Source organism: Equus caballus, chromosome 23 (assembly GCF_041296265.1).
Source record: "Equus caballus isolate H_3958 breed thoroughbred chromosome 23, TB-T2T, whole genome shotgun sequence".
Classification (NCBI taxonomy): domain Eukaryota; kingdom Metazoa; phylum Chordata; class Mammalia; order Perissodactyla; family Equidae; genus Equus; species Equus caballus.
This window is the reverse complement of record NC_091706.1, coordinates 16,018,060-16,162,238: the sequence shown is the minus strand read 5'-3', so window position 1 is coordinate 16,162,238 and position 144,179 is coordinate 16,018,060. Positions and strand designations below refer to the sequence as shown.

Below are 144,179 nucleotides of genomic sequence, written 5' to 3'. Positions count from 1 at the left end.
TTACTAGTTGATTTCAACCACTACAGCCTTGTCAAGTCCTCTTTGCGCAAATGTGAGTATATTCAGCTGCTTTCTTGTGTTTGATTTCCAGTCGAGATACAAGTTATTTAACAACTCAAAAAAGTGGACAGTCACTGATCTTTCACAGGCCTCAGACACACCTTCCTTAAATATTTCCATTTGTTCTCGCTGTAACTATGAACTTGTAGATATAGTCAAAAACGGAGGTACAATGTGCTCTGGTCCAAAATATGCCAATTGGTAAATGTTCACAAAAATGCATGTACCAGGACACATTCCTGCCCTTAAAACTTTCTCTAATATTATTTTAAAACAAAACTTTAAAGCCATTTCAGAAAATGGTATGATTTTGTAAATGTTTATAATGGTTCAAAAAGTATGAAATGGCTCATACTGAACACAATGTTATTTACATTTCCTCAGAAGTTGAGACCAAAAATTATTCTGAAAACTTATTTAACTCCTGCAGTTACGATGTTGTAAAGGGAAGAAAATTCATTCCAATGAGAGGAGGTGCCACATGGTCTGGCATATCTAAGACAGTTAATAAATGAGGGAAAAAGTAAATGAGGATGATTAAGATGTGAGAGGAGCTTCAAAAGAGAATAAGTTAAGCATCAAAGGATTAGGAAAGCCTCTGGAGAAGTCTGGTGGCATCCTGAGGTGTTTTTTCAGAAACACGTGCTGTGAAAGTCACTCATGAAGGATGCATCTCCTATGGTCCTGTAAACCCCAATGCTCGAATTAGTCTTCATTCATTCTGTTATTCTGTTCATTCTATTAGGCTTAGTTGAAATTATAATCTAAATTTTGTTCTATGTAAGATAAAGTTTTTACATTTTTTAGTTTTATATTTTGGAATAAATTTCCAATGAAATCTTTTTTTGCACTATTTCTGCGATTTTTTCCCCAAACTTATCTCACTTTAGAGACCTTTTCTCAGGACTGGTTATCCCTGATTACTGAATTATCTGTGTACCCTGCTTACTTCTGCTTCTTACAAAGAGCCCACTCCATTATCTGATTCTTACTTGCACCTGCAGCCTTGGCTCTCTCTTAACAATTAGAAAATAACTAATGTATCTGTCACATAATTAATCAAGGGGCGGGTGAAAGGAGACACCTTAAGTGTCTGCTAATGAACCACATTTACATGCTTCCACTATCACCTCTTCCCTAACCGCAGCAGGAATGAGAGGAGCTGGTGTGCTAAAGCGGCCCCTCACTGCACAGTATTCCATTCTAAGAAATCTCGGTGCAGCCACTGACTCCATCTCTCCATCCTGTCTCCCAGCGTCTCCCACTGGTGTCAGGGGCTGGCCCCTACATCAGACTGAGAAGAGGAGGTTGTGCATTGACTTAAGGAAATTGTCATATTCCTGTTTCTAATGCAAATGTCTCTCACAAATTTTATGCTTTTTTTTTTTTTTGGTGAGGAAGATTGGCCCCAAGCTAACATCTGTTGCCAATCTTCCTCTTTTTTCTCCTTTTCTCCCCAAAGACCCAGTACATGGTTGTATATCCTAGATGTAAGTCATTCTAGTTCTTCTGTGTGAGATGCTGCCTCAGTATGGCCAGATGAGCAGTGTGTAGGTCCACGCCCAGGATTCCACCAGCAAACCCTGGGCTGCCACGGTAGAGCATGGGAACTTGACCACTCGGCCAGGGGCTGGCCCCTCTCATAGATTTTATATGAGTGATGAGAAATGTAACTCCTTCAGGTATTGTTAATTTCCTTGCTATCTTTTGTTTTCTTCTAGTTTAACAAACACTTACATAACACTCGCTATGTGCCTCCTTTAACTCGTTTAATCCTCAAAACTGCCCTCCAAAGGGAGGAACCGTTGTTACTCCCCGCACTTTAAACTCTACAGAGCGAGGTAACCACAGAGTCGGATTTGAGCCCAGGGCGTTTCAGACTTCAGAGCCCGCGCTCTTAACCCCTAATCTTTCCTCCTTTCATTCTACTATCCTGCCTCTAATTTACGATACTCTTCTATAAACAGGTGGTGTATTTTATACACACAGAACAACAGGCCTGAGCCAACCCTGATCGGGCCTCTTGCTCTGTGGAGCAGGCATTCTCCAAGCCAGACAGAAATTTCAGGTGCCACTTAATGCATCAGGATGGAGAACATGGCTAAATGGCAGCTTTCCTAACCCCTTGAGGGAACCGTCTGGCTGAACGGCTGCTTCTTTACGCCCTAAAGCTCTGAATCCCTAAAAGTCTACGCCCTTCAATTACCCCACGCACTGAAAGAAAATGGGATGGAAAACCAGTTGAACTGCTGGTTGCCCCAAAGGAACTCAGACCCGTTGATCTCTGGCCCCGTATCCCATGCCCTGGGCACTGTGCTGCTCTCCATTTTTTTCTTTTTTGTACGCACACTTGGCTGGACCCATGTGGTTTAATTATTCTGCGTTCATTTACTTTATAGATTTTCAATATTGCTGCTTTTTACATTGTCTATTTTTTATTGCTCTATCTTACTTTTATTATATAATGTTTATTTTATTCTTCCTTTTCTTTGATTTTAAAATTAAAATTATGCCTGTCTCTTATCGTTTTATTTTTTACATCTTTTCTCTCATTCTATCTTTTGTTATATATCTCTTTTCTTGCCATTTCCTTTCACAGTATATTGTTTAGATAGTTTCGTAGATGTTTTTGCACCTTATTTTTCACCCAGACTCTACAAATGGTGAGCAGGAGCCCAGACACAGGGGCGCAATGTGACGTCCCTCTAGTCCCCAGTGAAGGAGGACTTGTCTCGAGCTAGGCCAGCAGTGACCAGTTCAACCTTCACAACACATTTTTTAAAAATTAAGTTCTGATGTAGTTTCAATGGTTCTAAACTATCTGTAGCTTTAGTGAAAACTTTCCTGTTTTTTTCTATAAAATGGCCAAATTTTTTCTTCTCTTTGAAATCTTCAACCTTAAACTCGATTTGTGACTTCGTTGTGAACTTATTTGCTGGGGGAGGAGGGGAGAATGGTATGTTTATTTTCTTGGTAACTTTTTATTTTGATATAATTTCATAGTTGCAGAGAAGCTCCAAGAGTATTACAAAGAACACCTGTAATCCTTTAACCAGGTTCACCAGTTGCGTACATTTTGACCCATCTGCTTTATAATGTTCTCTCTCCATTACACACATATATGCACATGCTTTTCCTCTACATCACTTGAGAATGAATTGCAGACACCATACTTCCTTATTCCTAAATGTTTCAGTGTTTATTTCTTATGAACAAGGATATTCTCTTATATAATTATAATAAAATAATCAAAATCAATAAAATTAAAATTGATGCAATAATATTATCTAATCCAAAGTCCACATTCAACTCTTGACAGTTGTCCTGATTATGTCTTTTGTAGCAATCTTCACCCCACCCCCACCCCCGGATCCAGTCTAGGATCACACTTAATTGCTATGTCTCCTTTAATCTGGAACAATTCCTCAGTCTTTCCTTGCATTTCATGATTTTGACGTCTTTGAAGAGTACAGGCCAGTATTTTTGGTAGAATGTGCCTCAGGTGGGCTAGTCTGACGTTTTCTTGCTATTAAATTCAAGTTATGCATTTTTGGCAAGAATACCAGAGAAATGATGTTAGATCCTTCTTGGTACATCATATCAGGAAGCACAGGATGTGGGTTTGTCCCATCATTGGTGAAGTTAATTTTGATCAGTTGGTTGAGGGCGTCCTGTAATTTGTACAGAGGGCAAAGATCTTTGGCTTTGGGGAAGGAGCTTCAAAAATTTTACTACTTACTATAAATTATTTTAAATTTGCTTTAACTGACATAGGTCACATCGAGATCGTAGGAAACATGAACCAAAATGATTGGCATGGCTACCACCATGAATTTCTCTCTTGCTATTCCGGGCAAGCCTTTGCATTTTCTTTAATTGCTTTCAAGATATCAGATACAGATTTAAATTCCAAGTCATTAAACAGAGGACTCTTGCGTTTCTACAGGCCAAAGTTCTATTCTCTACCATCCTCCCGTCTCCAGGGAACTCTCGGCATTGGCCATTTTCAGTATTTTGAACATTCCCATTGAGTAACTTTTTATGCAGCTGTTGCACATGGTCTTCAGAATTGCTATGAACTCTCGTCCATCTGTCCACTGCATACCTCCTCATTCACTTGCAACCTGCTGATTCCATCTCGTCTGGCATGTTCCTTGGTGCCATCTTTTGTGCCATGGGATTGGTACTGCCGGAATACAAGCCAAAGCACCTCTTTATTGCCAGCTTGTTTGTGGGGCGGAGCATGGGAGGCAGGGGGCTGGGGAATGAAATGATCATTTCTTCATTCAACAAGCAACTTGCTCAAGGACACACATCTTCTAAGCGTCAGACTCAAAACCAGTGCCCTTAACACTATCTACCCTGAGGCTACCCCCGTCCCCAGCCTTGGCTGAGTAGCTGAGCTATGGGCATCACCACAAGAACTTGGTGCAGTCTTAAGACACAGGCAAGGGGGCCGGCCTCGTGCCCAAGTAGTTAAGTTGGCGTGCTCCACTTTGGCGGCCCAGGATTCGGATCCTGGTGCGGACATGACACCGCTCATTAGGCCATGTTGAGGCGGCATCCCACATGCCACAACTAGAAGGATCCACAACTAAAATATACAACTATGTACTGGGGGCTTTGGGGAGAAAAAAGCAGGGGGGGAAAAAAAAGACACAGGCGAGAACAGAGTGCTTCATGGTTTCTTTCCTATTGCCACCAGCTGCCAGTAGATCCAAGCTGGGTGAGGCATGATGCCATTTTCAGCATTCTCTCCAGCTTCAAAACATGCCCAACCTGGAAATCTACTCCCTCCCCTTGTCCTAAAGGTGTGTTCCCATCAGCCACACCCACCCATCCAACCTTTGGAAAGTAGTGGAAGGATAGGGCTGGGAACAGAGGCAGGGTGATAATTTGTCAGTTTCTTTTTCTCTCCTTTCCGATTGTCTGGCAGCTGAGATATCTTTTCTGAGGCCCTAGGAAGTGGTCAGGGATGAAATGGACCTTTGTCTATATAAGCAGCTAAATGGTATTAAATGTGTGAATACAGTTTCTTTGAAAGAGGCATAGTAGTATGTCCAAAATGAAATGCTGGCATCCCATGATAGCCCTTCTCTAGCATAATTTTCACTGGACTGGTTCACCTCCTATCAAGTCACATTTTTTTTTTAAGATTGGCCCTGAGCTAACATTTGTTTCCAGTCTTCTGTCTCTCTTTTGTTCACTTCCTTTTCTCCCCAAAACCCCTCAGTACATAGTTGTGTATTCTAGTTGTAGGTCCTTCGGGTCGTGCTATGTGGGACACCACCTCCGCATGGCTTGATGAGTGGTGCTAGGTCTGTACCTAGGATGTGAACCTGTGAAACCCTGTGCTACCGAAGTGGAGTGCAGGAACTTAACCACTTGGCCACAGGGCCGGTCCCAGTTTTGGGGGTTTTTTTTTGCTGAGGAAGATTCACACTGAGTTAACATCTGTTGCCAATATTCCTCTTTTTGCTTGAAGAAGATTAGACCTGAGCTAGTATCTGTGCCAGTCTTCCTCTATTTTGTATGTGGGTCACCACCACAGCATGGCTGATGAGTGGTATAGGTCCGCCCCCAGGATTTGAACCCGAGAACCTGGGCCGCCAAAGCAGAATGCACTCAACTTTAACCAGTATGCCACCACACTGGCCCCCAAGTCAGTTTTTGAGAGGTTTCTCTCCATGTGCAGACTTCTGGATTTTCCCCCTGTAGGAGTAGAAGTAAGAGGAGCTGAGTTCCAAGTGACCCATCACCCCAGGAGGGTTTTTAGCTCCTTTAGTAGATTTCTCCTACAAATAATGTACAGATCACTCATTAACCAAACAGGGTTCTATTTGGGACCCCAAAAGCTAGTAGGAATCCCCCTCTCCATGGATTTTTTAAAAATACCTTTTATCCAATCCAATAAATCCTTTGATTCCTTCTGGATTTACTGAAGGAAAAAAAATGACAGAGATAAGGCTTGACCAGTCATGCTAATGTCACTTCACGTGATGTTTAATATCTGAGGTTTTGTGATTGCGTAATCATACAATCTTTATCCTGACCTTCATTCATCTCCCCAATTAATGGAAGTGGTATGTCTTAGTATTTATATTTCTTCTGCCAAAGTGCAGACAGATTCTTTAGACATCAGATCATGATTTGAGGCTCTTTTAAACTCTGTATATTTTATAGGAAGAAATCTGGTATATGTAAAAATAACTGTGTGAGAAGTCAGAATGCCTGGTTTAAAATTCTTACTCTCACTTTGGGGCCTGTTACTTAAACTCTATAAAATGGAGATAAAACACCTAATTTATAAACCTGTGAATCCTAAGTAAATGCATGTAAAATGTCTGGCCTGCTATAAACAAACTTTTGTTTATTGAACATTTTTCACTCCTAAACACAAATGTCTACTGTTTTGATGAGGCTATTGCCAAAACTGTACCCACAAAAAATCTAAATTGCGGGAATTTTTTCCCCAGGAGTCATCTTTAGGTGCTAGACAAATGAATCAGTGAAGAAATTACCTGGCCAGTCCCATTCATAACGTTCATGCTGACTCCACATGCCCCTCAACCAACCATTCCATTTCTTTACTTCTTTTTATAGTAAAATTCCTGGAAGGACTGTTTCTACAAGTTACCTTCTATTCTTTCTTGATGCCTTTCATCACTTTGGGAACATTCTTGGCCACGATCTAGTCAAATGTTGCCTCTTCCCGTTCTCTCCCTCCTCCATCCAGACCATGTGTAAAGGCTTCTCTTCTGACAGTCTTTCTCTAGAGTGGGTTTCCCCTAACTCCCAGACTGGGATGGGGAAGGCTCTTAAACTTGTCAGGCTTGTGAAAATGCAGATCGCTGGTTCCCACACCCAGAGTCCCTGATTCAGCAGATCTGGAGTGGAGCCCAAGAACGTGCATCTGTAACAAGTTCCCAGGTGAAGCCAATGACACTGATCCAAGGACGACATTTGAGAACTATCAGAGTAAGGAGTTCAGGACCCTGCCACTATCACATAAGCTAAATTCTCAAACCTAACTTTATCAATAACCCGGGTGTCATTTTGGTGTTTCATCTTCTGACTCTACTGTTTTATTTCTGAAATCATTGAGAAACCATCCAGGATAGGTGCTATTCACTGAACCCTTCAAAAGCCCAACAGCTAACATTTATTACTTATCATGTGCCATTTGGTGTCCTAAGTGCTTTACATGTTTTATCTCATTAAATCCTCACCAAAGCCTCCTCACCATCTCACTTCTCAGTAAATAAATTAAGACACCAAAACATTACGTAATTTGCCAAGGTCACTCAGTTCTGGAGAAAAGACTCAAACCAGGGAAGTCTGATTTCAGAGCTGTGGTTTTAACTCATAGGTTAGGCTACCTCGTGTGTGGAAATGTGAAGGTCATCTGAGTTTGGATCTATGTTAAGCACTGCCATCCATCTTCCCATGCAACGATTTGTGACCTGTGTTTATCCTCATCAATGTGGCATAAACGGCTCTACCAAGGCCATCACAGTCAACCACAGAAGTAGCTACACACAATGTTAATGCAACAGTCTAATCTCCTCTAAGGATTTTATGCTGTTGAGCAAACAAATTGAGTACAAATATCAGAAAAGCAATTTGTATTTTTTAGATTTCTCTTACTAGGAAGATGTTAAAGTTATTCTACAGGGGCCAGCCCTGTGGCTGAGTGGTTAAGTTCCCAAGCTCAGCTGCGGTGGCCCAGGGTTTCACTGGTTTGGATCCTGGGCGTGGACATGGCACCACTCGTCAGGCCACGTTGAAGCGGTGTCCCACATGCCACAAGTGGAAGGACCTGTAGCTAGGATGTACTATTGTGTACTGGGGGGGTTGGGGGAGATAAGGCAGAAAAAAAAAAAAAAGATTGGCAATACTTGTTAGCTCAGGTGCCAATCTTTAAAAAAAAAGGAAAAAAGTTATTCTGCAAACATTTATTGGACTCTACTACTTGTCATGTAATTGGAGAATTTTAGGGCACATGGCATGCTTTGCCCCCTCCAGAGTTCTGAATCAATTGAGAAATGATAGGCAGTGCGTTAGTTTGACAGAGCTCGTATAATTATGAGACACATAAAGAAGCAGTGACAATCAATAGAAATAGACTCACAGATGGACACGATGTTGGAATGAGCAGACAAGGACTTTAAAATAACACTAGCATATATGTTGAATGATTTGGTGGACAACGATGACAACACGTAGGCAGGAAATTTCATCTCAGAAATGGAAACTGTAGAAAAGTTGCAAATGGACATGCTAGCACTAAAAACACAATATTAGAAACGAAGATTTCATCAGTTGGACCTAATAGTAGACCTGACAGAGTAGAAGAAAGATTAGTTAATCTGAACACAAGTTATTTGAACTGAAATGTGATGAGAACAAGCTGAGCAAAGCCTCTGAACCTGTGGGTCGTAATCTAATCACCCAACAGACACGGGACTGGAGTCCTGGAAGAAGGGCAGAGGAGAACGGGCACAGGAAATACGCGGAGGGATAATGGCCAGGAACTTCCGCAACTTGATGGGGGAAAAAAAGCAATTCACTGGTCCAGACTCTTAAACAGGGGATGGTGACCAGGATTTTGGCTGACTGCTCATGAGAAGGAATGGAAGCGAGAAGACAAGGGAACGAGTCCTTAAAATCTGAAAGAAAAATAAGTCTGTGAGCCTAGAATTCTATATCAGTGAAATATCCTTCAAAACTTTAGGTCAAATAGATACCTTTAAAAACAAAAACTTAAAGAATTTCTTCCCAGCCAGCACTACAAGAAATATTAAAGGAAGGTCTTTAGGGTGAAGGGAAATGATACCAGATGGAGGCTCAGAGCTGGAGGAAGGAAGGACGAGTATCAGAAAGAGTAAATATGTATACAAACATCTTTAAAATCTTTAAATTATATGTTTAACTATATCACACATTTGTTAATTTCTATAAAAGATTACTAATATTTAAAACAAAATAAATAATGTATCAATATATTGTGGGACTCATACATTATATTGTAGAGTTTGTAAGACACGGCACTGCAAGGATAGAGGGTGGGAGGGAGGGAAGTTGAATTCTACTATTATAAGGTGCCTCTCGCATTGTTTGTGAAGTAGTTTGATGTTATTCGAAGGTAGACATAAGTTAAAAATACATATTATAATCTCTAAAACAACAATTATAGAAATAACTCAAAGAATTATGTAAAGGAAATAAAGGCGATAAAATGGAATACTCAACCACAACAGCAACAAACCAAAGTTGATTAATCCAAAAGAAAGCAGGAAAAAAAATAGAGGAACAAAGAATACAAGGAACAAATAGGAAAGAAATAGCAACAGTAGACTTAAACCCAACCACAATAATCACGTGGGAATGTGAAAGCTACATACTCCAATTAAAAGAGAAAGGTGAACACACAAAATTTTCATTTTCGAAAATGCACCAAAACTATTATCAGACTATATTTTTTTAGATACACCATTCTATTCTTAAATATTTACCTAAGAGAAATGAAAATGTATGTCCACAAACAAACACATACAGTAATGTTTGTGACAGCCTTATTCACACTAGCCAAAAACTGGAGACAACCCAAATACTCACCAACAGGAGGAAGGGTAAAGGAACTGCAGTCTAGTCATACAGTGGAATACTGCTCAGCAACAAGAAAGGACTGAACTGCTGCGGCAACGTGGATGAATCTCAGAAACATTGTGCTGAGTGAAAGAAGCCAAACTCAAAAATCGTACGCACTCTATGATTCCTTCTGTGTGAAGTTCTAGCAGAGATAAATGCATTCCAGAGTGATGTTGTGTTATGTAAGTACCCCTGGGGGTAAGGAGGAATTGACTTGGAGGGACACAGAGGAACTCCCTGGGGTGATGGAAATGTTCCGTGTCTTGATATGGGGGTGGGTTGCGTGAGAGGTAATATGTGTGCATTCACTTGTCAAAATGCATCGAATCGTCAGCTTAAGATTTGTGTGTTTAACTCAATGCAGATTATTCCTCATTTAAGAAAATTAAAGGGCAAAATATAATCAATGTCAAGTTTTTAAATAAAAATATTTAAATCAAGCTGAATTTTTAATTTGATTTTAAAAATCTGTGCCTGGCACTTTAATGTCAGGGAGTGGTGGATGGCTTTTTTTTTTTTTTTTGACTATCACTGCCTTTTAAAAACCTGGTATTGATATATTGGTTGTTGGTACGTTCTGATTTTTATTTCTGAAATTTGGTAATTTTCATTTTCTAGTGAAACTTCGTTGCAGGAAGAACAATATTTGCTGCTTTAAAATGACAAAGTATCTGCTATACTCTCTCTCTGTGTTCCTCAGCTGTCCCTAATCCATCATGCTTTCAGAACCAAGTAGGGAACCGAACCGTGGAGAGTCTAACACTGGATTCACGTCAGGTGTCAGTAGGCTCAAGAGTTGTCCCCCACCAGACAGCCTCTGGTTGGCTCTGGATTGGTTAATCACACATAAGCTGACCATCATATCGGTCTGTCTCAGATAGGCCTAATTTTTACCTATTGTTCTACAATAATTATTAATAGAGCCCCTTTTGTTCTCAGACGTGCCCTGCTTTGGATGACGCATCATGTGGTACCACATCCTGAGTGTAAGGAAGAAATCTTACTTAAGAGAGATGTCTTGGTCTTACAGCTTCATAATAATAGACAGAAGAAATAGATAAAAGCTTACTTTTTTAAAAGAATGGATACTATGTCACCAAACTCAGTACTGGAACCCCCAGGGGAAATGGGTATTAAGAAGTTTTGAAAATACTTGATGAGAAAGAAATGCATCTCAAATAAGACCTGGGAGCGGGGGCTGCTCTTGCAGATGTTTAACTTTGCAGAAAGCGAGCAGTCTCAGACGACTTGCAAAGAGGTGGAAGAATCTGTTGGTGGATTATACCCATGGATTGTTTCAAGATTTTCATTGTTGCAAACAATGTTGCAGTCAACATCTCAGTATACTTGTTTCATAGTTTAGTAAGGGAATTTTCCCTCTAATTTACTGAGTTTGGGTTGTTGAAAGAATTTGGACTCTGGGGATCAAATCAAAGAAGAAAGATCCCATCTTTGGAGGCGATGCCTTCAATCATGGGTGGCGCTGGTGGCGGTGAGCAACTGCTGTGGCCATCATAGATAGTCTATGTGGAGGTGCTCTGGACCAAATTTTCATTTTAAAAAAAATACCGAATTGAGGGATACTGGGGAAATGACTGTGATAGCGTAACTTTTTAATTTCCCCAAATCCTCCCCTAAAAATAGGCAGAACGACTAGGATAGCAAAACAAAAATATCTACAACAACAAAACCAGGTGACAGAGTATCCAAAATATGAGTGGGTGGGTATAATCTGCCAACAAGTAACAGAACCATGTGGTACCCCCATCCGTGTAGGAGGAAGCAGAAATAGGGCAACTAGGCTTCTGATGCCTCTGAGAACAGGAAAACCCCCAAATCACCAACAGGTACTCACTGGAAAGTGAAATGGGCTGATCTGAGAAAGGCGCCAGGAACTGGATGGGGTTCTTCAAGGATTCACTTTGTGGATGACGCAAGGGGAGTGTTATGAATCCCCATTGCTGGAGCGGGCTGGGCCCTTTTATTCTTGAAATTGACAAAATGAAGCTCCTTTCAAAGACAATTCCAGCCCTGAAAAGAATCAGCTGAGAATAGAATCCAAGTCGAGCAGGAGATGATAGTGGCCCCCAAAGATATTCAGGTCCTACTGATTGGAAAGGAATCTGTGGATGTTACCTTATACGCCAAAAGGAATTTTTCAGATGTGGGAGATTATCCTGGATTATCCAGTGGTCCCTAAAGGCAATCACAAGTGTCCTTATAAGAGGGAGGCAGAGAGAGATTTGACTGTAAGATAAGAAGCCAAGTGAGGGAGGCAGCATCAGAAAGAAGATGCTACGCCGCTGGCTTTGAAGATGAAGGGATTACAAGCCAGGGAATGCAGCTCTAGATGCTGGAAAAGGCAAGGGAAGGGAACAGATTCTCTTCTGGAGCCTTCAGAGGGCCTGCTAACATCTTGATTTTTAGCCCTGTAAAACCCATTTTGGACTTTTGGTCTCCAAACAGTAAGAGAAGAAATTTCTGTTGTTTTAAGCTACTGAATTTGCGTTAATTTGTTATAGCAGTAATGGGAAACTAATAAGGGGCAAATGTAAGAAGGTCCAAATAAAAGTTGGGGAGGGAAGCAGAGAAGGCAGATCTCAGAAAATTGAGGTCGTATTTGTGATCATTTCATGACAACATGAGAAGAGGGAACTCTAGAGCTGAGATGCTAGAAAATTTGTCCTGGCTCATCCTTTCCTCTTAGAATTACAGGACACCTCATTCCACTTTAAAAAATGAGCAGCAGATCCGTCAAGAGATGAATGGATAAACAGAATGTAGCATGTCCATTCAACAGGATGCTATTCAGGCATGAGAAGGAACGAAGTAGTGCTGCCCACTGCACTGCGGGGGAAGCCCAACGACATCGTGCTGAGTGAAAGAAGCCAGGAGCAGAGGAGCACAGCCTGTGTGACTCCGTTTGTATGAACCATCCACAGGACTAGGAGGAAGGGAATGGGGAGTGGCTGCTTAGTGCACACAGAGTTTCCTTTTGGGATAGCAAAATTGTTTTGGAACTAGATAGAGGTGGTGGTTGAACAACATTGTGAATATAGTAAACGCCACTGAACAGTTTAAAACGGCTGATTTTATGTCATGTGAATTTCACCTCAGTTAAAAAAAATTAAAGTCACTGACAAATTTTGATGAACATGCGACAGCTTGGAGAATATCATTCCTGTGACACCTTCCTGAGAAACCTAGGAGATAAAGAGTTGCAGACAAACAAAAAAGAGACACCCTGACATAAAACCGATGGTGTGGATTGGTTTTTGGGTTTTTTTGGATTTTTTTAATTGAGTTCATAAGAGTTTAAATCATTGTGACATTTCAGTTGTACATGATTTCTTGTCTGTCACCACATATGTGCTCCCCTTCATCCTCTGCCCAACCCCCACTCCCCCTTCCTCTGGTAACCACTGAACTGTTTTCTTTGTCCATGTGTTTGTTTACATTCGACGTATGAGTGAAATCATCTGGTGTTTGTCCTTCTCAGTCTGCCTTATTTTGCTCAGCATAATTCCCTCCAGGTCCATCCATGTTGTTGCAAATGGGATGATTTTGTCTTTTTTATGGCTGAGTAGTATTCCATTGTGTATATATACCACATCTTCTTTATACAATCATCAGTTGATGGGCACTTGGATAGTTTCCATGACTCGGCTATTGTGAATAGTGCTGCAACGAACACAGGGGTACATATGTCACTTTGGATGCTTGATTTCAAGTTGTTTGGGTAGATACCCAGTAGTGGAATAGCTGGATCATATGGTAGTCCTATTTTTAGTTTTTTGAGGAATCTCCATACTGTCTTCCATAGTGGCTGCACTAGGTTGCATTCCCACCAGCAGTGCATGAGGATTCTCTTTTCTCCACACCCTCTCCAACATTCGTTATTTTTAGTCTTAGTGATTATAGCAATTTTAACAGATGTAAGGTGGTATCTTAGTGTAGTTTTGATTTGCATTCTCCTGATGATTAGTGATGTTGAATATCTTTTCATGTGTCTATTGGCCATCTGTGTATCTTCTTTGGAAAAATGTCTGTTCATATTCTCTGCCCATTTTTTAACTGGGCTGTTTGTTTTTTTGTTGTTCAGTTGTGTGAGTTCCTTATATATTATAGAGCTTAACCCCTTATCATATATGATTTGCAAAAATTTTCTCCCAATTGGTGGGTTGTCTTTTGGTTGTGAGCCTTGTTTCCTCTGCCTTGCAGAAGCTCTTTAGTCTGATGAACTCCCACTTGTTTATTTTTTCTTTTGTTTCCCTTGTCTGAGAAGACATGGTATTTGAAAAGATCCTTTTAAGTTCAATGTCAAAGAGTGTACTACCTGTATTATCTTGCAGGAGTTTTATGGTTTCAGGACTTGTCTTCAAGTCTTGGATCCATTTTGAGTTTATTTTTGTGTATGGCATGAGATAATGGTCTACTTTCATTCTTTTGCAAGTGGTTGTCCAGATTAAGAGTGGTGATAGTGGGCATCCTTGTCTTGTTCCTGTTCTCAGAAGGATGGCATTCAGTTTTTCCCCATTGAGTATGATGTTGGCTGTGGGTTTGTCATATATGGCCTTTATTATGTTGAGGTAGTTTCCTTCTATCCTCAATTTGTTAAGAGTTTTTATCACAAATGGCTGTTGGATCTTGTCAAATGCTTTCTCTGCGTCTATAGATGATTATGTGGTTTTTATTCCTCATTTTGTAATGTGGTGTATCACATTGATTGATTTATGGATGTTGAACCATCCCTGTGTCCCTGGTATAAATCCCACTTGATCATGATGTATGATCTTTTTGATGTATTGTTGTATTCGGGTTGCCAATATTTTGTTGAGGACTTTGCATCTATGTTCTTCAGTGACATTGGCCTGTAGTTTTCCTTTTTTGTGTTGTCCTTGTCAAGCTTTGGTATCAGAGTGATGCTGGCCTTGTAGAATGTGTTAGGAAGCATTCCATCTTCCTTAATTTTTTGGAGTATCTTGAGAAGGATAGGTATCAAATCCTCTCTGAAAGTTTGGTAGAATTCTCCAGAGAAATCATCTGGTCCTGGGCTTTTATTTTTGGGATACTTTTGTTTACTGTTTCAATCTCTTTACTTGTGATTGGTCTATTCAGATTCTCTATTTCTTCTTGATTCAGCTGTGGGAGGTTGTAAGAGTCTAAGAATTTATCCATTTCTTCTAGATTCTCCATTTTGTTGGCATATAGCTTTTCACAGTATTCCCTTACAATCCTTTGTATTTTTGTGGTACCTGTTGTTATTTCTCTCATTTCTAATTTTATTTATCTGAGCTTTCTCTCTTTTTTCTTTGTAAGTGTGGCTAGAGGTTTGTCAATTTTATTTATCGTCTCAAAGAACCAGCTCTTTGTTTCATTGATCCTTTCTACTGCCTGTTTTGTTTCAATAGCATTAATTTCTGCTCTGATTTTTATTATTTCTCTCCTTCTACTGACTTTGGGCTTTGTTTGTTCTTGTTTTTCTAATTCAGTTAGATGCAGTTTAAGATTGCTTATTTGGGTTTTTTCTTGTTTGTTAAGGTGAGCCAGTATTGCGATGAATTTCCCTCTTAGGACTTCTTTTGCTGCATCCTGTATGAGTTGGTATGGTATGTTTTTATTTTCATTTGTCTCCAGATAGTTTTTGACTTCTCCTTTAATTTCTTCAATGATCCGTTGGTTGTTCAATAGCCTGTTGTGTAGTCTCCACAACTTTGTCCCTTTCTCAGCTTTTTCACTGTAATTATTTCTAGCTTCATAGCATTGTGATTGAAAAAGATGCTTGTTGTTATTTCAATCTTCTTAAGTTTATTGAGGCTTGCCTTGTTTCCCAGCATATGGTCTATACTTGAGAATGTTCCATGCACACTTGAGAAGAATGTGTATTTGGCTGTTTTTGGATGGAGTGTTCTACATATTTCTATTAAGTCCAACTGGTCTAGCTTTTCATTTAATTCCACTGTTTCCTTGTTGATTTTCTGTCTGGATGATCTATCCATTCATGTGAGTGGCTTGTTGAGGTCACCTACTATTATTGTTTTATTATGAATATCTCCTCCTAGCTTTGTTAATAGTTGCTTTATGTACTTTGGTGCTCCTGTATTGGGTGCATAGATAATTATAAGTGTTATGTCTTCTTGGTGGAGTGTCCCTTTGATCATTACGTACTGCCCCTCTTTGTCTCTCTTTACCTGACTTATCTTGAAGTCTATTTTGTCTGATATAAGTCTTGTGACACCTGCTTTCTTCTCTTTGCCGTTAGCATGGAGTATTGTCTTCTACCCCTTCACTCTGAGCCTATATTTGTCGTTGAAGCTGAGATGTGTTTCCTGGAGACAACATATTGTTGGGTCTTGTTCTTTAATCCGTCTCACTACTCTGTGTCTTTTTATTGGAGATTTCACTCCATTTACCTTTAGGGTGATTATCAGTGTATGAGGGCTTTAATGCTGCCATTTTATCACTTGTTTTCCCATTCTCTTGAATTTCCTTTGTTTCTCATCCTGTGGATTTCAGTCTACCAATCGAGTTATGTAGTTTTTATGTTGTGTCTGTTTTTTCCTTATGTATTATTTGTGTCTCTGTTCTGCTTTTTTGTTTAGTGGTTATCATGAGCTTTGTATTAAAAATCTTGTAGAGATAAGATAGTCCATTTTCTGATGGCCTCTTATTTCCTTAGACTAAACTGATTCAGTCCCTTTCCTCTTCCCCTCCTAAGTTGTTTTTCTCACATCTTATTCCATCTTGTGTTGTGAGTTTGTGGTTAAAATGACAAGATTATCCTTGTTTTTGGTGTTTTCCTTCCCTTTATCTTTAATTTTATACGTATTTGCTAACCAGTTCTGATCTGCTTTGCTAACCAGTTCTGTAGTTATCACTACAATTTCCAGATTTTGTCTACATATTTATCTCCTTACTCCATGCTTTGTAACCCCTTTGTTTGCTTGTTTCTTTCTTTCTTTCTTTCTTTTTTCGGGTGTGAGGACCTTCTTTCTCATAGGGGTGTCTTGTGGCTACGAACTCCCTTAGCTTTTGTTTATCTGGGAAAGTTTTTATTTCTACATCACATCTGAAGGATATTTTTGCTGGATAGGGTATTCTTGGCTGAAAGTCTTTGTCCTTCAAAGATTTGAATATGTTATTCCAGTCTCCCCTAGCCTGTAAGGTTTCTGCAGAGAAATCTGCTGAAAGCCCGATAGGGGTCCCTTTGTAGGTTATTTTCTTCTGCCTTGCTGCCTTTAGTACTTTTTCTTTGTCATTCACTTTTGCCAGTTTCACTACCATATGCCCTGCAGAAGGTCTTTTTACATGGACATATTTAGGAGATCTGATAGCCTCTTCCATGTGGATTTCCATCTCCTTCCCCAGGTTTTGGAAGTTCTCTGCTATTATTTCTTTAAACAAGCTTTCTGCTCCATTCTCCTTCTCTTCTCCTTCTTGAATACCTATAATTCTTATGTTGCATTTCCTAATTGAGTTGGATATTTCTTGGAGACTTTCTTCATTTCTTTTTAGCCTTAGTTCTCTCTCCTACTCTATCTGGAGCATTTCAACATGTCTATCTTTGATTATGCTGATACGCTCCTCTATGGTGTCCACTTGAGCATTCAGGGAATCGTATTTTGTTTTATCTCTTCCATTGTGTCTTTCATCTCCAATATTTCTGATTTATTCTTCTTTATAGTTTCAATCTCTTTTGTTGAATTGTTTCTCTACATTCTCTTTTAACTGGTTGAGTTTTTTGATGATAGCTATTTTAAATTCTCTGTGATTTAGATTACATATTTCTGTGTCTTCAGGACTGATTTCTGGGTACTTGTCATTTTCTCTCTGGTCTGGAGATTTAATGTAATTTTTGATACTGCTAGAAGGCGTGGCTCTGTTCTTTTCCATCCTGGTATTATTTGGTCACATTTACCACCTGTTGCCACTGGCTGAAAGTCAAGAGCCATGCATTCTGAGCCCTCTGCGTTCCACCAGGATCCCAGGCAGTAGAGCTGGTGCTGGGTGGGTAGTGGGGAGGGGCGCTTTCTTCTGCCTGTTCTCGTAGGCTTACTTGCTGTGCCCTTCACTATGTGCTCTCATGGGGTGTTGGCTTGATGAAGTCACCCCCTGCAATAGCTCTCACCCCAGTAGCAGGCTTCCCCCAGGCTGTGAGGGATCTGGGGACCTTTGGTGTTCCCAAGAATGAGAATGAGCATCCTCTCCCCCCTTCCTTCCCTCTTGGATGTCACATGCCGTCCCAGATTGCAATCTTTTGGGGAGGGAGCAAAATTTTCTCTTACCCCATTCCACCTCCTCCAAGGAGGGCTCCAGCCACTCCACCCTCTGACGTATGGCTGCATGGGTTTCTCAGACAGCTTTCGTGTTGTGTGGCTGTGCTCTGTTGGAGTATGAATGTCTTTTTCCTTGTATTGTGTAATGGAGAGATCATGTGGAGAACTCACTCCACCATGATGTTGATGTCACTCTACAATAGAATTTTAATGACTCGGGGTTATTTTTGTGTGTGAGGAAGTTGGGCCCTGAGCTAACATCTGTGCCAATCTTCTTCTATTTTAGGTGGGATGCCACCACAGTGTGGCTTGAAGAATGGTGCTGGATCTGCACCCGGGGTCCAAACCTGCAAACCCCAGACCATGAAAGTGAGTGTGCAAACTTAACCACCACACCACCAGGCCTGCCCCCTAGATATTTTTTAAATTCCTTTTTGATCTCCTCTTTGACACGATGGTTGTCAAGAATATGTCGTTTACTTTACACATATTTCTGAATTTTTCAGTTTCTTACTGTTATTGGTTTCTAGTTTCATTCTACTGTGGTCAGAAAAGATAGTTGGATGATTTTGATTTTCTTAAATATTTTAAGAATTATTTTGTGATCTAATATGTGATCTATCCTGGAGGTCTATATTCTTCTGCTGTTGGGTGGAAAATTTTGTTCATGTCTGCTAGGTCCATTTTGTCTATAGTGTTTTTAAAGCCAGATTTTTTTCAAGGAAGATTATCCCTGAGCTAACATCTGCCGCCAATCCTCCTCTTTTTGCTGAGGAAGACTGGCCCTGAGCTAACATCCGTGTCCATCTTCCTCTACTTTATATGTGGGAAGCCTACCACAGCATGGTGTGCCAAGCAGTGTCATGTCTGCACCCAGGACCCAAACCAGCGAACCCCAGGCTGCTGAAGCAGAATGTGTGAACTTAGCCACTACGTGAGCAGGCCAGCCCCCAGATTTTTTAAATTGATTTTCTGTGTGGATGTTCTGTCCATTAGTGAAAGTGAGGTATTGATGTCTCCTACGGTTAGCGTATTGCTGTGAAGTTCTCCTTTCGTATCTCTCAATATCTGCTCCACATTGACCCCTTTATATTCAGTCTATTTGAGGTTCTTTGGGCTTCTTGGATGCAGATGTCTATTTCCTTCCCCAGTTTTGGGAAGTTTTCAGGCATTATTTCTTTAAATAAGCTCTCTGTCCCCTTTTCCCTCCCTCTCTTCTACTTCCGGGACTCCCATAATGTATATATTGCTTTGTTTGATGGTGTCCCTATATCCTGTATGTTTTCTTCACTCTTTTTCATTGCTTTTCCTTTTCTTCTCAAGCTGGATAATTTCAAATGGCTTATCTTTGAGTTTGCTTATTCCTTTTTCTGCTTGATGGAGTCTGTTGTTGAAGCTCTCTGTTGCATTTTTCCTTTCATTCATTGTATTCTTTAGCTCCCAAATTTCTATTTGGTTCTTTTTTTTTGTGATTTCAATCTCTTTGTTAAACTTCTTGTTGTTGTTTTGTTCATATATTGTTTTCCTGATTTTGTTGAGTTGTCTATCTGTGTTCTCTTGTAGCTCACTGAACTTCTCTAAAACAATTATTTTTAAATTCTCTGTCAGGTAATTCATAGATCTCCATTTCTTTGGGGTCAGTTACTGAAAATTTGCTGTGTTCCTTTGTGTCATGTTTCACTGACTTTTTGCATTCCTTGTAGCCTTGTGTTTCTGTCTGCACACTTGAAGAAGCAGCCACCTCTTCCAGACTTTATAGACTGGTGTCAGTAAGAAAAGACCTTCAGCTGTGGGTGAGCACAAGGGTGCCAGCTGGGTGGGGTGTGTGGTGGTGCTGCAACTAGTGCCACATCTGGGGACATGCAGTGATGCCCATTCTGGGGATATGTTCTGAGTTCCAGTGGGTTCATGGTGCCACTGGGTCTGGTGGTTGTGTGGCAGTTCCAGATCTGGAGTGAGCGAGTGTACCTGTGGTGGCAACAGGGCTGTAGGGAGGGCACAATGGGGCCACTTTGGGGGGCAGGGTTCATTGGCATGGGCTCCTGGCAGCTCCAGCAGCTAAGATCTCCATTGGCTAAGACTGTGGAGGTCCTCAGTAGTGAAAGTTGTGGGGATCCAAAGTGGCAGTTTGGGCTGCTGGGGTCCTTTTGCTCGCCTTTTACCCTTTGGAGGAACTCACAGTGTAGGGGATTCCTCTTGGCACTGAGCTGTGCTGGCCTAGAAATTGGGGGGAATGATGCAGGTAAAATGATTCCTACCTTTTCTGTGTGGCCATCCTTGGTTTTGTGTTCAACTGGGTTGCTATAGCTTCTTAATTGTAATCGGGAGCTTTCCCACAGCTATTTTCCTCCATGGATAGTTGTTAAATTGTTTCTTGTTTTTTTTTTTTTGGCAGGGGGACAAGGGCTGGGACCTCCTAGTATGCCATTTTGCTGACATCACTCTCTTTCTTTCTTGACATCCACTCTCTCTTTAAATGTATTCAGAGGGCAGGTGCTTTCCTTGCTTCTACTTGAAAATGTAGGCATTCTCATGAAATTTCTCTTACTTTTAGGAAACAAAAAGATGAAAGATATAAGTAAAAAGATAAAATAGAAGGATGAAACCTTCCAAGATCAGCTGTTTTTATTAGCCTGTTTCCTTTTGAGTGAACGCAGACCTGGTAGGCCAGCTCTTTGCTAAGCTGCTGAAAGAGTGGAGAGAATGAGCTTCTAAGGCATGCAAATTTGCATCTTCTGAGCAATCTGCTTAGGGATCCTTTGTCCTGACAAACCGGAAGTGCAGGCCCATCCCAAAGCAGTTTACCTCTCCTTGCCTCTTAACATTGGAGCAGTTAGTAAATTTCTTCCTGCCTTTAAACTTTTCCACTGGTCAGACACCAAGCCACTGTGTCTCCCTGGCTATGTCAGATGATATAAAACTCTCTAAGCAGTCCTGCTGAAGCCCCCCCCTCTATTTTTTTTTTAAGACTTTATTTTTTTCCTTTTTTTCCCCAAAGCCCCCCGGTACATAGTTGTATATTCTTCGTTGTGGGTCCTTCTAGTTGTGGCATGTGGGACGCCGCCTCAGCATGGTTTGATGAGCAGTGCCATGTCCACGCCCAGGATTCGAACCAACGAAACACTGGGCTGCCTGCAGCAGAGTGTGTGAACCTAACCGCTCAGCCACGGGGCCAGCCCCTGAAGCCCCCCTCTCTTAACTAAGGGGAAGAAGGAGGCATTCCCTACACCTACATTCTGGGGATAGGAGTTACAGAATAACTCTCCCCAAAGAAACTTTCCTAACAAACTTTCTTTTGACCTTTTATAGCATTAATTATTTTTGACACCTATTTAGAAATTCTTACATAGTGGAGTCTTTGAATTTTTTTTTCTTCATAGCAGCTGAGCCTGGAAGAGTCATGAAGACTTTAACAGTGGTTCTCAATGTTGGCTGGACATTAGAATCACTAGAGAAGACTTTAAACATCCCTGTGCCCTGGCTACACCCTGACCAATTAAATCAGAATCTCTGGAGGCGAGATCTAATCATCAGTAGTTTTTCAGGCTCTCTAGGTGATTCCAATGTGCAGTCAAGGCTGAGAATTGCTTCTGTAGAAATAAAGGCTTTGAAAGGGAAAACAGAATTGCTTTTGGTGATTAAACATAATTTCCACCAGCTTCCACTCTTGATCATGGATTTACTCAGTTCATCTAGTGCCTAACTTCTAATAGCAGACAATCCGACTCCATTTCATGTTGCAGTTGCTGCATGAGAGTAGGCTGCAGTCAGTGGGGTTTCTGGGAGTTGCCCAGAGTACATATTTTGCTTTCTTTCAATCATTTCTGTTTCCTTTTGTCTGCTAAGTTTTGTCTCTGAATTTTCAAGATGTGCTTTCCACCTCTTGGTTTGGGGAAACTTTATACTCCTATCTGAAACAGTGCTTTGGTTTCCTCATCCACTGCCTGTTGTGGGTATCAGTGAGCGCACCACAGCCGCATGTGAGTGACTCCTGGTCCTATTGCTTGACTGATTCTTGAGAATCCCACCAATGACTGTGAGCTCTCGCTTACCCTTTCCCATACCCCACCTCAAGGGCCAAGATTTCAACATCTACTATGTGCCAGGCATTGTTCAAAATAAATTCTTTATATTCCATGGCTTCCCTATATGATCTTATTTAATCTTCTCAATCATGCTATGAAGTGGGTACTATTATTATCATCTTTGCATTATGATGAGAATTTTCTCCATAATAAATTTCAAGTTGATAAGAGATGAAAAAAGTTCTGTAGGTATCTTTTTTGCTCCTGCAAGACAATGAGCTTGTTGAAAACAGATTATGTTCCTTCTTCTCTAAGTAGCTACTGTAGGGTGTTGAACATACTGGGCGCTTATTAAAGGTGTAACTGCTTGAGGCATAGATCCTGCCGTTTAGTGCAGCGCTGAGGTGTGGTATGAAGACCAGTAACAAAGTATTACCTGGGCACTTGTTAGAAATGCAAAATCGTGGGCCTCACCCTAGACCTACTGAGTCAGGATCTGGGGAAGAAGGGGCAGGACTGTGCATGTTAACAAGCTCCCCCAGGTAATTCTGATAGACTTTCAGATTTGAAAAGCTCTGCTTCAGTGGCTCTCAGTCCAGTAGACTAATGTGGAAAAACTCACTTAAAAACAAATGTTCACAGTTTAATCGGCCAAAAGTCATAGTAATATCTCATTAGAATAAAAGAGGTGCTAGTTCTTCTTACACTGTTGACTTTCTTGTTCTTTCCTGCCCCGTGCTTCATCATCCTTTCCTTCTTTTCACTTGTGTGCTGTTCAGAAATCCAAGTAGGAGTCAATTGATGTTTTGTTTGTTTGTGTGAGACTAAGAGAGCCCACAGATGGGGATAGGAAACTGATCCTCCTGCCTAATGAGCTGGACGAGAAGCGAACATTGGTTTGAGTGGCTGTCTGTCAGGATAGCTCCATTGAAGCAGAGTATGCTTTATCAGTAGGAAGCTCCCCCAAGATTGGCATCAGCCTCACTGGGAAGGCTTGTTAAAACAGATTGCTGAGCCCCATCCCCAGTGTTTAATTGAGTAGGTCAGGGGTGGGGCCTGAGAACCTGTGTTTCTAACAAGTTTCCAGGTGAGGCTGTGGCTCCTTATCTAAGGACTACACTTTGAGGACCACTGACTACACAAAGTAATAGATAATAGAGGCAGGAGCTTGGACTGGAGAGCTGGAGAGAGCACCCCAAAGGAGAAATGCTGAAACTTACAGATATTTACAGCAATTGCTTTTCTTCTGGGTTTGTGTTTTATTATACCACACGGGTGTTTTTTTCCTGATAGCTTCTGCCCCCGGCCTCCTGTAAATCTATTTCTGATCCCTACTTTAGAAAGTAATCAGACTTCGGCTGACTGTGGCTTACTCTGAAAAGAACTGAGCTTCTAAAAGAGTGGGTATCATTTCCAGATAGTAGGAGTTTGAGAAAAGTGAGCATGCAGAGAGAAGCTTCTATTTAACAAGTGGAGCTTAACATTTACAGTCAAACAGGTAAGTTCCAATGACACAGATGGATGATGTAGAGAGGGAAAAAACATACACAAAACTGTAAGAACTAAAGCAAAGTAGAAAAAAGAATCATTATCTAGGAATGAGGTGGAATAATGGTGAAGATTCTTAAGTAGCCCTAATGTTTTCAGTAAATAGAATATTTAAGACTATGGTAACTCAGTAATGTTGAAGTAGAAATGTCGAGTGAACATTCTGTAGGCCAGAGGGAGAACTCCTTTCTTGTCCTGCCTATTGCTGTTTTCCCCCATTTTAATGACTCAAGTGCTTGGGGGGGAAACAGAACTGGTTGTAGCAGCTCTTGAAACCATTACTATTAAATGACTTAGAAACACGCAGATATGGAAGTCAGTAACACAGCAATTTGTGAACTTCTCATTCCTTCTCAAGTGCCAAGAAACTGGGCTGTGGACAACCAGACAGCTGTCCCAAAGTCTCCTTATCCCCACTCCCGAGTGCCCTTTTGTGCTTCCTGCAGAAGCAGCAGATGCGGCTTCTTAAGATCAAACAGCACCATGATGGTTAACTTGATGTGTCAGCTTGGCCACAGGGTGCCCAGACATTCGGTCAAACGTTCCGTCTGTGTTGGTGAGGGTGTTTCTGGATAACATTAACATCTGAATCGGTAGACTGAGTAAAACAGATTGCCTTCCCAAATGTGGGTGGGCCTCATCCAATTAGTTGAAGGCCTGAATGGATCAAAAAGGCTGACCCTCTGAGTAAGGGGAAACTCCTCCTGCCTGCCTGCCTGCCTTCTAGCTGGAATATCAGTTTTCTCCTGCCTTCAGACTCTAACTAAAATATCGGCTCTTCCTGAATCTCAAGCCTGCTGGAACTACGCCATTGGCTCTCCTGGGTCTCCAGCTTGCCAGCTGCAGATGTCAGGACTGTTAGCCTCTAGGATGGCACGAGCCATTTCCTTACAAGTAACATACATGTACACACACACACATCCCTACACCTACATCCTGCTGGTTCTGTTTCTCTGGAGAACCTGACTAGTACAACCACAGATAGTCCCAACCACAGCATAGACTGGCCATAGAAGGCTTTTCTGGAGGCACCTGGTGTGGAGACCAGCAAGAAGAAGGGGCTTTGAGCCCAGTGATTCCTGAGGATGAACTGGGCTTGGCACAAAAAGCTGAGGCTTGTCATCAGTATATTAATGCTCATCTAGCTCAATCCCCACTTTGGGCTGGACCTAGTCTAGATCAGCTAAGTTTATAGCAGAGTTCAATGGTTTGGTTCCTCTCCTTGCATTTTTGCCAGTTTTCTCTAGAGCAGTGGGTCTCAAGCGTGGCTGCAGATTAGAATCACCCGGAGGGTTCCTGGAACTCTCATTACCCTGACCATACTGCACACCAAGAAAAACAGAATCCCTCAAGGGGAAGCTTGGATATCAATATTTAAAGCCCGCTGGGTGATTCCAGTGTGCAGGCAAGGTTGAACCCCTGAGTTCAGAACATCCCTAATTTTCCAGACCTCAAATATTATCTAAATTACAGTTGTGAGTCCCAATATTCCTTTGGTTGTGGGCTATGTACCTACCTGACAAACTGCGTTCAGAAAAGCAGTAAATGTTTAATAACTGATTCTTCTCCACGACGGACAGCTGTGTCAATCTGTAAGTTAAAGCTTACAGACATCTTGATGATGCCTCACTAAATTCTCAACTTAAATCGGAAAGATAGGTCGTATTTTATGACCCCCTCCAAGATGGTAAAACTGAGGCCTGGGGATGTTGTAACTTACTGAAGTTCATAGAGCTAGTAAATGGTGAATCCAGAATTAGAATGTGGGTGATGGTGGATCCAAATTCCTCCATCTTTTTGTATCGTTAGATCTTTCCGTCTTTTCCTGCTTATTCTGAAGCCTTTCCTGGGAGTGGGGGAGACGATCTCACTTATTCTTGTGGCTTCAGGGACCTAGAAAGAATGACCTCATTTCACATTTGATCAACCTAAAAAGTAGATGGTTTTGCAGATGATGAACTTGAGGTTTAGCCAGGAAAAGGAACTTTACTACTTAGATATTTAGCTAGTAAGTGGCAGAGCAAGAAGTCAAGCCCAGCTTCATATAGCCCTAATGACCATGCCATCTCTACCCTCACCCTGCGGATGACCCAAAACCTACATTTCTGGCTCTCCTGACTTTTCCCTGGAGATCCTAATCTCTTAAGGACTCGCCTCTAGACCGCCTGAGAGCGTCAGCCCACACAGACTAATAACCTGGTGGGCTGTCCTAGCACATAACCCTTCGACTTAATTTCTGTGTTGATCTTTCTTTGTTTTCTACAGCCAGGTTTGGTACTAATCTTAGATGAGGTGCCCTATAGTGGGCCACATTAGCTTGGTTTCTGCAGATGGTAGCTCTATCCTAAGACCATGGCTGACGTACACGGCATTGCATCCACGAGCTACTTGAAGAGTTTGGTGGGACCCCTCTGGAGTTAGTTGTTGTGAATACCAAAGTAGGTAGCTAAGCTATAGTGACCCGTGTTATGAGTTTGACCAGAAAGTAGATCCCTGTCTTTACCTGCTCGGTGGCCTTATAAGAATCCTGATGTACCCGACTGGCAGAGAAACCAGCTAATCGGAAGACGCTCTCTGACCGCTGTCCGAGGTCAGACATGCCTCTCTGGGTCATAGTGCAGTCTGCTTGCATTGGTGGCTAGTCATATGGATATGCTCTAGCCTGCCAGGATGGGAGGGAGCAGAGGCGCTAGCTAGGGGCAACTCTACTTCTCTAACTATTTTCTCTCTAACCGTCTAACAACTCTGCACTCTGACTTCTCCAGGAGTTGTATAGATGAACACCCTCCTCCCTACTTATGTGACCTATGACATTCTCTGGGGGTATTACACCATTTCATCTACCAAGAGCCAATCCAGGGGCTCAGATAATAACTCCAGGGTGAGAAGTCATAATGGGTGATTATGCTCTGCTGGGAAGCCCAGTCCGCAGGAGTTCTGTGCTCTGGGGGTTCAGGTGGAGTCATGAAGAAATGCTCATCTTCCGAAGTCGCCCGTTCTTCACCACCTAATCAGTTTAAAATCAACACATAGCTAATTTGCTGGAATTTGTGAGATACTATTTCTAGCAGCTCTGCCTCTGGGCCTTGTGGGTGGCCAGAAATCTCTCCAGCGGTACCAGGCTGACCACAAAATAATGCTGTCTTCCAGGGAGCATGGCTTCTACTTCGCGGAGAATGACTATTCCAGGAATTTGAGCTCTGACCTAGAATATTTCTTGCCTCTCTGAGCTGGAATCTCAAGTCCTCTGAGAGTTTACTTAAAACAAAAAGTTTTATTAATATGTACTTGACATACTATAGATTTCACTCATTTTAAGAGTATACTTTGATGATTTTTAGAAAACTTAAGTGATGGAATCACCACCATAATCCAATTTTAGAACATTCTCACCACCCTTAAAAAGTCTCTTGTGACCATTTGCAGTCACTCGCCATTCCCACTCCCAACAACCCCAAACTCTTTTTAAAAAACAGCTTTATTGAGCGATAACTCACGTACCATAAAATTCACTCATTTAAAGTGTATAGTTCAATAGGTTTTAGTATATTCAGAGCGACCATCACCACAGCCAATTTTAGAACATTTCATTACCTCAGAAAGAAACCTGGTACCCCTTAGCCATCACCCCCGACCCTCTATCTCCCCCAGCCCTAGGCAACCACCAATCTACTTCTTGTCTCTGTAGATTTGCCTATTCTGGATATTTAATTTAAATGAAACTATACAATATGTGGTCCTTCGTGCCTGGCTTCCTTCACTCGGCCTATTTGTGTTGCAGCAGGCTCCATACTTCGTTTCTCTTTACTGCCGAGTAATATTTCACTGTGTGGATATACCACTTTGTATTTATCCCTTCATCAACTCATGGACATTTGGGTTGTTTCTACTTTTCGGCTATTATGAATAATGCTGCTATAAATACTCGTGTTCACATTTTTGTGTGGACATGTTTTCATTTCTCTTAGGTACGTTCCTAGGAATGGAATAGCTGAGTCACATGGTCACTCTATGTTGAGCCTTTTGAGGAAGTGCTAGACTGTTCCCAGAGCAGATGCACCACTTTTCCTCCCCATCAGCAATGTGTGAGGGTTCCGATTCCTCCAGAACCTCGCCAATGCTTGTTATTATCAATCTCTTTTATTGGCATGAAGTGGTATTTCGCTGTGGTTTTGATTTGCATTTTCCTGATGGCTAATGATGTTGAGTATCTTTTCACGTGCTCATTGGCCATTTGTGTTTCTTATTTGAAGAACTGTCTGTCCAGATCCTTTACCCATTTTTAAATTGAATTGTCTTTTTATTATTGAGTTGTAATAGTTTTTCATATGCAAGTCCTATTTCGGATATATGACTGACAAAATTTTTCTTCCCTTCTTCGGGTCACCTTTTTCCTTTCCTCGAAGCTTCCCCCGCTGTGGTGGCCCTTTCTTTGACTCTGGCTCATGTTGTAGTTAGTTGTTAACATGTGACTCTTCCCCTTGAACTCAGAAGCTAATTAAGGACCACACCGTACTTCAGTACACCCTCAGACACCTACATTATTCTTTGCACGTATATGGTATATTTGGGATTTGAGGCCTAAATTCTAGGTCCTATTACCTGAAATATTTCAAATAACATCACTGAAGCCAGAGATTTTGTTTTCCAAGTAAAGACAACCCAGCTGCTTTGTATCTGGATAAAATAAATAAGCGAACACAGGTAAGTCTATCCATTGACAATTGTTCCCTTTAACAAGGAAAAGTAGCATTTCTATATCAGTCAACAATTTATAAATAAAAAGTCAAAGTTCACAAAATTCATTTGTATGGCAGTTATTTGTACTGCTGGACATATTTTCGCCTAGTACCGACATGATAACAGTGGTTCAGTTTACTATTCTGGGACCCAAAGCCAATTGAATTTTTGAAGAAGCTTAATGCCAAGAGTATGCTAAGTACATCACAGGCCAAAAAAGCCCCTCATAATCTGGACTGGCCTGGGATTTGAAGCATTGTTCATGATGTTACTTCTGTGGGAAAGTGTGTCATAGCATTTGACAGCAGGATAAACTCACATCTCCTTTCTGTGTAAATCCTATATTATAGACCCAGTGACCTCTGGTCAGCAAGCCTGAAGTTAAAAGAGGACTTGGGGGTATAAGGAGCATTTCTCACAAACCCCAGTGGAGACTAGTTATTCCTAAAGATGGAATACGTGAACTTGAGTTTGGGATCTTATCCAAACGCCAGTCTGGGAAACGGTGACCATTTGAATGTTATAGACAATCGAAATGATGGTCATGACGATTATGCAGTTACATGGGCACATGTTTATAGTAGAAAAATGTAGGATCCAGTGTGTTAAACAGTACCCTCTCACACACACATGCCCAACAAAGGAAAACAACAAAACTTCTGGCAGAAGGAAAAAACTAGAAACAAAGAGACCAAAATGCTAACAATAATTGTGTTTGGATGGAATTAGTTTTTCCTGCTTTTCTTTCTTCTCGATTACCTCCAATTCGCTTAGATTTATTTTTAGAATAAAACACAAGAATAATTTATCTTACTGAGTTGTAATTTCTGTGAGAGCAAGGATCTTATTTGTCTTGTACACTGAGATATCGCCGCTGCATAGAACAGTACCTAGTACAAAAAAAGATGCTTAGTAAATATTTGTTGAGTTATGTAAGTAATCAATAAAAAAAGGGTTGGAACTGAAAAACAGGCTTTGGAAGGCAGCAATGGACTTGATAATAAAAGAGGCAACTTTTCTTCTTTATGATTTTCTCATATGGAATAAAGAGAGGCCAGCAGCATGTAAAGATTCAAAGAATCATGTAGCTTTTAGAGGTCTATGTCATAGAGAAAGAGTCCATAAAATGAATGCAGTCTACCATTAACAGAACAAGGATGTGCAGAAATGAAAGTTCTATACAAAAATCCTTGGAATAGGCATTTCATATCTTGCCCAGTCTACTTTAATTTCTAGAAAGGATTGGGGTGGCCCAGTGGTATAGTGGTTAAGTTCACGATGCTCTGCTTCGGTGCCCTGGGGTTCATGGGTTCGGATCCCAGGCGTGGACCTATGGCACCACTCAACAAGCCATGTTATGGTGGCATCCCATATACAAAATAGAGGAAGGTTGGCACAGATGTTAGCTCAGAGCCAAGCTTACTCACCAAAAAAATAAAAAATAATTTCCGGAAAGGATGGCAAATGATGAAAGAAGAGTGATGCTGCAGATACCTTGCAGACCATTTGTAACTTTCTCCGTTTCATTGTAACGTGTGTGTGTAGAAGGATGTATCTCATAGCTTGGATTCTTGTAGAACCTGGAAGTTATGATCCATCTTCAAATTCTGTAGATATCCCAACACTCACGTACTAACATTACCTTATAATGTTAGCTCTGAATTTCGTGTACTGGTATATCTGAAGCAACCCTCATTCCTGAATGTCCCTAAGGAGAAAAAGGCTAGAGCAGCACTGGAAAAGTCACTAATCATAGTCTGTAACAGACGATCTTTTTTCCCCTACACACTCGCCAGTATATTTTATCTGGATTATTTTCAAATTATTTTGGTAATCATTCTGTGAGAAAGAGTGTTAGAATAGATCTCATTTTGCATTCTTTTTTAGCTATGGCATTCCAGTTTTGAATGAATCATAGTCTTAACTTCACGTTATATATCCCCACTTAATAACACCAATGAACACTAATCCCGTTTGTTTGTACTCAAACATTTAAAAATAACTGACATAGAAAGATGAAATATACCATTCTATAAATAACAAAATTCTCTTCATGATTTTTTACATTTCTTTGAGTTGCCTGAACTTTTCCTTAACTTTGACAGAGTTCTCTGAGGACTTCAGATATTTAGGGACTATGCAAGTTAAAGCAGCATTTCATGTTACTTTTCTAAGAGGTAAACATGATCATTTATAGCATCTAAAAAGTCACGTCTAAAGGATAAAGAGAGAAATTTATAAGATCATGTCTCATGCAAGCATCTATAGTTTTGGTTCAATTTAGTTTAGCAAAAAAGTGGTTTTACATCTTATCTCAGAGCTGAGAATCAAAAGAGCCTTGAAACAAATCATCAAATATCTGAAAGGCTGCTTTTTAGGCAACTGAAATGATTTTTTTCATCTTCGCTGAGTACTAGTAGAGAAGCTGAAGCATGAGTGCCTTAATAGTTTTATAAAGTCAAGTCACTGAAACGGATTTTCGAAGAGATGGGAGAATAAAATCAAGACCTTTTTCCTTAAAGATGTTTAAAAATGGGATAAGCAGCCATGAATCTGAGTATGACAAAAGCGAATACTCGAACTTCACTTTCAATACTAAATAGCCTCCTAGACCATGTAGTCAAGTGGTACTGAATAACCAAAATATCAGAAAATTGGGGAAAAAGAACTATGATACATAATTTTACAATTCACTTATCTCTCTGATTCTCCTAACGCTGTAAGTGAAGTAAAGTCATTGTTGTATGAATGAGGACACTGGAATTTAGCACATTAGGGAGACTTGCTCAAGATCCCTTAGCCAGCCTTCCTGTTTGATATGGAGGACAAGACAAAGGCATTAATGTCCACAAAACGAAAGTGAAAAGGCACACACTCACAGGGGCTAAAGGAACAGGTGAAGAAAAGCAAACTATCTTTGAAGATAAGAAGCACACGCATGGCGGCACTGACTGAGCAGACCCAAGAAAGTTGGATCATGAGCCAGTGGAGGGGAAAGCCGAGAAACCACCCATTTGTACCACAGAAATACCCAGAAGGCCCAGAAACTGACAGAACCAGCTACCTCCAGAGGTGCAGGTTAGACTGAGGCTAAAGATGGGAATGTGTTTCAAAAGCACCGGGACCTGACATCTCCTCCCCAGTGCCATATGGCTGTGACTGCCTCTTCTCAATCCCTGCAGAAGATTGGAAGGGACAAGGGAGAGATTCTCTGGTGAGGGGCTAGCGTGGGGTAGGGAAGCGATGCTGGAACAGCTGAGAGATGGGGGTACCTTATGAAAAAGGGAGATTAAGTGGAAATGTTATAAAGGATGTTGAGATTCTCTCTCCCCCACCTCCCAGCCTTCTTCCTACGCTCCAAATGGCTGTTCAGCTGGCAGATTTTCGAAGCAAAGCTGCTAAGTTGCACAACTCTGGGGGAGCCTTTCATACATACAGTTTATGTGAATGACACCCCTGGAGTTGTGCAGTGCCCAGCTTGCATAGCCATACAGGAAGGCCCTATATCAGAAGCACCTTCTCTAAGAAATCAGACCAGCCCAAGACACAAGACCCAAAGGTAAAGATGTCAGAGATTCATCAGCTGAATGGCCCAGCTAAGTGAAGCCAACACTTGACAAGCCTCTATGGGGAGCACAGAGCAGATCTATTCTTTGAAATCTGATGCTTCAATATGAGCTTCTAGCCGGAATCACCAGACTGGAGAAGTCTCTAGTATGAAAGACACAGACTGAAATAATTAGAAAAAAAACTTAGAGGAAATAAAGTATGCAGGGAAAAGAGAAAATTAACATTAATGTTATCAGAGATATGAGAACATGATGCATACGCGTATTCTGTTACAGTGAGAAACATTCCAAGAAGAAAAAAGACTTCTTGGAAATTAAAGATTGTGATAGCAAAAAATGAAAACTTGATAGAAAGTTTGGAGGAGAAAGCTGAAAAACCCTCTCAGTAAATAAAGCAAAAACTTTAAATAAAGAAAATAATTTTTTTTTTAAATTAAAGGACCAGTTCAGGAAATCTGACACCTGAATAGTATTATTTCTAGAAGTTGAGGATAGAGGAAAAAGGGGAGGATACAATGAAATACAATTTAAGGAAATTCCCTACAACTGAAAGATGTGTATTTTCCCATTCAAAGGGTTCACTTAACGCCCAGCAAAAACAGAAGAAAATAGGCTATGCTTTAGCACATCAGCGTGAAATTTCAGTGTTGTAGGATCTTATCTGATTACTAGCCAATAAAGTTAAAAAAAATAATAAATTGATGACCCCTCAACATTTTAAACACTCTGAAATAAACTTGGATCAAGGAGGCATTTAAAAGAGATGAAGTCCAGAAATCAATGGAAAAAGGAATATGCTATAAACAAAACCTACAGGAGGAAATTTTATCGGCGGCACTGACTGAGCAGACCCAAGAAAGTTGGATCATGAGCCAGTGGTGGGGAAAGCCGAGAAACCACCCATTTGTACCACAGAAATACCCAGAATTATTCTCAATGTCCTGATTATTAAAGACAATCAATGAAAATTAAAGGAACCAACTACTCATCTCATGAAATTAGGAAAGGACTACCAAAAGACCCTGAGAAGGCATTAATGAGGATAAAATAAGAAATTAATTAGAAAACAAACAAGAAAGACACAAAAAAAGCTGGTTTTAGGGGGAAAAAAACAGAAATGGAAGAAATTGCATAAGTTAGACAAACTTCTTACAAGCCTGATAATGCAAAAAATTGACAAGATCAGAAATCACAAAGGAGAAATAACCACAGAGATGAGCGAGATTTAAAAGAATCCTGAGTGGAAAAATGCTTGTGTGTCTGAGTGTTCTACAATAATTTTTATTAATGTCAAAGATATTCATAATCCATTTTTAAATTAAAAAATAAAATACAAAACTATGTAGAGTGAGAACCCACTTTTAATAAACAAAAGAAAATAAAAGCATATACATGGATGGAAAAATGAATGAACAGTATGAACAAAGGTCATCTCTCAGCCTGGGATTATGGGTGATTTTTATATTTTGTCTTACATGCATGGGTAATTTTTTATATTGGTTTTACAACAAGAAACATACCTAGTGATTATTGTAGCAATATTTTGATAAACACCTAAAAAGAATTTAGGTCACTGAACAGTAACTCTTTAGTGTAACATTTAAAGAAAGACAATTTAAAATCCCCAATTTACTTTGCAGTTTCCACACCAACGTGTTTTATTTTGTAGCAACATACTCTTTGCAATGTTTCTTCTTACTCATATTTCTGGGACTACGGTAATACAGCAGAATAAAAATCATTTTTTCCTTCAATCAGATAAAGCCATTAGGGACAGACACTTGGCCCTTTCTTTCTTTCTTTCCTTCCTTCCTTCCTTCCTTCTTTCTTTCTTTCCCTGCTTTTTTCTCCCCAAATCCCCCCACTACATAGTTGTATATTTTAGCTGTGGTCCCTCTAGCTGTGGCATATGGGATGCCGCCTCAATGTGGCCTAATGAGTGGTGCCATGTCGGCGCCCAGGATCCAAACCAGCGAAACCCTGGGCCGCCGAAGTGGAGCACGTGAACTTAACCACTCGGCCACGGGGCCAGCCCTTAAATTCTTTCTTAAAGAAAACTTTTATTATGAAAAAATTAAACATATACAGAAGTAGAGAGAATAGTATATTGAACTCTTATATCCATCACCATCTTAGGCGATTATCTACCTCTATACACTTACGCCCAACCCCACTGGATGATTTTGAAGGAAATATCAGGCATCATATCTTTCCACTTACAAATATTTCAGTATTAATCTCTTAAAAAAAATGAAGATTATTGTTTTTTAAAAAATATTACTACAGGGGCCGGCCCAGTGGCATGGTGGTTAGATTCACATGCTCTGCTTCAGGGGTCCGGGGTTTGCTGGTTTGGATCCCAGATGGACCTATGCACCACTTATCAAGCCATGCTGTGGCAGGCATCCCACGTAAAAAATAGAGGAAGATGGGGCCTGATTCCAAGATGGCGCCGTGAGTAGTCCTCTTTGTCTCTCGCCCTTCGAGTCTACAATTATTTGGACACTTATCGCTTGACAAAGGATATCCAGACAGCATCTCAGGACGTCTGAGACACCCACGCGACTATACATCGGAAGGCGGACGGACTTTCCTCCAGGAGGATGTGGAAATAGGTGAAAACTCTCCGACCCCGACGGGCAGCCTAGTACCCGCAAGCGGCTTTCTTCCAACGGACGCCCCCAGAGGATCCACACACATCTAGGGCAGGAGCGAGAACACAACAGAGGAGCGACGGTGGAAACAGGTGACCAGAACCCTACTTAAACCCCCCGCAATTACTCCTAAACGCAGAGGGAAACTTTGGAGTTGCACACCTGAGCCCGCGGGGAGAGTCTCTCCCCGCCATTGGCGGGGAGACCCGGCCTGGTGCTCGGGGCGCCCGGAGGGTCCCAGAGAGACGCCCGCCCCGGGGGACTAGGGATTGCCGGAGATCTCGGAGAGGACCGGGGCGGGGGAACTTTCAAAGGCGGGTCCGGCGACCTGGTGGGGAAGCGCCGGAGCTCCGCCAGGCAGCAGACAAAACTCTCTGTCTGCCGGTAGCAGAGGGGCCACGCTGAGCACTCAGGGCTCCCAGCAGAGGCCCGGAGAGAAGCCCAGAGGGCGGGGCGACCCCCAGCTGCCGTTGCCCGCCCCGGGGGACTAGGGATTGCCGGAGATCTCGGAGAGGACCGGGGCGGGGGAACTTTCAAAGGCCGGATCGGCGACCCGGAGGGGAAGCGCCGGAGCTCCGCCAGGCAGCAGACAAAACTCTCTGTCTGCCGGTAGCAGAGGGGCCACGCTGAGCACTCAGGGCTCCCGGCAGAGGCCCGGAGAGAAGCCCAGAGGGCGGGGCGACCCCCAGCTGCCGTTGCCCGCCCCGTGGGACTAGGGATTGTCGGAGATCTTGGAGAGGACCGGGGCGGGGGAACTTTCAAAGGCGGGTCCGGCGACCCGGTGGAGAAGCGCCGGAGCTCCGCCCGGGCAGCAGACAAAACTCTCTGTCTGCCATTAGCAGAGGGGCCACGCCCAGCATTCAGGGCTCCCGGCAGAGGCTCGGACAGAAGCCCAGAGGGCGGGGCGTCCCCCAGCTGCCGTTGCCCGCCCCGTGGGACTAGGGATTGCCGGAGATCTCGGAGAGGACCGGGCGGGGGAACTTTCAAAGGCGGGTCCGGCGACCCGGAGGGGAAGCGCCGGAGCTCCGCCAGGCAGCAGACAAAACTCTCTGTCTGCCGGTAGCAGAGGGGCCACGCCCAGCATTCAGGGCTCCCGGCAGAGGCTCGGACAGAAGCCCAGAGGGCGGGGCGTCCCCCAGCTGCCGTTGCCCGCCCCGTGGGACTAGGGATTGCCGGAGATCTCGGAGAGGACCGGGGCGGGGGAACTTCCAAAGGCGGGTCCGGCGACCCGGAGGGGAAGCGCCGGAGCTCCGCCAGGCAGCAGACAAAACTCTCTGTCTGCCGGTAGCAGAGGGGCCACGCTGAGCATTCAGAGCTCCCGGCAGAGGCCCGGAGAGAAGCCCAGAGGGCGGGGCGACCCCCAGCTGCCGTTGCCCACCTGGTGAGGCTAGGGATTGCCGGAGATCTCGGAGAGGACTGGGGCTGGAGAGAGTTCCAGAGACCCAGCTTAGTAGCCTAGGGGGAAACCCTACAGGCTCACAGAAGCCTTAGGGAAAGCCTCTGCACAGCATCAGTAGAAGGCACCCAGCCGCCAGCCACAAGGCTGGAAGACCCCAGGGCAAAAGCAGCATAGCTAGGTGTACTAACCACAGACTGTAGAAGATGCCAATAGCTCTCCTGCGACCCATAGAGGACAAGTGAGATTTGGTGGGTGCCGACAGCAACCGAGCGACAAATAAAAGTGATCCCACCCCTGGCCACTGGAAAAGCCCATAACACCGTTGCAGACCCCAAGGAGAGAGCGCATCTAGGTGGGCAACAACAGTAGGCACCTGCAGCCTGAAGCCCCCCGTGACGGCCCCCACGGCAGAGGAGGGAATCCAAAGGGCCACTGTGGCTACGAAGAGGGGCCCAGGCCCAGTTAGCAACTACGGACAGGGTTCCTGGTTGGTGAAGTATAACAGCTGCTCCCCCCACCGCAGCAGCTGAAACAAGTGAAAGGAGCAACTAAACTCTATCTCCATGCGGAGGCACAAATCAACATCATCAAGCAATATGAAAAAATACATTAAATCTCCAGAACAGAAAGTAACAAATACACAGAAATCAATCCCAAAGAAAATGAGATATATAACCTAAATGATGATGACTTCAAAACAGCCATCATTAAAATACTCACTGAGTTAAGAGAGAATTCTGACCGACAACTCAACGAGTTCAGGAGCTATGTCACAAAAGAGTTTGATACGATAAAGAAGAACCAAACAGAAATACTGGAAATGAAGAACACAATAGAGGAGATTAAGAAAAATCTAGATGCTCTGAACAGTAGGGCCGATAATATGGAGGAAAGAATTAGCAATTTGGAAGATGGCAATATAGAATTGTTGCAGGCAGAGGAGGAGAGAGAAGCAAGACTTAAAAGAAATGAAGAAACTCTCCGAGAATTATCAGACACAATTAGGAGATGCAACGTAAGGATTATAGGTATACCAGAGGGAGAAGAGAAGGAGAAAGGGGCAGAAAACCTATTCAAAGAAATAATGGCTGAGAACTTCCCAAATCTGGTGAGGGAGATGGATCTTCAGGTGACAGAAGCCAATAGATCTCCAAACTTTATCAATGCAAGAAGACCAACTCCACGGCATATAGTAGTGAAGCTAGCAAAAGTCAACGACAAGGAGAAAATATTAAGGACAGCCAGGCAAAAGAAACTAACCTACAAAGGAACCCCCATCAGGCTATCAGCAGATTTCTCAGCAGAAACTTTACAGGCTAGAAGAGAGTGGAATGATATATTCAAAAATCTGAAGGACAAAAACCTACAGCCGAGAATTCTCTACCCAGCGAAAATATCTTTCAAATACGATGGAGAAATAAAAACTTTCCCAGATAAACAAAAATTAAGGGAGTTCATTGCCACAAAACCTCCTCTTCAGGAAATCCTCAGGAAAACCCTCATTCCTGAAAAATCCAAAAAAGGAAAGGGGCTACAAAACCAAGAGCAGAGGAGATAAGTAGAAGGACAACAACAGAGAGTAGCAGCTCTACATCAGAACAGATTAAACCATGGGACGAGAAACAAAGGAAACTGAAGAAAACCGGAAAACAAGACACAAAATGGTAGTGGTAGGCCCCCACGTCTCAATAATCACTCTAAATGTAAACGGATTGAACTCCCCAATCAAAAGACACAGAGTGGCAGGATGGATCAAAGAACAAGACCCAACAATATGCTGCCTCCAGGAAACACACCTCAGCCCCAAAGACAAACACAGACTCAGAGTGAAGGGATGGAGAACAATACTCCAAGCTAATAATGAACAAAAGAAAGCAGGTGTCGCTATACTAATATCAGACAAGGTAGATTTCAAAGCAAAACAGATAAAGAAAGACAAAGAGGGACAGTATATAATGATAAAAGGGACTCTCCACCAAGAAGACATAACACTTATAAATATATACGCACCCAACACAGGAGCACCAAAATTTGTAAAGCAACTCTTAATAGAACTAAAAGAAGACATCAACAACAATACAATAATAGTAGGGGACCTCAACACACCATTAACACCAATGGACAGAACATCCAGACAGAAAATCAACAAGGAAATAATAGAATTAAATGAAAAATTAGACCAGATGGACTTAATAGATATATATAGAACACTTCATCCAAAAACAGCAGGTTACACATTCTTCTCAAGTGCACATGGAACATTCTCAAGGATTGACCATATTTTGGGAACCAAAGCAAACATCAATAAATACAAGAGAGTTGAAATAATATCAAGCATCTTTTCTGATCATAACGCTATTAAACTAGAAATCAACTACAAGAAAAAAGCAGAGAAAGGTGCAAAAATGTGGAGACTAAACAACACGCTTCTCAACAAACAATGGATCATTGAAGAAATTAAAGAAGAAATCAAATATTATCTGGAGACAAATGAAAATGAGAACACGACATACCAAATCATTTGGGATGCAGCAAAAGCAGTCCTAAGAGGGAAATTCATCGCAATACAGGCTCACCTCACTAAACAAGAAAAAGCTCACGTAAGCAACCTCAAACGACACCTAACAGAACTAGAAAAAGAAGAACAAACAAGGCCCAGAGTCAGTAGAAGGAGGGAAATAATAAAAATAAGAGCAGAAATAAACGATATTGAAACAAAAAAGACAATAGAAAGGATCAATGAAACAAAGAGTTGGTTCTTCGAAAGAATTAACAAAATTGACAAACCCCTAGCCAGACTCACCAAGAAAAGAAGAGAGAAATCGCAAATTAATAAAATCAGGAATGACAGAGGAGAAATCACAACAGATACCAATGAAATACAAGAGATCATAAGAGAATACTATGAAAAACTATATGCCAACAAATTGAACAACCTGGAAGAAATGGACAAATTCCTAGACTCCTACAATCTCCCCAAACTGAATCAGGAAGAAATGGAGAATCTGAATAGACCAATCACAAGTAAGGAAATAGAAACGGTAATCAAAAACCTCCCCAAAAATAAGAGTCCAGGACCAGACGGCTTCTCTGGAGAATTCTACCAAACATTCAAAGAAGACTTAATACCTATTCTCCTCAAACTGTTCCAGAAAATTGAGAAAGATGGAGAACTCCCTAACACATTCTATGAAGCCAACATCACTCTGATCCCCAAACCTGACAAGGACAACACAAAGAAGGAGAACTACAGGCCGATATCACTGATGAACATAGATGCAAAAATCCTCAACAAAATTTTGGCAAACCGATTACAGCAATACATCAAAAAGATTATACACCATGATCAAGTGGGATTTATACCAGGGACACAGGGATGGTTCAACATCCGCAAGTCAATCAACGTGATACACTACATTAACAAAATGAAAACCAAAAACCACATGATCATCTCAATAGATGCAGAGAAAGCATTCGACAAGATCCAACACCCATTTATGATAAAAACCCTCAGTAAAATGGGTATAGAAGGAAAGTACCTCAACATAATAAAGGCCATATATGATAGACCCACAGCCAACATCATACTCAATGGACAAAAGCTGAAAGCCATCCCTCTGAGGACAGGAACAAGACAAGGGTGCCCACTTTCACCACTCCTATTCAACATAGTTCTGGAGGTGCTGGCCAGAGCAATTCGGCAGGAAAAAGAAATAAAAGGAATCCAAATAGGTAACGAAGAAGTAAAACTCTCGTTGTTTGCAGACGACATGATCTTATACATAGAAAACCCCAAAGAATCCACAGAAAAACTATTAGAAATAATCAACAACTACAGCAAAGTAGCAGGGTATAAAATTAACGTGCATAAATCAGTAGCATTTCTATACACTAACAATAAACTAACAGAAAAAGAACTCAAGAACTCTATCCCATTCACAATCGCAACGAAAAGAATAAAATACCTTGGGATAAACTTAACCAAGGAAGTGAAGGATCTATACAATGAAAACTACAAGACTTTCTTGAAAGAAATAGGCGATGACATAAAGAGATGGAAAGACATCCCTTGCACATGGATTGGAAGAATAAACATAGTTAAAATGTCCATACTACCTAAAGCAATATACAGATTCAATGCTATCCCAATCAGAATCCCAAGAACATTTTTCACAGAAATTGAACAAACAATCCTAAAATTCATATGGGGCAACAAAAGACCGCGAATTGCTAAAGCAATCCTGAGCAAGAAAAACAAAGCCGGCGGAATCACAATCCCCGATTTCAAAACATACTACAAAGCTACAGTGATCAAAACAGCATGGTACTGGTACAAAAACAGGTCCACAGATCAATGGAACAGAATTGAAAGCCCAGAGATAAAACCACACATCTATGGACAGCTAATCTTCGACAAAGGAGCAGAGGGCCTACAATGGAGAAAAGAAAGTCTCTTCAACAAATGGTGCTGGGAAAACTGGACAGCCACATGCAAAAGATTGAAAATTGACCATTCTTTTTCACCACACACCAAAATAAACTCAAAATGGATCAAAGACCTAAAGATTAGGCCTGAGACAATAAGTCTTTTGGAAGAGAATATAGGCAGTACACTCTTTGACATCAGTTTCAAAAGAATCTTTTCGGACACTGCAACTCCTCAGTTGAGGGAAACAATAGAAAGAATAAACAAATGGGACTTCATCAGACTAAAGAGCTTCTTCAAGGCAAGGGAAAACAGGATTGAAACAAAAAAACAGCTCACTAATTGGGAAAAAATATTTTCAAGCCACTTATCCGACAAAGGGTTAATCTCCATAATATACAAAGAACTCACACTGCTTAACAACAAAAAAACAAACAACCCGATCAAAAAATGGGCAGAGGACATGAACAGACATTTCTCAAAAGAAGATATGAATATGGCCAATAGACACATGAAAAGATGTTCATCATCGCTAATCATCAGGGAAATGCAAATCAAAACTACACTAAGATATCACCTTACCCCCGTTAGATTGGCAAAAACATCCAAAACCAAGAACGACAAATGTTGGAGAGGTTGTGGAGAAAGAGGAACCCTCATACACTGTTGGTGGGAATGCAAACTGGTACAGCCACTATGGAAAACAGTATGGAGATTTCTCAAAAAGTTAAAAATAGAAATACCCTATGACCCAGCCATCCCATTACTGGGTATCTATCCTAAGAACCTGATATCAGATATCTCAAGAGTCCGTTGCACCCCTATGTTCATTGCAGCATTATTTACAATAGCCAAGACGTGGAACCAGCCTACATGCCCAGAAACTAATGATTGGATAAAGAAGATGTGGTATATATACACAATGGAATACTACTCAGCCATAAAAAAAGACGAAATTGGCCCATTCACAACAATGTGGATGGACCTCGAGGGTATTATGTTAAGCGAAATAAGTCAGTCAGAGAAAGACGAACTCTACATGACTCCACTCATAGGTGGAAATTAGTATATTGAGAAGGAGATCTGATTGGTGGTTACCAGGGAAAAGGGGGGGTGGGGGGAGGGTACGGAGGGGGAAGTGGTGTACCCACAACATGACTAACAAAAATGTACAACTGAAATCTCACAAGGTTGTAATCTATCATAACATTAATAAAAAAAAAAAAAAAAATAGAGGAAGATGGGTATGGATGTTACCTCAGAGCCAACCTTCTCAGCAAAAAGAGGAGGATTGGTGGCAGATGTTAGCTCAGTGCTAAACTTCTCCCCCCAAAAACATTACTACAATAGCATTGTATTACGTAAAAAATGTAATTTCTTCAAAAAAATATTTTTTTTAAAGATTGGCCCTGAGCTAACAACTGTTGCCAAACTTTTTTTCCCTTCTTCTTTTCCCCAAAGCCCCCCAGTCCATAGTTGTATATTCTACTTGTAGGTCTCTCTGGTTCTGCTATGTGGGACATCACCACAGCGTGGCTTGATGAGCAGTGCTAGGTCCACACCCAGGATCCGAACCAGTGAAACTCTGGGCTGCTGAAGCAGAGTGAGTGAACTTAACCACTTGGCCATGGGCCGGCCTCTAAAAAATTTAATTTCTTAAGCTAGACTGAGAAAGACAAACACCAGATGATTTCACTCATATGTGGAACATAAACAAACACCCGGACAAAGAAAATAGCTCACTGGTTACCAGGGGAAGGGGGTTGGGGGTGGGCACAGAAGGTGAAGGGGAGCACTTGTGTGGTGACAGTCAAGAAATAATGTACAACTGAAATCTCACAATGATGTGAACTATTATGAACTCAATTAAAAAATTTAATTTCTTAGTATCAAATATCCAGTCTTTTGTATTTTGAGGCAAATACGCTAAATAGTTTCAAATTGTTTACAGTGTATTTAAATTAGGATCTAAAGTTTATCTAATTCATAAGTTTTTACAGTATTTCTTTATTCTTTCAATTTGTTTTCCAATTTATTAATTTCATATTTTATCTGAATTGGTTGATACATCTGCTACACTCACTTCCCTTTTGACAGAAGTTTAAGAGTTTCAATATCTATGCATTAGACAACTCACTAATGGAACCTAAGAAATCTACCTATGTAGTTAATATTATTTTAGTAAAAAATTTCTTTGATAGGTCCCAGGAAACTATTTAAAAATCATTTGGAAAGAGGAATTTTGAAAAGACTTTTGTGTATGTGTGTGAGGAAGATTGGCCCTGAGCTAACATCGGTTGCCAATGTTCCTCTTTTTGCTTGAGGAAGATTGTTGCTGAGCTAACATCTGTGCCACTCTTCCTCTACTTCATATGGGATGCCATCACAGTGTGGCTTGATGAGCAGCGCTAGGTCCTTGCCAGGGATCCAAGCCAGTGAACCCCAGGTCTCCGAAGCAGAGCTCGTGAACTTAACCACTACACCACCAGACTGGCCCCAAGGAATTTTGAAAAGACTTTTTACAAAGAAAATAAGAATATTGAAAGTTATGTATGAGTGTTATTAAAGGGACAATTGGGAGTGAACATCTGAATCTCTCAGATTCAGTGAACCACTCTCCTGGTTTTTCTCCTGCTTCGGTCTTTATTCTCAGAGTCCTTTACTGGGTCCTCTTCCTCTACCTGATCTCTAAATATTGGGGTTCCTCAGGACTCAACTTTGAGCCCACTTCCCTCTTGACACCACCTTCTTATGAGATATCAATAATTCCCATGGCTCTAAATGACATCTTGTTGATAAGTTTACCAAAAACTTCTTTCACATAGCAAATACAAAAGCAACCAAAAACGAAGTAAAAAGACAATGACACTCTGGCTTAAAAAACTGCAACTTTAATCACAAAGAGTTAAAACTTAGAGTTTCTTAAAAGTAGAAGAGAAAATAACCAATAATCCTACAGAAAAATGGGCTAGAGATGAAAGCGGACAGCTCATAGAGAAAAGATGGAAATTGCCCTTAAAAATATGAAAAGATTTTCTACCTCACTCATGATAATAGAATGCAAATTAAAACTACACTGAGATACCTTTGTTCTCACTTAGCAGTTGGGCAAAATTCCGAAGTTTGACCACGGACTGTACTGATGAGTCTGCGGGGAAGTAAGCATTCTCATTGGTTGCTGGTGGAAATAACAAACAGAACGAACTTGATAGATGGGAATTTGGCAATACCGAAATTGCACATGCATGTATAGTTAGACCCTAAATTCTGCTTAGAGGAATTTAGCCCAAAGATAAACTGGCAAAATTATGAAAAAGCATATGCACACAGCTATGCATGATAGATAGCATTATCTCAAATAGTAAAACCCTGGAAACAACTGAAACTTCCATCAACGGAGTAAATTATGGTACATTCATTCACTCAGTGACGTAGGGTGACTATCTTTTTAGAGAGTCAATCCAGGACACAACCATATTAGGAAAAAAAGACAATAAATATACATATGTGTTAGTACTTTAACATAAAATTATGAAAATAGATGTTTGAAATTACCCATTCTGTCTTTAATTTTGTTACTTAAGTGCTATTATTTAAACAAAGCAATAGGACTAGTTAGCAATGGCAATTAGCAGTTTGATAGTAGGAACAACTAAATATGTGGGGAAAATGTAACAATATATTTACAATGTTGATACATTATAAACATACAGAGGATACTTATACATTATCCTCTAATGCAGAAGTTTAACATTTTTATAAGTCTTTATTGGATTACTATGCTCTTAAACTACATAATGTAAGACTTTTAAAAAGGAGGAACTAAATACAATAGGACTAACTCAACTGATATTACCTATACTTAAGAAAAAATAACCCCACCATGTTTCTTTCTGTCACATGACATTGTAGGATATTTTCACTCTATCTCCTTTTCTGAAGGCATTTCTGTGAACTGCCTGAAGCTTTAGGACATCCTTAATTTCTTTGATGTAGTGGTAAAATTGAATACAGTCAAATGTAAAATTCACTTTGGCTGGCAGCTCTGCTTTTGTCAAACCCATGTTACACTGGTTCCTGGTGTGAGTACAATATGATGACATCAAGCTAACTTTCCTCTCAACACAAGTGTTTAAGCATGGAAAACTTAGAATTTTATGAGTCAAGACTTAAACTCATTGGAATTGGTTTCTGGCTCTCCAAAAACACCCATCTACTCTGTGTCTATAGGCATGTTTAGGTAGACCAATTATTTGTCAGTTATTTCCTTTGCATTCGTTTATTCGTCACGTAGTCTATCTAATGTCTAAAATGTCCATCACTTTGCAGAACTATGAAGCATATAGGATGCCATCATAAATTAAACCTCTCTTTCTCAGGGAAAATGGTTTTTAATTTAAAGTAGAGAAGTAATTAGAACTTGTGAAAGTGAATTTGAATTTCAAATAAATTACAATTTTAAGAAAGAAATTACGAAAATCCTGTTTCACTTGGCTGCCTTGTTCTGGTGTTTTTTTTGATTCCGAAGTAGTCATTTCAAAAATTGGTGTTTTGTGTGTGTGTGTCTGTGTGTTTGCTGTATCAGTTTCTGTCACAATCTACACGTAATACTGCATAACTCAGATGCAGTCAATTAATCTTTTTTCTAGATTTCTTAATGGCCTCTGCAAATATCATTAAATGGTTTTGGAGAAACAATATAAATTTGTTTTACTGTAATTCTTTTGTACATTCTCATTTTCGATGTATTTAGTCAGTACCTACTATACGCCAACCACTGCTCTAAATGCTGGGGATACAGCTTTGATCAAAATAGGAAAAGATCCTGCCCTTAGGAAACATTATTCTGTAAAAGACATAAAGATTTATTTTTTAAAAATCAACTTTATTGAGATTTGATTTGCAGAAAAGAAAATGCACACGTTGTAAGCATATATTTCAACGGATTTTTACAAATGTATTCATCCATTTAACTACTACCACCAATCAAGATACAGCACATTCCCATCACCTCAAACCACCCAGCCCCGTGCCACTTAATCCTTCCTTGACCCAGGGGAAGTCACTACTCTGTTTTCTGTCACTGTAGATGAGTCTACTTTTAGAGTTTCATAGAAATGGAATCATACTCTTTTGCCTCTGATTTCCTTTGCTCAACATGATGTTTTTGAGATCCATATTTCTGTAGTCAAGTAGTTCATCCCTGTTTGTTGATAATTCCTATCCATTACATTGTGTGGACACACCACGAGTGGTTCATCCATTCACCAGTTGATGAGCCTTTGGGTTGTGACCAGTTTTTGATTATTAAAAATAAAGCTATGACGGGGGCTGGCTCAGTGGCATAACGGTTCAGTTCACTTTCAGCGGCCAGGTGCGCAGGCCCAGCTGGGGTGGACCTAAGACGCTTGTCAAGCCACGCTGTGGCCACGACCCACATAAAACAGAGGAAGACGGGCACAGATGTTGGCTCAGGGACAATCTTCCTCAAGCAAAAGGAGGAACATTGGTACAGATGTTAGCTCAGGGATAATCTCACAAAATAAATAAAGCTATGAAAATGAATTTACAAGCTTTTGTATGGATACGTATTTTCATTCCTAGGCAAATACCCAGGAGTGGAATTGCTGGATCATATAGGTATATGACTAACTTTCTAAGAAAAAAATTGTTTACCAAAGTGGTGCACCACCAGCAACCTATGAGAGGTCCTGTGGCTCCACATCCTCAACACTCGGTATGGCCTTCGGCATTTTGGCCATCTGAGTACGTAGTGGTAAAGACGCATCTCTTACCCGGGCCCATCTATTTACGCAACGCCGCTTTAAAAGTGATCATTTTATTAAGTTTTAAGGAAAATCTAAAACATGTCACAGTATGAAAGAAAATGGATGGCTTGACGCTGCAGATATTTTGTCTGTTTTCCCTCGCGAAGCCCCCGGGCGCCGTCTAGGAAACATACACCCGGCGTCAGCTGGGCAGCGCGAGCTCGGCGGGGCGCTGAGCCGGGCTCCTCATTCCCGGCGGTACCGGCGGGGCTACGCGCACGCCCAGCGCTTCCTTCCGCCTGCGCGTCACCTTTCCAAGAATCTCCCAGAGAGCCGCGCGGGGCGGGGCGGGCTCTGCGGCCCCCGGCCCCGCCCCTTACCGGGACCAGCCCATCAGCCGGGACTGGGCCGGCGGCCGAGAGACTGAGGTAGCTTCCGGTCTCGCGATTGGCTCTAATCCCGCGAGGAGAGAAGGCGGCCGCCGTCGGCCAAACGGCTGCGGTGGCGAGGGAGGGGGTGTGGCCGGGGGGGGGCGCAAAGTCCCCTGGAGTGAGGGCGAGGGGGCGGGGTCGCGCGCATCGGGTTTACGCATGCGCGCACGCGGCCGGTCGGGCAGGGCTGAGAGGGGAGGGGGCGGCGGCGGCTGAGGCGGCGTCGTTATTTCCGCGGCCGGGACGGTGCGTGTCGGCGCGGGTGGCCACGGGAGAAGTAGGTAGGGACGGCCCGTGCGGAGCCATTGAGCCTCCCTCCCTCTGGTGTCCGAGAGCCGCAGCCTCCCGCGCGCGTGGCGGACCTGGGGACGCCAGGTCACCCTGCGGCCCCGGCCCTCCCGCCGCGCCTCAGGTATTCGCTGTGGGCTCCCGGTGCCCGCCGCCCGCCGAGGCCCCGGCCTGCCCGGTGTCAGCGCGGCGGCGACGCGGCGCCGGCTTGCCCGCCCGCCGGCCCGCGCGGCGGCAGCCCTGTCCTTGCGAACGCGCCCTGCGGGGCCAAGCCGGGCCGGGCTGAGCCGGGTGGGGCGGGCGCGGGGCAGGGCCCCGCCTCAGGTGCTCCCCCGGCCCGGTCCCCGCCGGCGAGGCTTGCCGGGGTCCTGCTGGCCCCGGAGGGGTCGGCCCCGCGAGCTCCCGGCAGGCGAGGGACCGCCCGGCCTGGAGCGGTGGCCGCACGGGGTCCTGGGCCCCGAGAGGGCCCTGCACAGTGGCTTGGGCATTTGTGGCCGGTGCTGAAAGTTGGAACCCCTGGAGTGGGTTGGGTTTGGGCCGGTGTGGGATGGCTTGTGAGTTTTCTGGTTAGATAGTCGGAAGGCAAACTCTGAGCGCTGGCTATCCGTAAAGGAGCAGCAGTCGTGCTAGTTAGTGCGAGATTTAATTAGGGTGATTTTTCCCAGTCCCGGCCTCAAACTCAGAAGAGCTCTCCTTAAACAGCTTCGGAAGACTTTCATCTGCTGCTTAAACCCACACACATGGTTTGCGAATGCTCGTGCCCTGAGAGCTACATCCTTTTACACCAATGTTAATTTTATAGGCATAATGGTTATGAAAGCTTCTGTAGAAGATGATGATTCGGGATGGGAGCTCAGTATACCAGAGAAAATGGAAAAAGGCAGTACAAGCTGGGTGGACATAACCCAAGATTTTGAAGAAGCTTGTCGAGGTGAGTTTGAATTTTTGGATTAGAAGTTCAGAATCTGGGAAAGAGTAAAGTAAACTCTCGAGTATGATTTCTAAACTATGTCAATAAATGAAAAGAAATAAACAGGTAAGTGTGGTTTGTTAACCGCGCTTACTCATTCTCTACCCTCTAATTTTAACTTTCATTTAAAGCCAGTATATGTTTGATATAGCATTAAATACAGATGTTGAGGCAGTTTCTTCTGTTAAAATTTTCTAACTTCAAGGAACAGGTTAGAGAGTACAAAGCAATAATTTCAAACTGTGGAGACATGGATTCTGTCGCCCTAAAGAAGGTAGTAGTACAGTCGAGTTGAGGTTTGAAAATGATCAGATCAGGGTCATTCCCTGCTTAAGATCCTCGGGTGGCTGCCTGTTGCCTGTAGAATAAAATCCAGACTCCTGCCCCATGACCTGCATGGCCTGGTGCTTGCCTACCACTTAGACTTCCTTCTGGTACCACTGCCCCCCGAGGCTCACTGTGAGTCACAGGGTCCTTCTTGTCTCGTTAAACACACTGAGGAGCTTCCCCTCTGGGCCTTTGCATGTTTTGTTTTCTCAGTCTTAAATTGCTTTGCTCCCAGGTCTTCACATAGCTGGCTCTTTCCTGACCACTTAAATATTACCTCCCCAGTGAGGACTTCTCAAAGCAGCCGGTCTAAGCAGGTTGACCCCTCATTCTCTTCTATCCAACTCCACTTCAGTTGAATCACCCTGTTTTATTTTCTTTGTAGCACTTATCTCTCAGAAGCCGTCATTTTCAATTACTTCTTGTTTATTGTCAGTCTCACCCACTGGAATGTAAGCTCAGTGAGTGCAGAGATCTTGTCTGTAACCCTAGCACACAGAACATTGCCTGACACATAGTTCAAGAAATGATTGGAGAAATGCACGTTTGTTGTTTGAGGGGAAATAGCCTTAGAGAGGGAGAGATTGAAGATAAAGAGAAAGGAACAAATGATAGAGCCTGAACTTTAAGAGATGATGGGATTAAAAACATGATAGAGAAGTTAACTTGGGGAAAAAGAATACCCACATACTGAGACCGGAGGAACTGAGGTTAGGGTGGTGAAGATACAGATGTATTTCGTTCCTTTCCTTTTTTTTTTTTTTTTAACTGGTGTATTTCTAAGTGGATGGGGAGAAATGGTGGAGGGATTCACACCTTGATGGCTTCTATTTTCTTGGTGTACAAGAAGGTTAGGACTTAATGATGGTGAGGTTGGATTGTTTAGAATAGTGCTCTTAAGGAGAGGAATAAAGACTTGGAACAGCTGCAGGTGGAAAGGGAGCCAGCTGAGTATAAGCAAAATGATAAATCATGTGCCTACCCTTTGTTCTGAAAATGTCCAGTTATAGTATGCCTAAGTGAGATAGTGGAAAGAACATTAGACTGGAAGTTGGGTGACTGCCTGTATATGTCTGTCTAAGGGAGAGAGAAAGAAGTGTAAGTTACAGTGTAGTTTTTGTGCTCAGAGATCTTAGACTGTTAAGTGGATCATACCTAGCATCTTGCACTGATTTAAGTGACCTATGTTAGAGGGTTGTCATGAACCTAAGTGGGAAAGGTTTTAGGATGTATATATGGCTCGAGTTGGGCCTTAAAGGAGTAGTTGAGTTTCTAGAAGTGAGTGTGAGGGCATTATTCTGGACTAAGATGAACCATTAGAGCCACAATTTAGTGAGAGTTTTATGTTTGAGGAACAATGAGTAATTCTGCTACTTCATGGAAAGAACCTTGAATACAAGAAATGGTTTTAATCTCTGCTTCAGTGTGGATTGAGAGGGAGTGGCATTCATTTTGTTGCCAACATCAAACTGTCCTATTAACTCTTCCATAATTAGGTCTTGCACCATCTCACGTGGCACAAATGTAAGGTATACTTCTTGAAACTAAAAAGTTGATATAGAATTAATCTTCCTTTACATGTAGGTTTAAGTCTAAAGGCTATTGGCAGCTCTTGAGCTTGTGGTATTAATAATTTGTCTTCCCTTCTTGAAATAATCAGATTCGTAACCTTAATTATAGTTTAGACTTCTGTCCCAGCAGTTTTCTGAAAACTAAATTTAAAACAGATATTATTACATTCTTGTCTATGTTGCAGTGGTTTCTTCTCTTTGATAACAGTGTGACGGCATTTGGCTAGACTTCGGTGATTTTTTTTTTTTTGGTATCTTGAAACAGTCTGCATACTGCTGACAGTGTTCTTCACGTACATTTCTACTTAGACTTTTAGCGACTCTTCAAAGTCCTCTGGATCAAATTCTAATTTTCATCATTTCTTTCCTGTTAGACAGATGGCACACATTTCCTATAACCAACATTGAGGCTTTTGTTTTTTTTCTTTTCTAAATTATTTTCTAGGGCAGTGGTGTTCATCACTGTTATTTTGCCTGGTAGGTAATATATCATTTTTCTAAGTAGGACTTCTGAATGTCACTTCTCTAGGAAACTTTGCCTAATTTAAACCATCTCATTTTGCTGCCTGTAAAAAGTCTCAGATCTTCATACTCCATTTGGTTGTGTATATTGAGGTGCTTTCTGAATTACAAACCCACAACTTAGAAATTTCGCTTAAACATAAATGATCATAAAATATACACTGCTCCTTCTTCTGTCTACCAGATTCCCTGCTTCCACACACTGCATAGCCAGTAACCTCTCCTGCGGTGATGACATCATCATGTCTATAGTGCAGAGGTAATCCAAGGTTGGTTCTTGTTACTTCCATTCTTTTTAAGCTCTAGTCTAGGAGGATATGGGCCCATCCTCTCATCCCATTTTCTTCTCTCTTTGTTGGCTTAGTTTATTCTTTCTTGGTTAGTCTTTATCACAGTTACCTTGTTTAAGGCCCCCTTATCCATCCAGTTTCTTCAGCTCTTGCCCAGTACTTTTGGGGAACTCCTTTTATTGCTTTCTCTTCTCTTTTTTAAAATCTGGGATGCTTAAGCTTCTTGTTTTTCTTCCTTTCTCTTTTATCTTATCTCACCCAGAACATTTATAGGTGCTGAATATATACTTGTTTTAACGATAAATGAATATTCTAAAGGTGTGTTTTTATTTATTTTTATTTTATTTTGTTACTGAGGAAGATTAGCCCTTATTCAACATCTCTTGCCAATCTTTCTCTTTTTTGCTTGAGGAAGATTAGCTCTGAGCTAACATCTGTGCCAGACTTTCTCCACTTTATATGTGCTTCGCCGCCACAGCATGGCATAGGTGCGCCTCTGGTATCTGACCCTGTGAACCCGAGCTGCCGGAGTGGAGTGCGCCGAACTTAACCATCACACCGTGGGGCTGGCCGCTAAGGCTGTGTTTTTAAAAACTAGGGAATATCTGGATCTTAGACTGCGGAAGTTTAGAGAGCCACTACATTATATTAAATGTTGTCATTTTGGGTGATTGTTAGGAACAAGTGTAATTATGAACATAAGCTTGAGCACTGAAATTGTGGCAATACTTGATTATAATGTTATCTGTCATCCAGTTGGTCTGGAATATGTTTCTGTAATCTTTTTAAAAGATTATCTTTGAACTGATTACACCGCATTTAGCAATTGGCTATAGAAGATGTATAGATTCTTGATAAAATGTTCATGATCTTACCTCTCCTCCCCCGAATCCACAAACCCCAGTTCGAGAATCGTTGTTCTAGGAATTTGCTGTTTATTAGCACTTTATTCTAAGAGGAAAAAGATTGACAGAAATTGTCCTGGTGAAAGATCTGGGCAACCTGTAAAACATCTTTTTAATTGATTTTGGTTTTGGAAACAAAAGTTATATTTTCCTTCTTCCATAGTGTCAATATTTTCAATGGTGGGGCATGGATGGAGTAGGCTGTACTGGTAACTGTGGATCATTTTAATCTGGTTCTCCATCAGGAGTGATTTTGCCCCTCGAGGAACATTTGCCAATGTCTTGAGACATGTTTGGTTGTTGCTGTGCAAATGGGAGGTCAGAGTGCTACTGCCTTCTGATGGGTACCCATCAAGGATGCTGTTAACTGTTCTGTGTACAGGGTAGTACCCCCACACGAAAATAGTTATTCTGCCCAAAATGTGAGTAATGCTGCTTAGTTCACTCCATTTAGATTACTTTCGAGAATGTTCAGCTATCATTTAACTTCTCTGACCCTGGATTCTTCAGGAAAGGAACATAGGGATATTGGATTTCTTAACAAAGAAAACAGCAGAAAAGAAAAATTCAGGAGAAAGTGAGGAAGATAAAGTCGAGAGTCTGAGTCTATTTGGGCTGCCATAACAAAATACCCTAAGCTGGGTGGCAACTAGTATTAACACAGAGCAAGCAGTGGGAAGGGAATGGGACCTTTGATGCACTTTGAGGGCTCTTGCATTGTTGAATGCATCTTATCAGATTTTCCCCTTAATCTTGCATTGTGTATCCTGCTTTGTGTTAGGAGCTTTGGTCATTAGAGAAGGTGTCCTCAGAAGTCACCACTTTCCCCCTTTTAGCTGGTTATTTTGGTATTCATGATTCTAGATAGCATGCTTTTATCGTTACTTCTTGATTCTCCCCACTCCCAATTTTGGCATTATGTAACTATGGATGTCTTTCCCATGTAGTTGTATCTGCACTATGGATATGCAGATATTATTCATAGCTTAGCCAAAGAGTAACACTGTTTTTACTTTTCCCTTCCTCCACAGTTCTTCTGCTTTATGCAAAAAATTTTTACCCGAAATCTGTATACAGTCCTGTCTCTCTTAACAATGGGTATACATTCTGAGAAGCGTGTCGATAGGCAATTTTGTTGCTGTGCAAACATTATAGCATGTCTTTGCACAAACCTAGATGGTATAGCTTACTGCACACCTAGGTTCTATGGTACTAATCTTATGGGACCACTGTCGTATTTGGGTCTGTTGTTGACTGAAATGTCGTTGTGCAGTACATGAGTGTACTTTAATTCTACCCTAGACTCTTCACCAGTTGTCTAAATCTCCTTAAGACATTCAGACACATCAGACATTCTGTTTTCATCTCTGAAGAAATTTCTTCTCGAGTGTCTTACTTTGCTCCAGTCTGGACTTCTTGCCTTTTGTACCTCATATGATCCTGAGATTTTCCTTCATTATCAGCCTGGGGGTTCTTACTTTTTCCCCTTGTTTTGATGGGGCATCTTTATTCTATTCCTGAGTAAAGTGCATGGGAGATGTAATTTTTTGAGGCTCTGGATGTCTGAAAATGTTTTTATTCTATCCCCCTACTTAATTGATAGTATGTCTGGATACCTTTGAGAATTTTGAGGGCATTGCCTGTTGATTTGTTGCTCTGATACTGCTATTGAGAGGTCTGGTGACATTCTGATTCCTGAGCTTTCACATGTAACTTTTTAGGATCTTCTGTTTGTCCTGTATCCAGAACTTTCACCATGGTTTGCCTTGTTGACAACTCCGAAGCCCTTCACTTTGTCGTCTTCTTCACTTCTGGGAAACTTTCTTGAATTACTCTATTTCTTCTTTGTTTTTTCTGTACTCTGCTATGGAGTATCTCCTTTTTGAATCTTGAACCTCTTAGGCTGATCCTCTAGTTTTTCTCTTATCTTTTCTTGCCTGTTCTCTATTTCTTTGTCTTTTTCTCAGTGCTCTGGACTGAATGTTGGTGTCCCCTAAAATCATTTATTGAAACCTGATGCCCAATGTGATGGTATTAAGAGCTGGTGCCTTTGGGAGGTGCTTAGGCTGTGAGAGTGGAGCCCACATGAATGGGTTTAGTGCTCCTATAAAAGAGACCCCGCCGAGCTCCCTAGTGCCTTCCACCATGTGAAGTCACAGCAAAAAGATGAGCATCTAGGAAGTGGGGCCTCACCAGACACCTAATTTGCTGGTGCCTTGATCTTGGACTTTCTAGTCTCCAAAACTGAGAAATAAGTTTGTTGTTTATAGGCCACCCAGCTTAGGGTATTTTGTTATGGCAGCCCAAATAGACTCAGAGTCTCGACTTTATCTTCCTCACTTTCTCCTGAATTTTTCTTTTCTGCTGTAATGTTTTTAATTTTTCAATTTTTTTCTCTGATTGTTCATTTTTTTTTCTTCCATAAAGTGTCCTGTTTTTTTTTTTTTTTTTGAAGATTTTATTTTTCCTTTTTCTCCCCAAAGCCCCCTGGTACATAGTTGTATACTTTTAGTTGTGGGTCCTTCTAGTTGTGGCATGTGGGATGCCGCTTCAGCGTGGCCTGACGAGCTGTGCCATTCCACACCCAGGATCTGAACTGGAGAAACCCTGGGCCGCCGAAGCGGAGCGCAAACTTAACCTATTTTATAAGGATAATAATAGTTCTTTTGAATTTTTGTTTCCCTACATAATGTCTTTGCTCCAACTTGCTTTTGTAGTTTGTTTCCTTTGCTTTCTGTCTTTCATATTGGGGAATTACTTCAGATAGCTAAGAATCCTTTGTTGTCTAAGGGTGGGAGACCAATAAGCCAATTGGAAGCTCTGAACTTTTGAGTGGGACTCACGGTCGTGTGATTTTACTTGGCTTTTGTATTGGGGAACCTCAGATGTCAGTTATTTAGCTCTTAGCTCTTTCTGTAGAGAAAATTGGTCTAACCTCCTTCCTTGAGGTTGAAGATCTGACTTGACTGCCTGTGATTTAACAGTTAAGTGGGGGAAGAGGTCAGAGGGTCTCACATACTCACTTAATACCCCCTCTTTCCAGTACTCCAGCCTTCAAATAAGCTTATGTCCCTGGAAACTTTGTTTTGCCCTCTTCAAAGAAAGTCTTCAGTATTTTCCAGGGTGAAGGAGGGGCAGTTACCCTGGTCTGTAAATTAGAGCAGGGCTCTGGGCTGACTGACCGCTCAGTCCTCCGTTTTAGCTCTGCTTTATCCTCACTTTCAGTGGTAAGTGATAAATCAGGTTGATTTTTGCCTTTCTCCACTGCTGGCTTTAGGATTCAGTTTTCTTGGGTTTGCTAGCAAACTACTTGTCTTTCTGTTTCCAAGTTTTCCCAGCTTTGTTGTATTATCTCTGTGCTAATTTTTCCTTTTCTTTGGGGTTTATACCTTTCTTTAAAAAAAAATTTCTCTAGTTGTTTCAGGGAGATTTCAGGAAGGAATTAAAAGTAGTTGCAGTGTTCGATTGGCCACTTTTACCCAGGAGTAAATTTTAATGAATCAGTTTAAGTATGACTATTACAATGATACTAGATTTTGGCTATATTGTAGATTCAGTAGGGCTGTAAAAGCTGGGGAATGTAACCATCATTTGCAATATTTGTAGAAATCTGTTCAAAGATCTGTAACACCAGTTTACAAATGATCTCATTTATAAGATGGTAAAATCTCTTTGCATTGCTGCATAGTTCTGTGTTTTCCTCTGTGCAGTTGGATTACATTGCTTCAGGAGAACGATCATATCCTTCAAGTGCTTACCTAAACCCCAGCCACAAGTTATGATTCATTGTTTATTTCCAAGGCAAAAGGAAGGATGTCCTGAGTAAGATATCATGAAATTCTGTAACTCATAAAATTAAGTTAAATTCTTTCTCACAGCAGATCTGTTCATGCTTTATATGAGAATGAGGATAAAATTAAAAGATGGTGTATTGTCAAGATCGTCACAGAAATATTGAATCATCAACTTTTCCTCTTATCTGTTTTTTCACTTTGCTATATACTATTGCATCTACTTAAGCGTTAACTTAAAAGCAGAAGTAACTTTATCATTATGTTAACTTAGTTCAGTGGTTTGGTGTTGTGATCCTTGGGATCCCTAAGATGATTGCACAGGTTATGTGAGGTCAAAACTTTTTCGTGGTGATATTAAGATGTTAACTTGCCTTTTTGATTCTCATTCTCTTATTAGTGTACAATGGAGTTTTCCAGAGACTACATGATGTGTAATGATGTCCGTGCTCTGACTGCTAATGATAAATGTAAAATATTATCCTTATTCATTGAATGTCCTGTGGATATTCTGCTTTGATACTATACTGAAACTTGACAGTTGGTAGTTTCTTAAAGATTAGTTGTAATGTGGAACCTGAAGCCATATTATGTTCTGTTACATTAAAATCCATTGTTCTGTCTTGAACTCTGAGTGGATCTTTTATTCTTGCCTAATATTGTAACATGCATTACCATTTGCAAGATATTGGTTTACTGAGTTAAGCAGATCTTCAAAATGTTGATAACACTTCATTATGCAATATTAAAAAGCACATTTTTAACATCACCACCAATATCATCAGAAAAGTCTTTTTTAAGTGTTAGGAAACTGTTACACTCACAGTAGAAGATAAATGTTTTCCAAAATTCTAATTTTTGCTTAAATGTTCAAATTTTATCATTGGCAGCAAACATAGTCAGTTGTTTTTCTTAAAATGACAAACTCAGTTCCTTTTTGAGAAAATGCCATATTCTCAGATCTGAATAACTTTAGTTCGTCAATTGTTCTTTCAAGTAAAAATAATGTTCTGTGGTAACTGTGCAAGTGCTTTTCCTTGAGACAGCCTCCTACTTTGCTGTGCAATGGAAGTATTTATGTATACTTCCCATTTTGTCAAATAGAATATTAAAAAGATACATACTCAAAGGTTGAGATTTAATAACATTAATCAGGGCTGGCACTAGGGTGAAGTGAGTGAGGTACTGAACATGAGTACCTCATGAAATTTTGTACCATAGATGGCTCACTTGCTATATCCAGGTCCTGGCCCTGAGATTAATAATTTTTACCCCTTCATCAAAGACTTCTTACATGAAATTTAAAAAATATTTTTGTCTTTTTTAACTGCAAGTGCACGGAAGTGAAAAATACGCTATTTAGCTTGCCTCCACTGTCTTCATTGGTGCTGAAGCTACAGCAGTTTTGCCCACGATTGATTTTTTTCCATCTTTACACCATTGCTTTTGCATCATCAGTGCAAATGTCAACACAGTGAAAAAGGCAAAGAACATTTTAATATTATTATGAAAGTAATTTTAACGTCACAGACTCCTGGGTTCCTAGACCGTCTTTGAGAATTGCTGTATGTTCTATTATGCTTTTCTGTGGTATTTTGATACATGCTTCTCATTGATTTTTCTGTTTTGGTACATGGAACTGTTAAAAATGTTATTTAGCATATTATTAACTAGTAAGATGGGTAAAATTCTGAAAACTTCTTACACCTTCCACTGGATTTGACCATCAATATTTAAGCTACTCAGATGTTACAGGAGTGGTTCCCGCCTTACCTGCACATTGAGTCACTTGGAGTGCTTTACAACCACAGCATAGCTCACACCCCTAGGGTTTAGGTGGTTTGGGGTACTGCTTGGATGTTGGGATTTTCAGAAGCTCCTCAGTTGATAGTAATATGCAGCCAAAGTGGAGGACTGCTTTATAGGGGGTGAACACTTTTTTGATTAGTTGTTTACTCAAGTGTTTTCTACATTATTTAAATAAAATGTAATTTTAAAAAGTGGTTTTGACACTGTTCCTGGGACAAAAAAGTTTAGATTATGATACCAAGTGGTTTAAAAACAACTTGAGAAAGAGCAATCAGTTCTATGAAAAAGTTTACTTAGGGGGAAACTTACTAGTGATTTTTTAAAAATCTGGTTGGTAATTCTGATTGGAATATTGTGGCCCATAATGGGTCACTTTTTAATTCTCAGAAGTTTAATTTATAGTTAGTATTTAAATGTTTACTGAGTAGAAGGCATTATATTAGTAATTGAGTAGAAATAATAAAACCATTTCTTAGAAAATGAATTCTAAAGTCATGCAAGCACATTTTTCAGGTACTAATGTTTTGTTTCATTTTTCTTAAAAGTTAAATAGAAATATGGTATTATTGAAAGGATTTTTCTCTTTGTTTCTTTTAGAATTAAAGTTGGGAGAACTGCTTCATGATAAGTTGTAAGTATTTGTGTCCTTTGAGATAATGTAATATTCGCTTCTGTTGCTTCTCATGTGCAGTAGTATTCCTTGAAGTCTGAGTAATTTTATATTTCAAAGCTATAAAAATAAAACTATAAATATATTTTTAACCTTAGTGAGCTGTATTAGGGCAGCTGACCCTGCTTGTAATAAGAAATGGTTGTATCTGGTGAAACTGTGAGTTACGGTCCTTTCCTTGAGAGTAGATGTACAGGATGTGGAATCTCTTGAAGAAAAGATGACAGTTGTGTGTCATATGTGATAGGCTGGTTGATGACCAGAGATAGTTGACTAAATGGCTGGGTGAAAGTAGATTGAGAATCTCTAGAAAGATTAAAATAAAGGGAAATGCTTGATTATATTTATATTTCCTTAGCGTCAATTCCCATACTTCTATGGCCAGGCTCAATTTTCAGGGTTAGAAATACGGAATTTTCAATTAGTAAGTGGACAAGATTGGACATTTGGGGAGGAGGGATAGACCCTGAAATTTAGTTCTTTTCAAACTCTAGTATATATCAGAATCATCTGAAGGACTTTTTAAAACACGCATTCCTGGGCCCCACCCCCAGAATTCCGTATTTCATATGTGTGGTGTGGGGCTGCTGAAGTTGTGTTTCTAGTAGGTTCCCAGGTGAGGTTGGTGCTGCTGATCCAGGGACCATACTTTGAGAACCACTCTAGGTCATCTTGATGACGCAGGCAGTTATAGGACGGATATAATGAAACCAAACCACAAGCAGCTAATGCAGGAAAGAACGTGGCTCCTGGCTATGGAACAAGAGATGAGAGAGGAACAACTAGAGAGACCTCAGCCTCTTCATTTCCCCAAGGTTTTAGGCTCTGCTGGGGAACATAATTGCCAGCAGCCTACCCTGACCATCTATTAAAATAGTATCTTTCCAATCCATATCTCCGTTAGCTGTCTTTGCTTTTCTCCCTAGCATGTACAATCGTCTAACATACTATATAATTTACTTATCTTTGTTGTTTGTCTGTTTTCTTCCACTAGAATGTAAGCTCCTTAGGCAGGCAAATTTGTTTTGCTCACTCATATACCTCAAGTGCCTAGAGTAGTGCCTAGCATGTAGTAGGCACAAAGTGTTGAATGAATGAAATAGCTCACTTAATACTACTATCGTTTCTGTAGCAGTTTTACTAATTAGGTAAATACCTCATTAGTTCAAGGTTTTAATTGTGTCGTTAAAAACTTCTTTTTAGTTGTTTAAGTAATACATGGATACTTTGTTTCTAACAAATTCAAACATCAGAGTTGAAGCAAAAACTTCCCATGACACCATCCTCTCTACACAATCCCTACTCTATGCCCAGAGATGATAACTGTTAGAAGTTATCATCAGATTGTTGCCATGTCCTTTTGGACCTATAAAAAAATACATTTACATACATCAATAAAATCTGTAAAAAGAGTTAATTGTAAATGGGAATATACAGTATGTGTTACTCTGCAAATCCCTTTCCCATTCACTATATCTTGGAGATCTTTCCATGTTACTATGTGTAGCTCTACGTTGGCCGTTTTAATGGTTGCTTTTATTTTAGAAAATGGCTGTACCATAATTTATTCTATGGTATCCCTGTTGATAGACATTTAGATTGCAACATTTTTTGGTACCATGGGAAAATTGAAGACGTTTAATTTATATAAGCCTGTTTGTACATATACACATGCAAATAATTTTTAAGATAGAAGCTTAGAAATCAAATGACTGGATTTTAATGGTTCAGCCAAATTTCCCTCAAAAAAAAGTCTGTATCAGTTTATATTCCCACTAGCAGTGTGTAAGAATACACTAAATATTTTTTAAAAAAATTTTTTTATGGCCGAAAAAACCCCTTGCATCATTTTGTGTTGTATCACCTGATTCCGTTTGAATTTGAGTCACTTTTCACTTTTTTATTAGTAGTTTCTATTTACTGTGCTGTGAATTGTCTATGTCCTTTGCCTGTTTTTCTTTGAATTATTTACCTTTTCTTATTTGTATGAGTTAGTTATATATTCTGGATATTAACTTTTTGAAAAAAATTACCCACGTTAAAAATATTTCCCCTAGATAATTATGAGTGTTTTACCTGACTGTGGTTTATCGTTGTATTAAATTTAAAATATTTACACAGTTGCATTTATCAGCTTTTTCCTTTATAGCTTTGTAAATTATTGCAGAGGTTTTTGTTTGCTTGTTTTAGGTTAAGAACTTAAATCTGCCTGGGGTTTATTTTTTAAAATTGTATGAGTCAAAAATTTTACTTTATCCAGATGGTTAGCCACTTGTCTCAACAGTATTTATTGATTAATCCACTGTTTCTCCACTACAGTAATGCGTCGCTTAACGATGGGGGTATGTTCTAAGAAATACATTGTTAGACGATGTTGTTGTTCAAACATCATAGCGTGTACTTAGACGAACCTCCATGGTGTGGCCTACTACACATCTAGGCTATATGGTACTAATCTTATGGGACCACCGTTGTATATGAGGTCTGTCATTGATTGAAACGTCATTATGTGGCTCATGCCTGTAATTTGAAATTTCACCTTTATTGTATGTAATTCCTACAGGAATATGGGTTTGGAGTGTTTTCTATTGGTCTGTATATTCTAGAATGCTTTTAATTATTACAGCTTCATAGTATCTTTGATATTTGCTGAATCTCTATTTTTATTGAAAAACTTCTCTTCCGTTTTTGCGTATTTTCTCTTTTGGCTTGGCAAACTCTGAAAAATCCCGTTTGGGTTTTGGTTGGCGTTGTGTCAAATTTATGTATGAGAGTTGCCTTCAATAATGTCATCATATGATGGTATTGTCAGAGCATCTTGAATTCAACCGTTAAGAGATTTGAGGGATTACAGGGAAGAGTGTGTCTCCTTAAAGCTGCTTTTGATGTCTTGCTCCTACTTTTCTGAGAGAAATGATTTAGTATAACAAGATCTATGCCTTTATCTTCCTGGTAATCTAATGACTTAGACTAAGCAAAATATAAAATCAGTGGCTTGATGGCTCATCAGACTTTCTTTTTGGCTTTTCTTCTTCCTTTCCCATTTCTTGAGGCATATCTCAGTTAACGATACACTTACTAATCAGTCTACAGTGCATCATAACTATCTGCTTTTATGGCTAGTAAACCACAAATACCAGACGTGAATGTCAGGATTTCTGCATTATTTTTCGTTTTGTGATTGCCAGAACTTTGGGCACTGTAGACTGTAATGTGCCAGTTTATTGAACTTTCAAGATAAAAAGAAAATGAAAAAAATCTAAAAGTTACATTTGATAATGATTATTCCAAACATGACTTTCTAAATGTTAGTTAGAAAAAATTAAACAAGGCAAAGTGAAATCCATTAAGGATTAGTTGACCTTTTTCCCCAAAATTTCTAATGTGTAATCTTTTTGAAGGAAGCACAAAAAACATCTTTTCTTTTAATTCTTTTCTCCCCCACAGTCCATGTAAAATAATTTGAGTGACAAGTACATGGGAGAATTTTTATGTTAAAAGATTATTTAATTGAAATAGAAGTGCTAGCAAGTTGGGAAGACTAAATACATAGAATACTGTAGTTATTTAAAGTACTATAATAATTTTTATACCATTGTGGGAATCTGGGTATGCTTACTGGTTCAAAAACAATTTGTGGGGTCAAATTTTTTTATTTGCAGATTTGGTCTTTTTGAAGCCATGTCTGCCATTGAAATGATGGATCCAAAGATGGATGCTGGCATGATTGGAAACCAAGTTAATCGAAAAGTTCTCAATTTTGAACAAGCTATCAAGGTAGTCACCATTATTCTTTTTGTGTTTTCTTTTATTGTTTGTTATTTCGTGTGTTAAAACATTCTGATTCATAATGAAAATCAAACTTAGGGGGCTGGCCTGATGGTGTAGCGGTTAAGTTTGTACACTCAGTGGCCTGGGGTTCACCAGTTCGCATCCCAGGCACGGACCTACACACTAATTATCAAGTCATGCTGTGGCAGTCATCCCATGTATAAAATAAAGGAAGATGGGCACAGATATTAGCTCAGAGCCAGTCTTCCTCGGCAAAAAGAGGAGGATTGGCGGCAGATGTTAGCTCAGGGCTAATCTTCCTCAAAAAAAAACAAAAAAGAAGATCAAACTTAGTATATTAAAGTGTAATTTTCTTAAAAGCTTCTCAAGTATATAAACAAAAATTAGTTGTAACTTTTAATTATCTCTTTCTATTGAAATTTGGAAATTGTTTAAGGTCTTTATTAAAAGCTTGTTCTAAATTTGTGTGTGTATATTTTTTAAATTAATTTTTGAAAGCTTTTGAGTATTTATTCAAATACTAGGATAATTGGTTTAGGGATTAAATTTTTATGTATTAATATATTAAGTAAAATGCTTATGGCAATGAATTTGAAATTTACTCAATGAGAATTGATTTAGAAATTCCTTCATAGTGTCACAGAGTTTAATTTGGCATATTTTATGAAGAAAGATTTGCTAGATTAATGGATATTATAGACAAGATTTACAAGTAGTATAGTTAACCAACTTAAAATAAGTGTTTTTAAAAATGTTTAATTTTTCTTGGTAAGTAGTTTTGCTTCATTAAAATGATTCATATTTCTTAATGCTTAGAAGTAATTTGAACTATGCTTTTGAAATACTTGTTGGTATAACTTTTCATTTCTTTATAAAGGCCTTTATTCTGTTTCTAATTAGAGAGGCTTTGATTTTTCTTATTGAAGACCTGTTTAAGTTATATTATTTTTAAGAAAACAGAGATAATTTGACATCTTAGTTTTATCAGATGATGAGGTACAGAGTTTTCTTAGAATTGCTATTCTTGAATATTTAATTTTTGAAAGCCAAAATGCTATTGTACATAATAACCATAAATTTTTAAAAACTTCTTATTTGTCATATTTCCCCTCCTTTTTAGGATGGCACCATTAAAATTAAAGACCTCACCTTGCCTGAATTGATAGGGATAATGGATACATGTTTTTGCTGTTTGGTAAGAGTTAAAATAACACTATTGATTAATTAAAAAACTATAACTTACCTGAATCTTTAAATTTAGAAGTATACCTACCCGTGTTGAGTATGTAATGCTTGGCCTACTAGTAAGCTGTGTACATAAGATTAGCAGGCCAAGTTATGCTTTAGGGAACAGCATTTTCTCTTCTCTTCTGGGTGATTTTAGGTTCTCATTTTCTGGGTGAAAGGGTATTTTCTTTTCAGTGAAGATAATAATGTAGCCATTACCCACAGTACTCTTTTTGTTCTCAAGGTTCTCAGGGAAACAAATCTGTAATTTGGAAGGTGCCTTAGATAAGCATGTAGTTGAAGCAAAGAGAATTTTGAATTGGCTACGGAGAGGTTCTTTTCCTAATCTAGGATAAATTGTAGGAAACTGGCCATCTTCTACTATGAGGAAAATTTTTTAGTGATTTATATATGCTGGATAGGTTGTCTTCGCTAGATAGCGTTGTTTAATTGTGGAAAAAATTCTCATTTGTACTGCCTTTTTTCTTTTGGGGGGAGAGGAGACTACTTTCTGTGCATCCCTTTCTTTTTATACTTGATGTTAAATCATCGTCTTTAGAAATATGTAAAATTTATTCATTTGTTCATCTAGTGAATATTGATTGTCAGTGTGTGAAGTACTTCTGTTAGGTGTTTTAAATATATATTTTTCACTTAGTTCTTGCATTAGTTCTATTAGATATCCGGTTTCATTTCATCTTATTTGACTAGGGTTACATTGCTAGGAAGGGGCATAGCCAGAATCCTAATCCTGATCCTCCTTCCTCCAAAGCAGTCCCTTTCCCTTGAAGATATCTTTATTACCCTCTAGCAGTCTACCATCCTAGTGGAATAGGATAAATGGAGGCAAGAGGGAGGAGTTTTGCCAAAGTTGAGGAACCATTCCTTGAGACTCTTGGGACTGTATCTAAGACTTTGGCCTTTGGTATAGGCAGATGTCTGGAAAGCCTCCCTTTTGCACACTGGTCATACAAAATACACAGCTTAATTATAGTAGTTTTTATGTGCATCTCTGATTTTATAATGCAGTAGCATGTCTCTTGATCTGTTGCAGAATTCTTGGACTTAGTGTAAAATATAACTATATAAACTTGGGCAAAATTATTTATACTTTCTGATTCTGTTTCTTTATATGTAAAAGGAGAAAAATACCACATTCCTCAAAGTCTTAGGAAAAAAATGAGATAAGATATGTGAAAATACCTAGCATAGCACTTGATATAATAGTTACTCAATTTTGACTGACGTTGGTATTTACAACATCTAGCACGTGGTACCTGGCCCATGGTAGCCACTCAGTAAAATAGTGTCGAATGATTATTTTTGTGTTTTAGAAAGAACCTCCTGGTTGGGAGTATTAAATTACAGATGGGGGAGGCAGGAAAACCATTGTATAGTTTCTTATAGTAATCTAGGTGAGATATGATGCTTTTGACTTGAGTTGGTAGTAGTGAGGATGAAAAAGAAGAGTTGAATGAGTGGCTAGGACCCAGTTATTTCTAAAATTGTGAATTCCCTAGTTTATGGGTTTTTATTGACTAAATGTTGAATTGATTGCTTTGGATGCAGTGTAAGGAGACACTCTAATTTCATTAGTCTCCAAATATATTGCAAACTGAATTATATATGAGAATGCTTCCCATATCTGTATCTTTCAGCTAATCATATTTATGGTATATGATTCTTGAAAGACTTTAGTCAATGAAAGTGAATTCTAACTCTTGTCATTTCTGACCTTCCCTTTAATCATCTTTTAAATCTTGTCATTAATCTTATTTTTGTTTGGGTCTGTGACACTGTGGCCTTTGACTGTTGGATCGATTTAGACTTTGCAGACTCTGTATCACCTTAAACATAATCATTCTTTTATTTCTTTGTAGATAACGTGGTTAGAAGGCCATTCCTTGGCACAGACGGTATTTACGTGCCTTTACATTCATAATCCAGACTTCATAGAAGATCCTGCCATGAAAGCTTTTGCTCTGGGAATCTTGAAAATCTGTGACATTGCAAGGGAAAAAGTAAATAAAGCTGCTGTTTTTGAAGAGGTAAGCTTTTGTAATAGAAGAATTCCTGAAGCTCACTGACTACCTTATTGACTGTGATGTAACTAAATGGTTATGATACATATTTTTGTCAAGATGTATAGTTAAAACAGTTTTTAAAAGTGATGTTACTACTGTTTACAAATTTATTGGCAAAAGTAATCCAGTTCTCTCCAAGAAAGGGCTTTCATCTTAGTATGTGTTCTTTCTGTCAGTACCATCCCTTGAGTATCCGTTAGGTGCAGGGTAATTTGTTCTGGATATTGTGGGGATTCATAAAATAGAAGAGATAGTCTTTGCCCTCAAGTATCTTATGAATTATAACACAGAAATGCTTTACTCTCAGGCTTTTGATAAGAGAGAGCTAAGGAAAACAAAGATATGAAGAATATTTTAGGGTATAAACATTTTCCTGCAGTTAGTACTAAGTACCTCACCTGAGGAAGTGTTACAAGTTTTAGAAATAGAAGGATTTTTTTCTCTTCATAAAAAATAAAATTTCAAATGCTGATAATTTTAAGGGGAAATGTGACAGCATTTGAAGTTACTGATAAGTAATTATTTTTGTTTAATTCTTCCTTTTGTTGAAACTTAAGCTTTTTTTAACACTCTCGCTGATCCAAAATAAATGTCTTAGGCTCCAACAATGGTTCAGTGTATAGTTTGTAAAGTTTTTCTAAATTTATATTATATATCTGAGAATAATTAAATATATACCTAATATAGTTGTCTACAATTGTATGTATGTGAGTTTATGAAATACTGTCTAATAATTATACACGTTGTTTATTTAGCTATGTATTTGAATTGATATGAGTGTCATGGAAAATCTAGTCTATTTGGGTGTAATTTTTAAAAAGATTAGTTTGAGTTAATGAGAAGATAAATACAAATTGCTGAAAAATAAATTTTCAAAGTGTACTCAAAAGGACATCAGAAATTAGGCAAAGAAAGAATTAGTTTAACAGATAGCACTGGACCAGTTGGTTAGCATCCTTGAAAATTACTTTATCATCATTTTATATCTGCCTTGTTCTTTGGGCTGCTGTAACAGAATACCATAGATTGAGTACTTTATAAACAACAGAAATTTATTTTTCACACTTCTGGGGCCTAAGATATCCAAGATCAAGGCATTGGCAGCTTCGGTATCTGGTGAGGGCTGCTTTCTGGTTCATAGACAGCCGTCATGTCCTCACATGGCAGAAGGGGTGAGGGAGCTCTCTGGGGTCTCTTTTATAAGGGCACTAAGCTCATTTATACGGGCTCTGCCCTCATGACTTAACCCTCTCCCAAAAGCTCTGCCTCCAGATATCACATTGGGCGTTAAGACTTAACAGAGGAATTTTGGGGGGACACAAACATTCAGTCTATAACAACGTCAAAGTAAATTGCAGCTAGGTGAACTATTTTAAGTGTAAAAATGTTATTAAAAATCAGAAGATAGTTTACAGAAAATAAAATGGCCTTTAAACATAAGAAAAAATGCTTAACCTCACTTAGGAGAAATGCAGTTAAAACTGAGATACTATTTTCTACCCATTATTGGCAAAGATCAGAAATTTTTTGTAATACACCATGTTGGTGAGGGTAGGAAGCAGGCGCTCACATGCCGTGTATGTGTGTATGATGTGAACATTGTTTCCCTCTTTTTAATCTTTTTATTTGGAAATAATTTCAGATTAACAGCAGTTATAGTAACAGCACAAAGAACACCATATATCCCTCACCCAGATTCAGCTGTTGGGTGCCATTTGCTTTTTCACTTTCTCATGAATGTATGTGCATATATATGTATGTATGTATTTTTTTTCCTGAACCATTGTTGTATATTTTTTGACCTTCTCCCCACAGTCACCTCAGTGTGCGTCTCCCAAGAAAAGGGGCACTCGTACACAACTATAGCACAGTTATCAACTTCAGTAAATCTCTAATACCAGTCCACTATCCATGTTCCCTTTCTGTCAGATGGCCTTCTTAGCATTTTTTCCTCTACAGTATACGATCCAGTCTAGGAACATGTTTTGCATTTAGTTGCGTATGTCTTAGTATCCTTTAATCTACAACGATTCCTCAGCCTTTTTTTGTCTCAATGATATTGCTGTTTTTGGAGAACACAGTCCTCTCCTGCTTTGCCTTTTTTAATGGAATATTTCTCACTTTGGGTTTGTTTTCTCTTTCCTCATGATTAGATTTAGATTATGCATTCCTGGCTGAAATATAACAGTGACGTTGTGTTATCCTGTGGTTTCACAACTGAGGCATACAGTGTCCCTGTATCTTGTCCCTCAATGGTGATGCTATTTTGATCAGTCTGTCAAGGTGTTTTCTGATTACTATATGGCTACTGTTTTTCCTTTGCATATAATAAGCAATCTGTAGGAAAACTCTTTAGAAATCATACATATATTCTGCTCATTAAAATCTTTACCTCTAGATTTAGCATCCATTGATATTGCTTGCTTGCACTAATCTTTACTATGGTGACTGCAAAACGATGGTTTTCTGACTGACTATAGCACTCCCTCCACATTTATTAGTCAGGATTCAGGGGTCCACTGTAAGCAAGACTCATACATTTTTATGGGATTGTAAATTCATACAGCTTTTTAAAAGAGCAATTTGGTAGTATCTGTCATAATTTAAAATGCTCATGTCCTTACCTCAGCAGTTTCACTTTTAGGAATTTATCCTACAAATTTATTTGTGTCTGTACACAAGGACTTTAATTGTAGTATTGTTTCTAGTAACTAAAGTCTGGAAACTACCTTAATGTCCATCAATAGAGACTTGTTAAATGATGCTACGTTCATACAGTCGAGTGTTGTGCACCCTTTACAAAGAAGGAGGTAGGTTATGTGTATGGATAAGATTAGTTCTTCAAAATAAAGTAAAATAAGTCAGGGGTAGAAAAGTATGTATAGCTTGCTACCATTGTTTTCTTTTTTTAAAAAGGGAAATAGGTAGTTAAATCTTGATACACAAGAAGATAACTCAGGTATTGAGGGTTGGGGTATATACCTCTTTGTACTGTTGAAATTTTTGTTATGTGCCTGTACTAGGTTGTTTTTAAATAAACTAAAATAATTTTTTATAATAGAAGTAATTATAATTGAAATTCTACATATTCTCTGGATGAAGGACTTATTAACAAATAGGAGAAATCCTAAAGGAAAGGACTAATAGGAAAAAGTTGATAGAAAAAATTTGGGGAAAATATAGATGACAAAGATAATCAATTTTTGTGTATTAAGCTCTCATTCAGGATAAAGAAAATATGTGTGTGCAGAGAGAGAGAGAGAATGGAGCCATAAAAAGAATGAAATCTTGCCATTTGCAACAACATGGTTGGACCTTAAGGGCATTGTATTAAGTGAAATAAGTCAGACAGAAAGCAAATACTGTATGATTTCACTTATGTGTGGAATCTAAAACAAAACAAAAACCAAGCTCATAGATAGAACAGATTTGTGGTTGTCAGAGTTGGGGGCTGGGGGTGGGCAGAATGGATGAAGGGAGTTAAAAATAGTTTAAAAACAGACTTTCAGTTATAAAATAAATAAGTCATGGGGATGTAATATACAGCATAATGACTAGTTAATAATACTATATTGCATATTTGGAAGTTGCTAAGAGAGTAAATTTTAGAAGTTCTCGTCATAAGAAAAAAATTCTGTAACTATGTATGGTGACAGGTGTTAACTAGACTTACTGTGGTGATCATTTTGCAATATATACCAATATCGAATCATTATATTATACACCAGAAACTAATATAATGTTTATCAATTATACCTCAATAAGAAAGAAAAGATCTCATTCAAATAAAGTATAACAACAAAGCTGAATGAATAACTGGGCAATAAATAAATAAAACAGCTAGTCAGGAAGGTTATCAGATGTATCATAACATTTTAAAAATTTTACCTCAATATAATCCAAAACGTAAAATTGATAATAATATATAAAAATAGATAAAAACAATAGTTTACTTTTCATCTACAAAAGTTTTTAGATGAGGTATTAGTAAGGATGCAGTAATTTGGCCCTGTGGTTTTCACTAGTGAGAGTGTGCATTAGCACAACTCCTTGGAAAACAGTTTAGCAGGATGTCCATCAGGAGTCTGATACCATTTAAACTAGCTATTTGACCTCTAGATCTCAGCCTTCAAGAAATGAATAGAAATGTGGATTCTTTATGCTCAAATACGTTACTCAGGGTTTTTAATAGTGAAAGTTGGCATCAACCATAATACCACCATCAGAGTTATGGCTGAAAAAATTATGGGTAATTTATTACACGTTTTAAAAAACTAATGAGTGTGTGATGATGACGGTGTTTAATACCATGGGAAAAATACATACTTTAAAGGGTTAAAAAAGCAGCACATAGTATAAACCATGTAAAAATAAAGAAAACTGGAAAGAAATGTAAACAACAGTTGACTCCTGGCCTGGGAAGGTTATTTTTTTCCTGTTTCCCTAAACTTTTCTAATACTCCAGATAAGTTTGTCTCAGTTTAATAATTAGGGAAAAATTGATTGCCTAGTGAAACTCCTTAAGAGACCTGGTAATGAATAAGTAAGAATGAACTATAATGATTTCTTTTTTTGAAATGAATACTTTGGAAGTTCTGATGTGCTGGTCTGCTTTGTTCTCAGATATGTCTGCTTTGTATTTACTCCTGAACTGGAGACACATTCAGCTGCCTGAAGGTGTTTCTTTCATAATACCTGCTCATATGTGCAAAATTCCCCCACAAAACCACCTTTCCTCTTGCCTTCTATATCTTGCGAAATGGTGTCTTCAGTGTTATCTTTGATTACAGCTTTTTTTTTAAAAACCCCCCACATCCAGATGATTTTAGTTTTGCCTTGCAAATGTCTTGAATGTGGGCACTGATTTTTCTTCTTTGGTTGTTTCTGCTTTAGTTCATACCTGTGTCAGCTGTAGGTTTAGGCTCCTGTGAGAGTTTCTCAACTCTTCTTTCTGGCCCAGTCTTTCCCTTTAGACCACCAGTGATCTTAAAAATAGGAAATCAGTTTTCTATTGGACAATTTTTTAGTAAAAGTAATAATACTTTTACGTAATATACGAAGTTAAATAGCCCATAAGACTTGTAATGAAAAATGGTAGTTCTCTGCTCTTTCCTTATCCATTCCATAATAATATTCAATTCTTTTAGCTTTTTCCTACTATTTATTTCCATATTTCTGGACAATAGGCTTGTATTCCAATTTTTGGATTTAAGGATTTAAGAATTTTTAACTGTGGTATGTCAGCACATTTTTAGCATATATTTAGCATTCAAACATTACCCCTTCCTCTACCCCAAATAGTATTTGTTGGTTAAATCATTATTCAGTGCTGACACTATTGCGATTGTATAAATATTGACAGATGAGCCAAAGTAGTATATGCTTACATTTCCTTTCTCATGCAGATTTTTATTTTTCTTGGTGATAATAACTGCCTCTTTCTGGGTTGCTTAGTTTTCTGTGTACTACTTCTTAATTCTTCCCCTCCCATTCTTATGAAACACATTAGGTAATCTATCTGTTGTTTATGTAGTTTTTGAAATGCTCCTTTTTAAACTCTTTTGTTCTCCAGCTTCAGGCTGGATCAGTTGTCTTCTAGTCCCACTACACAGCTGTCATTCCAGGTTTCTCTTTACCATTCCTGGGAATTCCATTTCCTTCTCTTTTTTGTTAGATCTCTGGTTACCTGGATCTCATGCCTTTGTTGTTCTTAGTTTAGTACATTGCTTGGTGCAGCATCTCTGGTTCCATGGGGAGAAAGGAAGGGAATTTTTTTTTTTTGTGAGGAAGATTGGCCCTGAGCTAACGTCTGTAGGCAATCTTCCTCTGTCTTGTATGTGGAATGCCACCACAGCATGGCTTGATGAGCAGTGTGTAGATCTGCACCTGGGATCCAAACCTGTGAACCCCAGGCTGCCGAAGCGGAGCACACGAACTTTAACCACTACGCCATCAGGCTGGTCCCAGAAGGGAATTATTTTGAGACCTTGCATGTCTGAAAATATCTTCTCTACCCTCACACTTGATTGATAGTTTGGGTGTCATAGATTTCTAGGTTGGAAAACAGTTTTCCTTCAAATTTTGAAGGCATTGTTCCACTGATTTGTAATTCCAGTGTTACCATCTTGATCTTTTATGTGTGACCCATGTTTTCTCTTTGTAAGCTTTTAGGATTTCTCTTTTTAATGATCTTTCCTTCTACTTGGTTGTTTCAATCCTTTAATCTCAGTTTGGAGCAGCCTGTTCTCAGACCACCACGTCTTTTTCTACATTACTCATGTTCTGACTCCTATAGTTCCTTCACCCCTGCTTGGACTTCAGTTCATTCATCATCACCTTTTCACTATCGTTACCCTCTTGACCCTCTTTTCCTAATTTAAATACCATCTTCTTTCATCACAATTGCTTGCTTGCATACACTTCTAGCTCCCTTCCTCTCTCGCCTTGTTGTACCACAATTCTAGTTAAATCCAGCCCTTTCCTTACTCTACCGTTAAACCTGCACTTCTTAGTTTGACTGGAGAAAAACACATTCAGACTGATTTGTTCTATTTCAATGCATCATCACTAACTTCAAGTGGACTTTGTGCCCCCTGGCAATAGTTCATTCACCGTCACTCTTCTCAGACTGCCAGCACTTTCACCATCCTTACTTGAAGTAAATGACCTACTTTCGTATTGCACTGAGCAAGTAGAAGCAGTCTTCCCACCTACCTGCACATGTGCCCTGTATTCTGCTGCCCTTCTGTTATGTAGATGAAGTTTCTGTCCTCCTATCTAAGGGTGAGCCCTTCTGCTTGTGCATTAGATCCCATACCCTGTTCTATATTCAAAGATAATGCTCTAGCAGTTCTCCCCTCTGTTCCTTGCCTAATGAATTTGCCCCTTTACTAGATCATTTCCATACAAACGTGCTTTATCATCCTCTATCTTAAAAATGCCCTTCCTTGGCATAACGTTGTCCTGCAGCTTCTGTCCCATATCTCAATTCATTTTTTCAGCCAGAATCCTTGAGAGATATCCATACCCACTGTCTCTGGTTCTCTCTTCTTTTTTCTGTTGAATCCACTCTATTCAGGCCTGAGCTTGTGTTCCACCAAAACTGTATCATCATGGTCATTAGAGACCTCAGTGTTGCTAAACCTATTGGTTAATGTTTGGGCTTAAACTTGACCTGTCTGCAGATTTTGACGTGGTTGATCACTCCATCCTTGAAACAAATTATTTTCTTGGCTTTTAAGATGCTCTTCTTCCCCGGTTTCCTACCTCACTGGTTGCTTTTGTTTGTCATCTCATTCTCTACACCACCCCTGTCCAATAGAAATATAATGCAAGCCATGTACATAATGTAAAATGTTCTAATAACCATGAGTAAAATTAGTTTTAATAATATTTAGCCCCATATATCTAAAATAGTAATTCAAATATAATCAGTTTAAAAAATATTGAGATATTTTGCATTCTGTTTTTGTGCTAAGTATTCTAAATCTGGTATGTATTTTCCACTTAGAGCACATCTCAGTTTGAACTAGCCACATTTTAACTGGTCAGCAGTTCGGTGGCTAAGTGGTGGCCGTATTGGACAGCACAACTCTAAACAGTGGTGTGGCTCACGCTCAGTCTTCACACTTCTTCTCTGTCTGTGCTCACTGTCTTGATGGTCTTGTGCAGGTTCATATTCTTAAATTCTGTCTCTGCTAATGAACCCCAGATTTGTGTCCTCAGCCTAGACTGTTCCTTAAATCTCATGCTCATGTGTCCTGCTGCCTATTCTGCATTCTCCACTGGATGTCTGTGTTTCCAGAGTGGAGCTGCTGATTTTCCCCTTGCCTCCAACTTCTTCCTTCTGTAGTCTTCTCAGTCTTAGCAAATGGAACTCCATTCCTCTAGTTACACAGAACAGAAACCTTGGCGTCATCCTTAACTCTTCTCTTTCATTAATACCCCACATTTAAACCCTCAGGAAGTTCTCTGAACTGAAGGTTGGTGAACTACAGCCTGCAGGCCAGTGCAGCCTGCTGCCTGTGTTTTTTATGGACCTTGAGCTGAGAATGTATTTTATGTTTTAAATGGTTACATTTAAATAGTTAAGTAAGTACCTACACAGTATTCTCCGTTTTGCCACTTAGCCTGCAAAGCATAAAACGTATGTTATCTGGCCCTTTAAGAAAAAGTTTACCTATCTTTGTTTGATTAGCCTGTGCCAGGCATGGTGGCAGATGCTGGTACTTCACACCTGAGTGACGGGCATATCACTTTGCTGTGCAGGGTGAGGATGGGAGGGAAACTAAATGCTGCTTGCTTAGGCATCCAGCTTCTTCTTATAGCCCCACACCTCAGCCTTCGAAGATATCTGATACCTCTAATTCCTGAATATTTTCTTCTTCCTGGCTTTTCATTGGCATCAGTTTACCTTTTTTCACTCAAGTAAATCAGTTACCTTTTACTTTGCATCTTCTAAAAATTGCCGTATGTGTCTTTCTGTTGTCTTCCGTTCTCTTTGCCCTTTGGGGTTCAAACTTTTAACTCCTTTATTACCATTTAGTATGATTTCAAGACGTGCAGTGGAAATACCACTTTTAACCAGAAGTCCAGCATTTCTGCTGCCTACATGATAAAATTGAAAACCGTTAGAGTAACTGTTCATGAACTGGCTTTAACTTTATGCATCTTTTTTTTATTATTGAGTTGTATTTGACATACAACATTGTGTAAGTTTAAGGTGTACAACATATCAATATATTTCATACATGTTGTATTATGATTGCCATTATAGCATTTGCTAGCACCTCTATCATATCATGTAATTATCATTTCTTCTAATATTGGGAACAGTTAAAATCTAGTCTCTTAGCAAGTTTAATGCTTATAATACAGTTTTATTTTCTGTGATCATTGTACTGGGTGTTAGGTCTCTAGGATTTATTTATCTATTAGTTGTGAGTATGTACCCTTCATCATTCCCATTACCCAACACCCCAGCCGTTTTACTCTCTGCTTTTACAATTTTTTTTTAAGGTTCCGCATATAAGAGAGATCATATAATATTTGTCTTTCTCTGACTTATCTCACGTAGTATCCTCAAGGTCCACCCATGTTGTTGCAAATGGCAAAATTTCCTTTTCTCTCATGGCTGGAGAGTAGTCCATTGCATAAATATACCATATCTTCTTTATCCATTCATCCATTGATGGACACTTAGATTGTGTCTGTATCTTGCCTGTTATGAATAATGCTGCAGTGAACATGGGGGTGCATGTGTCTCTTTGGTACCTGCTTTCATTTCCTTTAGATGGATACCCAGAAATGGGATTGCTAGGTCGTATGGTAGTTCTGTTTTTAATTTTTTGAGGACCCTCCATACTGTTTCCATAGTGGCTGAACTAGTTTACGATACTGCCAGGAGTACACAAGGGTTCCCTTTTCTCCATATCCCTGCCAGTGTTTGTTATCTCTTGTCTTGTATTTATTTTTTTTAGCGAGGAAGATTCACCCTAAGCTAACATCTGTGGCAGTCTTCCTCTGTTTCTTAGTGTTTGGGCCGCCAGTACAGCATGGCTGCTAACAGAGCAGTGTAGGTCTGGTGACGGAACCTGGGCCGCCAAAGTGGAGTGCGCAGAACTTAACCACTAGGCTATTGGGGCTGGCCCTCTCTTGTCTTCTTGATTGTCACCATTCTTACAGGTGTGAGGTGATACCTCATTGTGGTGTTTATTACCATCTTTTTTCTCCTCCTGGCATATTCTTGTCAACTGGTCCTGAATATGTTCTTCTCTTTCCTTATCCCATGCTTGTGCACAGGATGTTCCTTCTAGCTCTTACGCCTTTTCTCCCTACTTTTTTAGGGCAAAGTCCTACTTATCATTAAACTTGGATCCCACTCTCCTGGCTTGCTCAGACTTCAGTTTTCTTCTCTGCCCTTCCTTAGCACTTCTGTTATAACCACTGTCTCTGCATACTGCTTTCCATGGAACAGTCCTACTTGGCACCTTTTGTGCTGGTGTAATTAATAATGGCATCTGCTTTTACTCTCAATAGTATACCAGTTTGAATAATAATGGTATCGTCCACCCCTTCTCCTATCATTTTCCTTGAACGTGGATGTTATGTGTGGATGTACTGCTTCATTTTGTGAACATGAAGTGACAAACGTGGAACTCTAAGACAGTTTAAGAGCTTAGGATGGTGGAGCTGAAAGAAAGAGTACTTCTAATATTCCTGTTATTTGGCATGATGTAAGTCTGCATTGCTTAAGTTGCTGTAGTTGGATTTTTCTTTTACTTGCAGCCGAGCATATTTCTAATACAAAAATAAATGAAACTGTAAAAGTTCTGGTTTGCCTGACAAAGTAAACACTGTTATCCATTTGATGTGTGTCTTTCCAGATATTTTCTGTAATATATATACATGTATATTTTATTTTGACATGATAGAATTATGTAGACTGCAACTTTTTTCCAGGGACAATAGAAAATAGATTTGTGTATATTCCAACACATGTAGGTAGATCTACCTCATTGTTTTTATTGACTCCATAGCATTATGTTAAGAGTACAGGTTTTGAATAATAATTATTATTGTTTTCTCCTTTTTCTCCCCAAATCTCCCCAGTGCATAGTTGTATATTTTAGTTGTGGGTCCTTCTAATTGTGGCATGTGGGACACTGTCTCAGTGTGGCCTGATAAGCGGTGCCATGTCTGTGCCCAGGATTCGAACTGGCAAAACCCTGGGCTGCCGAAGTGGAGCGTGCAAACTTAACCACTCGGCCACAGGGCTGGCACCTGAATAATTATTTTGAATAAGTATTTCTGGCAAGAATCATCAAATGATGCTAAAACTAGTAGACAAAGTGTAATGAGACAGAAGATTTGTACTTAGCCTCAAAGTATCTTTCCACGAGATATTTATTAATTACAAAGGGAAAGATGATACATTTACAGTGGAGAAACTTGGCAGACAGCACCTGAGCCAAGTAGCCAGAATTAATATCACTAATAATGGGATAAGTTGACATCATATGCGTCCAGATACAATGCTCTAACAAGGACACAACATCACTTCTGTGGTATTCCTATCAAATATGATATACATTGAATTTAATCTTGGAAAAACATATGGCAAACCCGTACTGGGGGACATACACAAAATAACTTTGGCCTGTATTCCAAAATGTCAGGGTGTGAAACACAAGGACGAAGGAAGTGCTCCAGATTTAAAAGACAGGAATTTCCTGATTTGATAATTGTACTATGGTTATGTAAGAGAATGATTTTGTTTTTAGGAACTCACACTGAAATATTTAGAAGTAAAGGGGCATCACAGTCTGTAACTTACTCTCAAACATTTCAGGAAAAACATAGAATTATAATGCAAATGTGGTAAAATGTTATCATTTGGGGAATATGGGTGAAAGGAATATGGGACTTCTCTTTACTATTTTTATAATCTGGAATTTTTTCAAAATAAAAGTAAAGTACAGCCTCTGGGGAATAAGACCACCTAAGTTTGTGTTCTGACTTTGTCACCAGCTTTGTGGGGTTTGGGAATTTAACCTTTTTATGCCTCAGGTTTCTCATTTATAAAATGTGGTTTCCAATAGTACACCCATCAGAGCATTATTGTGAGGGTTAACAAGGTTAGTACAAGTAGAATGTTTAGAACCGTGCCTGGCACACAGCAGGCACTTAATAATGTCAGCTATTAGTAGTGGTAGTATTCCATTGTATATACAGTCAATTACAAGCCACTTACAAATGGGCATTTAAATTATTTCAAGTCATAATCTGAATTATCTGTGGGTATGTTTTACCCTTACTTGTACCCTTACTGTGTTACCCAGTATCTGGTGTGTAGTCGGTAGTCAAATTTTGGTTGAATGAATCAGATCATTTTAGGAGCCCATGAAATCTTTATGCAGTGTTTTATCTGTGAGATGAATTTTTAAAGCAGTAATAAATTGTAACTGATACATTCTAATTGTTAAGTTTTAGAAGAGGCTAAAAAAAATTTTACTTTATTAGAATATTACATCAGTAATACTAGTACAATCAAGATTACTGCTTTGGTGAAATCGCATTCAATACTGATATTGGGTATTCTGTTACAGATATGATTGTAAATATTTGACTATTCAAAATTTCCTTACAGGGCTGCATTGTTTTAAATGCTATGTTTTGTAGAACACTAAAAATCTGTGATAAATTTCTGCAGTTATATTTTGGCAGTATTTGTAAAGACATTGTAAAGTACAGAAATGAGCTTTACCTGTCAAGACGTCTTATTTCTCTCACTGGATAATAGGTTTTATAATGGCATTGATTGTGTTTTACCATTTTATCCCTGGTGTCCAGCCCATACTATCCACCATAGGTGCTCAAAATATGGTTTAGGAATGAATGAATACATGAAGAAAATTGTTTCCCTACTAATCTGCTCACCTCCAAACTCTCTCTCTTTTTTTTTAAACATCTGTTGCCAGTCTTCTTTTTTGTTTTTTTTTCTTTCTTCTCCCCCAAAGCTCCCCAGTATGTAGTTGTATATTCTAGTTGTGAGTGCCTCTGGTTGTGGTTTGTGGGATGCCACCTCAGCATGGCTTGATGAGCGGTGCTGGGTCTGCGCCGAGGATCTGAACTGGAGAAACCCTGGGCTGCTGAAGAGGAGAGCGCGAACTTAACCACTCGGCCACAGGGCCGGCCCCCACCTCCAAAATCTTGATTTGAAGCGTACTACTCTTTGATGGCCATCAGTTACTTTCTGACTTGTTGACTCAAATTCCCGTGCTCCCACTATCCTTTGGTTCCACAGTGACTTTCAATTCATGGATGCTGCTGCTTTATTTTTCTCTGTTGCTTTCTCCGTGTCCTCATTTCCATGGTCCAGTGCTGAAATCACTCTTTGTCAAACACCCTTAACTCCTTTGCTCATCTCATCTCATCCCGTCCCACCATAGTGTCACTTATTTAGCAAAACTCCAAACACCTGCCTGCTCCTTGCTTGCATGCAAGCAGCAGGCAGCTGCTAGAGAAAACCCACATCTGTGTGTCTGTTTTCACTTTAATTTTAGGATTGCAAATCTCAGATGAGCACTCAACACTAGAGACAATCCTGTCCTACAGCGCTTCTGTAGTGAAGTTGCTTTTCTAGTCTCTAAGGTGACTTTTCCACATCTTTTACTTCTCAGACCTCTGGTGCCAACCCTGGTCATGTCAGCTTGCTTTCTACGTTAATGAAATGTTACATGCAATCAGATATAAATAGAAGTACTTCATCTCACTATCACAAGTGCTAGCTTCTGTTGGTATCCATGTAGTCTGCCTTCTGTCCTGTTAAAAATGAAAGTTTCCCTGTGGTAATCTAAGCTCAGCCCCTCTACTTGTCTTCTAGGTTTTGCCCCTCTTGCCTACTGCAGGTATTAACCCATTATTTGTATGCCATTACTAGTGTCTCCTTCCCTACTAGATTATCCATACTGGCATACAAATATGCTGTTTTTTCACTCAGTTTAAAACAAAACATCAATAATTCCCTTGATCCCAAGGCTCCTTATATTTACAGTCTCATTTCTCTGCTTCCCTATACAAAGAACTCCTTGAATGAGCTGTTAATATTTACTTATTTTACTTTCTTTTTCAGTCTCTTCTCACCCACTGCAATGGGACATTACTACACAGAAACTGGTCTCAACAAGGTCCTTAATGGTATCCACCCTGCTAAATCCAGTGTTCTCACTCCTCCCTCTCCACCCTGCAGCATCATTAGATCCAGTTGACCACTCATTGAAATACTTTCTTCTCATCTTGCTGATATGGCAATCTTTTGGATTTCTTCCCTTCCCCCCCCCCCCCCCCCCACTGGTTAGTCCATTACCTTTCTCCTCTAGATTCTGGAGTATTCCTGGGCTCCCTCTTTTCTCGATACCCTTTCCCTAGCTTGATTTGCTCTAGGTTTGTGTCTTTTAATACCAACTATATCGTGATGAAGCCCAAATTTATATCTCTAGTCCTGATTCCTCCCCTGACTTCTAGATTCAAGCAAATGCCTTCCTGAAAATCTTTACTTGGATGATTGAAGAATTTGCAAACTCAATATAACCAAAATTGCACTTCATTTCAGCCCTTAGACCTGCTCTTCCCAAAGTCTGCCCTATCTCAGTAAATGATATGATCATTTACCAGTTGCTCAGACTGAAAACCTAAAGATGATCTTTGCTTGTACAATTTACCTCATGCCCCATGCTCATTTCATCAGCATATCATGTTGGCTTTACCTTTTAAATATATCCTGATTTAAACAACTTCTTTTCACTTCCAGTTGCAACCTCAGTCAGCCCCTGCTTGGACTGTTGAATAGTGTCCACTATCTGGCCTCCTTGGTTTCACTTTGAGTTTTGTCCTCTTTAAGTCCACAAAGTTTCAAGAGTGATCTTTTAATGGAAACATCTATTTACGTAACTCCTCTGCTTCAGTCCTCCGATGACTTAGATTAAGTTCTTTTTACTGAGGCTTGTATTTATTACACAGACTTGTGATATTCTCCCAGATAAATGCTTTTCCTTAGACTCCTCTTGGCAGACTAACAGTTCACAGATAGCCCTTCAGGTGTTTTTCTGTTTTGTTTTCTCTTCACAATGTTGGACTACTTAATTTCTTTTTTAATTTGAGTTCATAGTAGTTTACATCATTGTGAAATTTCATTTGTACATTATTTCTTGTCTGTCACCACATAGGTGCTCCCCTCCACTCCCTGTGCCCTCCCCTCTACCCTCTTCCCCTGGTAACCACTGAACTATTTCTTTGTCCATGTGCTTTTTTGTATTCCACGTATGAGTGAAATCATCTGGTGTTTGTCTTACTCAGCTAAGCGTAATTCCCTCCAGGTCTTTCCATGTTGTTGCAGATGGGATGAATTTGTCTTTTTTTCTGGCTGAGTAGTAGTCTGTTGTGTCTATATACCACATCTTCTTTATCTAATCACCAGTCGATGGGCACTTGGATAGTGTCCATGTCTTGGCTATTGTGAATAGTGCTGTGATGAACATAGGGGTACGTGTGTTGCTTTGGATTGTTGATTTCAAGTTGTTTTGGGTAGATACCCAGTAGTGGGAGAGCTGGGTCATATGGTATTTCTGTTTTTAGTTTTTTGAGCAATCTCCATACTGTTTTCCATAGTTGCTGCACTAGTTTGCATTCCCCCCAGCAGTGTCTGAGGGTCTCCTTCTCTCCACACCCTTTCCAACATTTGTTATTTTTAGTCTTATTGATGATAGCAATTTTAAGAGGTGTAAGGTGGTATCTTAGTGTAGTTTTGATTTACATTTCCCTGATGATTAGTGATGCTGAACATCTTTTCATGTGTTTATTGACCATCTGTATATCTTCTTTGGAAAAATGTCTGTTCATATACTCTGCCCATTTTTTGATGGGCTGTTTCTTTTTTTCTTGTTCAGTTGTGTGAGTTCCTTATATGTTATGAAGCCTAACCCCTTATCAGATAGATGATTTTCTCGGGATTGCTTTAGCTATTCAGGGTCTTTGGTTGCCCCATATGAATTTTTGGATTCTTTGTTCTATTTCCATGAAGAATGTCCTTGGGATTCTGATTGGGTTTGCATTGAATCTGTAGATTGCTTTGGGTAGTATGGACATTTTGACTGTGTTCATTCTTCCAATCCATGTGCATGGAATCTCTTTTCATCTCTTTGTGTCGTCATCTATTTCTTTCAGTAACGTCTTAAGTTTTCATTGTAGAAGTCCTTCACCTCCTTGGTTAAATTTATTCCTAAGTGCTTTATTCTTTTTGTTGTGATTGTAAATGGAATTGTATTCTTGAGTTCTCTTTCTGTAAATTCGTTATTAGAGTACAGAAATGCAACTGATTTTTGTCAGTTGAATTTGTACCCCGCAACGTTACTGTAGTTGTTAATTATTTCTAATAGTTTCCCGATGTATTCTGTAGGGTTTTCTCTGTATAGGATCATGTCATCTGCAAAGAGTGAGTGTTTCGCTTCTTCACTCCCTATTTGGATTCCTTTTATTCCTTTCTGTTGCCTAACTGCTCTGGCCAAAACCTCCAGTACTGTGTTGAGTAAGAGTGGTGATAGTGGGCATCCTTGTCTTGTGCCTGTTCTCAGAGGGATGGTGTTCAGTTTTTCCCCATTGAGTATGATGTTGGCTGTGGGTTTGTCATATATGGCCTTTCTTATGTTGAGGTAGTTTCCTCCTGTCTCCATTTTGTTAAGCATTTTTATCGTAAATGGCTGTTAAATCTTGTCAAATGCTTTCTGTGTGTCTATAGAGATGATCATGTTTTTATTCCTGAATTTACTGATATGGTGTATCACATTGATTGATTTGCAGATATTGAACCCTCCCTGTGTCCCTGCAATAAATCGCACTTGATCATGATCTGTGATCTTTTTGATGTATTGCTGTATTCGGGTTGGCAATATTTTGTTGAGAATTTTTGCATCTATGTTCATCGGTGATATTGGCCTGTAGTTTTCATTTTTTGTGTTGTCCTTGTCATGCTTTGGTATCAGAGTGATGTTGGGCCTGTAGAATGTGTTAGGAAGTGTTCCATCTTCCCTAATTTTGTGGAATAGCTTGAGAAGGACAGGTATTAAATCCTCTCTGAAAGTTTGGTAGAATTCCCCAGGGAAGCCATTCTTTATCTAATCACCAGTCCTGGGCTTTTATTCTTTGGGATACTTTTGATTACTGTTTCAATCTCTTTACTTTATCTAATCACTGGTCCTGGGCTTTTATTCTTTGGGATACTTTTGATTACTGTTTCAATCTCTTTGCTTGTGGTTGGTCTATTCAGATTCTCTATTTCTTCTTGATTCAGCCGTGGGAGGTTGTAAGAGTCTAAGAATTTATCCATTTCTTCTAGATGGTCCATTTTGTTGGCATGTAGCTGTTCCTAGTATTCTCTTATATTCCTTTGTATTTCTGTGGTATCCATTGTTATTTCCCCTCTTTCATTTCTAATTTTATTTATCTGAACTTTCTCTCTTTTTTACTGTGTAAGACTGACGAGGGGTTGTCAATTTTATTTATTTTCTCAAAGAACCAGCTCTTTGTTTCATTGAGCCTTTCTTCTGCCTTTTTTGTTTCAATAGGATTAATTTTTGCTCTGATTTTTATTATTTCTCTCTTTCTGCTGACTTTGGGATTTATTTGTTCTTGTTTTTCTAATTCAGTTAGGTGTAGTTTGAGATTGCTTATTTGGGTTTTTCCTTGTTTGTTAAGGTGAGCCTGTATTGCGATGAATTTCCTTCTTAGGACCGCTTTTGCTGCATCCCATATGGGTTGGTATGGTATGTTTTCATTTTCGTTTGTCTCCAGATATTTTTTGATTTCTCCTTTAATTTCATTGATCCATTGGTTATTCAATAGTGTGTCTTTTAGTCTCCACATCTTTGTCCCTTTCTCAGCTTTTTTCTTGTAATTAATTTCTAGCTTTATAGCATTGTGAGCAGAAAAGATGCTTGTTATTATTTCAATCTTCTTAAATTTATGGAGCCTTGCCTTGTTTCCCAACATATGGTCTATTCTTGAGAATGTTCCATGTGCACTTGAGAAGAATGTGTATTTGGCTGTTTTTGGATGGAGTGTTCTGTATATGTCTATTAAGTCCAACTGGCCTAGCTTTTCATTTAATTCCACTGTTTCCTTGTTGATTTTCTGTCTGGATGATCTGTCCATTGATTTGCATGCAGTGTTGAGGTTGCCTACTAATATTGTGTTATTGTTAATATCTCCTCTTAGGTTTGTTAATATTTGCTTTATGTACTTTGGTGCTCCTGTGTTGGGTGCACAGATATTTACAAGTGTTATGTCTTCTTGGTGGAGTATATCTTGGATCATTATATACTGCCCCTCTTTATGTCTCTTTACCTGTCTTTATCTTGAAGTCTACTTTGTCTGATATAAGTATTGCGACACCTGCCTTCTTTTGTTTACCATTAGCTTTGAGTATCGTGTTCCATCCCTTCACTCTGAGCCTGTGCTTGTCATTGGAGCTGAGATGTGTTTCTTGGATGCAGCATATTGTTGGGTCTTGCTCATTAATCCATCTCGCCACTGTGTCTTTTGATTGGAGAATTCAATCCATTTACGTTTAGGGTGATTATCGATGTATGAGGGCTTAATGCTGCCATTTGATCACTCGTTTTCTGGTTCTCCTGCATTTCCTTTGTTTATCATCCTGTGTATTTCAGTCTACCAATTGAGGTTATGTAGTTTTTTATGTTGTGTTTCTTTGTATTCTTCTTATTTTTTATTTGTGTCTCTGTTCTGCTTTTTTGTTTAATGGTTACCCAGAGGTTTGTAATCAAGATCTTGTGGACAAGATAGTCCCTTTTGTGATGGCCTCTAATTTCCTTAGAGTAAACCAATTCAGTCCCTTACCTCTTCCCCTCCTAAGTTGTCTTTCCCACATCTTATTCCATCTTGTGTTGTGAATTTTGGTTAAAACGAGAAGATTATCTTTGTTCTTGGTGTTTTCTGTCTTTTTGCGTTTAATGCTATACTTGAGTATTTGCTGTTCTGCTCTGAGTCTGTCTACCTATGTAACTCCTTACTCCATGCTTTGTAACCGCCCCCCCCCCTTATTTTCCCTAGGTATGAGGGCCTTCTTGAGGATTTCTTGTAGGGGGGCTCTTGTGGCTACGAATTCCCTTAGCTTATGTTTGTCTGGGAAAGTTTTTATTTCTCCATCACATCTAAAGGATATTTTTGCTAGATAGAGTATTCTTGAATGAAAGTTTTTGTCCTTCAATTTTTTGTATATGTCATTGGAGTCTCTCCTAGCCTGTAAGGTTTCTGCAGAGAAATCTGCTGAAAGCCTGATGGGGTTACTTTGTAGGTTATTTTCTTCTGCCTTCCTGCCCTTAGTATTCTTTCTTTGTCATTCATTTTTGCCAGTTTCAGTACTATATGCCTTGCAATAGATCTTTTTACATTGGCCTATTTAGGAGATCTGGCAGCCTCTTCCATGTGCATTTCCTTCCCTAGGTTTGGGAAGTTCTCTTCTATTGTTTCTTTGAACACACTTTCTGCTCCATTCTCCTTCTCTTCTTCTTCTTGAATACCTATAATTCTTATGTTGCATTTCCTAATTGAGTCGGATATTTCTTGGAGACTTTCTTCATTTCTTTTTAGTCCTAGTTCTCTCTCCTCCTCTATCTGGAGCATTTCAACATGTCTGTCTTTGATTATGCTGATAGGCTCCTCTATGGTGTCTGCTCCAGCATTTAGGGAATCCATATTTTGTTTTATTTCTTCCATTGTGTCTTTCATCTCCAATATTTCTGATTGATTCTTCTTTATATTTTCAATCTATTTTGTGAAGTAGCTCCTGAACTTGTTGAATTGTTTCTAGGCGGTCTCTTTTACCTGGTTGAGTTTTTTGATGATAGCTGTTTTGAATTCTTTGTCATTTAGATTACATATTTCTATGTCCTTAGGACTGATTTCTGGGTACTTGTCATTTTCTCTCTGGTGTGGAGATCCTATATAGTGTTTGATATTGCTGTAAGGGGTGGCTCGATTCTTATGCATCCTGGTATTATTTGGTTGCAGTTACCACCTATCGCCACTGGGTGGGGGTCAAGAGCCACATATTCTCAGCCCTCTGCTTTCATCCAAAATCCCAGGGACTGGAGCTGTGCTGAGTGGGTGGCGGGAGGGACGTTTCCTCCGTCTGCTCTTCTGGAGTGTTGGCTTGATAAGGTCACCCCCTGTGTAAGCTTTCGCCCTGGTAGAAGGCTTCCCTCTAGGCTGCAAGGGCCCTTGGGAGTCCTTGAAGTTCCTGCGAACAGACGTCCCCTCCTTCATTCCTTCCCTCTAGGAGGCCCCCCTTGGTCCTGCTCACAGTCTTTAGGAGAGGGAGGGAAGGTTTCTCTTACCCTGTTCCACCTCCTCTGAGGGGGGCTCCAGCCTCTCTGCCCTCCATTGTATGGCTGAGGGGATCTCTCTGACATTTTTTGTGTTGTGTTTGGAGTATGGATGTTTTTTTCATTATATATTGGAGGGGAGAGATTTCTGAGAGACCTCACTCTGCCAAGATGCTGACTCCTTAAGTCACTCCTGGACTACTTAATTTTTAAAAAAATTGATATCCTTTAAAAATCAGAAGATTTTAGATTAAATTAGGCTGTTCTGAAAAATTAGGAGACATTACCACACTAGCCCTGCATTCATTCACGGCTGCAATGGGATAAGTAGTGCTGACTTCTGTTAGATGACACATATGTTCTCCAATTTGCCAGCGCTCCCCACGGTATCTTGCAGCCTGCTCCTGCCCTAAAGTAAGTCATCATTCATTGAACAAACATTTTTTGAGCAATATTCTGTTCAAAATAGTGCCAAGCATTATTTTACGTCCTGGAGATAAAGCAGTGCATAAAACAAAGCCTTGATCTCATTCATTATATGTTCCTTGGGACAAATACATCTATAATGTAAGGTGGTGGTAAGCAGGGGAAGGGGATAGAAAGTGGTGGGGTGCTATTTTAGAGAGGAGTGCACAGGGAAAACCTCTATATGAGGAATTGACACCAGAACAGAGGCTGGAATGTAATAGGGATGGAGCTTTGTAAACTCTATTGTAGACAGTCATTTTGGGGAGGGGGTCAGCATGTACAAAGGTCCTGAGAAGAGAGTGTGTTTGATGTGTTTGAAGGACAAGGAAGGCCTGGGTGACTGCCAGTGCAGTGAATGGAGAAGAATGGTAGGTAGGAAATGAGGTTGGAGAAGGAGACCAGGGCCACGTGATGCAGGGCATTTCAGGCCATGGTGGGATCTGGGGTTTTGCTGTGAGGAAGGAAACTATTGAAAGGTTTTGAGTAGGAAGTGATGTGAAATGACTTATTTTAAAACAATCCCTTTGGCTTCTGGTGGTGAATAAATTATAGTAGGGACAAGTGTGGATGGAGTGGGGACTTGTCTGGAGGTGGTTATAGAAGTGAGAGATGGTGGTGACTTGAAATAGAGACATCTGTGAAAGGAGTGAGATGGGGTTAGATTAGAAAAGGACGATAGAGCCTATGGGGTTTTCTGATGGATTTGGTGATGGGATGTGGGAGAATGAGAGGACTTGAAGTGCAGGTTTTCAGCCTGAGTAACTGGATGGATTGAGGTGCCTTTTAGCAATGTGGTAAACACTAGGAAAGTTCCTTTCTAGCCATGTAAAATTTTAGTATCTTACTTGGTATCTGGGTAGAGGTAAAGTATAAACTTCACCTAGAGGATAAGCTTACAGCTCTGTAACACAATCTGAGATTTTTAACAGACCCAATCTTGTGAGTCATGTGATACCACCAAGTTCTTTGAGACCAGGAACACTGTTTGTTTTTCTCTCTGTTTGTAAGGTATAGTATGCTCACTGAAACTTCCATTAAGAATCCAGAAGTTTTTTTATAGTTCCAGTCACTGCTATAAATTCCTATTATCCCATTATATTAGGCTTCTGTATACATGTCTTGTAAGAATTATAATATGGTAGAAATACTCCTTTAATAGAGTTTCTGACTTCTTAATCAGATCAGCCAGATGATATTAAATTCATAGTCTTCAAAGTGAGTCCAGCAAACCACTTAATTTGTTAATGTCTCAGCAGTGTTTTAAATGATTTTCAGGGTAGGAATCCATGTATCAGTTAGTCTTTTCTTTACAATGAGCTGAAGGAGGAATGTGATTTTGCTATCACTTTGAGTAATTCTACTTGAGAAAGCTTGACCTTTGTAGCCTAATAGTGTGTAAACAGGGATTTAATAAATTTTAAAGTAAGAGTCTTATCAAATAGTAATTATTAGTGTATATTTACTGTTCACCTGTTACTGTAAGAATACTTTGTAAGTGGGAATTATTACTTTGTGATCTTATCATAAGCATTAGCCTTATTTTGCAAATGAACATATTAAATGCAAGTATATTTAAATTGCCTAAGAACAAGCAATTGAAGTTAAGGAAAGAGACAGCATTAGACTATGGTATTTTAAAGGATATACCTGTAAGGAAAGCTTGGATGTATGATAGCAATATTTAGACAAACAGGTTGACATTCCATTACTGTTTTCTTATTAGCAAATAGTGATTTTGCAAGAGAAATATAATGAAAAGTTCTGCTACTATTCAAGGACCTAATTATTCCTTTTTTCTATAGGAAGATTTTCAATCAATGACTTATGGATTTAAAATGGCTAACAGTGTGACAGATCTTCGAGTTACAGGTAAAACTATTTATAAAGATAATTCACAAGTTTAACGTTTGGATTTGTTTCCTTTTTAAACTCATTGTCTCTCTTTCTAGGCATGCTAAAAGATGTGGAGGATGATATGCAAAGAAGAGTAAAGGTATATATTTTTTTCTCTTTTCTTTGGTATTGGATTTTTACTTTCTTCTAAATGTGAGGTTAACTTTAGCTAATTACAAATCGCTAGTGTAGGTAGGACCACCAACTTCCTTTATATATGCTGTGCCTTTTTTGTAATGAATTTTGAAGACTGCTGGAGGAGTTTCTGATGAATTAATGTCACTTTCAAGTATTGAAAATTTAACCCTTTTAATTTTTCACTTTTTTGCCAATGTTGTACAATTTTAACATGCTATTTTAAGAACAGCGTAATATTCTAGTTTTAAGTTCCTCAAGGGTAAGGACTATGTACATCGACTTTGTATCTTTAATAAAGCTAGTACAGTGTCTGCAACACAGTAGGAGAGCTTGGTAGATGCTATCATCCCAAATCTGGGGAGAGCCTTCTATGAGTGACATCCTTCAGCTAAATGATCCCAATGATTTGGTTCTTACATTTTACATTATTGTCTTATTTGATATTTACAATTATTCAGTGAATTAGGCAATTAAATGCACACAATGCCACACTTTTACATGTGGAAAATACAGCTCAAAGGGATTAAGTAATCTGTCGGAGTCTTAGTTAAGGGTAGCCACTAGTAAATCGCAGCTCCCAGGCTGGAGCCCAGATCTTCCTGTGGTAGTGCCCTAGATTTGTCAAAATAGTCAACTGTGTATTACTCTTGTATCAACAAGACATTTTTTGCATTTTAGTGTAGAATAGATCAGTATTTATCATGTGACTGTATGTTGTGATTTTGTAAAGGTTACTATTTTTTTCTAACAGTTAGTTTTGAAAGCATCAGGAATTTCAATTAATAGATCATTTTAAAAGAAAGAAGGTGGCCGGCCCCATGGCGTAATGGTTAAGTCTAGTGCACTCTGCTTTGGTGGCCTGGGTTTGGATCCTGGGCACAGACCTGTGCACCGCTCATCAAGCCATGGTATGGTGGCAACCCACATACAAAATAGAGGAAGATTGGCACTGATGTTAGCTCAGGGCAAATCTTCCTCAAGCAAAAAAGAGGAAGATTGGCAACAGGTGTTAGCTCAGAGCAAGTCTTCCTCACCAAAAAAAAAAGACAGAAAGAAAGAAAAGAAAAGTACTGTGTGCCATGTGCTTTTACTTACATTATTTCATTGTTTTGCCTTTGCTGTTTTTAGTACCTTATTCTTTTGTGTGATCTTTATAATTTATATCAAAGTGAACTTTCTGTGTATAATATTAATAGGAGGAAAGTAAATACTAAATATGAGTTATTTTCCTGCTGAATAGTTTTCTTAAAAATAGTATCTTACATACACTCAATAAATTGATTTAGTGCTTTACCTTGTATATTTATCATTTAATGCCTCTACAGATTCGTATTTGTTTTAATTCCCTTTTTTTAAAATTTTAGAGTACTCGAAGTCGACAAGGAGAAGAAAGAGATCCAGAAGTTGAACTAGAAGTAATTGAACTTATTTTCTGGTAGATAATATCAGAGAAGTCTACCTCTTAATGTTGTAGTTTTATGAACTGCGTTATAATTTATGGAAGCCCTTTTTAAGGTATTTCTTTAAAAATTGGACATTGCAAGGGATTTTATTTCCCTTGTATTTATTTTGATAGAATGATAATACAGCTCTTTCAAATAAATGATTTCAAAGCTCTTCAGTATTCCTGAGGTAGGAAGAAAAAATGACTTTTTATAGATGATGCATCAAAGCTTGGCAAAACTCAAGAACTTGCACAGTATCAGAAGTTGCCAAACCTTTGTTGAGATCCTGAATTTTCTGACTCTGCTTAAAGCACCTTTTTATCAATTCTTTTTAAAATATTATTAATTAAATCAGTTTTTGAGATAATAGTGTAACTTTTGACTTAGGGAAAAGTCAGTCTTGTTGATGTAGAAACTTTATACTTCTGTTTTGGTAGAATAAGCTTTATTTTCTGCAGCTCATTTTCAGACATTTAAAAGACTATAAGTGAAGGTGTTTGTAATGTAGTAAGTGGTTAACATTGAGATTTAGGACTTAAAATACTATATTTTAAAATGAAATTCCTTTGACAAACTTTGCATCTTTTAACTTCTAGTCCTTTCTTATTTTTTAGCACCAACAATGTTTAGCAGTATTCAGCAGAGTGAAATTTACCCGAGTGTTACTGACAGTGCTTATAGCCTTTACTAAGAAAGAGGTAAGGGTATTTACTGTAATCTGTTTTAGTGTTTTTGTTTTGGATGGAATGCTTTATTGAAGTGGTTCTGAGCCTTTTCCGTTGAAATGCCCTGATCTCATATATACAGCACTTAGTGTGTGGTGTATTTACATCAGAGTATCCCTGATGGTTTCCTCAGAAAGTCACATACATTTTACATTGTGCTCCATAACATGCTCATGTCTGTTTGGAGATAAAAATAATATTTTATATTACTTATTAGTGGATAAAATAATGGAAGCTGAAGTTGCTTGTAGGGTGTCATATTTTGTGAATTGAAAAGGAGAAAGTAAAAATGAGAATTTTAGCTAGATGGTTCTTTCGTTCAGTTAAATAATTGTTGAATTTGTGTAGAACCAAAAACAAGCACTAGATGGTGAATATTTTTTCTTTAGTTTGAATAAATTACAGACTAATTTGTAAATAGTTAATAAGTGATCAGTAGAGATCCAGCCTTTATAATACTGATCTAATTTCTGTAATTCTACTTTTTTCCATTTTTTAGAAAAAGTTTCACCTTGATGAATGACATAGTAGAAATGTTGAAATTTCCCATTTTCCAGTTGACTGCATGTCTGGTTTTTTTTAACGTAAGATTAACAGAATAAACCAGAATGTTTCCTATTGTTTTTTTAATGACTCCTAAAAGATATAAATATGGGTAAGAAAGTAATTTCTGTCCTGACAGGATCTGGGCATCCTGTATTAAGTGAATAGTTTATGAAAACCAATGTCATTACAAGGATTTAATTTCATTATTGTTTATAGGATTTTCCTATTTAATGTATATCTTTCAGTGAAAGAATATGTAAGAATGTTTTTGGTGATTTATTTGCTAGACCAGTGCTGTTGCAGAAGCTCAAAAATTGATGGTTCAAGCAGCAGATCTTCTTTCTGCCATTCATAATTCTTTGCATCATGGCATCCAGGCCCAGAATGATACTACAAAAGGAGGTAATTGTCTGTTTTGCTCCTGCTCTTTTTTTGTTGTTTCCTATCCAGAGTATACGGTTTTCGGTTTATTCTAAAATTTCATTTAAGTTAGTCTATCTGGACCTTGGAATGTTTTGCTTCCTAGACTTATAGAGTGTTTTTATTCCCTTCTTTTTAAATTTATTCTAGACGAAGTACAATACTATAGAACTTAGCCATCTCTTGTATTTTATCGTTTGGGCTCTGAACATTTACTGTGTTTGGTGATCATGCTGTGATGTCAGCAGTACATCCTTTTTTAATCACCTCTCCCCTTTACTCCTTTGAGAGATCATCACCTCCATTACACGATTTTCCCCCGACTCCACCAGGCCTAGGATTCCTTCTGTGGCCTCATGGCGCTCCTATATGCCTCAGTTATAACATTTGTTCAGTATAGCATATTGTAGTTATTTACATATTTGTCTTTCCATGAGATTTTGAGTACGTTTAGGCCAGAGATTGTCTTCTTTGTATGTCTCTGTAGTGCATGTACGTTGTTGGCACTCAGTAGATTTTATTTATGAAATATGCCTTAAATAAAAAGAGCAGTGTACCTTTTTTCTAAAAGTTGCATCTGAGTTAACATTTTACATAATGTGTAGCAATTTTCGTTATCTTTAAAGCTAATTAAAATGAGATGATATTTATATTCTTTAAATTAGTTTTTCCCAATTGTTGGTCCTCTGACCAGGAGGCCGGTTTTTACTGATTCACATTCCTTTTCTTTTTCACCCCTCCCCTCCTCTTAGGGACAACAGTTGTGGTATTTCCCTTCCCACAAATTTTTTTCTTACTCAGACATTAGTTAGTGGAACAATCCAAAAGGTAGTCAATAGTATCGTAGTCTTTATGTTACTGAATTTATTAATTCATTAACATTTTCTCATTTTCCTCAGGAGAGGGAATGTATACATATAGGAGGTGACTGACTGTGTCTCATTCCTTAACCATGGGACATTAAAAAAGAAGGTTGTTAATGCATAGCAAGCTATCTAGTACATGTTTACAGAGAAGTATAACATATCTACAACTCGTCAATACTTTGAAATCCAGTGCAAGGATACTTTTATGAAACCGCTGTATAATATATTACTGCAGAGTAGTTGGTTTGTTGGGTTATGTATCAATGAGGTATTAATGATGCAAAACAAGAGTCTTCCAGCTGACTAGATTCCGATGCTCCTTTTTGCCATATCCTAACTACTGTGGGCTGTTCTGGTCTGTATCTCTGAGGATAAGAATTGCCATGGAGTCGTGAGTTGCCTCTCTGGTTTGTGGCTTCCTTATATTTCAGACGAATCAGTGCTAAAAAAAATTGCCTGTGTATATTTCCCACTATTTCTCTGCTTTTATAGTCTGCTCATGAGTAAGCTTCAGGAAGATGGTTTGCATAAAATTGGCTGGAGTAAACTTTTTAAAAAATAGAATCTTCTGACTAAGCAAATGGAGTTAAATTTAGGGAGTACTTTGTGCTTAGTTTTCTGTTTAATTCCTTTAAGCTGGCATAATTTAACTTTGTAATTATCCCTTAAGCATACAGCTTAACAGTTCCATAACAAGCAAATGCCTTCCCAATAATGTCTAGTTAAGAAGAATGATGATAAAGCAATAATGTAGATTAGTTTTGGTCTCAGATTACTCATTTTGCCTTATTAATATTATTGCAACTCCACCTAGTGACAGAATGGCTGTGTAAAGCTCAGAATCACTAAGCATTCATTTTGTCTTCTCATTGGAAAGATATATAATCAGTAGGACTTGAAAACAGTGGTGTAAAGGGAGGAATTAGGAAGAATCAGATTTGATCCAAGGATTGCTTGCTGATGGGTTTACTTAATGGGTGTGATGTCTTGAAGATGCAAAAGGCAGAGTAGTTTGGGGAGAGGAGGTGGTTAAGGCTTGGCTTAGATCTAATTAACGGGATCTTTTGATGTGGTGACATGGAGCAGTTCACTAGTAAAGTGAGTATTTTGCTCTTGAAAATGGATGGAAAAGCAGGTTTTGGAATCATTTTCATATAAGTGCTAATTGAAATAGAAGGAATGGATGTTATTACTCAGGGCTTGCTGGGTTCAGGACCTTGGGTTAGATGTTTGTTGAAGAAACAAGGGAAGAAGAGGATCTAATGAAGCAAATATCACTCTTTGTCTTTGCTTATGCTGTCTTCCTGCTCTGGAATTCTACGCTTCTTTTAATATGTCTGGAATTATAACCCATCCTTCAAAATGATGTTCAAGTCATCTCTTCCAGTGAGACTTTCCTGGTTCTGCTTGTCAAAGTTTCTCTCTCACTAATGTTCTTTCCTAGTTACTGTGGGTTGGGTTTTACACTTTAGGATTCAAGCATCTTTAACAGTTGCTAATGGAAATGAAAAATTTACTTAAACTAATGTTGCCTGAAATTGGTAGATATTTTTGAAGTCTATTTTCAAATCTGACATTCAATTTCAAGGGGACTTGTCATCCTTTTAAAATAAATTAAAAGAGGTCTGATTCAAATTGGTAGATTGAACACATGCGTTTACCTTCTGAAACCCCAGTGAAACAGTGAAGAAGTTTTTTGTTTGAACAGGCATGATCAATAAAGAGGGAAAAGACAAGGAAAGGAGATAACAATAACAGAATTTTAGAAGCAGGGAAACAGAAATACATTGACCTTCTGTCCCCAGATAACTGAATTCTATGCCACTGATAGAGAAAGTCGAGAGACAACTCACTTTGTCCTGTGGATCCCCTGAAGGCCTCCATCTTTAGTATACCAGATACCTCTGAAAATGAAGAAGAGAATTATGCTGATAACATGAAAACTGGTTGAAACTCTATTTAGAAGCAGTGGTTTTCTCCTGGATGACATTCTTGAACCCCAGAAAAGTAAAAGTTTATTCTCTGGAATAGGGGAACAGAATGGTGTGCATTATGGGGAAGTTAAGTGAAAATTTAAGTACTTATTATTGTGACCCAGTTCCTTCCCCTCATCCTCCCCTAACTCTTCGCCTCCCCCCACCCCCCAACTTTTAAAACAGTACAGCCTGGTTCTTGTACTCTGCTGAAAAGTTTGGAAGATTCTTCTTAGGGAGATTGGACAAGCCCAAGAGGTAGAGAAAAACAGCAGCAAAATTTAAATATATTGATATCAGCAGCTCCCCTGATAAAATAGCTTGGTTTAGAAAAGCCTAAGCTGTATTCACAGAGCTCTTAATGGCATTTTTTCTTCTCCAGTTTCAAATCTGAGTATATAGTCAAGGGTGCAAATCTATCCTGAAAAAAAAGAGCGAAACAGGCAAGCAAACCAAAACCTTAAAAAATGAGAAAAAAAGTGCATATGTAAAACAGAAATAAGATTTATACAAAAGGAAAAAAAGGATACAATCTTTGAGATTCAAAACATAAGAACAGAAATGATAAATAAGAAAATGTAGAACACAAAGTTGAGGAAATCTTAGAGAAAGTAGGGTAAAAAATGAAAAGATGGAAAATAAAGAGAAAAAAAGATACGAATATTGTAGGATCAGTCCAGAAGTTCTACTATCTAATAATGATAAACAATAAATAAGATAAATGAAGGATAAACTAATAAAAGTTGTTCCAGAAACAAAGATCAGAAAATAGAAGCAAAAAAAAAATCATTTAAGAAAATTTCCTGGAATCAAATGATACACATACTAAGATTGAAAGGGCCAATAAAGAGCTGTTGAGCACAACTAGGGTGAAAATAGACTTCTATCAAGGTATATCATCCTGAAATTTCAGAATAGTGGGGAAAAATAGAAGATCCTAAGAGATTTGAAAAAGACAAAGACAAGTTACATACACAGAATGTCATTAGACTTTTCAGTGCCAGCAGTGGAAGCTAGAAATCATTGGACCAAAGAACAGAGTTGAAGAAGTCAAACTCCCTAATTTCAAAACTTACTACAAAGCTACAGTAATTGAGACAGTGTGGGATGAGCATAAAGATATAGACATAGATCAGTGGAATAGAGTTAAGAATCCAAAAATGAACCTTCACATTTATGGTCAGTTGGTATTTGACAAGAGTGCTAAGACAATTCAGTGAGGAAAGAAAAGTGTTTTCAACAGGTGACGCTGAGACAACTGGATAGCCACATGTGAAAGAATAAAGTTGAACTACCCCTCCCGACCACCTCACATCATATACAGAAATCAACTCAAAATGGATCAATGGCCTAAATGTAAAAACTAAAAATGTAAAACTCTGAAAACATAGGCATACATTTTACGACTCAATAAAAAGAAAAATAAATTAAAAAATGGACGGGATCTGAATAGACATTTCCGTAAATAAGATATACAAATGACCAATAAGCACGTGAAAAGATGTTTTATCATCATTAACCATCAGGGAAATGCAAATCAAAATAAAAAGATACCATTTCCTGCCTATCAGATGGCTATAATCAAAAGACAGATAATAACAAGTGTTGGTGAGGATGTGGAGAAACTGAACTTTTATACACTCCTGGTGGGAATTTAAAATGATGCAACTGCTTTTGAAAATAATCTTGTAGTCTCTCAAAAGGTTAAACATGGAGTTTTATAACCCAGCAGTTCCAATCCTAGGTACATACCCAAAGGAAATGGAAACGTATGTCCACACAAAAAAGTTGTATGCTAATGCTCATAGCGACATTATTCATAATAGCTAAAAGGTAGAAACAACCCAAATGTCCATCAGCAGATGAATGGGTAAATAAAATGTATATCCATGCAAAGCAATAGTATTTGACAATTAAAAGAAGTGAAGTACGGATACTTGCTACTTGTGGACCAGTAGATGGACTTTGAAAACCTTAGGCTAAGTAGAAGAAGCCAGTCATAAAAGACCATATATTATATGATTTTTATTTATATAAAATGTCCAGAATAGATAAATCCATAGAAACAGAAAGTAGATTAGTGGTTGCCTAGTGCTAAAGGAGGGTAGGGAGGAGGAGAGTGCCTGCAAATGGATATGCAGTTTCTTCTTAGTGATAAAAACGTTGTATATTTGTGGTGGTGGTTTTACAACTCTATGACTATGTTAAGAAACTATTAAATTGTACACTTTAAATAGATGACATGATATGTTAATTATATTTCAATAGAGTTGTGATTAAAAGAAAATCAGTGGAGCAATGTTTTTAGAATTTGGGGGGAAAATGGTTTCTAATCTGGAATCCTCTTCCAAAACTGTAATTTAATTGAGAGGAAAGATAATTTCAAGTATTTAAAAATCTCCCAAATGTTTTTCAAGATCCAACTGGAATATGTGCTTTATTAAAATGAGAGAGTTAATCAAGAAAAAGAAAAGTGTGGAGGGGCTGGCCCTGTGGCCAAGTGGTTAAGCTCACACGCTCTGCTTCGGTGGCCTAGGGTTTTGCCAGTTTGGATCCTGGGTGTGGACCTAGCACTGCTCATAAAGCCATGCTGATGCGATGTCCCACATGCCACAACTAGAAGGACCCACAACTGAAATATACAACTGTGTACTGGGGGCTTTGGGGAGAAGGAGGAAAGAAAAGAGAGTAACATCAATTGACATTTAAAAAAAAAGCAAAGCATGGAGTTTAGGGAATATGAGACTCCAGCATAAGAGGATAATGAAGGAAATCCCCAGACTGATGGTACAGCAAGATCACCAGATACTAGCTGAATACTGTACATGGAGGACAAGTCCAGACTGGAGACAGTCACAAAGCTCTAGGGGACATGATTCAAAGTAGATGCAAGACCTGTTGTCACCAATAATATTGATACAAGAGCTGTTCTGTTTATTCTGGTAAGAGGAGATTTAGAGAATTGGCAGAGGTTTTGGGGTTTAATTCAGTGTTAAGTACATAGAAAAAAGCAAACAAAAAGTGAGACAATAATTAACTTCAGAATATGTATGAAAGTAAAAGTTGTTTCCATGTTTGCAAAATTATTCATGACCCAGGTGTGAATATCTTTTACTTAATCATAATGGTGCAAATGCTGAGTGTTGATCATAACCAAAATTATGATCTAACTATATTGGAGGTGAGGGGACAGAAGTATATGTATGCATATAATCTATATGCACTTGTAAGTACTACTTCATATTTTAGCAGTTTACACGTATTTCTGACTTCCTCTTTTTGAAGATGGAGGATTAAGTCAGAGATAATGTGTGAAACTATTAATATAAAGTGGCATGATAAGCTTGTTATTTGGCGATATGGAGGTTAAATACCAAAAAAATATCTAAGGAGAAATGGAAGAGATTGCCTCTGGGAAGAGAGAAGTAATGGAACTGGGGGTAGAGGGTGGACAGAAGATTATTAGTTTTAATAAAAACCTTGTTCAGCTGTTTTATTCTTGAGCAGCATACGTTTATGACTGAGTAAAAGAAAATAAAAATCAGTGTGAATTAAAAATAGATTAAAATATGATTTAGAATATGATGCTGTTATCATCTGGTAATATGATACCTTTAACCTCCTGAAGGCTGAACTTGGTGCTGAAGCATAAACTATGCTGCCTCAGCCCCGCTGGCTTCATTTGCCAGCTTGGCAGTGTATAAGAGAGATGGAAGCTGACTTCATTTTAAGATCATAACCCATTAGAGAGGCCTAGGCCATGATGTGCTAGTGCCAGGAACTTCAGATGTTTACTCTTTTAATTGAAACATTTTTCTTCTTAAAAAACAAAAGTACACACACACACATCCCTAAGTTTGTCTGTGTGTGTGTGTGTGTGTGTGTGTAATCTAGAGGACTTTAGGGTTTTAGGTGGTGCAGTAAAGATATCTCTGCTGTTCCTCCTGTCTACAACCAACTGAAAATTATAAGGATTATGAGAAACAGAATCCTCCCAACTTCTTAAAAAATAGGAAACCCTGTAACCCAAATGAAAATAGAGGGGCTGTCAAACACATTAACAGTAGGGCCCAGATGAGGGGGAACATTGAGAATGAATTCTAAGATTTTCTTGGTGTTAGCGTAAGTAGATCAGCAAAGCACAGTGTTCTCCAAAGTAGATGGTGTAACCTGAAGGACAAAACCAGGGATTCTTTTAGAGTAATAACTAAGAGTGGGATATGCAAGCTGGCTGTGAGAACCTACCTAATCAATATGCTAGAGATGCAGAGGAGGTGGGGCTTTTCCAGAAACCATATAAATATGCTACTCCTTTGTTACTTTTTGTTACTCTTTGTTACTCCTGTAAGACAGAGGAGATGCTCTGGATGTTAGCAGTCTAGCAACTGGTAATCTTTGTCAGTAAAGGAGATAGAAAGGTAACTTGTCTTACATGCTCATACAACACCAACAGGCCCATCATATGGGGCTTAACTGCAAGTCAGTCAGGCTTCCTGTTAGTAGAGGACTGTTCTAACACTTCGCCCGAATAATTGGCTCAGGAAGCACTCATTCAATGATGTAATAATCAAAAAAGAACTGTACGGTATTTATACACAAATAGTCCAGCAAGTTAATGAGCAAAAAACAAGAAAAACAAAAGGCAGATGAAAAACACAAATCAGAAACATATTTCTGCAGGATTTCAAAGAATTTATTGAAAAATAAAGTCTTGGGGCCAGCCTGGTGGCCCAGCGGTTAAATTTGCTCGCTCCGCTTTGGCATCTTGCGTTTTGCCGGTTTGGATCCTGGGTGCACACCTACGCACTGCTCATCATGCCATACTGTGGCAGGCGTCCTGCATATGAAGTAGAGGAAAATGGGTACAGATGTTAGCTCAGGGCCAATCTTCCTCAGCAAAAAGAGGATTGGCAGCAGCTGTTAGCTCAGGGCTAATCTTCCTCAAAAAAAATGAATAAAGTCTCTATAAAACAAGAGTACAAAGCAGAGATATTAGACTAATGGGAGAAATAATGAATAACAGAAAGAGAGTACACATGAGCAGGCAGAGTTAGGAAAGAAGAAGAGGAAAGTACTGAAAGTGAAGACTCATTGAAAATAGTAAAATGTATGCTAAGCATTGCAAGCAGAATGAGAGTGAAAAAAATAATTTGAAGCATTAGAAAATAACATCCAAACAAGACTCACTGTACTCATAATTGATGTCCCTTAAAAGGAGAACCACATAATGGAATAGGAGAAAAAGTTAAATATTCCTAGAAAGAAGCAAATACAATTAAATCTACAGATTTAATTGGAAGGCTGTAATGTGTCCTAGGGAAAATTGATAAAGAATTATTAATATTTAGAAGCATCCTAGTAAATTACTTTAGATAGGAACCAACAATGTTATGTGCAGGTTGGCTTCAGAGTTCTTCACATCAACATTCAAGACAGAAAGTACTGGAATAGTGTCTAAAAGTCCTCAGTTAAAGAAGTATGACCCAGGGGCTGGCCCCGTAGCTGAGTGGTTAAGTTTGCATGCTCTGCTTTGGCAGCCTGGGGTTTCACCGGTTCAGATCCCAGGTGCAGACATGGCACCACTCATCAAGCCATGCTGAGGTGGTGTCCCACAGCACAATTAGAAGAACCTACAATTAGAATATACAACTATGTGCGGTGGGGGCGGGGGGGGGGGGTCACTTTTGGGGGGAGGAGAAGAAGAAGGAGATAAAAAAAGGGAAGATTGGCAACAGATGTTAGTTCGGGTGCCAATCTTTAGGGAAAAAAAAAAAGAAATATGACCCAAGAATTTTATAGCCATCTCAACTATTTTTAAGTGATACTCAGACAAGTATTTTTAAATTTGCGAGGACACAGGAAATATTTTTCCTGGAGGGAAAAGATTGGAATCAAGGATGAAATTTAGCTTACTGAGACAGAAATGGAAAAGCTATGACAGAAAGGATAGGCAGTGAGCATTAAATTCATTTTATTATAGAACTACGGTTAAAACGGCTGTGGAAGTTGATTTTATTAAATATAATGTGACTTGTGTCACAAACCTTGACAATATAAAGTAGTCATGTAACAAAAGTCAGGAGGAAAAGAAGACTGATTTCTTTTATGTTGCCAGGGTCCAAAGATACTGGTTAGAGTCAATAAATCTATCATAGGTATATTTCAGCATATAAAGGTAACTGACGATGGAGATAACAGTTCAGATTTGGTGGGTAAAGAGATGGAGGGAGGTCTTTAACATTATCATTGTTTCTTCATGGGTAAGGAAATTAACTCTAGTGAAGCTAAAATCAAAAGCATTACAAAGGGACATATATATTTCGTATTAAGTGGGAACAAAACTAAGATATGGTACTTACTCTTCATACTTTCTATTCTTGGAAAAACTCAGTCCTAAAGCCGTGAAGTGGGCCTGAGCAAGATGGGCATTTTTACTGGAGCAGGTTGTTGGAGCCTGACCCAGGATTAGGACCATGTCCATGCAGGGCATAGGAGTGGCCTGACACAACATGTTGCAACCTTATGGGTAGGAAGGACATCATGGTTCCAGTGCAGTCCTCAGGACCTTTATCAAAGCCTGTGTGGCATGAGGATGCCTCTGCATATAATGGTAGTGGAGTGAGGGGGCATCTGTGAAGAGGTGGGCCTGGAACAAGATTTTGGGGCTAAGTAGCTTGAGGAGGGCATCATCATGAATGGGCAGCCTGGCTGGATTCATTACTTCCCAAGTGAGGTGAGAAGGGTATCTGCACAGCAGGGCAACTGAGGTTGGAGTGCCTGAGCCTAAGAAGGATGACCGTGTGGAAGCAACTTGGCACTCTGTGTCAAGAGCCTAAGTAGGGTGTGGAGAGTATGTCTATAGAAGGGCTGCTAGTGCAGAATTTTAGAGCCCAAAAGGCATTTGGGAGCCTAGGCAGGGTGAAGAGGGCATACTCATGTGAGTGTGGCCTGCCATGGGGTGCTAGAACCTGAGGCAGATTCATAGAGGCAGCTGTGTGCCTTTGGGCTGTGGGCTATGGAGACTATGCAAGGTAAGGAGGGGGCTTCTGTGTATTAGGGTGGTCTGGTGCAGGATTTCAGAGCCTAAGCATGTTGAAGAAGTTGACCCTGTGGAAAGTGCTGAGGTGCAGGTGTCAGATAACAAGTGGAGTGAAGAGGGCATCTCTACAGGAAGAAAGCCCAGCACAGAATGTCAGAGCCTAAGCAGCAAGAGGAGGAAGTCTGAATGGAAAGGTGGCCCTGTGTGGGGAGTTGCAGCCTAAACAGGTTGAGGAAGGGCATCTGTACAGAAAGGTGACCTGGCATAGGGTTTCAGAGCTTAGCCAGGGTGAGAAGGCATCTCTGTGGAAGAGTGGCCTGACATGGGGTGTTAGGAGCTCAGACAGAGTCCAGGGTTGTCGTGCCTTGCATGTCAGAACCTGAGTAAGGTGAGAGCACATACCGTATAGGGGAGGTGAGTGTCAGTGCTAGGAGATTGTAATGGGCAAAATCATAGCCCCAAATATATCAAGGTCCTGATTCTCAAAACCTATAAATGTTACTTTATTTGGAGAGAAGGTCTTTGCAGATATGATTAAGTAAGGATCTTTCAATGAGGAGATAATCTTGCATTATCTGGTTGGATTCTAAATATCATCCTCAGTGTCCTTAAAAGAGAGGCAGAGAGAGATTAGATATACATGCAGAAAAGGAGAAAGTCATGTGAAGACAGAGGTCGAGATTGGCATGATGTAGCTATAAGCCAAGAAATTCCAGCAGCACAAGAAGCTGAAAGAGGCAAGGAGCAGATTTCCCTTAGAGCCTTTGAATGGAGTGCTGCCCTGCTAACACCTTGATTTCAGCCCTTTGAAACTGATGTTGAACTTCTGGCCTCCAGAATTGTGAGAGAATAAATGTTTTCAAACACCCAATTCATGGGAATTTGGTACAGCAGCTATAGAAAGTAATACAAAGATTGATTACATATAGGAGAATTGATCATATATATAAATGTAATAAGAATTATGGTATGCCACATTTCTTAGAGTTGGGGAGCTGAGTTAAACTAATTTCTAGCAAAGGAGAAAACTAAATTGAACTCCTAGTTTTAGATTGAAATTATAGGTATAAATTCATAGTTTCTAATATAGATTGATAGAGATATAAATGTAGATGTAAATATGTATGTCCATATACGTACATATATATATTTTCTAGCTCTGTCATCTAGAGAACCTAGGAACAGTGATATCCCAGTAGCAGTGAGCACACCTAACATCCACATCTTGCTTCCTAAAGGCCATTGTCCACTAAAAGTAACTGAGGGTAGGAGTTGACCGAGTTGCTGACATAGGAGGCTCCTGAGCTCTCTTTCTCCCATGGACATGCTGAATATGGAACTACATACAGAGCACTCCCTCTAAAAGAAATCCAGAAACTAGCTGATGATCAACTCCTGTCTGTCGGACAAATGAGAAAATACCCACGTGAAAATGGAGAGGAAAGGCTGAGACACACTCTTGCCATAAACCCCAGTCCTGACACAGCACCATACAACCAAGAGAGAACCCCTGACTCCCAGCTTCTACCTGGGGAGCGAAGTGTTTGTTCCCTACGTCTAGCTCCTCCACTTTTAAGACCCCTTCTGGAGGGATGGGCTCCCAGAACACCTAGCTCTGAAAGCCAATAGGGCTTGTGTCCAAGAGACCCACAAGACTGAGCAAACAAAGAAGGAATTCTTAATTGGCACGCAAGTGCTTGCCATGGCTGTTCTCACAGGGTTTAGTGCAAAGGAAGCAGGCAAAATCGCCCATCTCTATCTCTCACTCTATCCCTAAAAGAAGTTCATATGTATGCTTTAAAACCTGCTGCCTGAAGGCTCAGCACAGAGGGAGCAGGCAAAATTGCCTTTCTCCCAGTTGTTCCCTGAAATAGGTTTATCTGCATACTTTAAAAACTGCTTCCTGACTGCCAGACCTCCAGGTTAACAGGGACCTAGGGGCTCGCTGACGTCTTCAGAGACTGGGGAAGCCAGCAGGACACCTCTCCCATCTTCTCTCTCCAGCACACTCCCAATACTAAAACCCACTTTCCTGTATCTTCTGGGAAAGAATTTGTATACACATCTGGCACCTGAACTTTTTTTTTTAATTAATGTTATGATAGATTACAACCTTGTGAGATTTCAGTTGTACATTATTGTTAGTCATGTTGTGGGTACACCACTTCCCCCTTTGTGCCCTCCCCCCACCCCCCCTTTTCCCTGGTAACCACCGATCAGATCTCCTTGTCAATATATTAACTTCCACCTATGAGTGGAGTCATATAGAGTTCGTCTTTCTCTGACTGGCTTATTTCGCTTAACATAATACCCTCGAGGTCCATCCACGTTGCTGCGAATGGCTGTCACCTGAACTTTTGTGGCTGCTGCTTGAGGGATGAGCCCCTGAATCACTTAGCTCTCATAGCCAGTGAGTCATGCATTCACAAGTACCACAGAGCTGTATCAAAGAAACAGTTGTTAATGGGTGTGGGAGCACCCTTCCCCCATGGCTCAATACCCAGGCCCAGCAGAGAGGGGTTAGGCAAAACACCCATCTCACAGTTTCTCCCTGGAACGGGCTTAACCACATACTTCCTCAAACTGCTTCCTGAGGCTCCACCTTCTAATCAGCCTGCATCTAGGAGCTGGGTGCAGTCCTCCTCTTGGGACACTCATGGGTCTTGGCATAACCTCAACCACTAGAAGCTGCTAAGAACAGAGAAGCTGGCTTGGGTAATCACAAAACTTTGAGAGACAACTAGGAGCTTGGGCTGGGCTGATTGATGAGGTTCATCTGCTACACCAGACCATTCTGTCAAGACTGGGAGACATGGCTGTTTTATCTACAGTGCAGAAACCAACACAGCCAAGGAAAATGAAGAAATGGAGAAATACATTCCAAACGAAATAACAGGATAAATATCCAGACACAGATCTTAGTGAAATGGAGATAAATGATTTACCTGATTGAGAGTTCAAAATAATGGTCATAAAAATATTCACTGGGGTCAGGAAGCAATGTATGAACCAAGTAAAATTTCAATAAGGAGGTAGAAAATATAAAAAAGTACCAAACAGAATTTACAGAGCTGAAGAATACATACAGTAACTGTACTGAAAAATTCAATAGAGGGGTTCAACAGCAAACTAGATCAAGTGGAAGAAAAGATCAGCAAACTCGAAGACAGGACAGTGGAATTAAGCCAGTCAGAGGGTCAAAAAGAAAAAAAGTGAAAAAGAATGAAGATAGCATGTGCGATTTATGGGACACCATCAAGCACATATGCATTATGCATTATAGGGGTCCCAAAATAAGTGAGAGATACAGGGACAGAACGCATATGCAAAGAAACAATGGCTGAAAATTTCCTTATTCTGGTGAAAGAATCGGACCTCCAGATCCAGGAAGACCAGAGAGTTGCAAAGGTGAACCCACAGAGACCCACACCAAGACACATTACAATTAAATTGGAAAAAGTTAAAGACGAGGAGAGGATCTTAAAAGCAGTAAAAGAAAAATAACTTGTTACGTGTAAAAGAATCCCCCTGAGACTATCAGCAGGTTTTTTCAGCAGAAACCTTACAGGCCAGGAGGGAGAGGGATCATACATTTGAAGTGCTGCCAGGAAAAGAAATGCCAGCCAGGAATACTCTACCAGGCAAAGTTCTCCTTCAGAATTGAAGGAGAGAAAGAGTTTCCACACAAAAAAGCTGGAGGAATTTGTCACCACCAGACTGACCTCAGGAGAAATGTTAAAGGGAGTTCTTCAAACTGCAACCAAAAGATGCTAATTAGTAACAGGAAAACATACAAAAGTATAAATCTCACTGGTAAAGGTAAATATGTGGTTAATTCACAGTACTCTGATGTTCAATGGTGGTGGGTAAATCACTTATAACTCTAGTATGAAGGTTGAAAAAATATTAAAAATAACTATAACTACAATAATTTGTTAATGGATTTACAATGAGAAAAGATGCAAATTGTGACATCAAAAACATAAATGTAGATGAGGGGGAGCTTTGGTATGCATTTGAAGTTAAGTGATTATCAGCTCAAAATAGACTGTTATAAGATGTCTTATGCAAATTTCATCTTAACCACAAAGCAAAAGCCTATTAGTAGGTAATACAAAAGATAAAAAGAAAGGCATCAAAGCATAGCACTACAGAAAATCATCAAATAACAAAGGAAAAGAGCAAGAGAAGGAATAAAGGAACAAAGGAGTTAAGAAAACAAGCAGAAAACATTTAGTAGCATAGCAGTGGTAATCCATACCTATCAATAATTAGTCTTTTCAAAAAAACTAGCTTTTAGTTTTGTTCTTTTCTGTTGTTTTTCTGGTCTCTATTTCATTTATTTCCACTCTGGTTTTTATTATTTCCATTCTGCTAATTTAGGCTTGATTTGTTTTTCTTCTTCTAGTTCCTTGAGGTGTAAAGTTAGGTTGTTTGAGATCTTTCTAATTTCATAATTTATGCATGTATCACTATAAACTTCCTTCTCAGAACTGCTTTTGCAGCATCCCATAGGTTTTGGCATGGTGTGTTTCCATTTTCATTTGTTTCAAGATTTTTTTGCTTTTTTTCTTTGAACCACTGGTTGTTCAGAGGTGTGTTATGTGTTACTTAGTTTTCACATATTTGTAGATTTTCCAGCTTTCCTCTTGTTGATTTCTAGTTTCATACCCTTGTGGTCAGAAAAGATAGTTGGTATGATTTCAGTCTTCTTAAATTTGCTATGATTTGTTTTGCTCCTATCATATATCTGTCTGCTTGAGAAGAATATGTATTCTGCTGCTGTTGGATGGAATACTTTGTGTATGTCTATTAGGTCCACCTAGTCTAACAAATAGTTTAATTCAAATGTTTTCTTACTGATTTTCTGTCTGGATGATCTATTGTGGAAAGTTGGATATTGAAGTCTTCTGCTGTTATCATATTACTGTCTTCAGATCTGTTAATAACTGCTATATATATTTAGATGCTCCTATGTTGGGTGCATAGTATTTACAATTGTTATATCCTCTTGAGGAATTGACCCCTTTATCATATATAATGACTTTTTTATACGTCTTTGGCTGAAAGTCTATTTTGTCTGATATAAGTGTAGCTACCCATGCTTTCTTTTGGTTCCATTTACATGCTTTTCCCAGCATTATTCACAATAGTCAAGGTATGAAACAACCTAAGTGTCCATCAACAGATGAATGAAGTAAATGGTCTTTATGTATATACGATGGAATATTATTCAGCCTTTAAAAAAGAAGGAAGTCCTGTAATTTGTGACAGCGTGTATGAACCTGGAGGGCATTATGCTGAGTGAAATAAGCTAAACAGAGAAAGAGAAATACTGCATAGTATCACTTATATATGGCATTTTAAAAAAAGTTGAACTCATAAAAACAGAGTCGAAAAGTGGTTGCTGGGGACTATGGGAAATAGGGAGAGGTTGGCAAAAGGGTGCAAACTTTCAGTAGTAAGATGAATGAGATCTGAGGATCCGATATATAACATGGTAGCTATAGTTGATAATACTGAATTGTATAACTGAAATTTACTGTTAGAATGGAACTTAAATGTTCTCACCAACAGGGGGAAATAAAAGGTAAATATATAAGGTGATGGATATGTGAACTACTTCACTAGGTGGAATCCAGTATACATATATTAAATCATCATGTTGTACACTTTAAATATCTTAGAATTTTATTGTCAATTATACTTCAGTGAATGTGGAAAAAAATATAAAAATGAAAGGAACTGGCGTATTGTAGAGAATTGGGTGATTCCAGGCCTAAGGCGGGAAAGAATAAGATGGGCCTAGAGCATCGTATTATTGCCAGAAGTAAATGTTCAAAGAATGATGAAAACATGTCAGTTGTATACAGAAAACAGCAGGAAGGGGCATTCACACAGGCCAGGTTGAGGACAACTTGAGCATCAAAGTAAATATTTTTAATAGATTATAACCTATTGAATAAAAGAGGAAGCCATGATTCCATACTGATATAAGTAAATGGATGGGTAAATTGAGTTTGATGATGTTTATTTAGGTATCCTTCCCTTGTCTCCCAAATGTTTATTAACTACAAAGGGAAAAGTAGTAACTATAGTGAAGAAGCCTGTCAGATGCCAGCTTAATCAAGTGATCAAAGTTAACATTATCAGTAGTAAGTCAACTCACTACTTTGCTGATAGGGTGCAGTGAGAAGACTAGAACATAGCACTGTGTCACGGTCCAAAGATACATAGTCGGAATCTGATCATGAAGAAGTAAGACAAATACACATTGAAGAGCAGTATACAGAATTACTGGCGTGTTAGTGTTCAAAGTTGTCAAAGTCACGGAGGCCAGGGAAAGACTGAAGTTTTGCTCCAGATTGAAGGACACCAAGAGACAATGACATTAAACGCAATTCATGATTCTGACGTGAATATGAAGAACATTATTGGAACAGTTTGTGAAACTTGAATGAGTTCTGAGAATCAGATGATACTAATCGGTCAGTATTAGTTTCCTAATTCTGATTTTTGTATTATTGTGAATATTGAAGACAGCATGTCTTTGTAGGCATAACACTCACCATATTTGAGAGTGATTCAGTATTGACTGCACTTACTATTTGCTTTGTATTGTATCTAAATTATATACTTCAGTAAAGTGAAAAAAAGGATATATGTAAATATGCACACATGGAAGAAAACTTGGAGTGGTTACTTCTCAAGAGATTAACCTTAGGGTAACCTGGGGGTCACAGGTGGGCAGGAAACTTCCTTTCATTGTATACCCTTTTGTTTTATTTGAGACTTTTATCATTTGCATGTATACCTCTTCAAAATTATACACCAAAAAAACTTCAAAATATGTAGATGTGCCTATAATATTACACCATAAGTTATTCAGACCAGTGATTAGGATAGAATGTTCTTCATTGAGGTCATGCCTTTTGAGTTTATCAGATGTGGTTTAATGCCTTTTTATAACTTTTTTGTGTGTGTGGTGAAATATACATAACATACAGTTTGCCATTTTACCCGTTTTTAAGTGTACAGTTCACGAGCATCAAGTACATTCACAGTGTCGTGCCGCTATCACCACTTTCCATCTACACAACTTTTCATCTTCCCAAACTAGAACCCTGTATTCATTAAAGAGTAATTCCCCCTCCCTCCAGCCCCTGGTAACCACTATGAATTTGACTATTCTCAGTTCCTTATATAAGTGAGATCATACAGTGTTTGTCCTTTTGTGTCTGGCTATGTCACAGTGTCTCTCTCTCGACTAAAACATTTCCAGTTCTCTAATTTTGGCATCTAATCAATTTTAGAATAACTTACTTTGCTAAATTAAATCAAAGCATGTTGTTATTATAAATCTTTTATCCAAGGACTTTGTGCTGTTTGTAATACTTTTCTGCTATTAATAATGTAGACCAGTTATCTAACAAGAATTTTAGTAACTAAAACACTCTAAATCAGTGTGCCATAATGTTTTGAAAATAGTAACTATGTTTTATTTTTAAAAGAGTGTTAGTGTGAAGGCAAAATCATCTTATTTGGCATTCTTGTACTAATAATCATTTTATATATGAAGTATTTTAACTGGAAAACCAAGAAAATTTTTCTATATATACAGACTTATAAAATCAGAAGATAGTTCAGAAGTTATCTTGTCTGATCTGTACCCAATTCAATTCAGGAAAAATTTATTGAACAAAGCACATGCTGGGTAGAAAGTGACATGAATTATGTTCTTTTCTGAGCTCATTTAGTAAGAACTATTCAGATTATTTTAATATAAGATGAGATAAATTGTGTGGTAGAGATATATATGAAGTATAGTAGGAAGATGTTAGAACAGTTTATTCTGGGAGGGGTTTGGGTTTGGTAAAGCTTCTTTTAACATTTCATAGTTCATGTTGCCATGAAACCAAAAACAAATCCCTGCCTGGCTTTTAGTCCCTCTCCTGCTCAACTCTATTCTGTGTCCTGAATGACTGCTTTGATCCCTTATTATAGCTCGGTTCTTAGGCTCATTTCTAGTCAGGCAAGTTATTTTGTCTTGTATAGGATGTTGGCAGAGTCTTGCGTGAGATTCAACAACAGCTGAGACTTAAAAATAGCTCCTAGGAACCACTTTAATCATTAACCATTGACAAGGACTATATTCAGAAAAATGTCAGGGGAAAATTTAAATGTTTGCAGAGAATGGAGAGGAGCATACAGATAACTTCTAACTTTTTGCATAGGGACTTTGTCCCCACATTATTTATATGCATCTATTTTTACTTTTGGAGTTTGGAGAAGATGTGACTTGGAAAATTAGAACTCCCTAAGGAAAAAAGAAAAGGAGCCATATTCTCTGTCCTCTGGGCCTTTGATGTGCTTGGAATACTTTGTTCTGACTAGTGTTCTGTCCTTTGACTAACTTCTCATCATTTAGATGTTTCCTTGGACTTCACTTCTTCCAGGAAGTCCTTCCTCTCATTTTTCCATTGATTAGATTCTCATTATTTTCTGAGATTATCCACACTGAATTATAGTTGCTTATTGTATTTGTCTAGACCAATGTTTCCCAACTGGGGCCTCCCAGGGACATTTGGCAATGTCTGGATCCATCTTTCTTTTTCACAATTGGGGGGTGCTACTGGCACCTAGTGGGTAGAGGTCAGGGATGCTGCTAAGCACCTTGTAGGGTGCAGGACAGCTGAATTACTTTCAGAAGTTAATGCTGTTTTATATTGTAATTTTAGGTTGTATAAAAATGAATGTGATACAGATATACTGTATTTGTTATTCATTTCCCATTAATATTTACTTCCTTCCATGGTATACAGATTTTCATGAGTGGCTATCTTCTGTTTATCTTCTTCTTGAGGTTTAAAGCCTAAAAGTATGTGTATTAATAATAAAAGAATATTCCTGGATATTAATTTTAGATGCGTATTAAAATGCTTTGAGGGAAAATAAGGGTAATGTACTATTTAAGTATCTGGATTCTGTGCATTTGTTATTAAAGCCCAAAGTGTATTCGTGTTGGTATGGTAAGTTTCTTAGAGCATTGTTGTTACTACTTTACCTTAGTTCTAAATGAAGTGTTATAAATCAGAAATTAAAACTATTTTATTATAGTGGTAGAAGTCTTTCATTTTATTTTGAACGTGCGTATGTTGTCATTCAGCAAACATGTTACCAGTGCCTGTTATGTGCCAGGCATTTAGGTATTTGGCACACAAACCAGTTCATGCCTTCAAAAGAACTCAGAGAGCGGGACAAATGCTGCAGTCCCACACAGACAGTGTAGTAGTGTATATACAAAGTATTAGTGGAAGACTGAGGATGAGAGGGAATGAAGCTTATCAAGTCTCCCAGGCTAAGAACAAGGCGAGGGGCGGTGGGGTGGGGTAGGTTTTACAGGTGGAGAAGAGTTTGTGAATAAGTAAAGAGGCATAAAAGGATGTGATATTTGCAAGTCACTGTATAGCTTATGGTGCTTAGGGAATAGAGAGCATTAAAAGATGATTTTCAGAAAAAGGTACAACGATGACTCCTATACAGATATAATATGTGTTAAGGGTTTTGTTAAACTCGTTCAGTGAAATGGCCAGACATGAAAAGTTTTAAAATGCACAAATTTATATGGAGTAATGGAATGTTAAGATAAATTATAAGTGGAGGCAAAACTTTTTTCTGTAGAGTTGGGGGGAATCAGTTGAATCTCTACCAGACAGGACATAATTTGCATATCTGTTAGTTATCTACAATTTCTAGATTTGTAAAATAGCTCCTATAGAATCAATCTGACAATGCATAGTTTTCCATTGGAGTACAAAATTGTTTTCTATAGGAGTGGCAGGAAATTGTAAAGCACCTTCCAGTGCTCTCAGAGAATTTGTACTGGATATAATAGTCAACAAAATTTTGGGTTAGGGAGCGAGATCATGTTGTAGTAGAGATAAAACCATTCAAGTGGCGGTATTTAGGACTAATTTCGTGAGGGCAGCAGCCAGTGCAGGGAAGCTGGGCAGGCTTTACAGTGCAGTGAGGATGAAGAGGAGCACATTCAGCCGAATTAGGAAGTGGAGTGCTTGAGACTTCCGGACTGATCAAAGCAGGTGAGGAAGTGAGAAGAGACAAGGGAATTTCTGGCTTAAGCAATTGTAAGGACAGTGGGTCATTTTACTGAGAAAGGAAACATAAGAGGAGGAGCAATGTTTGGGGAAAGATAAAGGTGGTTTTGGGAGGTGTGCTTTTTGAGATGATGTGGAACACCAAGGTGGAAATGTCCATTACGTAGTTAGAAATCATAGATTTGGAACTCAGAAGAAGGATTGTGGGCTAAGGATTTTAGTCTGGAAACCATCAGCTGTATTGGGGTTTATATAAAAATAAGTAACTTTGAACTGGGAGAACTTCAATATGGAGAAGAGGAAGAGGGCCAAGAACCCTGGGGAACATCTTTATTTGCATGATTCTTTGGGACACTTATGGAATATGTTCTCAGGAGCATTGTTGTAATTTGGTTAAGTATCAGTCTTGTTTTTAATTGTTAACAATGATGTCTGCTCAGCTTTAATTTTCTCTTTCATTGGCATCTGAAATTATTTTTATTTATTCTTGGTTTCTAGCCTCTTTGACTCCAGGTAGAGAACTTTGAATCCAGAATTCTTAATCACTTCTCATTTTAGGGATATACTTCCTTGTTTTAGATTTTAAGTTGAGAAAGACTTAGTTTGGAACTTTGCACTAGTGTGAAAAGTGAGATCACCAAGGGACAGAGAATGGGAAGGAAGTACTCACCCTTGTGTCTCTTGTAATGTTATTTTCATTGTGAATTTCTCTTATTACATCTCAGTTCCAAATGCATTCCACACTCATAGTGGGGGTGAGGGGATGGGGATGGTTCTCTTGATGTTTTTGCATTATTATGTAGCTAAGTGTAAATTAGTTCTACAGTTCAATAATTGAAGGGAAGACAAGCCTACATTTGTGTTCCCTTTTTAACCTTTCTTCACAATCTCATAGTTAATGCAATTTTAGTACAATTTTAGGTTATTAAATCTGCTTATCTCTTTTTAAAAAATGTGTATATATAGATATATTAATTGTAAAATAAATTTAGAGAACATTGTAATTAGAATTGTGTTTGGAGATGCTTTTGAAACTGGCCTTTTTATTTTTGTATTTAGTGGTATTTGAGGTTTAAAATTCAGAGAAACATTGAAAATCCTATTTTTTTCTTTTTAGATCATCCAATTATGATGGGGTTTGAGCCCCTTGTTAACCAGAGACTACTTCCACCCACCTTCCCTCGATATGCAAAAATAATTAAAAGGGAAGAAATGGTCAACTATTTTGCAAGATTAATAGATAGAATAAAAACTGTCTGTGAGGTGGTCAATTTAACAAATTTACATTGTATTCTGGTAAGTACAAATGTCTATTATGGAATGTAACTTTGATTTAACCACAAAATATGTTATCCCTTTTTAGACACTGACTGTCCCAAGGGTAAATAATACTGGCTTACCTATTTCTGTGATAGCTGGAGGACTAAGTGGTGTATATGTATATTTTTTCCTGTTTAATCTTCATTAGGATTTTATACTATCCATTTTAGAGATGAAGAAACTAAAGTTTAAAGAGATTAGATAATTCACCCAAGTTTTACAAAGGGGAATTTGAACCTTGGATTCTGTCTTCAAAATCTTTTATATAAATGTGTATGTATGTGTGTGAGTGTGTTGTGTGTGTATAAACACATGTATGTGCATGCGTATAAATATTTTTTCATACAAAACTTGGATCATGGTGTTTGGTAACCTTTTTTTAACTATTAATCTCTATATCGTGAACATCTTCCTTTCACGTCAACAGATATAGTCATGCGTCACTTAACAATGGGGATACATTCTGAGAAATGTCTTCTTAGGGGATTTCATCTTTGTGCGAACATCATGTGTACTTACACAACCTAGATGGTATAGTCTACTACATACCTAGGCTATATATGGTGCTGATCTTAGGGGACTACTGTCGTATATGCAGTCCATCATTGACTGAAACGTTGTTATGCAGCACGTGACTGTACACATATTTCTACATTATTTACGTGGTATTTTATTATGCACATATACCACAGTTTTTTCAGTCTATTCACATTGAGTTACATTTAGGTAATTTTCAGTGTTTTACTCTTAGAAATAGTACTAAGATGAACGTATTTGTACGTAAATCTTAGTATCATGTACTTTCTTCCCCTTAAGATAAATTCCTAAACAATGAAGTTGCTGGGTAAAAGAGTTTGTACATTTTTAAGATGGCATATTTTGGATTAGTATTTTTTATGGGTTAAAATATAGAAAAACAAGGTTTATCTTGGGAATATTAAAACATTCAGACATAGAGTTTTGTTAGATGATGAGATTATAGTGACATATATAAGGTTAGTAGGAAGTTAGAAAATACACAGAGTAATACTGTTGTTATTCAGACATATGTACACTAATTTATTTTGCATGATTATGCATAGGTATGCATTTGAGTGTTGTTCTCCCTGCATGCTGAGGTACATAATTCCTAGCCTCAAGTCATTTCCTCTGTGAAATCTTCCTTGCTGGTTTCAAATTGCTGCTTTACCTGTGTTCTTGGAGATAACAAATTATGTAGTTTATAGTCCTAGAATTTAACAGTAACCTTGGGGATATAGTTGATGGTCAACAAAGATGTGTAGGGTTTTTTTATGCTCTTTCTTGTACTAACTTTATTTTCCTTTCCATTAATTCTTTGTTGTTAAAGCCCAACCTAAGTCTTCATTCCTTAGTGAAACTTTCACTGATTATGCCTTTATTACCTCCTTTTGTGTTTGCTTTCTTGTAGTTTATCCTTATTTTGTCATAGGAATCATGGAATCATAAAGGTAGAAAAAATGATAGACATAAGCCAGTTCATTTTGCAGTTTATTGGACAGCTAAACAAAATAAGTTTTAGAGGGCTTGTAACTAGATTACATGATTGGTTAGTGGCATGTCTGGATTGAATATTTTCTTACTCTTCTGCTACATCTACTTTTCTAATGTTTAATTGTTACATTGAAATGTATTTGTGTTCACCAGATTAATGATAGGATTTTAGAAAAGGAGGAGATCATTGTAAATTGAAATAATAAAGTATAATGCAACAGTTGGAATTTGATATTCTGGCAGAAGATTATGGATTGCCTTGTCAGGAGAATAAATGCATACTGACACACCATAATAGAGGGGATCTGGGGGTGCCAGGCCTGGACTGCTGGCATTAGACATGAAGAGGGGAAAGTAGGAGAAGAGTCCCGCGATCGCTGAAAAACTTGGGACAGAGGAATAGGTGGTAATAGTTGAGTAGTGTGGCAGAGGCCAAGAGTAGAGGAAAAGATTAAAATTAGGGAGGATAAGAGGCCAAATAGTCTGGTGGATCTGCTTAGGGACCCTGTTACTATTAGGATAAAGTGCCAGATTTTAGTGATTGCTTACATATCAATCAGATAAACATAAGCATCCCAATGAAAAACTGGGAAAAGACATGAGCACAACACATTTAAAAGAAGTAAACATGAAAAAGACTTAACCTTACTTAGTAAGTAAAGAAATGCAACTTATAGTAACTAGATTGAAAAGTATAGTAATATTTAATGTTGGTAAAAGGAAAGAGTTGTTCTCCTGTACTCCAGTGGCTCTCTCTCTCAAAAGTCTTAAAATCGTGTATGCTTGGACCTGGCAACTTCTCTTCTAGAGATTTAGTTAAAGAAAATAATCTGAGATGTGCGAAGATGCACTAAAAAAGTGGTCCTTGCATCATCCTTTGTCATTCTTAAAAAACTAGAAACTGTTTAAATACCCAGTGGTGACATCCATTCTTTGGTATGTTTAGAATATGTCTTACAGCCATTAATGAGCATGTTATAGAAAAACATTGGCATGGAGAAATGTTTATTATTGTCAAATTATGTTTAAAATATCCACCTATACCTTGTTGCACACAGAAAAGATCGTCAGAGATAGCCAAATTTAGTTTTAAAAAAGATTGGAATAACTGTTATACAATGATGAGCGAAAGTGTTTCATCCATATTTTCATGGGGTGTACAGTCTTGTTTGAGATCAAAATTGATCAAATAATCATAAACATGGTTATAGAATTACAAACTGAAGTAAGTGATAGGAAGGAAAGGAAGTAGAACATATAACTTACAATGAAGGAATTGACTTAGATGATCAAGGAAATCTTCCTTAAGGAAATGAAGGTAAAGCTAAGATCTGAAGGTTAGGTAGACATTCATTGGGACAGTAGAGGGCAATTCCAGATGAAGGAAGCTGAATGCTCCACTGGGTGATGGGAAAGAACATGATACATTTGGGAAACTAAAAGAAAAGTAGTAGAGTAGAGCATGCAGTGATGGGGATGGGGGATTTGGTAAGGCTAGAGAGGTAGGCAGTTCAGCAGGATCATTTAAGTCACATTAAGGATTTTGGTCTTTATCATAGAGCAAAGGAAAACCATTAGAGTTTTATGCAAGATTAGTATGAGTGAAGCAATGACTTAATTGGATTAAGAATTCACTAAGATGTGGCTGCATTGTAGAGAAAAGATTTGAAGGGAACAGAGTAAACACAGGGAGACAAATTAAGAAATCATTATTATAGCCCAAGGGAGAGAGGATGGTAACTTGGACTAGAAGGTTGACAGGGAGATAATGAGGTAGGTAGTCAGAGTTAGAGCTATGTGTGAGCTAATAATGATTGAATATTGGGAATAAATTAAATATGGGGCATAAGAGAGCTCTCAGGAGGGTCTCCAGTTTTCTGACCTGCAAATCTAGGTGCAAATTTGGTGTTATTCATTGAAATGGGGAAATTCTCAAAGGGGATGTTTGGAGTCAAATGAGGGTCTTAATGAAGTAGAGTTTGAGATGGCTTTGAAATATTTAGAGATATTGAACAGGAATTGGCTGTGTGGATAGAGTTTGGAGGTCTGTGCTAGAGTTATAATTTTGGAATTATTTCAGTACAGATGGTAATTGAAGCATGAATATGGATAAAATTATGAGGGGAAAAAGTATATAGATTAAGAAAAGAAGATAGTCTAGAATTAAGCTTTGAGTCTACAGAACACACTGAGAGGTGACCAAAGAGGAGGAAACTCAGGAGTCAATTTAAAAGGTTTTTCAAGATGAAAGTCATGTCAGATACTGCTGAAAGGTCAAATGAAAGAGGTGAATAAGGTCCAACACAAATGTCTGTTGGATTTAGTGACAGGGGCCAGTGGTGATTAGAGCAAAGAGCCAAGCTAGTGTGTGTTTGAAGACAGTGGGAGTTGAGTAAGTAGAGACATTGGTGCCAGCCAACTCTTTAAAAAGTTTGGCTGAGAGGGCAGGAGTTGAGAGGGAAATGTGGCATCATGTGACAGTCTTTTCTTCTTTTCTTTTTAAAGATGGGAAAAACTTGACTGTTTAAATGGGAACAATCTAGTAGAGAGGGATAGCTTTAATATATAGGAGAGCTAAGGATGGATAATTGATAATGTGTAGTGTTCCTGAGAAAGCCAGAGGAATGGAGTCTTTAGTACATGTGGAGGACTTCCACTGTTAAAGTAAACAAGGAAAGGGTCTGGTACAGATGTGGGTACAGTTAGAGGTTTGGAGGCTGAAGTTGAGGCGTTTCCTGTTAGAAAGATGACTTTTATTTTCTTTGTAATGTGGAAAGGGAAGACATCTTTCTGGTGGAGAATATTCACTTTGAGGAGAGTGTGCAAGATGTAAAAGTTAATTGTGAAACAAGATAGTGAATTGACTAGAGAAACTTGGTAGGTTTTGACAGGGCACACATTTAAATTGAGTCACAAGTCTGGGGAGTAGGTATAGAAAGAAAAGCAGATAAGGCCTATCCATACTTAAAGTTTGAGATGAAAAAGAGCCAATAAAGGAGCTAGAATGAGTGATTGTAAAGTACAAGGTTTGTCTCCTAGAAGAGGAGAGAATTTAAAACATGGTGCATGGCTATTCAAAATGATGAAGAAAAGTCAGGAGTCATGAGATGACTACCAGAAGGGATAACACCTCAAGGAGATAAAGAAAACCTTTTTAAAAAATAAGTGAGACTTATGTGAGCATATTTTAATAGCCCTTGAAAAAATCTTTCCTCCCCCATTCCCCCCTCTCATCCCCACTCATGTCCCCACCACTTCATTTTACTCCCAGTCACCTTCCATTCATCTTCCCCTCTGCCACTTCCCCCCTCTCATTTTAGGGATGTTACATGATGAAAAGAGCAGTAACTTTCCAAGCCCAACAGTAATACTGCTTTTCTTGAACGGAGTTTGTTGGCAGATAGGTTCATCTTGAAGACCAGCTCGAAGTCTTTGATGAACACGGTGCTAAGGGGGATCTTTAGGCTACAATAGAGGGCTTAGTGGGGAAAAGTGCTGCCTGTAATTGTCTAGGATTATTTTTCACAGTGATAGTCATCTGGGCAACAACTGTCTGTTTCCAGGAGAGGAAGCTTATAGGTTTTATGTCTTTTATTCTCTGATTGCCAGCCTATAGCGATGGCATAGATGTTCTCATGCCCAGATAGCTGTCCTTACTCTACAAACCCAAATCCAAGTGTTAAAATACATACATTTTTACTTAGCTGTAAAATTTGTAAAATGCAGAAAAATATGAAGATGATAAATAAATATCCTATAATCTGTAGATGTTAACATTTCTGTGTATTTTCTTTTGTTCTATCTGTGTGTAAACCCATATGTAGTTTTCTAAGTATTTCTTTTGATTTTTGCCTAGAGTCAGGAACAGTTAGTAATATGAATGTAATTGGCCTAGTTATTTGATATTTATTTCTGTGAAGTAGGAAGTAAACCTCTTTCATTAATTATAAATTATTAATGATATATTATTTTTATGGCATACAAATTTAACATTGGTATCTACACACTACTATTATTGGTCAGTTCAGTAAAAAAGAAATTAGGCTCTAAAATTATCTATTATCCCATTGATACGATTAGACAGTTCTTGTAGAAATGATCTTTAGCTATTTGTCGTATTTTAACTCTCGTAGTGTATCATTTCCAGAAGGTCTAGCAAAAATTACACTCTATATGCAAACCTTTTCAGCTTTTATTTAATCTATTAATTACATTACTTTTTTCTCTGTGTATCTATTAGGATTTTTTCTGTGAATTTAGTGAACAATCGCCTTGTGTTCTTTCAAGATCTCTCTTACAAGTAAGTTCCACTTAGTATCAGAATACTTCTGTAAATATCAAATTATATGTCTTGACTTTGTTTTATTGATTGATGGAACAAAAGATTGATGCTTTTATTTTTTTGTTTGGGTTTTTAAAAAAATTTTTTTAATTTTTAATTTTTTTTTTTTTGAGGAAGATTAGCCCTGAGCTAATATCCATCACCAATCCTCCTCTTTTTGCTGAGGAAGATAGGCCCTGAGCTGACATCCATGCCCATCTTCCTCTACTTTATATGCGGGATGCCTGCCACAGCATGGCTTGATAAGCAGTGCATAGGTCCGCGCCCGGGATTTGAACTGGCAAACCCTGGGCTGCCGAAGCAGAGTGCACAAACTTAACTGATGTGTCACTGGGCTGGCTCAAAGGAAGATGCTTTCAAATGATATTCCACAGTTAGTGTTATATTTTTTTAATAGAAGTATTTACTTAGAATGTTAGACATTCATCAAGATCATATTCTGGGCCATAAAACAATCTGTAATAATTTTAAAAGAATTGAAATCATGCAAATTATACTCTCGACTATTTCGGAATTAAACATAATCAATAACAGAAAGATATCTGGAAAATTCTCCAAATATTTGGAAATAAACACACGCTGAAGAGCCCATGGATCAAAGAGGAAGTCTTAAATTGGAATGAAAATGAAAATATATCAGAATCTGTGGGATACAATTAAAGCAGTGCTTAGAGAGAAATTTATGTTCATTAAGCATTCATATGAACATTGAATGTTTGTATGAAAAAAGATCTGAAATTAGTAATTTAAGAGTCTTCTTTAAAAAACCAGAAAAAGAAAGGCAAATTAAACTCAAAGCAAGCAAAAGGAAGGAAATAAAGATAAAAGCAGAAATCAGTAAAAGAGGAAACAGACTAAAAGTAGAGAAAATCAGTGCAACCAGAAGCTGGTTCTTTGAAAATAGCAATAAAATTAATGAACTTCTAACCAGACAGAATGGGGAAAAAGAGAAGATACAGATGAATGATATCAGGAATGAAGGAAAGGATATCACCACAGACCCTACACACGTTAAAAAGATTATACCGGAATATTATAAACAACTCTGTGTCCATAAATCAAAAACTTGAGACGAAATGGACCAGTTCCTTGAAAAACCCTACCGAAACTCACTCAAGAAGAATAGATAACTTGAATAATCCTGTGTCTGTTAAAGAAATTGAATTCTTAGTTAAAAACTTCCAACAAAGAAAACTCCAGGCCAATTCTACGGTCTGTTTCAAAAAATAGAAGCAGCAAGAATACTCATTGTATGAGGCCAGCATTAGCTCAGTATCAAAACCAAACATAGACATTACAAGTGTACAAAATTATAGCCCAATATTCCTTATGAACATAGGTACAAAAATCTTAAAGTATTTTCAGATCAAACCCAGGAATCTATTAGGAAAAAGATAATACATCAGGGTTTTGTCCCAGAAATGCAAGGCTGATTCAACATTTGAAAATCACTCATTGTAATTCATCATACCATCTAAAGTCTCAATAGATTCAGGAAAAGCATTTGACAAAATTCAGCATCCATTCATGATAATAAAAAAATCTGTCAGCAAAACTAGGAATAGAAGAAAACTTCCTTAACCTGATAAACAGCATGTACAAAAACCTACAGCTAATATCATACTTAAAGATGAAGATTAAATCCTTTCCTCCTCAGATTGGGAGGAAAGCAAGGATTTCCACTCTCATCACTCCACTTTTACTCAACATAGTACTAGAAATCTTACCCAGTGAAAAAGGCAGGAAAAAGGAAGAAAAGGCATATGGGTGAGAAAGAAAGAAATATTGTCTGTTTACAGACAACATGATTTTCTGTGTAGAGTGCCAAGGAATCTACAAAGAAGTTCCTAGACCTGATGGGTGAGCTTAACCAGATCGCAGGATATGAGGTCAAAAAGCAATTGTATTTCTATATATTTGCAGTGAACAATGGGAAATCAAAATTTTAAAAACAATATTATTTACAATAACATCAAAAAATGAAATCTATAAATCTAACACTTGTTTATAGGATCTGTGTGCTGAAAAACTACAAAGTGCTGATGACAGAAATCAAAGAAGACCTACATAAATAGAGATCTACCTCGTTTGAGGATTGAGAGAATTGATATTTTTAAGATGTCACTTGGCCCCCGAAGATAGATCTACAGATTCAAAGCAATCTCAATCAAAATCGTAGTAGGAATTTTTGTAGATGTCAGCAAGGCTGATTCTAAAATTTGTACGGAAAGGAAAAGGAATTAGAACAGCCAAAGCAATTTTTTTAAACAAGGTCAAAGTTGGGGTGCTCACACTGTCTGACTGGAAGACAGGTATAGTATTGGCAAAATAATGGACACATGGATCAGTGGAACTAAGGGGGAAGTCCAGAAAAGTCCTATTTCTTTAATTAGCCCTTTATTGTATAGCACTGGATTATATAGTCGTTTATTAATTGACTAATGTGGTCACTTAACTGATCAATATTTGATATGGTCAACTAACTTTTGACAAGGCACAAAGGCAAATCAATGGAGAAAAGGTAGTTGTCCCAACAACTGGTGCAAGAACAGTTGGAGAGACAAATGCAGTGCATATGACTCAGAATGCATTATCGACCTAAATATAAAATATGAACTATACAACTTTTGGAAGAAAGGATAGGAGAAAATCTTGGTGACTTTCGAGAAGGCAGAGACTTCTTAGGTATGACATCAAAAGTACAATCCATAAAAAATTGGTAAATTGGTAAATTTTTTTTTCTTTTTTTTTTTTTCCTCTTCCCAAAGCCCCAAAGCCCCCCGGTACATAGTTGTATGTTCTTCGTTGTGGGTCCTTGTAGTTGTGGCATGTGGGACGCTGCCTCAGCGTGGTTTGATGAGGAGTGCCATGTCCGCGCCCAGGATTCAAACCAACGAAACACTGGGCCGCCTGCAGCGGAGCACGCAAACTTAACCACTCGGCCACGGGGCCAGCCCTTGATAAATTTAAAATTAATTCTGGGGCTGGCCCCGTGGCCGAGTGGTTAAGTTCACGTGCTCCGCTGCAGGTGGCCCAAGGTTTTGCCTGTTCGGATCCTACGCTTGGACATGGCACCACTCATCAGGCCATGCTGAGGCGGTGTCCCACGTAGCACAACCAGAAGGATTTGCAGCTATAATATACAACTATGTAATGGGGGGCTTTGGGGAGAAGAAGAAGAAGAAGAAAAAAGCATTGGCAACAGATGTTAACTCAGGTGCCAATCTTTAAAAAAAAAAATTTAATTTTGTAGAAGACACTGTTAGGAAAAGAAAATGATACTGCAGAGTGGGAGAAAATATTTGCGAGTCATGTCTGACAAAGGGCTTGTATCTGGAACATATAAAGAATTCTGTAAACATAACAGTAAGAAAACAGACAATTATTTAAATGAGCAAAAAATCTGAAGATTTCCATATGAAATGATATTCAACATCATTAGTCTTAGGGAGATGCAAGTTAAAACCACAATGAAATATCACCTCCATCTTTAAGAATATCTTAAAAAAGAAAGACAAGAAAGAACTGACAGTATCAAGTGCTGGTGAGGGTGCATTACTGGTGGAAATATGAAGTACTACAGCTACTTTGGAAAACAATTTGGCAGATTCTTAGAAAACTAAATCTACAAATCCCACTCCCACTTGTTAACCTAAGAGAAGTGGAATCTGATAGTCTCTTGGAAACTTGTATGCAGATGTTTATAGCTGTTTGGTTCATGTTCACCCAAAACTGGAAACAATCCAAATGTGTTAGGAAATCAAGTAAGGTGTAGTATAGTAAATATTAAAATACACTGAGGTTGTTAAGGGGAGAAAGTTAGATGTAAATTATCATTAAATAATAATGTATTATTCTTAAATTTAATAATTATTTTAAATATAATTTTTTACAATTTCAGAAAGATTGTGTTCTAAAGTGTTCATTAGAAATAAAGATGATTGACTAGCTTAATATTTATAGCCATTTAATATTTCGTAATTTTTGAAGCCGTTTCTTATAAATTGGCTCATTTGACATATTCAGTCATTCCGTTTGACTGGTTTGATATTACTACTCTTGAGAGATTTTTTCCTGCACGTATTTTTTTAGCCTGCGTCAGAATACACTTAAATAGGGATTAGTAAGTAGTACCCTTTGTGGAGGCAGTGGCTTATAAAAATTTTCCAGCTTTTAAGTTTTTTAGTCTCTTTTGTATTCTGTGGTATTTATAAGAAGTATGTTCATGTCACAGTAATGACAGCTATATGTACAATATGTCAAGATCGTGATAACGTACTAATATATAACATTTCTTTTAAGACCACTTTCCTAGTGGATAACAAAAAGGTCTTTGGAACCCATCTCATGCAAGACATGGTGAAAGATGCACTTCGGTCTTTTGTCAGTCCTCCGGTGCTCTCCCCAAAGTGAGTATCGTAAGACAGTTTATAGCGTGTGTGTTTCTTAAAAGCCCAGGTTCCCCATGCTCCTTCTTTATAGCCAAGGCATAAAAGCCGTTGGAATCAAGTCTCCATATAAACAAACAAAAAACCCAATCATGTTAAAATTAATTGACTGCTGCCGCATATTTTTTAGATTTAAACTAAGGTTTTCTGAGCTTGACATTAGGTCTGATATGAGAAGGAAAAGTTACAAGGAGTTATCAGACATTCGGTAAGTTGTATTGACCCTTATTGTGTCCAAAGCACTGTGTTAGGTAGACACTTTGGGAAATAAATATAGAAAACAAGGTAAAGTCTCTTCTCAATGATCCAAGTCTAGATAGAAATAGAAAATGCAGATAATTGATCCTTAAATTCGTTTTGGTAGAGGCACTGCCCCGCAAACATGCCATAAGAGGCTGGAAAGGATTTCATGCAGAAAGAATCATCATTTGAGTCTGCATTTTGGAAAATGAGCAGAGCTTTTCCAATGGGGAGGGAAGAAAGGAGTCATTATTTCTTAGGAAAGAAACTAGCATGTGTGAAGACATGAGTATATGAAATTATTTTCAGAATAGTTAGTGGTTCAGCATTCAGTTTGTTGAATAAATCATGCCACATCTCACATAAACCTCTGGTAGCTTCCTCTCTTAGGTTGGGTTCTCCACAAGCAAAGTCTGAGACAAAGATTCATCTAAATGTAATTTAGAAAGTGTTCCCAGGAAACACCAAACAGGGTTGTGAGTAAGTGGGACATGGGAAGGAGAAAGCCACGCAAACGTGTGCTCCATGGAAAGTTCCTCTGGTTCAGTCCTGTCAGGGAGCTCTAGTTGTCCTAGTCAGGGACAAGGGAGCTTGAGAATTTACCCACACACCTGTCAGTTAAGGACTGCCCGTAGGAGGCTGTAAATTCCTAGGCATCCTCAGTGTTGGTTACATTTCCCTTCTCCTTCATGATAAAAGCGGAAGTCCTTATAATTGAGCCTACAAAGCCACATATGCTCTAGTCTAGACCCCTGTCCTGGTACCTCTATAACCTCATCTCTTACTGCTCTCCTCTCACCTACTCTGCTTCAGCCATAGTGGCCTCTTTGCTGTTCTTGGAACATACAGGTTCTGTCTCACCCTGTGGCCTTTACACAGGATTGGGGGCTAAGGGCATTTTCCTCAAAACTCCCCAGGGCTGACCCCCTTACTGCCTTCAAGTCTGTTTAACGTCACCTCAGTGAGGGTTACCCTGCTCAGTCTATTTGAAAAGTGTAAACTTTTCGCCCACCTCAGCCGACCCCCAACCAGCCAGCAGTCCGTTTCTCTCTCCTATAACAATTAGCTTCTTACATACTGTGTAATTTGCTTCTTCATTATGTCTCTGTATACTATGTAATTCTTCACTATATTTATTTTCTATTTCTCTCCCCTCTCCCACATTAGGATATAACCTCCATGAGGTCGAGGGCGCATAGTTTTGGCTACTTTGTTCACTGATGTAGTGTAGGTGCTAGAACATTGTCTGGCACACAGTAAATCTTTGTTGAATGAGTGAATAAACAGATGGAAGCTGGACGGTTAAAATCGTTTAAGATGAGACTCAAGAGAGTCTTGAATGCTTTGGTAAGGTTTGGTCTTTATTTTATGATCAGTGAGGAACTGCTCAAGTTTTTAGGAGGGAATTGGCATTGTAGAACGTGTGTTTGTTAATAGGATGCAAACTGGTAGTGATAATGGAGGCAAAGTGTTTAGTTAGGCTGATTCAGTAGTACCAGTGAGAGATGAGGAAGGATTCAACTCTGGGAATAGAAAAGAGAAACATTTTAGTAGTAAAATTAATAGGAAGTGACAACTGATTCAATAGGGGAAGGAAAGGGAAAAGAAGGTAACTAAGTTGCTTAAAAAAAAAACCCAGAAGCTGATTATATAAGTAATACATGGTCACACTTCAAATTTAAACAATGCAGAAAAATTGTGAAAGATAGTAAAAATCATCTGAAACCTTACCTTTGAGATAACTACATTTTGATGACAATCACCATAGATATCTTTGTATATAGGGATAATATATATGACTTTATATAAATGGGATCACATTAAACAGGCTCTTTTTGTTTTGAACTTTTAATTATTTTTTGTGGATTTCTTTTAAATTTAAAAATTTATTTTTTATTAAAAAAATTCTTTATCTTTTTTCCACTCAAAGATACATCATGACTTTGTCTTGAATTACCTGATGGAGATCTAATTAATTCTTTCTAATGGCTGCCAAATACAGTCCTGCGTCACTTAATGACAGAGATATGGTCTGAGAAATGTGTTGTTAGTCTTGTGCAAACATCAATAGAGTGTACTGAAGAGGAACAAAATTTACCACCCCAAAATGTGTCTCTGTAACATGAGCGTTATTTTAGGCTGATTGTTTTTTAAGAAACAAAGACTCAAAGTTGTTATTGTTACCTCCACCTTAACTGCCTAAAACAATAAAGGAAAAAACCTGTCTCAGGAAGCGAGCTATCACCTTGGCATAACATGACCAAGGTGGCAGACAGGGAGGAACCTTGAAAAGACTGTTGGGCCTCCCTCTGTGTTCTTCTGTTTCTGTGTGGCCAAACACTTGTTTTCCAACATTTGCTCCTTTTCACCTACCTGTGAGTTGCCTGCCTTCCCTTTAAAGTCCCTGACTCTCCCCACCCCCAGCATCTTTTGTCTTTGGCTGAGGATGATATTTAAAGTGAGGGCTTTGACAGTTTGGGCCGAGTCATTCGGTTTTTCTGGGTTTCTCCCATGTAAATGTGTTATTAAACTTTTGTTTTTCTCCTATCAGTCTGTCTCATGTCAATTTAATTCTTAGACTAGCCAGAAAAACCTAGAAGGGTAGAGTGAAATTTCTTCCTCCCCTACAGTACTCATACAAACCTAGATGGTAGAGTCTACTTCACTCCTAGGCCATATGGTACTGATCTTATGGGACCACTGTCATATGCGCAGTCTGTCATTGACTGAAATGTTATTATGCAGTACATGATTGTATTTCATAAGATGAGTGTATTCTACGGAGTAGTGTTACTGGATGGAGGGGCATGTCTAGTTTTAATTCTCATATTTCCAGGTTGCATTCTAAAAGATTATAATAATTTCTGTTTCTACTAGCAATGTAGGAGAGTATGCTTTCCCTGGCCCCTGACCAGCAGTAGGCGTTACTTTTAATTTTTTCCACTGTGTTGAGTTGAGTGGGAAGTGCTATCTCATTGTTATTTTAATTTGAGCACTTAATAGAATATTTATTGGACCTTTAGAAGTTTTTTTTTTTTTGAGGAAGATTAGCCCTGAGCTAACTGCTGCCAAACCTCCTCTTTTTGCTAAGGAAGACTGGCCCTGAGCTATCATCCATGCCCATCTTCCTCAACTTTATATATGGGATGCCTACCACACCATGGCTTGTCATGCGGTGCCATGTCTGCACCCAGGATCCGAACTGGTGAATCCCAGGCCACCAAAGCAGAACGTGCGCACTTAACCGCTGCACCACGGGGCTGGCCCCTAGAATTTTTGTGAATTGCTTATTTATATCCTTTGCCCATTGACTTTTATTAAGTGATTTACTTATTTTTTGAAAAATTTGTAAGAACTCCTTGTACATTGTGAGAGAGTAATCCTATCTGTGATGGGCATTGCACATATTTTTTTCCTTAATCTTTCTTTTACCACATTAAAATTTTTGCTTTCTATATAATAGTTTTTGCTGTTTTCTTTTTTTTTGTCCCGTATAACTTTTAGTTTTCTTGTTTGAGGTAAGTAATTTTGCCCAGCCCATGGATTGTGCCTTTAGTCATTTAAATCTTCTTCCAAAGATTTTTCTGGTTTTATTCTGTACATTTAAGATTTTAGTCCTTCTGAATTCTTTTCCTATAAATGGTATAAAGAGAGAAATTCAACTTGATTTCATTCTAGATAGATAGCTGGTTGTGTGGTCACCACTTATAGGATAAACTCATTTCCCGTTGGATTAAAAGGCCATCTTTATTTTACTTAAAAATTCCTTAGGTATTGGGATTTATTTCAGTTCCAATGGTAACATTTTTTTGTATTGTTGTCAAGGCTTTGTCTTAAGTTTTACTCTCTGTTAAGTCATGTCCTCCTGCACCATCCTTGTTCAGCATTTTCTTAACTCTTCTCTGGTTAGCCCCTTATCAGATTTGTGGCTTGCAAATATTTTCTCCCATTCCGTAGGTTGCCTTTTCATTTTATTGATGGTTTCTTTTGCTGAGGAGAAGCTTTTTAGTTTGATGTAGTCCCACTTGTATTTTTTTGTTTGTTTGCTTTTGGTGTCAAGTCCAAAAAATCATTGCCAACACCAGTGTCAGGGAGCTTGCTCCCTGTGTTTTATTCTGGGAATTGTATTGTTTCAAGTCTTAGGTTCAAGTCTTTAATCCATTTTTAGTTAATTTTTGTGTACGCTGTAAGATAAGGGTCCAGTTTCATTCTTTTACATGTGGCTGTCCAGGTTTTCCTACATCATTTATTGAAGAGACTATCCTTTCCCCTTTATTATTTTTTTTGTCTCCTTTGTTGAAAATTAATTGACCATATATGCATGGGTTTTTATCTGGGCTTTCTATTCTGTTCCATTGATCTATGTGTCTGTTTTTATGCCAGTACCATATTGTTTTGTATAGCTTTGTAGTATAGTTTGAAATCAGGAAATGTGATAACCCCTAGCTTTGTTCTTCTTTCTCAAAATTGCTTTGGCTATTGGAGGTCTTTTGTGGTTCCCTATAAATTTTAGGATTTTTTTTTTCTATTTATCTGAGAAATGCTAATTGAATTTTGATAAGAGTTGAATTGAATCTGTAGATTGCTTTGGGTAGTATGGACATTTTAGCAGTATTCTTCCAGTTCATGAGCATAGAGTATCTTTCTGTTTATTTGTGTCTTCTTCAGTTTCTTTCGACAATGTCTCATAGTTTTCTGAGTACAGATCCTTCACCTTAGTTAAATTTATTTCTAGGTATTTTATTATTTTCGATGGTATTGTAAATAGGATTGTTAATTTCTCCTTCTAGTAATTCATTGTTAGTGTATAGAAATGCAATAGGTTTTTGTGTATTGATTTTGTATACTGCAACTTTACTGAATTTGTTTATTAGTTCTAACAGTTTTTTGGTGGAATCCTTAGGGTTTTCTAGACATAATATGTCATCTGCAAATAGAGACAATTAAAATTATTTTAAAATTTTTATGATTAAATATATTAAATATATTCAGATGTATAAGCTGACAGGCACCTGTACTACTATCCATTTCAAGCAAGATTTTTATTAATTAATTTCATTTTTGTAAATTCTCCTGCTAAGAGAATTAATGAAATTTTATAAATACTGAATATATATTAATAAGAATAAATTTTATTAACTCCCTTATTTAATAAATATAATAAATTAGTACTTGCTATGGCCAGGCACCTTTCTGAGTTCTAGAGAAGAGAAGGGCACATCTGTTGACAAAGAGCTTATCTTGCAATAGGAGAGACTAAACAGTAGACAAATACATAGTGTCAGGTCATGATAAGTACTACATAGAAAGAGAAAGTAGGATAAAGAGATTGATGGTTCTCTTAGTTGTGATAGTTATGGACAGCCTCTTGGAAGTGGTGACACTTGTGAGTGAACTGAGGGAGTGAGCCATGCAAAATCAGGGGGTGGAGCTTCCTGGCAGTCAACAACAACTGATAGGTCCCAGAGTAGGGCTGAGCTTAGGGATCAAGGAGCAGCTAATTATAACGAATTTCATTATTAGAGATCAATCTAAACCAGCAATTCTCAAACTTTTTTGTCTTAGGGCCCTTTTACATTCTTAAAAGATATTAAGGACCCAAATAGCTTTTGTTTATATAGGTCCTATGTATTAATAACTACTATTTTAGAAATTAAAACAGTACTTTAAAAATATTTGTTCTTTAAAAAATAACAGTAAACCCATTACATTTTAACATAAATAACATTTTTATGGAAAATACCTGTATGTTTTTAAGAAAAATTAGTGAGCAAAGTGGCATTATTTTACATTTTTGCAGATCTCTTTCATGTCTGTCTTAATAGGTGACAGCTGGATTACTTTAACCTGCTTCTGCTTTCAGTCTCTTGTAATATTACATGCCATGTGGCCTCTGGAAATTCCAACTGTACACTTGTGAGAGAATGAGTGCAAAAAGCAAATAACACCTTAATATTATTATGAAAATAGTTTTGGCCTTATGTTCTTCCCTGAGAGTGTCTCAAGGAGACCCTCTCACCACCACCAGGAGAATGTAGGCCACATTTTGAGAACTACTGACTACAATTTCAAATCCTCCTCACCCATCCTTTCCTCTTAATCTGGTCCTAGAGATGACTACTACATTGCAGTTTATGTGTATCACTCTTGTGAATGCTAATACACTTTACCCAAATATGTGTGTCCATATACAATACATTAGTTTTTTTTTAATTTCACATAAATATTGTCACGTAGTATACATCCTTTTCCAACCTTTTTTCATTCAGCATTAGGATTTTGAAATTCACCAAGTTGATCCATGCAAACTTATTTTATTCATTAAAATCCACTGTAGTTTATTTTGCCGGTTTTCTGCAATTGGACATTTAAATTGTTTCTGATTTATTGCTGTTGAAATCAGTCGTGTAGTGAACATCTTTGAATTTATCTCCTTGTGCACACAGACTATATACTTAGAAATAGAATTCATTGCTGATCATAGGGCATGTGCGCCTTCAAGTTTAATAGTTTTGCCAAATTGCTTTCCAAAATAATTGAACCAGTTTGTATGCCAGCTAACAGTGTGTAAGGATTCCTGTTTATCCATAGTCTAGGCTTTGGCATTATCAGACTTTTTAATTTTTGATGGTCTGGTGTATGTGAAATAGCGTCTACATCCTCTTAGTTTGCATTTTGCCTTTTCTGTTTAACAATCCTCCTTCACCACTTAGATTACACATTGTCACTCATTATTATCCATTTAGATTTAACAACTGTTGGTCCTCATTATGTGCAGATTCTGTATTTGCAAATTTGCCTACTCGCTAAAGTGTATTTGTAACCCTCAGATCCCTTGCTCTGCTCTTGCTGTTTTTATGGATGTATGCAAAGCCACAAAAAATGTGAGATGCTCAACGCTGAGGTCACACAAGGCAACTCTCTGCCTTGTTGTTTCAGCCCTTGTACTAGAAACAACCCTATCCAGATGCCACGTTTTTGTGCTTTTTATTGGTGATTTTGTAGTTTAAAACAGCCTCTAACTGTAGAGATGGACTGTCTAGTGTTAGCACAAGAAGTGTTCCCTAGCACAGGGAGAATATGTGTGTTAGGTAAGCTTTATCGGGTGTGAGTTGAATGCTAATGAATCAACAATAGATATTATATATGGTGTCTCTAAACAGAAATACACATAAAACAAGGTTATGTATTGACCAGGTGATGGAAATGTTGTGACCAGAGGCTGACAGGAACCTAACCCTGTACTTTCCCCAGCTGCAGTTTCAGTGCTCACTAATTAAGTGTCCGTGGCAGCTTTCTGGAACAGAACTATCAAAAATACCGAAAATTGACTGTGTGTATAGCATAGGTCATTGCGTGGTATCCTGTAAATGTTACTCCACCGTTTTTAAAATTCCATGTTACAGATAACTGATTCTTCTTTTCCTTTGTAAGTGATTTGACACTTTCTCCTGGAGGATTTTAGAGTTTCTCCTTGTTTTAGGAGGTTAAGAGTTTTACAAGAATGTTCATGTGTGATTTTCAACTAGTCCTATCTGGAACTCTGTCATTAAAGCCTCAGGTCTTCCAAATCAGATCATTTTCCCTATATTCTTATTAGTTAATTGCCTCACTTTTGTCTTTTTTTTTGGTTGGTCCTTCTCCCTGTTCCTCATGACATTTATCTCTTATTTTTACTGTAAGAATATTCCTCCTTTTGCTCTTCAAGGCTACTAGTGAGCATTTCTCATCTGAATTTCTAAATTTGAAATCATAATTTTCAGATCCAGAAACGTTTTTTTTTATTATTGCTTTATTTTAGTCTCCTTAAGTAATTTTCTCACTTTGGAGTTAAAGTTGTAACAAACCTTCCAGTGCTTCTCTCTCACCACCATTTGTTCTGGGTGTTCCGCATTTTTTTCTCCTGGCTGCTGCATGCATTGTGACTCTCTCTTGCATGATCATGGCTCTGTGTGTCTCTGAGGCTCTGGTCAGATTGCTCAGTTACGGCAAACACTTAGGAGGAGCGTGTTGTCAGCTCCTGTCAGTGCTCCAGGAGGAAGTCTCTGCTGCTTCCCATCTCCTTAGGTGCAAAGGCTGCTGTCCTCCTGCCTCAAGGATAGAAAAAAAATCTTCCCATCCATTCAGCCCTTGTGTTTGCTCCAGGGCCGGGCAGGTAGATCCTCCCAGATTGCTTAGGAAGGCTTTACTCAAGAAGTAATCTGTTAACTGAGATAAGGAACACCACAGGGAAACCAGGTTGTGAGGATAGAAAATGAGGTGCCAGAGGGATGTATATGCGATGATTCTGGCCAGTGGTTGGGAATGTAGATACATCTTGAAAAAATTAGAATTGTCTTTAGTATTTTCTTTGTAATTACTATTATGTGTACAGACCACGAGGGTATCACTTATAGGAAAAATGATATTGGAATAGGGTCAGGAAAAAGTAGAGCTTTAGAATTTTCTTTCTCATTAATTTGATCTTATTGTATCCGACTCTAATTGTCCAAATAGAGAACGAAAGGAATTGGAAGTATAAGACATTTATTGTGTGAAAAACACAGTAATAGTGAAATATTTCTTAATCTAATGCTAGCACTCTTCAACTTAGTAATAATATATTTGGTTCCATTTTCTCTTTGTTCCACCTTCCCTGTGTGTTGGTAGCACCTACAGTAATCACTGCTTCTTTTGGTAGGCCAAATAGTTTGATTTTAATAACGTGAATATTGTCTTACAGATGCTGCCTATATAATAATCACCAGGCTAAGGACTGTATTGACTCCTTTGTTACTCACTGTGTTCGGGTAAGAACTACAATTTGGATCATTGTGATGGGTACTTTAAAAATGGTGGGCTGTAATTCCTTCAGTAGCATTAATTTGTTCTGTTTTTTCATCTAACATTTCTTATGATTTTCACTGAATATAGGAAATTTCTGTCTCCTCTTACACTCAAGTGGATAGCTGCATAATCTATAGTCTCCTAGCAAGTTGTTAGACACTGAGGAACCTTTTGATGAGCTCTCACTATAGCCCTCAGGGGCCACAGAAACAGGATAAGTTATGAACCCCCATCTGGGAAAACAGCAGTCATCACATTTTTTTGTAAACAGACCCCAAAACTTGACTTATTTTTGACCTTATAAACAAAGAATATGTGTAACACCCCCAAGCACTTAACTTTATACTAACTTCATGAACAGGATTGTAGTAAAATTAAAATTATTAATTGAGATGAGATCACAAACTTTGTTCAAATCACAAATAATTAAGAAAAAATACAAACCTTGTAGTGGATTAAATTAATTATAAATCATTCTTACTTAATTTTAAGTTCTTCATAGACAGCTCTTTGGGGTCTAATTCCAGTTAGTACATATATATTTAGAAGGCAACATGATATAGTGAAAGGAAAATCAATAAAAGACTAGATTTTATTTTTATCACTAGCATTTTATCATTATCAGGCATATCCCTTTACTTTTCTATAATCTTCCCAGTCTTTAAAAAGTGAAATGTTAGTACTACCTCTGTACCTCTTATAGCCTGGTTATTGATCAAATGAGATAGTATCTGTCAAAGTCTACAAATGTGAAACAGTATTATCCTTAAAGAATCTTAAAATTCTTCTTAAATCAGAGTATCTTATCATTCATGTCTGTTGTCTGATTAGTGTAATGTTATATTTTATATGTGAAATGTTATATTTTATGTGAGAATACTGTATAAGTAGAGTAGAAATAGAAGAACCTCAGTCAGAGTTTATAGGTATTTGCCATTATTAAGCCTTATAATTATTAGGCATTCTGGTATGTTTAAAGCAGCACAGAAATGTCAGCCATAAACACTGGCTTTTGGCTTGACATAAACAGAAAAGGAACTGTCCTCCTGAAATTGCAGAAAGATATCTAAAGACTGAAGGAAGATATTTTTGTCATGGAACCAAGTTTCATAATCAGCCACTTTCCTCTGGCTATTGATAAATTCTGGTGTTGAGTTCCTTAAAAAGAAATAACTATGTAAAAAAATATACATAGGCATGATTCTTATGTACACAGCAGTTTTTTTCCCCTTAAAACCAGATTTTGAAAACTTGTAATGTTAATTTTCTTTAGTATCAGGAAATTTCATATTGATGGTTAACAAACTGTATGTGTATTGCAGCCATTCTGTAGTCTTATTCAGATCCATGGACATAACAGGGCTCGACAGAGAGATAAGCTCGGTCATATTCTTGAAGAATTTGCCACCTTGCAGGATGAGGTAAGAGCCAACCGGTTGCCCTCCCTTCTAAAATTCAGCAATTCAGGTACCTTGACCAGATTTGTAAAAACATTTCTTTGGAACAATTTTTTGTTTCATGACTAATTTCATTTCAATTCAAACAGTATTTCATTTCAATGACTATTTCATTTTTCAGTATTGTGAATTTCCTCTTCACTTAAAATGTGACGGTTACATAGACTAAAGAAAGGGTTTATGGAAAGAGAACAATAATCCAACCTGGGGAATATCTTAAATTATTTTTTTGATAATCAAGATAAGTTGTAATATGTGTAGAACTGTAGTTTTGTAGCAAGTTCACATTACAATAAAAATATAGTAATCTTAAAGTAATTTGTGAGCAGCAGCAGGATTAATTGATAATATGACTAAAGATTTGAAGTCAGTTGTTTGTGTTTTGGTCCTGTGAAATGGATGTCTTTTTGGTTTAGGGAGTTTCTAGGTCAATATTATCCATTGTGGAATGAGAAGTTTGAATGTAAACCTACCAAAAATGCGCTTGTGTGAATGAATGAATTCTTGGATGTATGAATTCTTTAGCTGGTGAGATTTACGTTTTCTGGCGCTGTTTTTAGCTGTTTACTTTTTTATAATTCTCTCATTACCTTATAAAGAAAGTTAATGTTACGATATTTTATTGTGATAGGCTGAGAAGGTTGATGCAGCCCTTCACACTATGCTGCTGAAACAGGAACCCCAAAGGCAACATTTGGCCTGTTTAGGTACCTGGGTCCTTTACCATAACCTTCGAATTATGATACAGTATCTTCTAAGTGGCTTTGAATTGGAACTCTACAGCATGCACGAATACTATTACATATATTGGTAAGAGAACAATTTCAGTTAAAATTGGTGGTGGGTGGGATAGGTAAGGTCTGAGAGAGCATCTGGAAGGTAGAGCATAATTTCAGGGTACTTTTTCATTTAGTGTATTTTAACTTGAGTTGTGGGACAAGTGAAAAATATCTTGAAAATTAGAGTTAGTTCATCTTGAACATCTTTAAGTGCCATGACACTGTACAAATATATTTTTTCCAGCCATTTGAATATTTATTTAAAAATTAGTAATAAAAGTGGCTCCAAAGTAAATGGATTAATTGAAGAGCTTTTATCTGTTTCTAGGGAGAAAAAGTAACACGCGTTTTGCCGTGAATTCCATGACACTAGGCTCTAGCTGTGGAATGTACTTAACTGAATTAAAGTTCAAAATTTGGACCACATCTTTCTTCTGAGAAGAAAGTATGGCTAAGATTATCATGGGGAGCATATCTGTTGTAAACTGTGGCCCTGAGGATTTGTCTCAGGAGCTTTGAAGGGCTTGATAAGAGATGATCCTTAGCACAGTGGTTCTTTGCCTTCACTTGGAGATGAGATAAAGAAACCTAGTAATGGGGTACTTGAGAATATTTTAGGTTTGGAAAAGGTGTCACAGGCAGAAAGTAAAGAAAATTGAGAGCTAATGAATTCAGTTATCTTGACGACTCTTCTTAGTCTGGCAAAGTATGGTGGTATTTTAAATAATAATGACCTATTGTTGCCCATCACAAACAACTAAGTTTAGTATATTATGTTAGATCTTAATATAGTTCATCTTTTTAACTCATATTTAAATTACTTAACTTAGTAATTAAGATAGTGTGTCTTCCCTAGAGTCACTGCTGTGAAGGAAGGAAAGTAATGCTCTTCCATGCTGTTGACATGGTTTTGTTATCATGGCTGCTCTTAACAGATAGCTCTTGGCTATGAAAATTGAATTTGAGCATCAATTATAGTAATAGATAATATTATTTGATATATTCTCCAAAATTTATATAGATAACTCTTATCAACTGTGTTATTACAGCTACTTGAGATACATTTTATTATAACTCATAACAGAGACTCCTACACAAACCAGGCATTTTATAGGGGGACATGCTCAAGTTTGTTCTTTCATGGTGTGAGGCAGCTAATTGGAAGCTTTTTGTGCTCTTGATTTCTCAAGACATAATTTTTATATGCTTTTTGGCACAAAGAATTGGCAAATAATAATATTCAGAGAAATACTCCATTAGAAATTTAGAACTTAGAATTAGAAAATACTCCTGTGTACTTGAGAAGATTAATTTCTTTTCTTGTTAAGGAAAGAGATTTTAGTTCCATTTATAAGTGCCCTTGTGGTCTACTTTAATGTTAGTTTTAACTGCTTTTTAATTTCAAAATTACAGATTCGGCTTCTACATTCTCACAAGATAATCATTGTCGTTGTTCATGAATATGATCCCTAAAGCATGTGGACCCTTTTAAAATCAGCAGTAGAAAACAGTGATTCTTAAACTTTAGCATACATCGTAGTCTCTGGAAAGCACGTTAAGACACAGTGTAGTGGCCTCTGTCCGCAGAGTGCCTGCTTTACAAGGTCTAGGGGAGGACCTAATTATTTGCATTTCTAACTGGTTCTTTGGTGGCACTGCTGCTGGGCCAGAGATCCCAACTGAGGACCTGCTTGTGTAGAATATCAGCACGCTGACTCTTCTTAGATAGAATTGTGTATTAATTTTGATAAAGCACTTAATAAAAGCTCTTTGAGATATCTGATGTTTGAGAGGAAAGGCCTGAATCATGCCAGCGAGACCCTTTACTCATCTGTCCTTGAGTTAGGTAGTCTGAAGGTGGAAGGCAGCATTAGTTCCCTATAGAAATCCTCGTTGAGTTAAGATATAGGATAGATTACAGACCCTCAGATTTTGTAGTGTGATAGGGAAAAGAAATTCATTTGTATTCCATAAAAAGATACTATAATAAATGTTTTTCTTAAATTCATTGTCAAGAATTATTTTCCTGACAATGAATTTATATGAATGAAATTATAAATTATATAAAATGAAATTATATGCTTTTTTAAATAAAATAAAAATATATTTTCCAGTTTGCTTTTGCTTCCAGGAAGCATAGTGCTCAGTTTAGCTTTAAAGTATACTACCTAAGTCACTCCAGGTGTGTCTTTTCACTAGTTTTTGTTTTGCTGTAAAATGTTCTTTTTTGTATGTGTTTTAGTATTGTAACCTGCCTTACAAGTTTTTGGAAAATTTTGGAAATAGCCATTATACACTCGAACTTGATCATAATAAAATTTCTTATAAATCTTTGATTTTTACCTAATGTTGTAGTGGTCCTTAATTTTATTTATTATGGATTATATTATAAAGTGTATATATTCATATCCTTGATTTGAACTGCTTTTCTAACTTAAGGGAATATAATTTTGTTTAAACTTCTGAAAAATTAGTATCTGGTGGAATAATCTGTTTCACATTTCATTTATTGAATCAAACGCAAGTAAATTACAAGCCTGCATGTTCTTCATTTTTTAGAATAATTTTGTATAATGCGTACGTTTTAAAATTTTTTCTGTATTTATTTACTTTCTTTTGTCATTAATAGGAAAATAAAATATTTACTTAATAGTTTTAGGTGAAATGTGTCCTGATCTATAGTAAAAACGGTTTAATGGGCATTCATTTGATTTACACAGCTATATGTGTGTATATAATTGTAATTATATATATGTATAATTATCAGGAAATCTTTTGAAAAGTTGTAAAATGCATATCATTGTAGGAAATAAGACAAATTTTTCAATATTGTATGGCAATAGTAAAGGGAAAGTTAGTCATTTGTAATGCTCGTTTCTTGTAAGATCTACTCTATCAACTATCTAATTGGATAATCTTGTTTAAAAAAAAAATCTTTTAAAGGATTATAAAAAATATCTCTTTGTTAGTACCAATACTTGTGTCTGTCAGGCTGTGTCATTTAGACGTCTGCCATTAACCAGGATTTCCTTTCCTTTAAGGTATCTCTCTGAATTCCTTTATGCATGGTTGATGTCGACATTAAGTCGTGCTGATGGCTCTCAAATGGCAGAGGAAAGGATAATGGAAGAACAGCAGAAAGGCCGGAGCAGTAAAAAAACAAAGAAAAAGAAGAAAGGTGCTGTGGATTATTTTTGTTTAATTTAAAAATGGATTAATTTAATTTAATTAATCGTGGATTATTTTTAAATTTAATCGTAGTGCACTTTAATTTCTACAGATAAGTAGATGGAGAGCTACCTGTGCATTGTAATGGGTGAATTAGTCATATTTTAATTCTCGCCCGTCTTCTCTTTAGAAAGTATAACGTGGAAACTGAATCCAGTATTAGTGATATGAGTCTTTTTGGTTCCTTTTCTTGCTTTTCTTTTTCTTCTTTGCTATTCCATGTATCAGAGGACCTTAGGGCAAGAAGTAGCTACATGGAGCAAGATAGGTTAAGGAACAAGACAGCAGGAGACCTTTGATCTTCTTTGGACAGGAGGCAGGTGGATCTGGAGTTGTGCTTCTAGTTGGCACAGAAAGATGCTCACAGAGCGCCTCGGCCCACCACCCAAGGCCGGAGGAGAAAGAAATGTTTCAAAGGGACTGCCTATCAATCACTCGGGGAAGGGTACAGATTTCCTATCACTACAAAATATTACTTTGTATTTCCTTCAGATTTCAACAGTTTGGGTGAGTCATTAAATGACAGGGTTTATGGGTTTCCTATATAAGAAGTTGTTGCGGTGTGGTGAATTCAGAAGTTAAAATACTTAATACTAAAATTTTATGGTATTGGCTGTTTGGGAAACATAATTATTGTTTAGCTTTTCAGTTATATTTTATTATTTGTAGATTTTGTCCATAAAATTTAGCCTGTAGGAACAAACTATTTGAAATTTTAAGAAAGATCTTTTTAAATTGGATTTTCTCCTGCAGTAATTCAGGAGGAGGGAGAAAAGAGTATGGGTGATTTTCTTTGTAATTACAGTTCGCCCATTGAGCCGAGAGATCACAATGAGCCAGGCATATCAGAACATGTGTGCTGGAATGTTTAAAGTAAGTTGTTGAAAATGAAGTTCGTTCTGCTTTTTAACTGTTACTATTATATATTTTAATTAAAGTGTACTCTTTTTGTGATTCTTTCCGGGTTCTAATTTCACCTTTGTTTTTACTAACCATTTGCTTGAAAATTACTTTTTTTCTGAGTCTAGTTGTTTTTATTAATTTATTTAACAAATACTTGAACCCTTGTGTGGATCTTTTATGGAGTACATTACAGGATACCAATTCTAATCAGATTTGATCGTCTCAAGTGCCTAGTTAATGACAGGCTAGGTGACATAGGTGTGACACAGGTTAATAAGAGAAGTGAGAGTTTACTTGTGACCCATGATCAGGAGAGGTTTCTTGGAAGCATTGGGGTTTGGCGTTTTTAGGAGTCTATTAGGAAGAGGGCGGGCGCCACAGTGAATGGCTTAAGCAAGAGCAGGCACTTTCTGGAGACACTGAGTGCTCACTCTTGAGTCGCACAGGCATTTCAAGAAATGGCTTGAGGCGCCTTATGTTAAAATAGGTAAAACAGAACATGGATTTCTGTTTGGAAAACAGTACCTATGCTTTTCTTAGAAAAATTATATGCTAGTTGTTTCTTCAGAAGCTTTTACTTGAAGGTTTCAAAGCTCTTGTAAAAGCACGAGGCATGGAAGAATGATGTGCGTGTAGTATAATGTCCCTGGGAAAAATAGTAATATGTTAAACACTAGAACTTGAAATTTTTTTGTATAAAAGATGGCATATATGGGGCCGGCCCCGTGTCCAAGTGGTTAAGTTCGAGTGCTCTGCTGCAGGCGGCCCAGTATTTTGTCAGTTTGAATCCTGGGCGTGGACATGGCACCACTCATCAAGCCACGCTGAGGTGGCGTCCCACATGCCACAACTAGAAGGACCCACAACTAAGAATATATAACTATGTACCGGGGGGCTTTGGGGAGAAGAAGGAAAACAATAAAATCTTAAAAAAAAAAAACCCAAAATGATGGCACATAACATAAAAGTGAATACTAAAGCCAGTTTTTCTCTTCCTATTTCTAATATCTGAGCTTTAAGTTGTTTTAGCTCTGTGTAAATAGTTGATTGTTTTCTATTCTGTATTAATGAGGATGTTACTTTTGCATATTGATAGATCTTTTTTCCTCATCGTTTTCCTTTAGACCATGGTAGCATTTGACATGGATGGCAAAGTACGAAAACCCAAGTTTGAGCTTGATAGTGAACAAGTTCGATATGAGCACAGGTTTGCTCCATTCAACAGTGTAATGACACCACCGCCAGTGCACTATCTACAGTTCAAGGTGAACTAGAGTTAAAAGTCATTGCAAAATAGTCTTAGAGCTTCTGAGAGGTGTGCCGTGTGTACCTAGCCATTTTGTTAAAGTAGTCAAGTCAGACTCACTGGACCAGACGAACAGGTGATGATAAAATAGCAATTTTAAATAGTGTGAAAATTATTTGGCTTTTTTGGATGCAGTCATCACATTAACTGTTATTTAAGTATGAGAATAATATGACGTAGCATACAAAGGTTAAGAATTGACTCTTACATAGGAAAAAATAGGGACATATGCTGAGTGTTTACAGACTTCAGTGTCTGTATATGGATGGATAGTGAGTGTAGAATTCTTTAATTAAAAAAGGTATTTTAGAGTTTTTTTCCATGTTAACCATGTTTTGGATAATAGTATTTCTGAACCCTTTTTAGGAAATGTCTGACCTCAATAAATACAGCCCTCCTCCTCAGTCTCCAGAACTGTATGTGGCAGCTAGTAAGCACTTTCAGCAGGCAAAAATGATACTGGAAAACATCCCAAACCCGGACCACGAGGTAAAACTGCAGTCACGGCATTTCCAGAGGAAGAGCTTGGCAAGACGCGCATGTCCTACTGCTGGATGACAGTTTAATTATAAAAATGAACTAAAAGGAAATAAAAATAGTATTCATAAGTGAAACCTGTCATGTTTCTGCCAAAGATTTCAAATGGCTTTGTTCATCTAGCTTTGTCAGACTTAAAATATTTGATGAAAGAAGTAACATAAATACTTCTTGGTGTAAATTCAGAAATCAATACAAAGAGAAATTAAGACTTAGAACCATATAATGAGTAGGAAGAATAAAAAAGGATGCAGATTGGGCCACACTTCAGAAATGTTAACATTTAAAATTTTTTATTTTAGTCTATAGTTTACTAGATTAAAATATAATTATATAAATCTTAAATCTGAAAGACCTGGTCAATTTGCACAGGAAGTAACAACCACCTTATTCCACTTGACCATTTAAAATAAAGGCTATTGTTTTTGAAGACTATTTTGAAATATCATTCTACAGAGCTTAGAACTTGCAAAATATTAATATTCAGGCTTTTGTTATTTTCACAATTTGCTATATACCTAATTGTATTGAAATGCATTTATTCTGTACATGAGAGTTACCTGTAACACAGAGACCATTTTGGGGGAGTCTATCTTGGTACAACCTCCATGGAAGAGTGGGTTAGCAATATTTGTCAAAAATCACAGATGCTTCGTTCGGCCCAGCAGCTCTCCTTCTTAGGATTTATCTAATGGATATATGTGTCCAGGTGGAAGTGAGGAGAGTGATGAATGTACAAGAGTATTCATTGCAGCAGAATTTCTAATAGCAAAAAAAATGAAGAAACTTTAGTATCCATCAACAGGAGACTGTTAAATAAATTATGATACACCATACAATAGAATACTACCCAGCCTTAAAAAGGACAAGGAAGGTTTATGTACTGTAATGGAATGTTCTTTAGGATAGAAGTTGTTTAATAAGCAAGGTACTAAACAGTGTGTATAGTCTGCTGCCATTTCAATTGGAGAAGGTGAGTATTTATTATAACATCTCCGGAAAGATATATAAGAATTAATAACAGTGTTTGCTTCTTGGGAGGGGAGCTGAGTGCCTTGTGGAACAGCTGTAGGAGACTATTTTAACCATATATAATCATGTAATAAAATAAAAGGGCAGAAGTCTAAAAATTAGAGGAAGATATGTATAATAAATAGCATATTTCTTTTAGGGGACTTCATTCATTTATTCAGCAAATATTTGTTGAGTGCCTAGTATCCATCCAGCGCTGTGGTAGGTTCCAGCAGTGGGAAAAAAATCCTTGCCCTCCTAGGGGCAGGGGATGGTGATGGGTTGCAGACAGTAAGTAAGTAAACAAATAAATAATAGCCTATCGGAGGATCATAAGTACTCTGAAGGAAAATCAAGCTACGAATGTGGATAGTGAATGCTCCAGGAGGTAGGCAGGTGGAGGGGATTAGGCATTTTTAAATAAAGCGGCCTTTGAGCAAATCCTGGAAGAGAGAAGCAGCAAGTCATGTGGCCATTCCAGGATGGAGCCTTGCAGGCAGAGGGATCCACATGTGTGAAGGTGCCAGGCAGGGGTGTGCCTGGAGTTTTTGAAGAACAGCCAAGGACTGACTGGTGTGCTGGAATGGGGTGCACAAGAGCGTGAGCTTGTTGGAGGGTTTTGAGAAGGGGAAAGACCCCATCTGATTTAAGTTCTAAAGGATCCTTCTGACCTCTCTGCTAGAAATATACTGTGGTGGGGCCAAGGGTGGAAGCAGGGGACTGTCAGTTAGTAGGCCATAGCAGTAACCCAGGTGAGAGATGGTGACAGTGGAGGGGGTCAGAAGGGATTGCATTCTCTATGTATTTTAAGGTCAAGCCAACAGGATTGATTGGTGGATTGGATGTGGGGTAAGAGGAGTGAAAGATGACTTCAAGGTTTTTGGCCTGAGCACCTGAATGGATTGAGTCATGTGAGGAACACTACAGGTGGACCAGGAGCAGCTGGGGAGGCAGGGCTGGGAAGGTCAAGAGCTCAGGTTTGGACATGCCTCTTGGATGCCCAAAAGGAGCTGTCGTCTAGCAGGTGGATGTGTGATCTGGAACTGAGGAGGAGCAGTTCCTGAACTTGTCTGTGTTTCTAGAGAGAGGTGAACAAGAAGGCAGCAGTGGGAACCTTTTTTCTTCAGGTTACCCATTACTCCCTCTGAAAAGAAATGCAATATTCCATTCCATTGTTTTTCATGTGTTCAAGTGAAGCCTTTTAGACAAGTGGTAGTCACAAGTAATAACAGTTAACACTTAAAGGACACTTACTACCTGACAAGTGTGGTTCTCAGCTCATAGTATATCTTAACTCATTTAATCCTCACAAAAAATCTTCGTGGGATAGGTAAACTTATCCACATTTTTACAGATGAAGAAACTGAGGAACAGAGAGGTTAGAGAACTTCCAGAGGTTTCTTAGTTAGTAAGTGGCAGAGCTGGAGTTTGAAAATGTGCAGCCTAACTCCAGAGTCCATGCCCCAGACACGTGCTGCCTGCTGTTCCCTTGCTTTAATGAAAGCAGGATTCAGCAGCCCTTCGTGTTTCCGAGTGCATGAAAACAGAGTTCTGTGTTACTGAAAGAAGTATGATGTTTGTTGATGTTTTTATTTTTAAATTGCCTTTATTTAATAAAATATCAACACTTCTGTTGTGCAAAGTTCCTATTAGTATCTATAATATAAAGACATTTTGATTATGAATTTTATGTTTTGATAGCTTCATGTTGCTCATTGTTTAGGTCAACAGAATTTTAAAGGTTGCCAAACCCAACTTTGTGGTTATGAAGTTATTGGCGGGAGGACACAAAAAGGAATCTAAGGTAAGTACAGTGTAGGGAAAATAATCGTATTAAATTGTTGTAAAACTCCCCCCCCCAACAAAATGCATAAATATTATTACAAAGGAAGTTAAACATTCATAAAAATCATACTAAAAGAGGTTCAGTGGCAGAAAATAAACTAGAGCTTGCCATTTTGCCTTGAAACTTAGAGATTTTGTTGACTTAAAATTTCTAAAGTCTACCCTTCCATTCCGTGTGTAAATTACTGAATAACTTGGAGTAAAAAAGACAATGTGTAAAGACAAATTTATGGGAGAGCTATTTAAAAAGTCATCTGCCTTTAGGAAAGTGAATGCTTCAGTGATTAAAGACTTGTTTTTAATGGTTCAGGAGATGGAAGATCTCTAAGCTCCCTTCGTAACGTTATGTCATCAGTGCTGTATCAGCATTCGGTGCAGAAGTTCGGCGTTCTGTTAAGAGGCCAACCGCTGAGGCCTTTTTGGGGATGTTTGCCCATTATACATACCTCTCTTGTCTCCTCCCATTGCTTTTCTGTTACTTTCTTATCTCCTGCTCTGCTTGACCAGTGCCTTTCTTTTCATTGCTCCATACTATCAGTGACCTTGGAACTAATAAATCTCCTGTAATTTAAATCCATTTTCCTTTGTTAACTGTTCTCTGAAGATAGAAAACAGCTAGTCAGCATGTTTTCTAATGGCCTCCATAAACCCAGGAATAAACTGATCATTTTTTTCCTTCCACCTTAGTTCCTAACTTTTTTGTCACTAAACCAATTTTTTAGAATCTCTTTTGTGCTGCCTTCTGAAAACCCCAGAAACTCTAAAATTAAAATAGTCTTTTGTTCATTGTCTGAATATTTTAATACATTAATTGACTTTCTGGTTTTCTTTACAGGTTCCTCCTGAATTTGATTTCTCTGCTCACAAATATTTTCCTGTTGTTAAACTTGTTTGAGAGAGACTGAAAAAGTGACCGTAGAGGGGCAGAGTCTCCTTTCAGAGTCTGCTCTTAGAGAATCCACCCGTCAGTCTCACCACATACCGTGAAGTGAAGTGGACTTCTCTGATGACCCATTATAAGGAATACTTTTAATTTGACAGCCTTATATGACGTGAATGAAAACTGCTGTTTTAAAGTGGTTTATTATGTTCCATGGGTGAAACTGGTCGTCTTGAATGCATTGATGAACGTTATGGTTTTATTACAGATTTAATCATAAATCATTTTTTATGAATGATTGAGTGAAAATAGTGTTTGTAAAGGTTAATAAATTTCTTGACAAAAAAGATTAAAAACAGTATTACTTTGTTGATACATGTTAAGAACTGAAGGTGTTTACTCTTAACATTTGAGTAGTTCAAACACGAATTAGCCTTCTTTAACACTTGTATGGTAGTTTGGCAAAATACATTTCAAAGAGATTTTTGGGGGGACCTCTAAAACTACATAGGGAGACTGAATTACATGGGGATTGTGATTTTATGTGTTGTGATATCTTAAATTATATGAGTGTAGATGTTTTTAAAAAACATCCTTTAACTGTTACTTTTGGTACTTTTAAAAGATTACACATCATGTTTGCTAGTGACATTCAAAAGGTACGAATGTGTAGATTGTTAATTTTAGGGCTAGGTTTAAATTTGGCGGACTCCTTTTGTTTACTACTTCATATTCAGTTTAACCCATGAAACGCTTTCAGATGGGGTCTTCCCAGTCTCCTCTGGGTTTGGAAATTGACCTAAGTCCACCTGTACCTGCAAGGACCCAGTGCCAGAGGCCCCACCTGTCCTTTGCTGCTCATTCCTCTTCCTGTCTCTGCTCTTCTGTCTCTGGCTGCCGTGGCAGCTGTCCAAGCCTCTGGGGCCTTCCCTTTTGTCTTCCGTAGGGGCAAGACCATTAGCAGAATGGCGTAGACTGGCTTAAACTGACTTTTCCCTAAGACTAGCAGCAGTTTTGTATCTGGTCTATGGTACAAAGGGTCCTGAGCTTCAAATATCTTACCTCTGATTTGACACCTCTTTTGCAAAAGTGATATTGAAACTTTATTTCTGGAAATATTTTAAAGCAGGTAACCTGACAGAATCTTGCCTGCTGTAGCAGAGCCAACTGTCGAGTAGGAACTTTCCCAACCCCTCTCTTCTCAGCTAACGAAGTAGACTGGCTCC

General features: G+C 38.4%; 1 protein-coding gene across 4 annotated transcripts; it reads left to right on the top strand.

The window, feature by feature from the left end:
- Positions 1–46,556: 46,556 nt before the first annotated feature.
- On the top strand, positions 46,557–143,312 carry NAA35 (N-alpha-acetyltransferase 35, NatC auxiliary subunit). Of its 4 annotated transcripts, none has more exons than XM_023627119.2 (23): positions 46,557–46,959; positions 47,638–47,766; positions 57,618–57,651; positions 61,353–61,467; positions 62,603–62,677; positions 64,590–64,757; positions 86,962–87,028; positions 87,109–87,152; positions 88,555–88,605; positions 89,250–89,333; positions 90,194–90,308; positions 111,437–111,615; positions 117,392–117,451; positions 121,796–121,902; positions 130,904–130,970; positions 132,330–132,428; positions 133,096–133,274; positions 136,285–136,421; positions 137,277–137,344; positions 138,499–138,639; positions 139,047–139,169; positions 141,952–142,032; positions 142,909–143,312. In XM_023627119.2, exons 2-23 carry the CDS (start codon positions 47,643–47,645, stop codon positions 142,966–142,968), a joined length of 2,178 nt encoding a protein of 725 aa, XP_023482887.1. In that variant the 5' UTR covers positions 46,557–46,959; positions 47,638–47,642; the 3' UTR covers positions 142,969–143,312. The 4 variants fall into 4 exon arrangements, with proteins under 4 accessions (XP_023482887.1, XP_023482886.1, XP_023482889.1 ...); XM_023627118.2 differs by having other exon boundaries at positions 46,563–46,828; XM_023627121.2 differs by having other exon boundaries at positions 46,578–46,824.
- Positions 143,313–144,179: the final 867 nt, after the last annotated feature.

Bases quoted from the DNA above. Each gene is read 5' to 3' on its own strand.
- NAA35 (XM_023627119.2), top strand. From the start codon at position 47,643: ATGGTTATGAAAGCTTCTGTAGAAGATGATGATTCGGGATGGGAGCTC. The intron at 88,606-89,249 runs GTAATTGAACTT...CTTATTTTTTAG, and splicing joins ATCCAGAAGTTGAACTAGAA to CACCAACAATGTTTAGCAGT. The intron at 139,170-141,951 runs GTAAAACTGCAG...CTCATTGTTTAG, and splicing joins TCCCAAACCCGGACCACGAG to GTCAACAGAATTTTAAAGGT.